This window comes from Lissotriton vulgaris, chromosome 6 (assembly GCF_964263255.1).
Source record: "Lissotriton vulgaris chromosome 6, aLisVul1.2, whole genome shotgun sequence".
NCBI lineage: Eukaryota > Metazoa > Chordata > Amphibia > Caudata > Salamandridae > Lissotriton > Lissotriton vulgaris.
The window spans coordinates 7,670,113-7,802,615 of record NC_141694.1 but is presented as its reverse complement, the minus strand read 5'-3'; the positions used below and the strand labels follow the sequence as shown (position 1 = coordinate 7,802,615).

The 132,503-nt window shown below is 49.9% G+C and overlaps 1 protein-coding gene across 1 annotated transcript; it reads right to left on the bottom strand.

Moving 5' to 3' along the window:
- Positions 1 to 11,947: 11,947 nt before the first annotated feature.
- Positions 11,948 to 82,098, bottom strand: GNMT (glycine N-methyltransferase). The gene is made up of 6 exons (XM_086925823.1): positions 80,951 to 82,098; positions 41,688 to 41,815; positions 32,563 to 32,676; positions 24,107 to 24,249; positions 17,931 to 18,049; positions 11,948 to 12,563 (listed from the first exon to the last, which is right to left on the bottom strand). Exons 1-6 carry the CDS (start codon positions 81,154 to 81,156, stop codon positions 12,392 to 12,394), a joined length of 882 nt encoding a protein of 293 aa, XP_086781949.1. The 5' UTR covers positions 81,157 to 82,098; the 3' UTR covers positions 11,948 to 12,391.
- Between the last annotated feature and the right edge of the window lie 50,405 nt (positions 82,099 to 132,503).

The window sequence follows — 132,503 nt, the reverse complement described above, 5'->3', positions numbered from 1 at the left end:
ACGCCCCCCCCCAACCCCCGCATCACTTTAGGCCGCTCTGTAGGCGCAGATTGACGCCCCCTGCGGGGACACTCACGGCCCTGAAAATATGGACCAAGGCGATACCTTCCTCCGCCTGAAGGGGGCGCTCCAGGGGTGACGCTGGGGGCGTTCCCACGCTGCACCCCTGCATTTTGACGCTGCTCCAGATTTACAACAAAACCTACGCCTTCCCAAAGCAGGCGTAAGGAGGAGAAACGTGCTTTCCTCTTTCCACGTGTGCTGTGAGGAAAGCACCTCCTTTCAATCAATCATAGCATTTATAAAGCACACTACTCACCCGTGAGGGTCTCAAGGCGCTGGGGGGAGGGGGGGATGCTGCTACTGCTCGAAGAGCCAGGTCTTGAGGAGTCTCCTAAAGGTCAGTAGGTCCTGGGTCTGCCGTAGGAGGGTGGGAGGGTGTTCCAGGTCTTGGCGGCGAGCTGGGAGAACGATCTGCCGCCGGAGGTCGTTCTTAGGATGCGGAGGACAGTGGCGAGGGCGAGATCGGTGGAGCGGAGCTGGCCGTTCAGGGTGTAGAAGCGGAGTCGTCTGTTGAGGTACGTTGGTCCGGTGTTGTGGAGCGCCTTGTGGGCGTATGTGAGGAGCTTGAAGGTTATCCTCTTGTTGACCGGGAACCAGTGCAGGTCTCTCAGAAGGGGAGTGGTTGGCTGTGGCGGGGTACGTCGATGATCAGGCGTGCAGAGGCATTCTGTATACGTTGTAGTCGTTTCAGGAGTTTGGCCGGGCTCCCGCGTAGAGGGCATTTCCGTAGTCCAACATGTTGCTGACGAGGGCCCGGGCGATCATTCTTCTCGTTTCAGTGGGGATCCACTTATAGATCCTGCGGAGCATGCGGAGGGTGTTGAAGCAGGAGGAGGAGACAGCGTTGACCTGCTTAGTCATGGAGAGACTGGAGTCGAGGAGGACCCCAAGGTTGGTGGTAGGTCAGTGAGCATTGGAGCTGTTCCCAGTGCCGTCGGCTACCAGGAGTCGTCCCAGACCGAAGGGGTGGTTCAGAGGATGAAGACCTCCGTCTTGTCCGAGTTCAGCTTCAGTCAGCTGTTCCTCATCTATTCGGCGACGTCCTTCATTCCTTCGTGAAGGTTGGTTTTGGCGGTGTGGGGGGTCCTTGGTGAGGGAGAGGATCAGCTGGTTGTCATCGGCGTAGGAGATGATGTTGAGGTCGTGCAGTCGGACGATGTGGGTGAGCGGTGCCATGTAGATGGTAAACAGCGTTGGGAGGAGCCCTGGGTCACGCCGCAGATGATCTCGGTGGCTTTGGAGTGGAAGAGGGGGGTGGGGGGGGGGAAGGGGAGTCGGACGCTCTGTGTTCCGCCGGAGAGGAAGGAGGTGGTCCACTCCAGGGCCTTCTCTTGGATCCCGGCGTTGTGGAGGCGTGTGCATAGTGTGCAGTGGCAGACCATGTCGAAGGCGGCTGACAGGCCCAGGAGGATGAGGGCTGCGGTTTCTCTGTTGTCTAGCAGGGCCCGGATGTCATCAGTGGCGGCGATGAGGGCAGTTTCGGTGCTGTGGTTGCTGTGGAACCCGGACTGGGATGGGTCTAGGATGCTGTTCTTCATGAGGTAGCGGGTCAGTTTTATGTTGACGGTCCTCTCAATGATCTTCGCCGGAAACAGGAGCAGGGAGATGGGTCGGAAGTTCTTGAGGTCCTTGGGGTCCGCCTTGGGTTTCTTGAGTAAAAGCATTGATCTTGGAGTGCTTCCAGCTCTCCGGGAAGGTTGCGGTCTCGAAGGAGATGTTGATGGCTTTTCAGAGGTGGGGTGCGATGGCGGTGCTGGATTTATTGAAGATGTGGTGTGGGCATGGGTCTGACGTAGATCCGGAGCGGATGGTGTTCATGATTTTGATGGTGTCGTTGTCATTTATGTTGGTCCAGGAGAGCAGGCGGTCGGTGCAGATGGTGGTCGTGGGGGCGGAGGTCCCAGTGGCTGTCGGGGTGGTCGTGGCGTTGAAGCTGTCGTGGATGTCTGCGATCTTGCAGTGGAAGAAGGTGGCAAGCGAGTCGCACGGGTCTTGCGAAGGTGGGATGTCGTTGGTGTTGGACTTGGGGTTGGAGAGTTCCTTCCCGATGTTGAAGAGCTTTTTGCTGTTGTGTGCGTTGTTGTGTAGGCGGTCTTTGAAGGAGGCCCTTTTGGCGGATCTGATGAGGTGGTGGTGGTGTTTGCAGGTGGCGTTCTTGTGGGCTGCGTAGCTGTCAGGTGTTTGTTCGCGGAGCCAGTTCTTCTATAGCTTTCAGCAGGCTTGCTTTGAGGCCCGGAGGTCTTCAGTGGACCAGCTGGCTTTCTTGCTAGTGTGATTGTTGGAGGGTTTCCTGACCGGGGCCAGGGTGTTGACGCAGTCGTCAATCTACCGTCTGAGGTTACAGGCGGCAGTGTCGGCGTCAATGGGGTCAGCGGGTGTGCTCTGGGCAAGGGTGGTGGTTAGCTGGTCTTCGGTGACTTTGCTCCAGCAGCGCCGAGGGATCTGTTGGATGCGGTGGTGCGTGGTGGGTTTCCGGAAGGTGAAGTGGATGCAGCAATTGTCAGTCCAGTGGAGTTCGGTGGTGTGGTTGAAGGAGACGTGGAGGCTTGCAGAGAATAGGAGTCAAGCGCGTGGCCGGCGGAGTGGGTGGGTGTTGTGATGAGTTGTCTGAGTCTGAGGTTGGCGAGGTTGCAGATTAGCGTGGAGGAGTTGGTGTTGTTGTTGTTGTTCGAGGTGGAAGTTCAGGTCCCCGAGGAGGATGTAGTCTATGGAGGCGAGGACGTGTGTGCAGACAAAGTCGGCGATGGAGTCGCTGAACTGTGGTCGGGGTCCGGGGTGTCTGTAGACGAGGGTTCCTCTGAGGGTGGTGTTGGGGGTCGGTGTGGATCTGGAAGTGCAGGTGTTTGGCGGTGCTGAGGGTGTCGTCAGTGTTGGTCAAGACTCTGAGAGTGTTCCTGTGGACGATGGTGATTCCTCCTACTACTCCATTGGTGCGGTCCCTGCGGGTGATCTTGTAGCCTTCCGGGATGGCTATGGCGCTGTCGGGTGCTGAGGAGAGGTTCAGCCAGGTCTACGTCAGGAAGGCGACATCTGGGGAGGCTGAGACGAGTAGGTCCCAGAGTTCAACTGCGTGTTTGCGGGCGGAGCGGGTGTTGAGGAAAATGCATCCGAGGTAGTTGGGTTCTTTCCTGGTCGGTGGGTTGGCGGGCGGATGCTGGAGAAGCTGAAGTTCCAGCAGGAGAAGGGTCCTTGAGTGCGCTTCGGGGCGGCCAGGCAGCAGGTGCATGAACGTCCGGCATTGAGTGCGTGGAGGGTGCTGGAGTCGTCACTGAGACGGGCACCGTGGCGTTCGCGGGGGCCAGGGGTTCTGGCGCTGGGCACGGTCCAGGCACGGACAGGCATGCCTTAGGTGCGCCTTTGGCACGCCAGTGGCGCGGCCACGCAGCAGCCACCATATAAGGGGAGGTGGGAGGGAGGAGCAGCTGGGAGGAGGGAGCGGGGTGGTAAATGGGTGAGCGAGGGTGCAGGGCCACAGGGAGGCAGCAGCGGGAAGAGACAGATGTACAGAAGGCAAAAGAGGAAACGGAAGAAAGGGGCAAACCAAAATAATCAAAACGGCACAAAACATTTAACAAAAGGCAACGCAATAAATACAATAACAGGCAGAAATACAGACAGAGAAGGGGGAGCAGCGAACTCACAGACCGGCAGCAGTGGGCACAGAGGCAGGGACACACAGGCAGAGCTGTGCGGCGTGGGGAGCGCCCTAACCTTCAAGCAGGGTCGCGTTTTTGTGCAGGAAGTTGCCCCTCCACCACAAAAACACTCCTGCCAACAATGCAGACACCCTTGAACCATGGTGCCTGTGTTCATGCACGGCTGCAGCTGGAGCGACATGACATGCTGACAGCGCCATTTTGGTATTCACAGAAGGTACTTACTCATTTCGGTATTCACAGACAGAAGTTAGGACTCCTAACTTTAGGACTCCTAAATGCCTTCTGTGAATACCGAAAGTCTTAAAGTTAGGATTTTTCTCAGTTTGGGAGTCCTAAAGTTAGGAGTCCTAAATTTACTACTCTCTTTAAACTGAGAAAAATCCTAAGTGCCTTCTGTGAATACCATAATGGCAGTAAGTTTAGGATTTTGTCTTAAGTTAGTTCTGTGAATCGGGCCCTATGTGACCAGATTAGTTCTGGGTGATTCTAGAATTTGTCTGGATCACTGCTTCCTCCCACGTCCTCCAACACTTTGCGACAGACTCAAGCCTTTAATTGTATTTAAAGGGTTACATTCTCGACCTCCTCTGATCCTCATGGAGGTGGTTGGGCAGAAATGGGATGTCTTGAGGGAAGGTGTGATGGGGTCTTCGGACAAGTGACAAAGTATATGAGTTGTGATGGACAGTCTCGGGTGTCAGGAGTGGAGGCCTCAGGGCGTTATTGGATATAAATTGATAGAGTCCGGATGATTTGGAAAGCGCACTGGTTGAACTGTACCGCGCGCCAGGAATGGACAGTTCATGGTGTTATTGAATAACTATTGACAGTGTGGAGCGGTTTGAAAAGAGTGGTGGTTGGACAGCTCTGGGCGGCAGGGGTGATGGCTTGGGGGTGCTAATGGATCAATAAGGTGAGTCTCTTTGAGGTGGTTGGAGAGTAGTGGTGGTCAATAGTTATTGTCTCAATGCTATTATAAGGTCACTAAAGAGTGTCTGAGCCGGCTGGACAGTACTCGTGTCATGACTGAAGTTTCGAAACAGCTATTAATGCATTGATGGCACAGCGTAAGGTATGGCCTGAGTGTCTATGATAAGAATGGCATCATCGGGAAGTTAATGCAGACATGTTGACTGTGTCTCTGGCACAAAGCACACGGTGCCGGACAGGGTGAGTGTTTTGGAGAGTGGCTGGCACTGTGAACTCATTCCAGGCCATGACTGATCGCCCTTCACGTTTCGGTGTTCATCTCTGACACTTACAATGCTTTGCTCAGAGGATCTTGAGAATCGCAGATGTCAGACAGAAAGAGTTTACTCCATGGCGCTGGATGGCGGCATTCATGGTTTGGGAAGAGTTTACTCCATGGTGGTGGATGGCGGCATTCATGGTTTGGGAAGAGTTTACTCCATGGTGGTGGTTGGCGGCATCCATGGCTTGGGAAGAGTTTACTCCATGGTGGTGGATGGCGGCATCCATGGCTTGGGAAGAGTTTACTCCATGGCGGTGGATGGCGGCATCCATGGCTTGGGAAGAGTTTACTCCATGGTGGTGGATGGCGGCATTCATGGTTTGGGAAGAGTTTACTCCATGGCGGTGGATGGCGGCATCCATGGCTTGGGAAGAGTTTACTCCATGGTGGTGGTTGGCGGCATCCATGGCTTGGGAAGAGTTTACTCCATGGTGGTGGATGGCGGCATCCATGGCTTGGAAAGAGTTTACTCCATGGCGGTGGATGGCGGCATCCATGGCTTGGAAAGAGTTTACTCCATGGCGGTGGATGGCGGCATCCATGGCTTGGGAAGAGTTTACTCCATGGCGGTGGATGGCGGCATCCGTGCCTTGGAAAGAGTTTACTCCATGGTGGTGGATGGCGGCATCCATGGCTTGGAAAGAGTTTACTCCATGGAGGTGGATGGCGGCATCCATGGCTTGGGAAGAGTTTACTCCATGGCGGCATCCGTGCCTTGGAAAGAGTTTACTCCATGGCGGTGGATGGCGGCATCCGTGCCTTGGAAAGAGTTTACTCCATGGCGGTGGATGGCGGCATCCGTGCCTTGGAAAGAGTTTACTCCATGGTGGTGGATGGCGGCATCAATGGCTTGGAAAGAGTTTACTCCATGGTGGTGGATGGCGGCATCCATGGCTTGGAAAGAGTTTACTCCATGGTGGTGGATGGCGGCATCCATGGCTTGGGAAGAGTTTACTCCATGGCGGTGGATGGCGGCATCCATGGCTTGGGAAGAGTTTACTCCATGGTGATGGATGGCGGCATCCATGCCTTGTGAAGAGTTTACTCCATGGCGGTGGATGGCGGCATCCATGGCTTGGGAAGAGTTTACTCCATGGTGATGGATGGCGGCATCCATGCCTTGTGAAGAGTTTACTCCATGGCAGTGGATGGCGGCATCCGTGCCTTGGAAAGAGTTTACTCCATGGCAGTGGATGGCGGCATCCGTGCCTTGGAAAGAGTTTACTCCATGGCGGTGGATGGCGGCATCCATGCCTTGGAAAGAGTTTACTCCATGGCGATGGATGGCGGCATCCATGCCTTGTGAAGAGTTTACTCCATGGCAGTGTAAGGAGGCATCCATGGCTTGGGGAGAGTTGACTCAATGGAGTTGGGTGGTGCAGTCATAGTCGTTGGAAGGGTTGACTCCACAGCACAGGGCGGTGTGCCCACCCTGCTGCGTCTGCACTATACAAACATACTAACATAAAACTTGGCAGCTCGGTAAAAATCAAATTCTAAGCATGGACAATACCATACATGTGCTCCTGTTGTGCGAGTCTCCTATTGTTAAAACACCTGTGTAGTACAGAGTTAGGGGATTTGTGTTAAAAAGGTTAAGATACAGTAGGAATGGATGTGTCGCGTGCACCTCTCAAGATGGCCACTACTATTTAACTCCCCCGAGTGGCTCCAGTGAACTCCTGGGGGCTTGGCTTAAATACCAACCTATTCCCCTCGCACACAATGATACTAATGTCAGAAGGGTAGTGCCTTCATTTTAATTACTTTTCCGGCTTCTGGCACGCAGCTGTGCATTTTTCTACTCATGAAACGCTGCGCATGTTAAGAGGTGGTGTCATCTTGTGCTCACAGGCCTTTTATATAGAAACCCGCCGGTCTGCCTAAGAAGGCTGAAGGAACTTCTTTCTTCAGATTAACACCTCTGCAGCAATGATTTAATCAAGCGAAGGACCCTTTTCTCACGTACTTTTGGACTTTTCCGGATATTGTTGCCCTCCTCATTGGTGTGGCTATTTGCATCTATTTGCATCTCATCTCGGGTGCGTTCGCCTGCTGGCCCTATGCACAGTGTTTTGAATCACTGCTTCCACCCTCTTGGTCTTCTGAGGTTCATTTCTTGAATGTATCTGGCTGTGTAGTTTATTTGATCCAAGTCACAAATTAACCTTCCCAAGGAGGTTATCACGGACTAAACCCTTTCGATGCTAGTGACAGAACGGTTCCGTCACGAGCGCCGGTTGGGCTGTGCTTATGACGGAACCGTTCCGTCACGACCACACCCGTTATTGAGAACCTTCAGCACAGAGCGAAAATTCGCGCCGCGCTGACGGTGTTAAACAATCCCAACCTACTACTGGGGCAGTCCTCTTTTATTTACATCTCCACCTGGTGTTTGGACAGGCCGGACGCCTGCAGCCTCCTTTATGGGCAGGTCATTAAAGCAGAGCGAAATGGCTGCCCCTCGTCCATCATCCTCCAAGCTCACCAAACTCCATAGAAATCGACAACTGGACCTCGCCCCTGAAACGGCTCCATTCTCACGTTTAACACCAGCGATTTCCCAGTGGGGGGAGTTCATCATTGGCTTCTGTCTCTTTGTAAAAACAGCCCTCAAGCTCAGTCGAAAGACTTAAGAAAGATCTAGACTCTCCCTCTAAATCGCCTACTCCTTTCACCTTAGACGCAGTCATGGATGAATTGCAGGCTCTAAAACCTTTTAGTGTTGTGGAGGACTCTATCCCAGATATATCCCATCTTACTGGTCCGCTCATGATCAACGTCTTACAGCTGCCGAGCGACAGGTCAGCGTTGTGGAGGACTCTATCCCAGATATATCCCATCTTACTAAGGAAACTGAATTACTTAATCAAACTACTGAAGACTTGGAGAATAAGAACAGGAGAAATAGCATGCAAAGTTATGGTATTCCTGAGCATTCAGACGTCCCCAACATGATTTAATTTCTGCAAAAGGCTATTCCTACCCTCATCCACCTACATGAGCATAGCCCCCCCCCAACATCCAAGGAGTGCGTTGCTTAGGCCCCAAGCATTCGATTTCAACACCCCACACCAGACATAGAGGCATAATACTTCTCTTCTTGCAGTACACGGACTTCATGCACATTCTCACTGCTGCCAGGCAAGTGGGGTGCTTGCAATGGTTTGGTCACAAAGTATATTCCTCTCAGGACGTCTCCGATGCCATGGCTGCAAGAAGGAAGTGTTTCCTTGAGTTTCATCCACAATTAAAATCTATACACTTCAGATACGGTCTAGTCCACCCTTGTTTTTCTAAAATTCCCTGCAAAGAAAAAACGTACAAGTTTGAAGACCCAGCCTTACAGCAAGACTTTCTTCATCAACATTGCCACGAAAGTATGGAAACTGGTGCTGCTGCCAAAACATGACTGTTTCCACAGTTAGCCTGATGTTATGATTAACCGATTGTTCTTTTTTATTTAAGGTTTTTTTCTTATACTCTATTTTCCCCTATTTAACATCTTATCTTTTCCCCTTGTATTTCAGCCATGAGTTTGTCTTTGCGTTTTTCTACTGTCTCAGTCTTCCCTGCCCTCATCTCTTGTGTACTGCTCCCACCAATTCCTATCCTCTGGGGTCCACAGTAAGTTCAAATTCCCTTTATTCCTAATTTTTTGGTCACATTATGTACCCTATCATTCTTACCTTTCTAGTAATTGTTCTATACTCACTTGTTTTACCCAGTTCCTGTTTTCACCTATTTCCATAAAACATTTACTCCTCCAGCTTCTTAAAATGTTTTTGTATCCCTTCCCTCGTTTACCAGAGCCGAGGCTGGTCCTATATTTTTCTTAGGTGCTCCGTACCCTCTGCATCCTTCTGGATGTTCTCTCCAGGCAATAACGTTGTTACCGCAACCAAGGATTTCCCTTCCTGTGTTGCCTTCATTTTCTTTCTTCTATTACTCTGGGGTGTTCTCCTTCTCCCCTCTTTCATGCTTTTCTTCCCACTTTATCTTATAATGGAGCACTTCCAAAGTTCAGCATTATGAGATCTGATGTTTTTATTGATGCACATTGATGGCCTCTTGTTTGCCTCTCAGAATAACAACGTGGAATGTTAAGGGACTAAGTAATGCTATTAAATATCAACTTGTTTTGCCTCACTTATCCAGACTGAAATGCCAACTCGCACTACTTCAGGAAACACACCTCACTTATACCGACATTAACAAACCCGAATAGCAATGGGTTGGGGAAATCTATTTTTCCCCTTCTATTCTACACAAAACTGAGTAGCAATATTATGTCACAATTTCACAAACGTTTAAACTTATCATTTATTTAGCAGGAGACTGACATGGAGGGTAGAGAGGTATTAGTTAAAATAAAAATTGACAATGTTACTTTTACAGTACTGAAAGTATAGCGCAAAAAGCACCGACCCTATCTCTTGAGGGCTATTTCTCAAACATTGCACATCATTCCGCAGACAATTTCATTTTAGGTGGTGACTGCAACCACATAAACGATCTTATCCTTGATCAACACTCATCCACGAAACTCCTTCCGCACAAGGCCCACAAAGCATTCAAACAGCCATCTCTCATAATCGCCCAATCAGATTCCTGGAGACAAGTTCATCCCTCTACAAGAATTTTCCTTTTACTAAATCCCTCACAATTTCCAAACCAGGATCGATTATGTATTCCCAAGTAAAAAAATTTGACTTGGCACCTAGAACACTCGGAAATCGGTTCAATCTTGATTTCTGATTACGCTCCGGTTTCTATTTCTACTGACTTGGATATTCTTCAAGATACCCCTTTTGGATCTAGGTGGCGGTTCAATAAAACCTTATTATCCGACAAGGAGTTCCTTAAAATCATATGAAAATTTTGTACATGACTAGTTTGGGTTTAATGATACAGGGGAGATCTCTTTTCACTTTGTACGGGATGCCTTCAAAGCTGCCTCAAGAGGCTTTATAGTTAACGTTGTCTCTAATAAACAGAAAGTTGTGGAGAAAGAATCTGCTTGTATCCTTGTGGATATTAAATGTTTACAGCACAAATATTTTGCATCCAAAAATAAAGCTTATTTGGATGCACTACTAGAAGCGAAGGTTCAATTTAAGAAATAAACCTAAGAGAAAGCATACAGCACATTGCTGAAGATAATGCAAAATATTACGGAGGTAAAAATAAAACTGGTACTCTATTAGCAAATTACTAGAAAAGTAGAATAGAAAAAAAATCTCAATCAAATCAATTACTGACTAGGCCGGTACTAATCGGTTTCGCAACTCGGAGATTGCCAGTTGCTTTGCAAATTCTTATCAGGAACTGTATACCCCTTATTCTATGCCTTGAAAAGAATTTCTAAAGTTATATTTCTATCACTTTGAAATACACAAGTCTGCACATATTGATCTAGCTCCGCTCGAGCTACCAATTAGAGGAGTTGTTCTCAGATGTTCAATGTCTAAATATGTGTAAGGCACCCGCACCAGATGGGTTCACAGTTGAATTGTTTCTTAATTTTTCTAAACTATTAGTACCTAAATTATTTACTTACATTAATCATATTCACTCACCAAATAATTCCTTGGACTCTTTTACAGAAGCAATGCTTTGTCTCATTCCAAAAAATAGACAGGGACCTGTCTCAAATGAAAACTTATCACCCTATATCACTAATAAACTTGGATTGTAAGATTTTTGCTAAAACGATAGCCCTTCGTCTCAATGCTCTTATTTCCAATCTAGTGCATTTTGAACAGTCAGGCTTTGTTTAAAATAGAAACATAACTGATAACTTATGTGTTTTTCATAATATTCTAATCAAAGCCCCCAAACTCAAACATTCCCCGGAGGCGATAGCCCTTGATGCTGAAAGGGCCTTTGACAGATTCAATTGGGAATTTCTCCTACAGTCTCTTCGTTGGTGTGGGTTTGGTCCAAAATTCCTTCAAGTCATCTCATTGCTTATTCTTCTCCCCGTTAATTTGTCGTGGTCAATGGAGTACAATCTCCATGCTTTCCTCTTATAAGAGGCACTCGGCGACGAAGTCCTCTTTTGCCCTTGCTTTTTATCCTCACTCTTGAACTTTTCTTTATAGATTGAAATACTCTGAGGGCTTTTCTGGCTTTCAGATTAATAACACAGCCATTACATTAACACCATACGAGGACCACATCCTCCTTTACATTTCCAAACCAGAAACCTCCCTTCCGTTCTATTTTGAAGAGCTCGTGGCATATTCTGAGATATCGGGGTACAAACTTAATATACAAAAATCTGAAGCAATGCCCTTGAATAAGTTCTGCTTCAACTCCTCATTCATTGCAACGGGCCTATCTTGGAACACGGATAAGATAAAATGTTTGGGAATCCTCTATCAAAATAATCTGAGAGACACTTTAAAATTAAATATGGATTCTCTTCTCTCTAGAATTGCTAAATTACCCGAGGGCTGGTCACCACTATTTTCTGTCTTGGTGGGGCCGACATGACACCATCAAAATAATGATTCTCCCTATCATTAATTTCTATCTCTCAATGCTACCTTTCAAGATTCCTGCAAAATAATCCAGAGACATCGATAAGAGTCTGTCTAAATTTCTTTGGAATGGAAAATCCTCTCACATTTCACTTCCAACACCTGAAGTTACCCAAGCCTTCAGGTGAAGTCCATTTCCTGGATATTTTCCTATATCATACGGCCTTCTCTATTAAGCAAAGCCAAGGCTGTTTTTCCGATACCCTTGATCCACATGGTAAGTCATGGTTTTCACCAAAGCTTCCCATGATCTCTCCATTCTCTCCCTGACATATCCTTCATATGTCTCAACCTCCTAAATATTGGATCCCCTCGGTCATACTCCACGAGTGGTCCTTTTTTAGGCCACATTTAACATCTCACCTTTCTCAGTCTCAGCAATTTATTTTCAGTCTCTGAGACAATATCAAATCAAATACCCCTCTGTGTAGCAGGACAAACTAGTATTTATTTTTGAAATAAAAAATACTATTAAGAGAAAACATCCATAACCACACCCTTCAATCACCACAAAATGGTACAGTCCATTTGCAGCCCAGTGCACAAGATGGGCTTTCTCATGAGTTCTGTAAATGTCGCTTGCAGCGGAATCGTATTGGCTGGAAAGGCCCCTGATTTGTAACACCCCAGCTCTCCCATGTTAGCTTCAAGGTAGCTCCCTGATTGGTTGAAGCGTCTGCTGAGTCGCGGCAGCATCCAGGGTGGTCAGATACCCCAGAGGTGCCTGCACGCCTAAGCCTGGCCCAAGGTGCAAGCACCTTCTCTGTGTGAGTTCCAAACCCCAGTGCCCGTGAGGTCACCATGAGGTCATCTGACAGCAGTGGGATGACCCTGGCTGCGATTGGCTGCGTCTAGGATTGGCCCATAGGGCCTCATCCGGTCTTCTTGACCACGTGGATGAAGTAGCATGGCGCCGTCTCCTGGCCGGGCGTGTAGGGCTGAAAGTCTCCAAAGACGCTGTGCTCGCACTTCCCTTGGAAAGCAGTCTTCAGCAGCTCGGTGAAGGAGTCTAGGCAATGGGGGTAGTAGGAGAGACGGAACTTACTGCAAGAGAAGAGCAGGAGAAGCGTCAGCATCACGACAGACATTTGGCCTAAAACAAAATGTCGCTAAGCAGGGAAGACACATGTCTGCTGAACCTCGGTGAGGAGCAAACCTGGAGCCCTGGGAGACCCTTAGTGATCAGAATGAATGAGTCACTCGTCTCCAAAGTGGCCTCCAGGTGTTGAGACCTCACCTGGGGTTCCTTAAGGGACAGGTAGAGCATTGCAGCAATTAATTTCCACAATAATGCATATAAAATAACTGGCTCATTGTAATATGTTCCTAAACAGAAATTGTTCCAATGACTCCATAACCAGTCCCTGGTACACACTGAGCCTCTTCGTCATCTAATGCTGCAAACAACCCGAAGGAAATACAAACTAGATTCCAGTTTTGCGCTCATGTTATGTTAGGAAAACTTGAAGAGTGTACGGACACCCAAGGGCTGGTTTAATGCTCGCTCAAGCACAGGGAGTCTGTGCTGTGTCTCTAACCCGGCTGTGCAATACAGCCGGGTTGGAGTAACCTAACTGCGCATGTCTATTTGGCCGGCCTAAGGCGGCTGGCCACACAGACGTGTGGATGTTGAATTACACATGTACACCATTCCTCCTCCCTCTTATGGCCCCTTCCTGCACACGCTGGCTAAGCCAACTGCTGAAAAATAAAATAGTAAAATATTGTTTTCTTTTTCAGCTGCTTGCTCTCAGCCAGTGGGGCGACGCTCCTCCGCCATTGAGAAGGAGCCACCGCTGACCCTAAGCAGTTCAAAAGAACAAATAACGTCCATAGGCCAATCCTAATTTATTACGTATCTAAGTATATAGCGTGAATCACACCTGAGGAGTATGAGCTTTACATTGGTCATCGACAAGGGTATATACATTAATTCAATAGAAAAAGAGTCCTATAGTCTGAGAGAAAGAAGCGAGGGAGCCTTTTTGAGAGCTGTAGATTCACATATTTTATTCCAATAAATGCTGTTGGAGGAGGAGGATTTTGGGTTCTTTATTGAAGGAAGGATGGTAGATGTCAGTCCTGACTGCAGGTGAGGTGGCACTCCAGATTTTAGGGGTGGGTCCCGTGGGGCTGGTCTCAGAGTTCTGGGCTTCTTGACTCAGGGGTTTCTGACGTAAGAAGACCAGGCTTGGAAGTCGCGAGAGGTGGTACGTTTAAATGCAAGATATTTCACTGAGCTTTCATGCCAACCAATCAATCAATTGAAGTTTATAAAGCGCAGCTACTCACCCGTTATGGTCTCAAGGCACTTGGAGAGGGGGGGGGGGGAGGAATAGTGCAGCGTGTGCCGGTGTGGTGGATTTAAAAAGCCAAGTCTTCAGTTCCTTCGTGAAGCTGGGGAGGGAGGTGGCATGTCTGATGTGGATGGGTGGGGCGTTCCAGGTGGTGGCTGCTAGGCCACCAATATTTTGGCTAGCCATGGCAGGTTGAAGATAGGGCGGAAGATATTGGGGTCAGCAGGTCGGCGTTTGGTTTCTGCGAGGGGTGACCTGTCCTTATTTTAAGAAGTCGGACACTATGCCTCGCCAGGGGGAGAAGTTGTCAATTTGGTTGAGGGAGGGTATGGTCAATATTTTTGACAATAGGTTTACTTTTGGACCTCTGTGTTTCCTTTCTGAAGAATCCTGCTTTAGGTTCGAAGATGCGTCGTTTGTATAGTTTACGCTTCAGCTGAAGATCTTCCAGGGAGTCCTTGAGGGGTTTAGTCTCCGCAAGAGCTCAGTAGGTCTGAGGATCTTTCATTCCTCTAGGAGTCGTGTGGAAACCATTGTGATGCGCGGATGTGGAGGAGTTTTTAGGTCTCGCCTGTCGATGCGCATGCGCATCGAGCAAGGCGAGAGTATTGCGAGTTATCCACTCTTTATCTACACTGCAAGGAATCGTGGCGATTCCTTGCAGTGCCCGTGACTTTTAAGGTCAATGCGCATGCGCATTAAGCTTATGCGCATGCGCATTGACCTTAAAAGTCACGGGCGCGTGCATGTCCGTCTTTTTTTTACCCGCTCCGCCCCCTCCCGCCGTGTCGCCTTGCCTACTCTCCTCCCCCCTCCTCCTCTCCTCCCTTGTTGACTTTCCTGGGCAGGGCGTAACGCAGCTCTCTTCGTTCACCAATTTGAAATGCAATTTGTTTTGTTTCGAAGATAGCGTCTTCCCAGCTCATCAGTACTTTTGCAGATGGCTTTCCTCGAGATATGCAGCTGTCCTGGTAAGTGTGGCAGTTTCCGGTTTGCTCGGGAATGGTGTACTCTCCTCCCCCCTCCTCCTCTCCTCCCTTGTTGACTTTCCTGGGCAGGGCGTAACGCAGCTCTCTTCGTTCACCAATTTGAAATGCAATTGGTTTTGTTTCGAAGATAGCGTCTTCCCAGCTCATCAGTACTTTTGCAGATGGCTTTCCTCGAGATATGCAGCTGTCCTGGTAAGTGTGGCAGTTTCCGGTTTGCTCGGGAATGGTGTACTCTCCTCCCCCCTCCTCCTCTCCTCCCTTGTTGACTTTCCTGGGCAGGGCGTAACGCAGCTCTCTTCGTTCACCAATTTGAAATGCAATTGGTTTTGTTTCGAAGATAGCGTCTTCCCAGCTCATCAGTACTTTTGCAGATGGCTTTCCTCGAGATATGCAGCTGTCCTGGTAAGTGTGGCAGTTTCCGGTTTGCTCGGGAATGGTGTCGCCACCTTTAGTCAAATTGAGTGCACTAACCGTGTCGCCTCCATGTTAACTTTTTCCTATGAGTTTTTACACTCGTCACGTTCATTCAGGCAGTCTCCTCATTTCCTCTTACCGACTAATTTTACTTCCGTGTACCGACCTTGTGGCGATACAAATGTTTGTACATGATTTTACCTCCAGTTTGCAAAAGGAGATAGAACAAATGCTCGTTACCTGGCAAGGGAGGTATGTGCATTCAGTTTTTGGTTCTAATTCTACCAGTACTTTCAATTTTTTTCCCTCTGCTTTGTACAGTTGAGTATCTTTCGGTTTCAAAATTCTGTTGTCTGCCATGGGAAACCCTGTCCACTAAGTCAGACACTGCAGGGAAGGAAAGAAAGCTTATTTTTTTGTGCTGCAATTATATTCTGTGTGAGTTCTACAATCTGTACCAACACTACGTTATGTTAATCTGTTGGCTTTATTCCATTTATTAAATTGATAGATCCCTCCTTGCAGCCATGATGCCGTTCAGCTGGTCGCTTTTGTTAGTGTTACTGGTATAATCTTTCCTCTTACACATCTATAGATGTATCTGAAATAATGCTACTTTTTCAGTTATTCTTATTTTGTTATATGGTATATCTCTCCCCCCCCCCACCCCCCCACCCCACCCACCCCCATCCAATATCTGTCAAGTGCTGCTTTCCACCAGTTGACCAGTTGGAGCTGAAGCCTGCCTTAGAATGTTGTGAAAGGTATTTCTGTGAGGCTTGGAGGCAGCTTGGAATTGCGGAGAGTGGAGACTCTAAATAAAGGCTCTTCAATTCTTCTCCTGTGTGCAAGTGTCTTTGTAACACTGGTTTTATGCACCACTGGTACAGCATTAGGTTTCGGTTTGATTTTATGCTGAAAATCCTTAAGCAATCCTGAGCTTTCTGTGAACACCAGGGAACTTGTCACATATTGTTTCTCCTGTGGTTGATTTGTTTATGGCATAGACCTGTTCAGGGTTATTAGAGTCTAGTTTTGTCCCAAATTCTTTTTGATGTTGCCATCCACGGACGTTGAAACCCCCTTCTACGACATTACACCCTCACCCACCCTCACTCACCCTCACTCACCCTCACTCACCCTCACTCACCCTCACTCACCCTCACTCACCCTCACTCACCCTCAACCCCTCACCCACCCTCAACCCCTCACCCACCCTCAACCCCTCACCCTCACTCACCCTCAACCCCTCACCCTCAACCCCTCACTCACCCTCACTCACCCTCACCACCTCAGCCTCACCCTCACTCACCCTCACCACCTCAGCCTCACCCTCACTCACCCTCACCACCTCAGCCTCACCCTCACTCACCCTCACCACCTCAGCCTCACCCTCACTCACCCTCAACCCCTCACCCTCACTCACCCTCACTCACCCTCACTCACCCTCAACCCCTCACCCTCACTCACCCTCACTCACCCTCACTCACCCTCACTCACCCTCAACCCCTCACCCTCACTCACCCTCACTCACCCTCAACCTCATGCTAAAGATTTACAAAAAAAAACATAAACAATTCTAAAAGCACTAACTCTAATGCTGCGAGACCTATTGCATTTCTAATGCTTGTTTGAGTTGGAGTCAGGTGAGATCATTAGAACCTTCCCTCATTATGGAGTTGTAGTTCTCGACGAGGCTTATTGTGTCATTGATAGATCAAGAGGACAAGAGTTTTTAGTTTATTTTAGAGTTTAGTCGGGACTGTTTGATGTTGTCAAAGTGCAGGATCCACACCCTTGGTTTCCGGTTGTGTCCGCGTGCGGAGGTTTTTTGAGTAGAGAAGGTGGAAGGGAACAAAGGACTGATCGGATCAGTCAACGGGAATCGGAGGGTGGCATTTGATGAGGTCATGTATGCTAATGAGGAGGTTGAGATGGAGCCTTTCAAAAAGGTGGGGGTGCGACAAAATGGTTTAATATAGTTGTTAAAAAAAAAAAGAAGAATGCGACACCGCTGAGTCTCGGAGGAAAATTTCAGTAAAGTTAGTTGTCGATCTTCCAGCTAGAAGCCAATTCCAGTGTCCAACAGAGAGATGGCTGTTCCCTGGATGGTGATGTACATTGGGGAATGTCATGGGCTTCTGGTGGGATGTCTTCAAAGCAAACAGAGAGGGGCTCTCACCAAACAGCCTGAGATGATTCAAAGTTATTACATTGAAGGGACGCGCTGTGGATAACAGCAACCCGTCCTGGTTTACCAGTCTGGTCCTGGCGGGTGTTTGAGAAGCCATGGAGGGTCAAAGGTCACGTATGTGCTGGGAGGAGTCCACTCCCTACGTTTCTGGTTGCGGCTGAGAGATTCTGGGGATTCGCTTGGGCATTTTTTATTCGTGTAGAGGAGTCTTTTTCCACCTTGAAGGGAATGCAGAGGGTGCACTTGAGCAATAGTCCGGTCCCCACCACACCCCGTATCCTTCACCCAGGACTCACCTCATCTCTGCAGGTTCATCCCCCTGAGGCGTCTCCTAGACCCCTCCTCACCCCGTACCCTTCACCCAGGACTCACCTCATCTCTGCAGGTTCATACCCCGAGGCATCTCCCCTCTTCACCCTGTACCCTTCACCCAGGACTCACCTCATCTCTGCAGGTTCATCCCCCTGAGGCGTCTCCTAGACCCCTCCTCGCCCCGTACCCTTCACCCAGGACTCACCTCATCTCTGCAGGTTCATCCCCCTGCGGCGGCACTTGCACGGTGTAGTCCAGGGTGACCATGTGAGGCTTGTTGTTTACCATCAGCACCGAGGTGGAGATGTCTTTGGTAAGGTCACTCTGGAAGAGAAACGCCAACAAAGTCACTCGCTTGTTTCCAGATAAAACACTTGCAAAGACCAATCAGACAGAGCCTCAATCTGCCCACCTTGTAACACCACCACCCCTTCTCCTCACAGCACCATCATCACCCATCTCATAGCATCCGTCTGTGCGCACTCTATGGCACTCCCACCGACCCATCTCACAGCACCGCCAATCACCCACCTCGTGGCACTTTGATCTGCACCGCCACTTCTAGTGGGCAGGAGCACTTTGACAGCTGTCGCCCGCGGGAAATGGAGTGTTTGCGTTTGCTTGGCAGCAGATATCAAAGCTCCCGCCAAGCAAAAGCAAACAGCTATTTCCCGGGGGTGGCATCCCCCCACCCCCCAGGACAAAGCTGGAGCTGGCTCTGGGGGTGGCGGTCCCCAGGGCCACAGTAGAGGGGGGGGGGGTCGCACGGCCCCTTCCTTCTCTTTTCAAATGGAATACATAAACATTGTTCTGTGTGCTCTGCAGAGAGGCCAGCCCACTGACAGACACTGTGTTTGGCTTCAGCTGTGGCGCCTGCGCGTTCAATCAAAGCCCCTCATAAACACCTGGCATGGCTCAAGCCTCAACGTATGCACAGAAACAAATACAGATAAACAACAACATTATAAAATAGTGACCTCTTATGGAATGCAAGATTAAGTAAAGAATGATAAATAAAAGAGGAACTATATCAAGTATTACCTCAAGGTTTTTAACATTCATTGTTTGCAAGTCAATCCATGTTTTTGGCATGGTTGTTAACTTGGGGGAATGTACACAGTGCCAGTTTTAATGTCACACATCAGAGAACTGTCCACTGCAAGCACATATTTCTTGCTTTGCTTGATTCGGATATTTGGATCAACTTCGTAAGGGAACAAGAACGAACTCTGCTCGTTATTTGGATCTAGTACTTGGTGGAACAAATGCTGCAGCTCTACTTATAACGGGGTCAGCGACATGCAGTCAGAGCCTGGGGTGTCACAATGGGGGAGGCTAGCTGATGAGGGGTCTCAGAACAATATACATAACTCAGCATTAGCTTGCAATCACTTATTACCGAGAACAAGGCACCAGATCAGACATGCTTGCATCCACTCTCACGGATGACAAAAAGGTGGGATCTACAGCTTTGAATGACGGATGTCTGAAGTCACGCAGGGATAAAGTCTCCTGCCCCTGAAACCATGACGCTAATTGTGTCACTGGCCCACAGCGTGCAAGCTATCATAGACCCAATGACAAGGGAGGGCTTTAAAAATATAAAGCCCAGCGTCCAGCATCTCAGTTCCGAAAGTTGATTTACTGCCGGGCTTCCGTTCCTGCTTCAAAGCGAGGTGGGCCAGGCAGCCTGAAACACACAGCCCAGCCCAGACTTAACTACATCGATTTACTTAGAGATACAATTGTATCTCTAAATAAATTTAATATGTGGTTATGTAAATGTGTGAATTAAGAGGGGTGCGTCCCCACAGCCCTAAGGAGAAACCTCCCCTGCTAAACACATTGTTGCACAGACACACTCTCCAAGCCCCGACACTCACACCGTATAATGTGCCCCACAGGTATTTAGCAGCGACCTCCCACACGTCTAACATATTGGAATGCCCTGCCTACCGCCCTTAAATTAGAGACCAGTCTTCTTTGTTTTCGCAGAGCACTGAAAACGCTGTTGTTCACATAAGTAGTTGGATCCTGTATGCTGGCTATCTGATATCTTCTTCTCCAGTCTGTCCCTAGCGCCGGGAAACCCACTGTGGGTAGCTGTGCGCGGTAAAAGTTTAAATAAATAAATAACAGCCACCCCCAAATTCACAGTCTGTCTCCCAGCAGGTGCCTCAACACAAACTTTGCCCAGGTGCACTCATGTCACCAGAGCCCATATGTTTATGTTGTGTTTTTCGTAAGCGCATGGCTCCCCTAAGGCTTCCCAGCGCCAAATGAGAATTTGACCGAAAAAGAGGTGAAAGAGTTGATTAGGGAGCTACTGGGGGAACGGCCGGGCATTGAGCTCTTTCCTAAAGCTGGGTTCCTCTTCCAGAAGTCTCAGTTCAAAGGGCATGAATTCCAGAGCTTTGGGACTAGGTGTGAAAATGATCCGCCTCCCCATCTCTTCCTCTTAATTTTTGAGGTTCTTAGGAGGCGGCCATGTGCCGATCTCAGACCTCTAGTTGGTATGTAAGGGGAGACTAACAGTGCTTAATTTGAGCCGGTGGGTTCCAGTGCTCGGCACCGGCACTTAATTGTCAAAAACGGTGCTTCTAACGCTTTACCACAAGGTGGCGCTGTCTGGATAATTTAGAGATCACCACAACAGTTAATTATTAATTCAGAATACATTAAAATGACTATTACCTGCCGCCCAAGCCATTGCTATAGCTTTGGGGGCCTGGAATAGTCTGATTGTTCACACTTGTAGGCGTGTGATGGCCAGTAGTTGTGTTGTCACTATCATTGGCACCGCTGGCAGGGGCAATGTGTGGTGCAAGCTGCAGTGGGCTCCTGACAAGAGCCCTGGCCAATTTATTTCAAACAACAACTCACCATCCCGTCATCCAGACAGGGCGCTGGTTGATGGTGCTCCAAGTTCAAACCATTTGCAAAGGAGACCCCTGACTGCATGTCGTCCGCATAGACACTACGGACATCCCAAACATCTGAACAATTTTCACCATCAGACTCATATTAAGATTAAATAAAGTGGGGCTGACAGGGATGTGGAATTCCTATAGCCCGACGCCCAGGACATATTGTTTTGGGTCAAGGGCAACAAGTTTTAATGTGTATTTTGTCCTTGGGACAAGTAGGCCCAATCCCCTGCAGCACAAACCCTTTGGCTGCCAGTTTGCAGCAGCACATTAAGGGAAGGGCACTGCCTGAAGTTAAGTTATTATTTGTGTGCCTATGTTAAAGCTGTTCAAACTTGTATTTATGGTTCATTAATTGAAAGCCTTTATTAATAGGGTGAGCGCTCTAATACATGTAAGTTCTGACTGCTCTACTGACAGTGGTTCCAGTACAAAAATGTGTACTCGCGGTTTCAAAGTTTAGCAATATGAGGCTATGCAGAATGCTCCCAGAAAGCTCTCTGATTAGATGCAAATATTTGCAGAAGCTTGAAAGCAAGAATAATGACTCTTTGCTTTCAATATAAAAAGTTCCTAAAAAAACATGAAAGTAGGTGAAAAAAACACATTTTGCTAAATTACTGTGAAATTTCAGGTACCATTTCTTTGCAGCATCATTTAGTAAAATGTGTTGATGCATGCTAGTATTTCGCAAAAATAATCATATTGGCCAATCAATGTAACCAGTTTTAATAAGATTATGAGAAACATAAAAATAAACAAGCATTGGCAAAGCCATTAGGTCTGAAATTAGTGGTCAGCTTTTTAGTTTTGCCAATACGTGACTTGTTTTGGCATGGTTTTTGTAAAGCCTTGTTGATGTTAGAGCTGCCGGGCCCTCACCATTATAACTAACATTGGCAAAATCACAAAAAAATTGGTCTAAAAAAAGCACACACTGCCACATTAGTTACTCCCACTGAACAAAACTACTTTGTGTGCCAATATACTCCTTGTGAAAGAGCTTAATGCCGTCACTCACAGTGAAGCCAGCCGATCGAGAGAGCGAGAGAGAATTTTAACAAACACAAATAGCTGTGGTTAATGCCAGACCAAATTAGGGGCTCGATTATTAAAGAAAGTCTCAAAAGTGCACCCTTGGTATATGTCCTTGCATTAAGTGCACCTATATGGCTTTCGTGAATTTACAAGAATTTACAGAAGTAGGGCAAGAAATGTACTCCTAGAAAATATTTGCGAACTGCAGTTTATCATGAGCAAATCTGCATGTGTAGATTTGCTCATGCGAAAACCTGAGTGTTTGCAAGATCATTTTCCCATCAACCACTTTTTCCCAACCACGGAAGAAAGTTTACGTCTGCCATTGTCAAGAGTAAATTTCCAACATTTCTCAGTATGGGAAAAGATTAGAGAAGAGTTGTTGAAAACCCTTAAAACATGCAAGTTAGTAGGTTTGCACAGACTTAAAGGGCATTACAACCCTGGAAATATTGCTTACCACTACCTTCAGTCCCAGTATGTAGATCTGCAGAAACGTGGCAACATAAAGGGATTGCTAGTATTCAAAAACTACTATGCTATGAGCCCTGGTATAATCAGAGAGGCTATATAAGAGCTCTTATATAATGAGATTGTTGCCATAATTTGTCGCCGAACCACATGGCACCAAAGGGACAAGTGGATTGTGTTACAGGACAAGTAGATTTATGAAGCAACCTGCCCCATGGACAAGTAGATATTTTAATAAATTCCACAACCCTGGGCTGAGTAACGAGCCATCCGGCACCCCACATATAGGAGGCATTAAATCAGAGAAAATGGTAACCATGACCTGAAAAGTTATATCTTTTACAAAGCAAGTGAGCCAATCCAGAGCTTTATTTTGGATCTCCACTTCCGTGAGCCTTTCTATCGGAATTGAGTGGTCTACAGTATCAAACGCCACACTTAGGTGTAAAAGCAAAATTGTGGCAGAGCCACCCTGGTCAGGTGTGCTTTTGAGCTCCTCTGTGACAACCAAGAGAGCAGATTCCGTGCTGTGCGCGAAAGCCCATCTGTGCATGGAGTAGATAACGGTTCTCCTCCAAAGAGTGACCACGAATGGTTGACACGTTTCTCTAATAATTTTCCTAAAGACAAGTAACAGAGAGATGGGACGGTAGATGCCTGGCATTGTGGGATCTAGGTGGGATTTCTTCAGCAAAGGTCTAATGATTGCTTCTCTTCCACCCCTAACGATCTTTCTCTACAAATGAGGGAAGTTGTCCCGAAACCCGAGACATGTCTCGGGCGACATCCTAAAACCCGGGACATGTATCGGGTCTAGAGATTCATCAGTCCTACAAGTACCGACTAGCACCCACCTGGGTGATCCACTAAAGAACTGCAAGTACCAGAGTCCCGAGGGGCGATCCGGAGGAGGGGCTAGCGGTGTGCGCTCCATTGATGACTAATGATTGCTTTTTTATCATTTCTTTGGGACTATCCCTGACTCTACTGAGAGGCTGAGTAAATCAACTATAGTTGGACGAATTACCTTCTCGCCCTTAGATACAATATGCGCTGGTGCTGGATGCAAAGGAGATCCTGGTTTGATTGTACTCATGAGTACAAGGATGTTCTCCTCATTTAATACCGGGAAGTGTGTTATGGCCGCTGAGACTGAAGTCGTAATAGTACCCTCTATTTGAATCTGTGGGTATATAGCCATATATACTGCAGTATATTCACAAGAATACACCTATAGTATCACTGTAGTCACATATACTCACAAAAACACAAACATTGTGTCACCTAAGCCCACATATTCACAAGAATACACTTATCATGTTCCTAACTTTTTGTCAAACTCCCATTAGAGAAACTGAAAACTGGAAGTGCAGCTCATTCTGGTGGACACAGAAGTCAGCAGAATCCAAGCTGAGTAGAGTTTCATAACTTTTGTTGTGTGCTTGATGTCTGGACACAGATGCCTGGCTCTGTAAGGCCACACATTGGTGTTTAAAGGTTTTGAAGCCGCTTTAGAACCTTTTAGAGAGGGAACCAGTGGTACACAAGTGCCAATCATGTGGATCAATTACAGATTCATGCTGCAAACCATGTGAATCAGTGATCAATACCAACAACAGATCACCTGATTGGCACCATGGCCCACAGGGTGAATTAACTGATAGTCCTGTTTCGGATATTTGAGAGGCATATGGTTCTGCGCTGTTGAAGACCCCATAAATGGTTTTAAGGTCCGAAACGTCCATCCTGCACAGCGCCTTGTTACTTGGTTGCTCAAACTGTGCCAGATTAGACATCGGTTATGTAAACGACCCCACTGGGCACTGCCCTATGGTTCATCTTTATCAAGTACAGAGCTGTGCACTTCTAGATGCCATCTCTCCAGTTGGCTCTCCATCGCTCCCCCCTCTGCCCCTAGCCCACCTGGCACTATCCTTGTAGTTACCTTGTAGTAGATGTTCTTTCCCTGGGGGGCGCGGCCCGTGGACAGGATGTAGTCGTAGTTCCGGTGGTCGATGATCATGATCCCACCTGGTCGCACCATGCTCGCGATGTTCTTCAGTGCCAGCCGCTGGTCACTCTGGTCACCTGTGGACAGAGGAGAGGAGATGAGACTTTACCACAGTGGAGGTCACCGGGGAGGGGCGGGGTGTCCCACCTAGAGGCGCACACACAGGTCTGAATGCTACCATCGTCCCTACATTCTCAGGCACCCAGTAACCGCCCTAGTTCAAGAATGCCCTGCCCATTCATTTTAATGATATATGTTTGTTTGTCTGATTGTTTAGAAGTGCTGGCTTGTGACATGTGGCCACTTCAGAGCGCTACAGTGAGGTCTACCATTCGAAATGCGAGTATCATCAAACCTCCAAGGTCACATTCACAACACTGAAAATACAACAACACACCATGGAGTCAGCTTTTCCTCGACTTTGGGCCACTGTCACATACAAGGTCCACACTGTCTGCTACATGTAAACCGTGGGGCATATTTACAACATTTATTGTGCAACATTCCGTCCATCATCTTGTGTGTTTTGCTGTTCACCCTATGTGGGAAGAGTCTGCCCAGACGTAGGTCACTTGCTCAATATGCCACTGGAGTCAAGCTATCCTGGCTGAAGACGGCTGATAGCCAGACACCGGTCCTAGGATGCTTGATTCCGGTCCAGGGAAGACATGGCTTGGCAGTTCCGGCTAGACTGTTCCCATGAGGCACAGGGTCAAGACTGATTTGCATATGGCTATGTCTGAACTGTGGTGGCGTGGTGAGCAAAATAATGAAGGATTAAACCCAGATCTGTGAATGGGGGTGAATGTTTTGCCAATGTGCAACATTCCGTCCATCATCTTGTGTGTTTTGCATATTTACGAGGCCTTGCGTCATGCTTGCACCATGCAATGTTGTACATGCACGATGCAAAGCTCCAAGTCATATTTATGAAGCTACGCAACGCCACCTGGTGTGGCTCTGATTGTTTTCGCAATCGTCAAGTGGCGGCAGGTTGGCACCCTTAACCACTGCATGGGCTCGGGGAGTAAAGCACAAACAGTGAGCCGAGATTTTAATTTCAAGAGATGCGGAGGGGTTACTATGCCATAAGGTCAGTCGAAGAGTAGAGAACCGGACACAGGTTCTCTTGTTGCTAAAGTCTCAGGGCCTCATTTGCACGGCCCTTGCACCGCCGGAAAGCTTTGGCGGCGCACATTGGTGGCGTGCCTTGTAGGGCCATATCTACAAAGCTACACGCAGCTACCCTCCATGGAAATTCACGGTCTTGGTGTAAGGCAACGCAGCGCAAGTTGCCGCACTGCTTCACACAGAGAGGGAAGGCGTGTCATGGGCGTTGCAATGGGCGTTCCCAGATTTACAACGCTCTGTAAACCTGGGAGTGCGTCAAAAGCTCGCATCTCCCCAGAGGAGGCGTAGTTAAGGCGTAACGAGGAGAAATAACGATATTTCTCCTCATTTTTTCCTCTTTCAATGTGCGTTGCATTCTGCAGCACACAAAGAAAGAGCAAATTGCCTCCATTTTTTTATTTTTTACAGGAAGGTGTCCCTTCCTGCACAGAAACAATCATCCCTACAACCAGATTTTACACTGAGGGGACGCCCGGTTTCTCTGCCGCCAATAATACTGCTAGGTTTCTAATGATCATGGTTGGACCACCTCGGGCGGGAGAGGTTGCTGAATTTAAAGCAACTAAGTACGCTATACTGTAACTTGAGGTCGGCGTATAGTGTAAAGGGATCACTGACTAAATATCGACGGACACAATATAGACTACCCAAAATATCGACGCCAAAAGATCGACAGACCAAATATCGAATTCCTATCTACAAACAGGTAAGTACCAAAATATCGAATCCAAAATATCGTTTATATATATATATACACATTGTAAAAATATCGAATTTGTTAAAAATAATGTAAAATTAAAAAATATTAAAAATACATAGCTAAAATATACTTAGAAATACTTAAATTACCTTAAAATTATTAAATAATTAATTTAACTTATATAAAAAAAATATACAATCATATCTGTTAAAACATATATATATAAACATAATATTAATAAAAAATACACAATGTTATTACCGTAGGATAGCGGGGTGTAAAAATTACTATTCCCACTCCTGGAAGTGCAACAGTAGGGAAAGCGTTGGATAGCGTAGGGGTAAATTTTACTATCCACACTCTAGTGAAAATAAATTGATATAAATCACAATAATAAATTAATAAATTGTAATTAGCAATTAAGAATTGCCAATTAAAAATTAACTAACAATTTATTCAAAATAAATACCAATTAATTAATTATCATGTTTAATTAATTAGAATTAAATTACTTCCCACCCTATTCCCCTATAAACCCACAACCCGCTACAAAAAATAAAATAATTCACATCATTATCAATTAATCAATTAAGAAAAATGATTTATCAACAATTCATTATTTAGCAATAAAAAATTTGACAATCTATTCAAAATAAATACCAATTAATTAATCACCATATTTAATTAATTATAATTAAATTACTTCCCACCCTATTCCCCTATAAACCCACACCCCGCTACAGAAAATAAAATAATATTATTCACATAATTATCAATTAATCAATTTATAAAAATGTATCATCAATTAACAAATAATTAATTACCAATTAAAAATGAATTAACAATTTATTCAAAATAAATACCAATTAACATATTTAATTAATTATAATTAAATTACTTCCCACCCTATTCCCTTATAAACCCACAACACGCTACAGAATTAAATTACGCAAAAACTAAATAACATAAAATTACTTACAATAAATTACAAATAAATATACACTTTTCACACATATACTAACATACAAAACACTTTAAAAAATTCGATATTAAAGTCGATATTTTTAATAACCTATATTATGTACTTCGATATTTTGACTGTCTATATTTTTAAATTCGATATTACATTAATTACTTTCAAAACGATATTTTGGATGTCTATATTCTGTCCAGTCGATATTTTGTCCATTCTATATTTTGGACTCGATATTTAGGTTACTCGATATTTTGGAATCAATATTTAGACCATTTACCAGTGTAAAGAGAGGACTTTGTGAGCTCTCAACTCGTATAGGAGCGGGGACATGATTTTTTACCAATAAAGGGACTGCCCAGGATTAATAAGGACGCCGCAACGATACGGATACCTGCAGACACCAGACAGGATGTTATAGACGTCCATTGGCCAGTTGATTTACCATGCCCAGTTGGTGCAACTCGTTGATACACTGATGTTCCCTATAAGAAATATCAGGATCTGTGGGGTAGTCCTTCTGTGATATTGGGAATTAGTTTGGGAGCACGCAGCGGCATTTTGGCGATTCCGGCTCTGTACATACTAGCTCTTTTGATGTTCTTGTTGGTCCAGTGAACATAGGGGCACCTGAAACAATTGTTCTGCCTGGAGAAAGTCTTAGAAAAAGACGAAACATGTGTCAGCAAACCGTGTGCTGGGAGTTTTTTTTACATTTTCTATATGCAAATAAAGGATTGCTGAACAGCAGGAAGATTGACCGATCTGGATCTTTGTTCTTTAAGTAGTGTTATTGATTTGTTTCAATTGTCCATTAGATGGTTTACCCATACCCCAAGAAGTGATGATTATAATGAAGACCGAATAGGGACTTAATGGTGTGCTGAAAAACGCCCTGACTTTTTGTATGTAATTTGGTTGCACATTGATTTGTGCCTACAACACCTTGAGGTAGTAGGTGTTGGGGAGATATAGCACCCGTATTTTGAACATAGTAGGATACCCACATTTATCACGCTTAATTAGTGCTATACTACTGCTTTGTCTAGTGAAATGTGCGGACGTTTCCCTACGGGAACACTACTACCTACATTTTGATTAGTTGATCCCTACAACCAGGCCAGGGCTCGAGTCGGGATACCACGCGGGTGGACGGCATCCCCCTACTTTTTTTTACTGGGTTTATACCGGGTGGACGCCGTCCCCCCTGCCTAAAAGATGGAGCCGGTACCAGAGACTGCTCCTGCGCGCGTGCTCAGCACTCACCAAACCTCACCTGCTATTGCCGAGAGGGCGAACAGAGCTTTTAGCCACATGCGCCCCGTTTTGCGTGTGAATCAGGTTGGATTCTCTGGTAGGCCCAGTACAACTCCTCGAGCAGGCAGGTATGCTCTCTTGCTCGATGCAGGTCACCTTTCCAAACCTAGGCTGGTCTGCAGGGAAATCGCTCATTATGCAGACATTCTTGAGCCCGGGTCCTGCAGCCGGCGCCTGTCCGGGTCCTGCAGCCGGCGCCTGCCCGGGTCCTGCAGCCGGCGCTTGTCCTGAGATTTAATGGAAGCTCGCTTCTGACAAACAACTCTTTAGATACTATGGGACTGTGCTCAAAGGGGGCGTGGTAAACACGGTAGTGCATGCTACATTTAACGCTGCTGTTGATTGCCGACCAGTGCAGCTCAACTAGTGCAAGGGTAATATGCTTGATTTTCATTTTTATAAATACCTCTGGCTGAGGTATTCTTCCTGCACATTGAGCAGGAAGGAAGCCCAGTGGAGACTACATTCATGTAGTCTAATCTGGATATCACCACGCCCCTCAACAAAACCCTCCATCAAAGGCAGCATGAGCTGCTGATGCCCTTTGAACCTGCCCCCATCGCCTTGTAACCTTTTTTAGAGAGGGGACTACATTTTGTTAGGCCACTTCCTGTCGTGACGGCACTTGTAAATGTAAATGTACATGTATTTATATAGAGCAAATCACCGACCCGGTATCTAAGCGCTTGCTTAGGGAACCCGTCCTGGTATTCCCCTGTGAGATATCCCCGGCAGGGTATCTGCAAGGTGAAAGCCAGGCATCCCGCTGCGAGGAGCCGTTGTGGAGATTAAGCAAGCTATTGCCCAGAGTCGCAGAGTGTGAACCCGTGAATCGAGTAGGCACCGGAGCGAGAATTGTCGAGTCTGTGGACATTTTCGGACTCAAGACCCGCCGAGCCAGGAATTGAACCCTGGTCCCGGGCTGACCTCTCCTTCCAGGTCTGCCTCCTCTAACCAGTGAGCCACACTTCTCCACTTCCGGTGACACCACCTAACTTGGAATGTCCCCCCACTTCTTTTTTTTAGAACTTGTGCCCTGCCTACAACGTAGACACCCTTGCACCATGGTGAAGGGTACCTGCATTGTGGTACGGTAGCCCATTGTGCGTCAGCGCAGGGAAAGAGGACAGAAATGTGCTGGGTCTGATAGATACGACGCATTCCTGCGCTTTTCGTTTGACGCACGGCAGTGCAGCAGGAAGGCTTGCGGCGCTGCCCTACGCCAACAGATTGTAAACGAGGCCCGAGTCTTGCTTCCTCAGTGCAGTGGACACAGACCAGGCGTGGGGTGATACTGGCTGACAGCTCTGGTCCACGACCTACAAACACTTGCAAGGCCTCGTTGTACGGGTCAGTGGTCTGTGCCTCGCGCCTCGGATCCATAAGAGTGGGTGGATCCGGGGACAGCGGGATGGACACTCCATTCGAGGCTGCATGGTGACTGGCATATCCATAGTGCTTTCAGTAGCAGACTGGGACCTCTCAGCGCTATAAGTACACACTCTGCTGACCAGGATTCGGGCTGTGGCTCTCTGGGTACACACACTGGCCTCTGCAGTAATCGTGTTAACCAGCTGAGCTTTCGTAGGTTTAAAGAGGGGGTGTCCCATGGATGGCATTGACGTGCATGCGTTTCTCACTTCTATTGGGTTTGCTACTATTGTGAAACTAGAGGCCAAAAAACAGTTGCTTAAGACCCTTTTGTACCCCAAGGAAACCTGCCAGAAATAATAACCGGCACAGACTTTTGGAAACCGAAGTAGGGGGTACTATGTATACTTGGTCTGTCTCAACCTTTTTCTTACGCGAGAAGCGTTACCTCGACATAAGCGCATAGAGGTCCACCTTTAAGCCGCCCATATTTACCTGTCGTATGTCTCTTTTGTCTCTGTGCCTTTTTCCCTTCTAGGTCACGATCGGGAGTGGACACAATTATTTAGTTGTGGTCTTAACTAAAGGACACTTAGTTGAGGGCCCCCACTGATCGCCCTGAGGGTTAACTTTACCCTCTCACTAGTATTATTAAAATCTAGTTTTCTTCACGTGCATCACACAAGCTTCACAGTTTTCTTCTGGTCCTGATGAAACGCCAGGGATCTTTTTGACCACTGAGGCGTGAAACATGTCGACCTCCTAGTTACCTGGGCACATTACGCCTACAGGGATAACTCCTAACCTACGGGTATTTTTACTCTGCCAAGGGTACCACCTTATGAAAGTATCTCTTCTGGCAACCCTTAGACAGTTTTATCTCTTTTCACACACTTTGTCACCCCCCACCCCACAGGACTCACACCACACACCAGCATGCACCAAACGGCAGTTCTCAAAAGATCTCTGAAAAAGTGACCCTTCGGGGGACCCGTAGGGCATTACAGCGCCGGCCCGACGAGGAGCAACTGTCCGATGATGAAGCAAGACATCCTTCGGGTGTGTGAGGGCAACAAGAGACAAGACTTGTTCTTCCACACCGAATCCCAGATCTGGGACACCTCCTTTCCGTCTTCTCTTTGTTCTTAATTCTTTCTTCAGTGAGAGAGTGACTACATGCACTACTCACCTTGGAACAGTGTCCCCCCTTTGTGTTGATATAAATTTATATATCACGCAGTAGACACTGCCGTTGTGTGATACTGTGTCGTACAGGTGGGCGTCTCTAACACAGGTACATGACAGCGGGCAGGTGGGTGTCTCTAACACAGGTACATGACAGCGGGCAGGTGGGTGTCTCTAACACAGGTACATGACAGCGGGCAGGTGGGTGTCTCTAACAGAGGTACATGACAGCGGGGCAGGTGGGTGTGTCTAACAGAGGTACATGACAGCGGGGCAGGTGGGTGTGTCTAACAGAGGTACATGACAGCGGGGCAGGTGGGTGTCTATAACACAGGTACATGACAGCGGGCAGGTGGGTGTCTATAACACAGGTACATGACAGCGGGCAGGTGGGTGTCTCTAACAGAGGTACATGACAGCGGGCAGGTGGGTGTCTAACATAGGTACATGACAGCGGGGCAGGTGGGTGTCTCTAACATAGGTACATGACAGCGGGGCAGGTGGGTGTCTAACAGAGGTACATGACAGCGGGCAGGTGGGTGTCTAACATAGGTACATGACAGCGGGCAGGTGGGTGTCTAACATAGGTACATGACAGCGGGGCAGGTGGGTGTCTCTAACACAGGTACAGGACAGCGGGGCAGGTGGGAGCTTTTTCACTTTGTTTACATTAATTATCAATCGGGGTTGCCTTGTCACCTTTCCAAAAGAAACACTGGCTATTTGTTGTAGTTTTGAGAGTGCCCGGACATGGACATGATACTAAACAGAACTATGAATACAGTTGCATGTATACATTTGAACCCTGACTTTTCCGTCTGATTTGTCTATATTTAATAGTCACGAATCTTTGCAACTCTAGAATCCATTTAAAAGTGTTTTCCATTCATATTTGCTGTTTGAATTAGGTTCAGATAAGGGCTAAAAATTCTTGCTTTAGGTGGTTGTCTCGATTTTTACTCGGAAGGAAACATTAAAATATTAATGTCGGAAGAAAACGGCACTATAGCAACCGTACATCATGTCGGAGGCAAGCTGCAGTTAGGTGGTGTGTATGGGGTGTGGGGACAGGGTGTTACCTGCCAATGATGCAGCAGGTGCAGTGGCACCGGAGCCCAGAGCTCCGAGCGTCCTTTTGCACCTCAATTATCTAGCATAACATGTATTTGTAAAATTCACATTCATCCAAGGGTATCTTGGCACTGAATAACAGATGTTTATTGTTACCCATCTCAATGGTACTCATTTTATTTACCTCAGAAGGATGAAAGACTGAGTGGACCCGCCAGGACTTGAACCTGTGTCCATGAGATCAAACACAGGCCCCAGGAATGGACGCATTAGTCCCCAGACCAGGCTGTGTCTGGATTCTGAAGGGGTTTACGTATTTTTATCTGTGTATGATGCACTCAGTGATAAACTGTAGGGTGTGGCATAGGTTATACTATTCCCATAGTGGCCGAGCATGCCTCATTGCATGAGCAGCCACAAGGGAATCAGAATGGTTATAAATTGGTCCCACATTGGCCTCCCAAACACACCCTGGGCCCTGGAGGGAGAGAGCCCCGCCTGCTGTTTGTTTAATAAACTACAGCATTCACCAGGGTTCGGTGGGCCCCGGTGCCACTGCACCTTCTGCACCAATGGAGCCGGGGCATCGGACACCCTCTGGCACTGAGCCCACCCAGGAAGGAAGGGATCCGGGTCACTCACCTTTAAAGTCCGGTAAGTGGGCGAAGGAGTTGCCCAGACAGATGACGGCGTCGAACCCGGGTCCAGGCCTCGGCAGGTCGTTTTGGAGGGTCAGCCAGTTCGCTTCTTCAATGACTGAAAGAGACCAGAGGAAGGTTAGAGGTCAAGACAAAGGGTGTGGACGCCAAGAAACTGAAGAGGAGAGACAAAATTTAATAAGAGGGAAAGATGACGAGGAAAATGGAAAGAGTGAAAAAGAGAAGGAGAGAGAGAGAGGGGGAGAGAGAGAGAGAGAGAGAGAGAGAGAGAGAGAGAGAGAGAGAGAGAGAGAGAGAAGAGAGAGAGAGAAGAGAGAGGGAGAAGAGAGAGGGAGAGGGAGAGGGAGAGGGAGAGGGAGAGGGAGAGGGAGAGGGAGAGGGAGAGGGAGAGGGAGAGGGAGAGGGAGAGGGAGAGGGAGAGGGAGAGAGAGAGAAAGAGAGAGAGAGGGAGAGAGAGAGGGAGAGAGAAGAGAGAGAGAAAGAGAAAGAGAGAGAAGAGAAAGAGGAAGGACTGGGGGCCTAGAGAGACAGAGAGAGAGAGGACGAGAGAAAGATAGAGACAGTTGAATACAGTGTCTGCAAAGCACATTACTCTGCACCCCATGTACCCATTAGGCCTATTAATGAATATAATAAATATTGTAGGAAATTGCGTTTGATTGAGGGGGTGAAATATAAACCCTAAAATACCCGTGCTCAACCCTCTGGTGGCTTGGCACGAAGAAGTCAGGCTTAACTTAGACGCAATCTGTAAAGTATTTATGCAGCACACAAACAGTAATAAAGTGACAACACAACACAAGAAAAATCCCATAACAATTTAGAAAAATAGAGAAAAATGTAACCCCTTAGGGACGGGTGTTAGCCAATGACTGACACCCACACTACCTCCCCAGTATGCCTGTTAGCCATTGGCCAACGCTGGGGAGGCATGTAACGGCCACATCGAGTCCTTTATTTTATTTTTAGCTTGTGCTGTTTGCGAGCAGCCCAAGTTTATTTACTGTACTGATAATCTGCATGCAGGGCGCACTGATGTCACTGCAGTAAAAGTGAAAGCAAAAGTAAAAGTGAAAGTAAAAAGAGCCCAGAAGTTAGGACTCCTCAATGCCTTCTGTGAATACCGAAAGTCTTAAAGTTAGGATTTTTCTCAGTTTAGGAGTCCTAAAGTTAGGAGTCCTAACTTCTGTGAATACCAAAATGAGTAAGTGCCTTCTGTGAATACGGAAATGAGTAAGTGTCTTCTGTGAATACCGAAATGAGTAAGTGCCTTCTGTGAATACCGAAATGAGTAAGTGCCTTCTGTGAATACCGAAATGAGTGAGTGCCTTCTGTGAATACCAAAATGGTAGTAAGTTTAGGATTTTGTCTTAAGTTAGTTCTGTGAATCGGGCCCCTCCTGTTCTGCTCAATAGACACCAGTCAGTAATAAGAAGTATAAGGGGTGGCGGCTGTCCACCGTGGGCATGGCCACGCACCCCTCTGTTAGATTATGCTCGCTGATGCTTTTTAATGTCTTGTATAAGTTCGCATTCGCTCAGCCATTATCCTTTAGGCGCCATTTTCCTGCTGCTCGAAACTAATCCTGCTGGATTCCGAGAAACGTTCCTTGCTAAGTTTCGATTCTGCAACAAAGAGCTGTTCGTGCTAGTGCATAGCGTACCTGGTACATTATCGCGTTCTTTGGTTGAGAATAAGGGGGCAATAGTTGAAAAAAACTCCCTCTCTCTCCTATTGTGGTTTAAACAGCCTGAACGTAGACAGAAAACAAAGCCAAAATACAAACTAAAAACACAATGAACACAAATATTTGATGCACAGGGAGAATAATGAACACAAAATCAAACACACCCACTCTGGAAGAACATTCATCCCCTCCAGGCACTTCTTGGAAGTTGTCAACAGCTCCTAGGAAAAGGCAATCTGAGTATTGTGTGCAGTCGCGTAGGGCCACACGACGGGGCCCCCTAAAGAACCTGGGTCCCTCACATCTCACAGGTTTTCATTGGCCTTGGGCTGAATGGGACCCTTGAAGAGTTGGGGGCTCCCTGGGGGGTTGGACCACCCTGCTTTTCAGGGGCTGCAGATGCCTTCGTTATGCCCCTGATTGTGAGCCATATTGGGAAAGATGAACATGCTCTGCCCTAATGGCAACACGTGGATTAAATGCATTGAACTCAAAGGTTGAACATTCTATGTCTTAATGGCAACATGAACATTCTACACCGTGAAGGACACATGAGCATTAGCGGCCAAAAAGGCAAAGGAAATCAGTCTATGCCATAGTGGCAACATGAGCATTCTACTCCTTAGAGACAAATGTGAGTACTCTATACCATAATGGCAATCTGAGCAATGTGCACCATACAGGCAAAGGTGAACATTCTATACCATAGTGGCAACATGAACATTCTACACCTTCAAGGCAAAGACCAGCATTGTATACCTTAACGGACACGTGAGCATTCTATGCCTTGAAGGACACATGAGCATTTTACGCTTATAAGGTAAAGGTGAACATTCTATGCCATAATGAAAACATAAGCATTCTATGGCTTAAAGGCAAAGGAGAGCATTCCATGCAACATGAGCATTCTACGCCTTAAAGGACACATGAAGTCTACACTTTTAATGCAAAGGTGAGCATTCTATGCCATAATGACCACATAAATATTCTATGGCTTAAATGCAGAGGAGAGCATTCTATACCATGGTGGCAAGCTGAGCATTCTACACCTTAAAGGGAAAGATGAACATTGCATGCCATAAAGGACACATGAGCATTATACGCCTTTAGGGCAAAGGTGAGTACTCTATACCATAATGGCAATCTGAGCATTGTGCACCATATAAGTAAATATGAGCATTCTATGGCATGGTGGCAACATGAGCATTCAAGTACTTAAAGGACAAGTGAGCATTCTAGACCTTCAAGGACACATGACTATTCTTGGCCTTAAAGGCAAAGGAAAGGTCTATGAAAATAGTGATAACATGAGCATTCTATACCGTAATGGACACAGGAGCATTCTACGCTTTTAAGGCAAGGGTGAGCATTCTATGCCATAATAACATAAGAAATCTATGGCTTAACGGCAAAGGAGAGCATTCTATGCCATAGTGGCAACATTAACATTCTACACCTTAAAGGCAAAGATGAGCATTGTATGCCATAAAGGACACATGAGCATTCTATGTCTTTAAGGCAAAGGTGAGCATTCTATACCATAGTGGCAACATGAACATTCTACACCTTAAAGGAAAAGACCAGCATTGTAGACCTTAAAGGGCAGGTGAGCATTCTATGCCTTGAAGGACACATGAGCATTCTACGCTTATAAGGTAAAGGTGAACATTCTATGCCATAATGACAACATAAGCATTCTATGGCTTAAAGGCAAAGGAAATCAGTCTATGCCATAGTGGTAACATGAGCATTCTACTCCTTAGAGACAAATGTGAGTACTCAATACCATAATGGCAATCTGAGCATTGTACACCATATAGGTAAACATGAGTATTCTATGCAACATGAACATTCTACGCCTTAAAGGACACATGAGAAGTCTACACTTTTAAGGCAAAGGTGAGCATTCAATGCTACAATGACAACATAAACATTCTATTGCTTAAATGCAGAGGAGAGCATTCTATACCATGGTGGCAAGATGAGCATTCTACACCTTAAAGGGAAAGATGAACATTGCATGGCATAAAGGACACATAAGCATTCTACGCCTTTAAGGCAAAGGTGAGTACTCCATATCATAATGGCAATCTGAGCATTGTGCACCATATAAGTAAATATGAGAATTCTATGGTATATGGCAACATGAGCATTTCTATGCCTTAAAGGACAAGTGAGCATTCTAGACCTTAAAGGATACATGACTATTCTTGGCCTTAATGGCAAAGGAAAGAGGTCTATGAAAATAGTGGTAACATGAGCATTCTATACCGTAATGGACACAGGAGCATTCTACGCTTTTAAAGCAAGGGTGAGCATTCTATGCCATAATGACAACATAAGCATTCTATGGCTTAACGGCAAAGGAGAGCATTCTATGCCATAGTGGCAACATGAACATTCTACACCTTAAAGGCAAAGACCAGCATTGTATACCTTAAAGGACACGTGAGCATTCTATGCCTTGAAGGACACATGAGCATTCTACGCCTTGAAGGACACATGAGCATTCTACGCTTATAAGGTAAAGGTGAACATTCTATGCCATAACAACAACATAAGCATTCTATGGCTTAAAGGCAAAGTAGAGCATTCTATGCCATAGTGGCACCTTGAACATTCTACACCTTAAAGGCAAAGACCAGCATTGTATACCTTAAAGGACACATGAGCATTCTATGCCTTGAAGGACACATGAGCATTCTATGCTTATAAGGTAAAGGTGAACATTTTAGGCCATAATGACAACATAAGCAATCTATGGCTTAAAGGTAAAGTAGAGCAATCTATGCCATAGTGGCACCATGAACATTCTACACCTTAAAGGCAAAGATGAACATTGTATGCCATAAAGGACACATGAGCATTCTAAGCCTTTAAGGCAAATGTGAGCATTCTATACCATAGTGGCAACATGAACATTCTACGGCTTAAAGGCAAAGGAGAGTATTCTATACCATAGGGGCAACATGAACATTCTACACCTTAAAGGCAAAGACCAGCATTCTACACCTTGAAGGATAAATGAACATTCTATGCCTTGAACACACACACATTCTATGACATGAAAGCCATATGAACATTCTAAGCCATGATGTTGGCAAACCAACACTTTGCTATGGCAGTGATCTGGAAGACTTTACTTATATCCATGATTTCAAGTCAAGTCAAGTCATGAAATTTGTATAGCGCACTACATACCCAGAGGGTTTCAAGGCGCTTATGGAGGGGAGGAGGATTATTTGTCAAATATCCATGTTTTAAGCTGCTTTCTGAACGCTAGGTGGTTCTGGGTGAGGCGAAGGTAAGCGGGGAGTGAGTTCCATGTTTTAGCAGCCAGGTAAGAAAAGGATCTGCCTCCCATGGTGGTCTTGTTGATGCGAGGTACAGTGGCGAAGGCTTGGCTGGAAGAACGTAGTTGGCGGGAGGGGGTGTAGAAGGATAGTCGAGAGTTGAGGCAATCTGGTCCGATGTCGTAGAGTGATTTGTGTGCGTGGGTAAGCAGTCGGAAAGTGATCCTTTTATTGATGGGTAGCCAGTGGAGGTCTTTAAGGTGACCCGAGATGTGTTCGTTGCGTGGGATGTCTAATATGAGCCTGGCTGAGGCGTTTTGGATTCGTTGGAGTTTCTTCTGGAGTTTAGCGGTGGTACCTGCGTAGAGGGTGTTTCCGTAGTCCAGTCGGCTCGTGACCAGAGCGTGGGTGACTGTTTTCCTTGTATCTGAGGGGATCCAGCGAAATGTTTTTCTGAGCATGCGAAGAATGTTAAAGCAGGAAGAGGATACGGCGCTGACTTGTCTGTTCATTGAGAGTGAAGAGTCCAGGATGACGCCAAGGTTCCGTGCGTGGTCTGTCGGGATGGGTGCTTTTCCGAGGGCTTCCGGCCACCAGGAGTCGTCCCAAGCAGAGGGGGATGTACCTAAGATGAGGACTTCTGTTTTGTCTGAGTTCAGTTTCAGACGGCTTTGTTTCATCCATTCGGCAACTTCTTTCATTCCTTCGTGTAGGTTAGTTTTGGCGGTGCTGGGGTCTTTGGTGAGAGAAAGGATCAGTTGAGTGTCGTCCGCGTAAGAGATGATGTTGAGGTTGTGTTGGCGTGCGATGGCCGCGAGGGGGCTCATGTATACGTTGAAAAGGGTGGGGCTGAGTGAGGATCCTTGAGGTACGCCGCAGATGAGTTCAGAGGCCTCGGACTTGAATGGAGGAAGGCGGACTCTCTGGGTTCTTCCGGTGAGGAACGAGGTGATCCATTCAAGTGCTTTTCCTTGGATTCCGATGTTATTGAGGCGTTGTAGAAGGGTGCTGTGGCAGACTGTATCGAATGCTGCAGAGAGGTCGAGGAGGATGAGGGCGACTGTGTCTCCATTGTCCAGTAGAGTTCGAATGTCGTCTGTTGCTGCGATGAGGGCGGTCTCAGTGCTGTGTTTTGCTCGGAAGCCAGATTGTGAGGGGTCGAGGGATTTGTTGGCTTCGAGGAAGGCGGCGAGCTGGTTGTTGACGGCTTTCTCGATGACTTTGGCCGGGAATGGAAGTAGCGAGATGGGGCGGTAATTTTTGAGTTCGGTGGGGTCAGCTGTTGGTTTTTTCAGAAGGGCGGTGAGTTCAGCGTGTTTCCAGTCTTCTGGGAAGGTAGCGGAGTTGAGGGAACAGTTGATGACGTCTCGGAGGTGCGGTGCTATGACGGAGTCTGCTTTGTTGAAGATGTGGTGAGGGCATGGGTCTGTGGGGGATCCTGAGTGGATGGAGTTCATCAGGCGGATGGTGTCCTCAGTGGAGATTGGGTTCCAGGCGTTGAGGGTGTTCACGGGGGGAAGATGGTCAGCAGATGGTAGGGTGGGTTGGTTTCCGGGATGGTTGTCAAAGCTGTTGTGGATGTCTGCAATCTTGTTGTGGAAGAATGAAGCTAGGGAGTCGCAGAGGGCTTGAGAGGGGGTGATGTCGTTGGAGTTGGCCGAGGGGTTGGAAAATTCTTTGACGATGTTGAAAAGTTCCTTGCTGTTGTGGGCGTTGTTGTCAAGTCGATCCTTGAATGCTGTTTTCTTGGCTTTTCGGATCAGTTGGTGGTGAGTGCGGGTGGCGTTTTTGAAGGCGTCCTTGGTGCTGGTGGTTGGGTCTTTTTTCCAGGCCTTTTCAAGGGAGCGGCAGAGTTTCTTGGACTTCTTGAGATCCTCGTTGAACCATGAGGCTTTCTTGCTGCCAGGTTTGCTTTGACGTTTTTTCAGTGGGGCTAATGAGTCGGCGGTGTTGGATAACCATAGGGTGAGGTTGGCGGCGGCTTCGTTGGCGTTAGAAGAGAGGGCTGGGGAGTGTCGAAGGAGCGATGCGGAGATTTGGTCCGTGGTGATTTTGTTCCAGTTTCTTTGGAAGGTAGGTTGGGAGTGGTTGATGGGTTTCGGCTTGTTGTAGGTGAAGTGAACGCAGCTGTGGTCGGTCCATAGGAGATCCGTAGTGTGGCTGAAGGAGACATGATTGCTGGATGTGAAGATGGGGTCGAGTGTGTGACCTGCGATGTGGGTGGGGGAAGTGACTAGTTGTTTAAGTCCGAGGTTGGCGAGGTTGTCCAAGAGGGTGGTGGTGTTGCGGTCGTTGATCTTTTCAAGGTGAAAGTTGAGGTCTCCCAGAAGAATATAGTCTTTGGAGGGGAGCGCGTGTGGCGAGATGAAGTCTGTGATGTCTTCACTGAACTTTGCGCGAGGTCCTGGTGGTCTGTAGAGGAGAGTGCCTCTGAGTGTTGTTTTGGGGTCGATGTGGATCTGGAAGTGGAGGTGTTCGGAGTTGGCGAGGTTGGCGTCAGAGCTAGTTGAGATGCGGATAGATTTCTTATGAACGATAGCGATTCCTCCTCCTGTGTGGCCGGTACGGTCTTTGCGGGTGATCTTATAGTCTTCAGGGATGGCAATGGTGATGTCTGGTGCGGAGGAAGCGTTCATCCATGTTTCTGTTAGGAAGGCGACGTCTGGAGAGAAGGAGTCTAGTAAGTTCCATAGGTCAATGGCGTGCCTGTGCACCGATCGGGTGTTGAGAAGGATGCATTGTAGGTGGTTGGGGTCGGGAATCTGTGGTGTGGTTGTAGCGGAGATGTTGTTGGTGCCGCTGAATTTGCAGGAGTAGCATGAGAAAGGTCCATGGGTGTGTCCAGGAGCGGCTTGGACGCAGTTGGGGGCGCGACCGGGGTTGAGGGCTAGGAGGGTGGCGGCATCATAGGTAACGCGGGGGGGCTGGGCAGCGCGAGGGGCAGGGGGTCTGGCGCTGGGCGCGGTCCAGGCGCGGACGGGCAACAGGAAAACATGCACATTATTGTAAAAATAAGTACACAATGTCCAGAAAATGCCCCCACCGAGGCATGTTGAGCCGTTGTATGGAAAGACCAATTGCAGCTCAATGTTGAAAAAACACAAACCAAACCATTTTCAAAACATGTTGTGAAAAGCTACACCTTTCTACCTCACCCCTGCAGGCCCGCAACACCTATTCAGGGGGTCTGCAGCTGTTAAACTTAAATCATTTTAGTAGTAAAATAAAGTACATATACATAAAAAAACTACATTGAAACTTTTATAATACTCTGTAAATGAGTAGGAATTTGTATCCATATCTTGATTTGAGGTAGCATCGCTGGTCCAGCAAACGGAATCTAGTGTGGACGCTTGGGGGTCAATTCACAGAACTAATCTGAGATAAAATCCTAAACTTACTACTTTTGGTGTTCACAAAAGGCATTTAGTAGTAGTACTCCTGAAGTAAGAAAAATCATAACTTCATGATTTTCGGTATTCACAAAAGGCATTTAGGAGTAGTAAAATTAAGATTCCTAACTTTACTACTCCTAAAGTGAGAAAAATCCTAACTTTACTACTCCTAAATGTCTTTTGTGAATACCGAAAGTCGTAAAGTTAGGATTTTGTCTCAGGTTACTTTTGTGAATCAGGCCCACAGACCTTAAGCACTTTTGTTACCAGGTCTCAAAAAACAGCACTTTCTTCACAGAATGCACAACGGCAGACAAATCTTGACCTAAGGCACTTTCCACACCCGATCTCAAGATGGTGGTCAAAATGTGAGTGTAGACCCTATCATCCTCGTCCTACGTCAAGGATCGAGACGAACATTGACATTCCGCACCCCCCCTCACAGGATCACTAGGCAGAAAACAAACATTGACCTCAGGAACTCACCACATCGTGTCTCAAGACGGTGGACTAACATTGATCTCAAGCACTTTTGTTACTCAATCTCAAAAACCGGCACTTTCCTTGCGGAATCGCAAGACGGCAGACAAGCATTGATCCTCTCCCGGTCTCAAGGCCCGACACAGACCTCAACATTGAGCACTTTCCCCTTTCAGCCAAGTACAGAAAGAAACGCTGACATTCGCTCATTCCTCATCGGATCTCAGTCAATGCGCTTGCGCTATGTCCTCACCCCATTTGTCGAAGGCGTCTTCCTTCCTCCGGCTCCATCGCTGCTTCAGGGCGTACTTCAGCATCTTGTCGCTGGCATCGACACTGGTCATTTGGAATCCTTCTTCCACCAACAGGATGGAGTCCACTCTGCAAAGGAGGCAAGAGGTGTACAGGGTCAGTGGGGGAACAAGATGGCGGAATCAGGCGATGCATTGGGAGAGAAGAAAGAGAGGGGGACACAAAGACAACAGGGAATGGAGTATCATGATCCAGCGACACCTTTGACGGCTACTGACTCCAGGAGGGAGGCTGAGGAGGATGCAGCCCGGAGGCTGGGGGACGCGGGAGGGCGAGACACTAGGGGGCCGATTCACAGAACTAATCTGAGACAAAATCCTAAACTTACTTCTTTTGGTATTCGCAGAAGGCATTTAGTAGTAGTAAAGTTACGTCTCCTAACTTTACTACTACTAAATGCCTTTTGTGAATACTGAAAGTCATAAAGTTAGGATTTTGTCTTAGTTTAGTAGTAGTAAACTTAGGAGTCCTAACTTTACTAATACTAGATGGCTTCTGTGAATACCAAAAGAAGTACGGTTCGGATTTTATCTCAGATTAGTTCTGTGAATCGGCCCCTAGGTCATTAGAGATACGGGATAGAAACACGCATGCTCGTTACAGGACAGGACCAGAACCCACTTCCTCTTTTCCATGGACAAACCACAAGAGGAAAACCGCGGGCCATATTCGTAACCCAGTTGCGTCGCTCTTGCACCACGCAAGGTGAGTTGCTGAACTGCACGACAAATTTCATAAACATGCCCCTAAGTCTTCTCCTTGACGCTCTACCAACTGGGTCCTCATCCGAGCAACAACGACCCACATCACAACTCCCAACAGACGAGTCCTTGATTCTCAACCCTCCGAGTCCAAACCAAAGCCCTTTACACCCCGAGACGCCCCAAACATCACTAAGAACAAATGCACGGTCTGCAAACAAGAAAGAAACCGGGGAAGCCAAGGCACAAGGAGAAGAAACACAACTTAGGACACTCACCTCGACCCGCAGACACCTCAGCACCAAAGATAAAGCCTCGTTGTGCAAGTCAACCATAACAGAATCAAACAATCAATCAATCAGGGAATTGTAAGCGCACTACTCACCTGTGAGGGTCTCAAGGCGCTTATAGAAGCAAAGCCCTCTTCATAAAGCACAGTATCAACCCTCGTTCCGACCAGACACCCCACTCGACCCACACATCTGAGCAGACTTCCTCTCCTTCACAAGGATGGACAGGACAGGGGGGTTCTATTGGAGGTGGGGCGGGGGGCCAGGACATGTTCGGACCATTGGGGACCTTGTGCTCTGAGGGTGAGTGAACTCAACTGGTGTCCACGGTCAAGGTAGGGTGTCCGAAGGCTGGTAACGCTCTCCGAAGGGCCGCTGCTTGTGCCTGCAGGTGAGGCCTGAGTCCAGGCTTGGGTTCTCTGAGGGGGAAACAAAGGTCTTTTGACAGGCTTTGGCAGGGTCTGATGGCACACTTTGGATATCTGAAGGCAGGGGCGAGTTATGACCGGTTGAGGGGAGCTCAGGTGTAGTGTAGTTCCTAGTTTCCCACTAGGCCCTGCGCATTGGAATAACATAAACAGTAGTATCGACGTGGAACTGCGGATATTCCAGGCCTCCACTGACTATGCTAAACTTAATTGGGTTGTGTTACCAACTAGCTCAGAGGTCACTGGAAACTTTCTTCTCTGCATAGGAAGTGATCAGCTTCCTTGGCACAGACAAGAAGGGATTCAGTTTTCCAACAACCGTGCAACATGACAACTTTGCTCCTCAGATCAAGAGTCAATCTCTAGGGTCGTGTGAAACAATAGACATGTATTTCACTCAGTCAGTCTAGTGCAGTTTACTTTCACGAGATGTAGAGAATAGAGAGACGGGCGTTTGTCAATAAAGGGTTAACATTTATTGCACAGTCTTTCTTCTCGTACAAGAGAAATGTATTGCCACAATTGCAATAATTATTATAAAAAGTACGTACAGTAAGATAAGTATTGCGAAATAGAACTGTAAAAGCATTGATATGGTTTCTTAGCCATACAATGGTTTAAAAGTAATAAAACATATATACAGTCATATATACATTAGGCTAACATACTCAACTGGTGCTTCTAACTAAGCCTACCCCAGTGTGCCTGACCTAAGCCTAACACGTGAAAAGGGGAGTAAGTAAGTAGCTTAAGTTAAGTTGGTTTTGCCAAGGTTTGTTTCAAGAATTCTCGTCTAAGGGTTTAGTCAACACCATACCTCTGGATAGAATGATGGAGGATTGGTATCTCCTTCAGGGGTCTCTCTCGATATCCCAGTCATCCGCGAGGGTAAACCGGAAGCGCCGGGACTGGATTTCTCTGCACGAGAAAGGCAGCGGCTTCTCTTCAGCGCGTCGAGGAAGGAGGGGGGACAGCGTCCGCGGGCAGCTGGAATCTGCTGGATGTCTTCGCAGAGGGACGGCTGTTCAGCTCCTTAAGCGTACTGCACCATAGGTCGCGCTTTAGCGGCGATAATGGTATCAGCAGCTTCACCACCACAGGATAGCAGGCTGCAGCGACAGAGTGCTAGATTTACCAACACAGGGTCATGCAGGCAGCTGGCATCAGCAACAGGCAACGAACATTGCTTAAGGCAACGTTGGTAATATTTATACCTGACAGGTGCCGGGTTTGACGCAAGTTTGTTGGACATAAGACGTCAATTAAAGATGTCACTAGGAAGTGATAGTTATCAGTTGCTCATTAGAGTTCCATTACTAATCAAAACATAGCAAGCGGGGATTTCCAGGTTTGCTAAGTTTTTATCTTTGTTGAAGAACTCGGAGTGTTATCTAGGAATATCAGATAGTGACTGCTGCTCTGTCATTGCACTAATTGGTCGCAAAGGAAGTAGCAGAGAGTCATGCTGGAATGTGGCTCTGTTCATGTGAGGCCAGAGATGACTTTTCAGAAAATCGCACTTGAACGGTTATGCCAATATAGGGAATAAAGGGATTTATAGCCGAATAGGGGCATAAGGTCACAGTATCGATCAGGAACCTAGATTAACACGCAACACAGGGTCTCTTGGGGGACTACCAGCCGTGTCTGAGGGTACTCCAATGGTCTGAAGGCCAGGGGGGGATGCAGAAAGCTTTGGATGGATGGCACACCAAACAAGCCTGAGAGCACCTCTGTCGTTTCAACTCCAGATGGGGCTCTTTTGAAAGTAGACAGGAGGACTCTTCGGCTTGTCTATGCCACATTGGGCGTGTCTACGAGGGGGCTGGCAGCCTGCTGGGTGGTCCCAGAGGAACAGTTGGGGATTTCTCCAGGAAGAGAAGGCATTAAATGGCAACTGAGGGTTTGTGTAGGTCTCTTAGAAGGTCAGGTGGAACAGTTTGGGGTTAATTATCAGAGCCCTGGGGGGGTGGCTTGGGCGGCTGCAAGATGGCCGCACTCTGAGTGGGCTCTCCCGGCCAAGCTCTCTTATCCGCCATTATCCTGCTGGCATTCATACTCCACTCACACTAAAAAGGGATTTCCGGACATTGGTGGGCACCGTGAGTCGATCGCCCCAACTCCTGCACTTCTACCTGCTTCCCCAGTGGAGCTACATACCTCGTGGCCGGCGCTGTGGCCGTGATTCAGGAGAAAAACGAGGCTTTAGAAACCCGCTCCCGTCGGAGTAATCTTCGTATCACTGGCCTTCCGGAGTCCACCAACGTCTCCAAAATGGAAGACTTCATTCAGCAACTAATCAAGGAACTCTTCTGGGACGTTCTATCCCAGTTCTTCATCATGGAACATGCCCACCGCTCCCTAGGCCCGCGTCCTGGTCTGGTCTGCCACCCCGCCCCATAGTGGCGAAAATCCTGAACTTCCGGGATCGTGATGCCATCCTCTGAGCGGCACGCGACAGGCGCACCATCAAGGACCAGGGAAACACCCTCTCTTTCTACCCGGATTATACCCTCACTGTTCAAGCTGCCAGGAGAGAGTTTCTGCCAGCCAAGCGCATCCTCCAGAAGCAAGACATCTCATACTTCCTAGCCTACCCGGCGAAGTTGAAGGTCCGGCAGGATTCCAAGACACTTATATTTCCTGACCCGAGGGAGGCCCTGGCTTTCGCTAAGAGACTGGAAAAAGAAACTCGATCCTCCCCTCCCAAGTCTCCACTTGAATGCACTGACCGCTTGAGTGACAATGATTGACGGTGTGGACAATGGTTCTTTGATTAAACTGTTATCTGTCTAAGATGCCGCTTCCTAACCCAAGCTTGGCCACCCTGCTTCTTTGCAGGGGTGTCCGCCGAGTCCTGCCATGCCCCCACTGGGATGATTCCCACTATTATTGCTGTGTTTTTCCCTCCCAGTGGTGGGTCCCCGGGGTGGAGTGGGTGGTCTTCTCAGCCTGATTGGGGGGGTTGGAGTGGGTGCGGGGTGGGTGGGTTTCTTCCTGTTTGGACTGGTGGGGATCTTTTGGGGTGGTGGGTAGTCTGTGTTGGGGGATTCTCGCGCCTCTAATAGGGCTGTGGCTTTATTTCGCCACTGTATGTTTGTTTAATATTGCTTCCACATGTATGATTCTTGACACTGCATTGTGCTTCCTGCATCACCTCGCTTCAAGTCTGGTCTGCTACACTGCATTGTGCTCTCTGATTTGTTCTGTTTACGCTCATTGGTCATGTATTGTAGGTCAACATGTTGCTCCACTGGTCCCTCCTTCCCCTTATAAGCTGCGCCCCTTGTGGTTTGGTTTGTGGGGCACTATCACTGTCAACCAGTGCGCTCTGCTCTCTGAGCCATACCCGTCAGTTAGATGCTTGCGTGCCTTTCCCGCACGGCCCCGTTTGTGGAAATCCCCAGAGGGCCATTTCTATTTCCTTGCACTGCCTCCTACCTGTGCTGCTTCCTGCCGCCCTCCGACTTTCCCGTTTATGTGCACTGTGCTAGTCTGCACTTTGAACTGCCCCCTCATAGCGGACTTGGAATGTCCGGGGCCTGAATGACCACCGCAAGGCCCGACTGATTCACTCACACTTACAGCGACACAAAGTAGATATGTCTCTTACAGGAGACGCACCTGTTGCCCGGGTCCGTCTCCAGACCCCAATCCCGTTACTGGGGGGAATCCCACTCCTCCACCTACTCGTCGTATTCCAGGGGAGTCTCAATTCTGATGCGCCGGGGCCTCCCTTGGCAGACCGCCCTGGTTCTCCTCGATCCGAAGGGCAGATATGCGATTCTCCATGGTTTACTACTGACTCAGCCCGTTATAATTGCCGCGGTCTACGGCCCCAACTCCTATGACTTGAAATGTTATCACATCTGGCACCTCATCTCCTCCTGCGGCCCCACAACAGTAGTTTGGGGTGGAGATTCTAATGTCACTCTATCGGCGACCTTGGATCAGTCGGGCTCCTATACGTCCCCTCCGCGTGCAGCTGCAGCTCTCACATCTATTTTAACCAATAACGCTCTTTATGATGCTTGGCGCCACTTCCGCCCCGATGCTGGGGAAGGACCCTGCTTCACTGGCGCGAGGGTCTGTTGGTCGCGAATTGATTTTTGGCTTACCTCGCAGGACGTTTTGTCTTGGCTCACCGATGCAGAGCACATGGCTCGCACCTTCTCCGATCATGCGCCGGTCCAGATCCGTCTCAGGCCTCCTCATTCCCTGCAACGGGCCTTCACTTGGTGTCTCCCCCTAACGCCCTCCGGGACTCTGCTTATTGTGCGGACATCCAAACCGCAATAACCAACTATTTCGATTTAAACACTGGTTCCGTTGACTCCGCCTCCACCTTATGGGAAGGGTTTAAGGCCGTCATTCGGGGCGAATGTATTTCTAAACAGGCCGGCGTCCTCCGCTCTATTCGTACCACTCTGGCTAAGCTCGAGGAGGACATTAAGGACCTGGATGCTTCCCAGGCAGCACACCCCAGTCCTGAGACGCTGGCGCTACTATGCCAAAAACACACCGAATTCTCGGATCAAGCTGGCGGTGAACTGTCTTTTTTTGGCAGAGAGGGTCGGGCTCGTCGCTTTTGGTGAGGGAGACTGCCCGGGGCGTACTCTTGCCAACCTTCTTTGTCCACCGCGAGCTGCCTCCTATAAAACGGCCCTCAGTGATGGTGGCCCGGACAGGACTACCTCCCCGGAGGACATAAAATCCCACTTTCTCGATTTTTATTCACGACTATTCTGCGGTATTCCTCTGCCATGGGAGGATTTTGAACAATACTTTGAATCTAATTGCGCTGGTCTGGCTGCAAGACTACAACCGTAAATTCCTCGATGAACAGTTTTCCAGGGAGAAAATGCCGGCTGCAATCAGTAGTCTACCTGGAGACGAGGCCCCTGGCCTGGATGGCCAGCCAGCTCGTTCTACAAAACGTTTGCCAATTTCTTGGAGCCACATCTGGCGGCTATGTATAATGAATCTTATGATACCGGTCTCTTCCCGCCATCTCTGCTTGAGGCGTTGATAACCTTGCTTCTCAAACCCGACAAGCCTGCCGACAGTCACGACTCCTACCGCCCCCTTTCCCTCAAACATAGATGACAACATTTTTGCTAAATTGATCGCCTCCTGCCTTCTTTTACTTATGCCCACAATTGCTCTCCCCCATCAATCAGGTTTCATTCCCGGTAAGGCAACCTCGCACAACCTTCGTACTATCTTCTCAGTTTTGCATCAAATTAATCCTAACCTACCGGCGGTGGCTGCCCTGCTGGACGCCACTAAGGCATTCGATACGCTGGAGTGTCCCTTTTTATTTTTCATCTTGCGGCGTATGGGCTTCAGTGAAATCTTTCTGCATAAGGTTAAAGTCCTTTAAACCAATCCCTTGGCACGTCTCTGCATTAATGGTCAGGTCTCCGACCCTATTATTATTGCTCATGGCCCACGTCAGGGGTGCCCGTTATCCCCCATGCTCTTTGCCATCGGAATGGAGCCCCTGGCTGGCAGGTTTGGGCAGCACCACACCTACAGGGGGATTGGTTTCCCATCCCGCTCCCTGCTGGTCTCAATGTAAGCAGACGATGTTACCCTATATGTCCGCAATCCCCAGGAGAACCTCTGCCCCTTGGTCCAGGAAATCATACGCTTTGGCGGACTTTCGGGCATCCAGGTGAACTGGAGCAAGTCTGTTCTATTGTATGTATGTATGTATGTATAGGCATTTATATAGCGCACTACTTACCCATAGGGTCCCAAGGCGCTTCGACCGCTGCGAAACCCTTCCTGGCTTCCCTGAGAGATGGTCCCTTAATGGGTATCTCCAGGGTGAGACCAGGCATCCCCGGCGGTCTGGTGGGGCCGTTAGTGAAGATGAGGCAAGCTAATGCCCAGAGTTGCCGAGTGATTGCTGATCAGAGTGGGCACCGAGGCGAGAGAATTATCGAGTCCGCTGACCGTGATCCAGAAACCTGCCGCGCCGGGAATCGAACCCTGGTCCCGGGCCGTCCTCTGCTCTCGGGTCTGCCGCCTCTAACCAGTGAGACACACTACTGACGGATGCCACCGTGCCATTCCCACCTGACTTTCCATTCGTGTGGGTCCCACGCGCTATTTGGGCATCTGGCTGAGTAGGGATCTGGATGAACTGTGGAGGTCTAACTTAGGGTGTGCGGTAGAATGGCTGACTCCAGGATTCCAGCGTGGAGGAGACTTCCGATATCTTTGGCGGGTCGAATCGCAATCGCCAAAATGGTGGTCCTTCCTAAATTTCTTTATCTGTTTTTAAACATCCCTATCCCTCTCACTTCTTTCGCAAATTACGCTCCCTAATCATTTCGCTCGTTTGGGCGGGTAAACAGCCAAGAGTAGCTTATGATTTCCTTATTCTCCTCATGTCTGCCGGTGGAATGGGCTCTCCTGATTTCAGGGTATGCCTTGTGTGCCCAGGCCAGCTTCCTGCATTTTTGGATTCACCCCACCTTTATCAACCTCACGTCGCAGTCGAGACGGATGTAGCTTCTCCCTGGCCTTTGTCCATGGCTTTGTTCGCGCCCACGTTGCACCCTTGGGTGGAGGTCGACACAGTCGAGACGCTGCGTTGGGCCTGGTCTGGCCTGCGTCAGCTCTCTAGCATCCCTCGGCTCTCTGCCAACTCCGTGTCAATAGTGAACTACCCAGATTTCCCCTCACTTCAGTCTTCCAGCATGCGATGCTGTTGAGTTTGAGGACGGTGGCGGATTTATACCCAGAGAACACCTTCTGCTCTCTTCCGGACTCCTCAGGGCCGTTAGACACGCTTTTATTCTATCAGCTGTGTGCCACTTGCCGGAAACTGCACCCCACATTCCCTCAGCCCCCGCCCACCATGCCGGCTCTGAAATTCATATATACTTCCCCGTCACGCACAAATTAGTCACCAAACTATATGCTCTCACCCTAGTGTCCTCTCCAGTTTCCTCGGATCGTGTGCGGGAGGCATGGGGTGAGGATCTTGGTATCGGCATTTCGAAGGCTGACTGGCTATATTGATGTAATCAGATGAAAAAACTGTCACCAAACTACCGGCTCCGCCTGATCCATTTCAAGTATTTGCACAGGCTGTACTGCACCCCACAGGCTCGGGCTAATTCCTGGGTACAATTGCGTGCGTTGCGCTGCTACTGCCGCGGACTTTGCCCATTTAGCGTGGCTATGCCCTAAGGTCTGAGTTCTGGCGGGTGGTGTGTTCAACCATCTCTGACATCACTGGCGCTGCAGCGCACCCCGATCCACCCTTGTGCCTTCTCGGCTTCGTTAAATTCTGTCCTGATGCTTCTCGATGTCTGATCTTGATGCTGCTGGTCCTTGCTAGGTGCAGGGTGGCCATGTGTTTGGGTCGTCGGCCTGGTCGGCCTGCCCCCAAAGCCGAGAGTTGGTTGGAGGATGCCCCTCGGTGCCAGACTCTCCTATCAGAGTTCTGGGATTTAATGCCTGCCATGTCTCGACCTGTTGACATTTGGGGCCCTCTGGTTACCCATCTCCTTTCCCGTTCCCATCCCAGTGGCGCTGCCTGTCCCGCGTTCCCCGCCAGCCCTGGGTCCGCGGCGGCCGCCGGCGCTGGTCAGTGACTGCCCTCTCTCCCTCTCCATAAGCGCCCCCGCTTTATTAGTACCCCCACTGATGTTGCTACTTTGTGTGTGTTCCCCCTGGGGGGGAGGGACCTCGGTGTAGTGGAGCTGTGATTTCAATTTTCACGTTTTTAGGTCTCTGCTAGTAACGCGCGAAGCGCGTTCTCGCCAGAGAACTATAGCTGTCGGCTCAGCCGGCAACGAGTGGAAAGTGGAGACAAGACCTGGCCACGCGCAGCACTTTGTCATAGGATAACGTTGCACGCGTGAACTTCTGCTGTTTTCAGCATAGCAGAAATAATCGGATCGCGGCGCGCGCCTCGGGAGGTTTTCACGTGACTGACTTTGGAATGCAGGGGGAGTCTGCAGAGGGGCGCGCAGCGCTGATAAACAGGCAGGCACTGAGCTGCAATGAAGTGCCAGTGCATTTTAGTATTACATTAGGCTGCGTGCTTAATAATGTTAATCAATGTTACTTGTTGTGAAACAGCGCAGTTTGTAGTTAATTATACCGGGCTGTTTTCGAAAATAGGAAACATGAGGGCATATACAAGAAGCACTGAGAGACAGTCTGTAACCGCGTTCTAGGTTTTATGTCATGTAATTTAATTTTGCAACTTTGCAAATTGTGCATTTTCGATTGACATTAGAGCGCGCGCTTTCCGAACTATGAGACACGAGGGCATGCAGACACAGACAGTTAGCATGTTTTATATATGAGTTTTACATTAATCCACGTGCAGCTCGAGCTCTTGTGAATGAGCAGGCTGTCAATACCCATTGCAATAAAACTACTTTCCTTTCAGTCCCCCTCCCCCTCTTGCGGACAGGAGCACAACCCCCATTGAAACAAAGAGTTTTAGCCCTCTTGTGTTGTTTTTGGCACTTTACGCTAAGATAGCCCCAAGATAGCCCCAGGCCATGCACACGTATTCAATTTACAAAGTAATCGGTGTTTCCAACAATAGGTGCATGTTTAAGAGCGTTTGCTACGAAGTCGCGTCTCCCTTAGCACTCCCGCCGTGAGCTGCAATGAAGTGGCGTCTCGCTGTCGGTAAAGTGGCGTCTCGCTGTCGGTACTCGGTAGCAAGTTTTTTTTTACTTAAACACCCCCCAAAAAAAGTTACTTAATGTCAGTTGCAGTGAAATAGCGCTTTTCTCAATCATACAATCTCACGCGCTTTTCGAAATTCGTAAACATGAAGGCAAAGACAAGAAACCCGGACACAGTCAGTAAGCGCTTTGGATATTTTATGTAATGTTAATTAATGTGAATACTTTGGAAACACCGTCTTTCAGAATAAACAGACATAAAGCATATAAACACTTAACAAACTTAAAGGCACAACGATACAGTCTTATTGGTACAAATAAGAAGCAAAATTAGGCCTAACACAGGAGGCATAAGTGCACAGACAGGTAGTATGAAGGAAAATACACAAAGGGGCACAACGGCACAAAACAAGAGCTATGATGACATACAGAAGTTATACAAACACATTTAAGAAGCATAATTGCACAGGCAGGGAGCATAAAGGTAAAAACACAAGGGACATAACGGCACAAATCGGCACAAACAAGAGGCATGGGGGCAAATACAGGAGGTATGGACACAATCAAGTAGCAAAAATGCACACACTTAAGGAAAAAAAAAGGCATAGAGCAAACCTATGATATCTACAAGAAGCATTCAGCTTCAAGAGGCATAGAGACATCATCAACAGTTGCAAACACAAAACAACAAGCACTGGCGTTGCCAATAGGTCTCGCAGTAGGAAAGTTGGAGCTATTACAATTGCAAATAGCAATGCCTTTTATTTTTGTTTTCATTTTAAAAACATAAAGGGCTTGGTCATTTACAAAACCAATAGCTCCAACTTTCCTACTGCGAGACCTATTGTGCACTGCACAGTGTGGGTGAAAGTGGCACTGCGTGGGTGTGAGTGCCTTTGGGTGAGTGGCGTTGCGTGTGTGAGTGGCGTTGCGTGGGTGTGAGTGGCGTTGCGTGGGTGTGAGTGGCGTTGCGTGGGTGTGAGTGGCGTTGCGTGAGTGTGGGCTTGCGTGGGTAAGAGTGGCGTTGCGTGGGTGAGTGGCGTTGCATGGGTGAGTGGCGTTGCGTGTGCGAGTGGCGTTGCGTGTGCGAGTGGCGTTGCGTGTGCGAGTGGCGTTGCGTGTGCGAGTGGCGTTGCGTGTGCGAGTGGCGTTGCGTGGGTGTGTGTGGCGTTGCGTGGGTGTGTGTGGCGTTGCGTGGGTGTGTGTGGCGTTGCGTGGGTGTGTGTGGCGTTTTTTGCCAAACAGCTGTACAAACGCTTTCAAATGTGTTTTCCTACTGTTCCTCAGTGCTCTCGGCTTGTAAGTCAGCTGTGTGAGTGGCGTTGCTAGTAAGCTTGTTGACCTTTCCTTTTTAGGTCTCGGGACGAAGCTGCGAAGCAGCTTCCGGTCAGAGAATTAATGTCCTCTAGTGGGGCTTCAGAACCCGCCCCCCTGCTCTGTCTCTCCACCATTGGCTGGCTTCCTAAAAGGAGGCCAGCCATTGGAGGAGAGAGCCGTCCCTCCAAAGAAGCTCCGTCTTTTTCGGATTCGGGGGCGTGATTTTTTGCATTCTTTAGCCCTGTGACGTCGTCTGTCACTCAGGGCGCAAAAACACGCCCCCGAATCCGAAAATGGCCGAGCGTTTCTCCGAGGCATTGTCTCCTTGCCTCGGAGAAATGTGGTGGTGTTTTCGGAGCTGCTCGCCTCCCTTCCCTGTTGCTTTTAGGAGCTGCTCGGCTCCGCTCGCCTCCCCCCTCCCTCTGCCCTCCTCCGTCGCGCTCTCACCTCTCCCCCCCCCCCTCCCTCTGCTGCAGCTCTCGGCCCCCACCCCTTCCTCGCCCCCGCTTGTTTGATTTAGTGAGCGGAGACAGCCACATCCTGATGCGCGAAGCCGACCCGGCCTTCCTCGGAGGTCCAGCAGCAACAGGTGCCCGGGTGAGCCTGAGGATTGGGCTGTCGAGCCCTGCTGGGCCTGCCACTGCATCACAAATCGCATCAGGTAGGTGGTCCTTGATGTTGTCTGTGTTTTTGGGCTCCTGATCCAGCGCTGCTGAGACCGAACACTGACCAGCCTCGCTTCCGGGGTGGCCTAGCTGAGACTGGGCTGGGTGGCGCCATGGCTTTCCATTAGCGACCGTGCAGCGAGGAGACACAGTGAGGTTTCCCCCTCGTCAGAGACATCCTTCGCCCTGTAGTAGGGTGCGACGGGGGTTCAAGTTCCGGGCTGCGGGTGAGTTTCTCCATACCTTTAGGAGATCCCAGGCTATATTACTCTGCGGCCTTGGTCGGGCCACCACTTGCTGCCTGTGCGTTGCCTGCAGCTCGAGTGTGCTACCGCCCTAAGACCCCTGCTTCTCTCGGGGGTCTGGATACCCTGCGCTGGGCATTGCTGTTTCCCCTCTGGGGGCGCGGTGGGGGGGGGGGGTGAGCCCCCAGCTGTGCTGGAGCGCTTCTAGCCACATCGTACTCGCCACTCTGGGCCCTGCTTATTGGGAGCATACTGGCCCAAGCTTCCACACATTAAAACCCCTGCATCACTTGGGAGCCGGACAATAAAACAAAGCTCTGCCTACCAGACCCGTCTCCCTGGTCCACGTACCTACATTCCTGAACTGCATTAAAGGCTCCTTGGGGGACAATGCGCCACACGTGCTGGATCACTCCCACTCTAACGCACTTTGCCAGCCAGTGCCTTTGTGGTGCCCCTTTTTTGACCACGATGAACTGCTGTGTGGGGGGCGCTTCCATCCAGTGCCTCGAACTGGGCCTGTACACCTCCTCCTCTGCAAAAGCCTCTGCTAATCATCCCCTATTGCCACCATGGGGAGGGGGGATCCTAAACAATGTAAGCTCCCATTTGAGAGAGACAAACAGTCTGATAAAGCGAAGATCATGTAAGACTCCTAGGAGCAAGTGTCTGATCATGGAGCTGTGAAGCAATTAACAAGGACAAATGCCATCATGGCAGAGTTGCGGCCTGGATTCTACTCAACAGATGCTATTTCAAAACATTAACCAGCCGCCTAGATCGCATGGGAGAAGGAATTGAACATCACAGCACTCACTTTATGGTGCGGAGGAGTGTATCGCAGGCCTGGAGGATAGCACTACCTTCCTTAATAAATGTCTGGATAAGGTGGAATGACTTCTCAAAGCAGTTGCTGCTAAGAACGAAAGTCTCAAAGCGAGATGACATAGAAATAACATTCACATCACAGGTATTGCGGAATTCACCAATATAGGATGTCCAGACCAGTTTGTAGAGCAGCTGCTTATAGAGTTATTTGCCCGTCAGAGCTTCATGGACACTTTTGTGGTAGAGAGGACACAGAGCGTTGGGGCCCAGGTCACTGCCTGGAACGTCTCCTCGCCAAATAATTGTCTGCCTGTTGAACTTTGGGGCCAGAGATACAGTGCTCCGTCTTGCTCACGAGTGGGGCCCATTACAGTATCTGCCAGATCCTTATATCAAGATGTCAAACCTCTCCTCTGCACAAAAGGCTTCAAATATGGTATGTTATACCCTGCTTGGCTCTGGGTGGATGTAGACTTAAAGGCTAGGTTCTTTGATTCCCCAGCTGAATCACTTTCCTTCTGTTAGGACCTTCCATCTAGCAGTGCCCGGTCGCCGCTATCCACTCCATATCGTGTCTTGGCAGATTTGCAGGACTTGCAGAGTGTGGGCCTTTTCCCCCTGGCTGAGATGCTTGTACTCCGTTTCTAAATAGTGTTATTCTTGGATGATCATCTGCTGAGCAGTCTCTTACACTCACCTTCACAGTAATGTCTTAGACAGGACAATCACACATATGACTGTAGCCATATAATGTATCACATCAGATGTTTATTCTTGTGGGCTCCGTTTCGTAGAGTTGTCCACTCTTGTGAATACCATACCATAATTTGTGTGTTTTTTATTTGCTTGTTGGTTTATTCGGGATCTACCTAGCAGTTTGGTATTCATTTTACTTGGAGATTGTTGTTGTCTTTTGTTTTTGCACTTAACAAATGCCTGGAATGAATTACTCTCGCTGTTTTATTATGCAAATCATACATATTCCATTACAACTGTGACTTCAAAAGGGCGATCTTCCTTTGCTGAGATAACATTTCTGACTTGGAACGTCAGAGGCTTAAATAAACACTGCAAAAGCAAGTATTGGCTTATCTCAATAGACATCGGTCAAAAATTACTTTCTTGCAGGAGACACAGCTCCCTCCACAGGACTCCCCCGGATTTACAAAAACCTTGGGATCTCACAGATATTTTTCTAGCTACAGTACTTATTCACAGGGGTGAGGGGTGTACATTCATAAAAGCATCCCCTCCAGCCTTATCAATAACTTCATTGATAAGGAGGTCCGTTATGTTGTCCTTGCTGGTCATTTGGCTGACCACTGTGTACTACCAGTGAATGTGTATGTCCCTAATGTGGATACCCCTGATTTCTTTCACACGCTCTCATCCATACTGGGACATTTTGACGCTGCCCCTTTTAGACTGGGTGGACCACAACAGGGTGCAGAGCAGTGAGTGCATGTGCAGAGTGGTGTGTGCGGTTGAGTGCAGAGTGCTGTGTATTGGCAATGTAAATGACAATGCCATTTATTTGTGATTTAAAGGAAAAAAAAAGAAATGTCATGAGCAATGCCAATAGCTCTACCTTTAATGATGCCAAGACCATTGCATTGCAAATGCTTGTTCTCATTTTTGACTGATGAGTCTGACCTCGGAGTTTAATGTCCCAGGACAAGAAGAAAAGATTGTTGCCTTCTCTCAAGAATCCCTTGATCAAAGCCGACCTGCAGAAGGATTGCCAAACGGGCTGTACAAACGTTTTCAAATGTGTTTTCCTACAGTTCTTCAGTGCTCTCGGCTTGTAAGTCAGCTGTGTTTACTGGCAACGAACACAAGGAAAACAAGTAGCAGTACTCTAGGAACTGCTGAGAATTACATCCCGTCGCCACAAACAATGTGTGATCCTCCCACCTCCAAAATGATCACACGAGTTCGAGTATTGGAAAAAGGGTCTGCAAGTAAAAATAAATGCACGCACGGAGACAAAGTGAAATAAAGAATGGCAGCCGAAGCAAATACAAACAAGCAGCAATTGGCCACGGCCTGCCTGCGAGGTTCAAAGTGTTAGAAGGCAGGTCTTGGGCAGAGGCAGAGTACTGACTTAGGAATGACTGTGAGGCGCATTGGTGTGAAGCACATCAAAGGGCTTCTCCTCCCCTAATTAGGTGAGGAGAAGCCGTTTCGGGAAACTGAAAGTACGGCCGGCCATGAATAATTAGGGGAGGAGAAGCCCTTTGATGTGCTGGGCTGGCCCTGAATGTGCGTGCATGTTTAATCACGTGGTTCACGTGAACTGCATGAAAACCGCGGGGCTGAAAGCCCTTTGGTTTGACGATGTTTTCGCCACTTGAATTCTCGCTCCGCTCGATGCACTTGCGCACATCGATAGGTCGCGAGACCTAAAAAGTATAATAAGTCAAAAAGAATAAGGCATATTACAAGCGGCATAACTGCACACATAACTGCATATACAAGGGAAAAGACCACAAACACATGTGACATGCAAACACAGTAAAGTAGTATTAGTGTACAGACAAGAGGCATGCAAACACAATCATGACCCATTATGTTATTTTACTCAATTGCGCATAGCAGGCAACAAGTACAAAAAGTAAAAATATCAAAAATGTTTTAGTTCTGTGTAAATCGCATTCAATGTGTATAAAGAATAACACGGTCATGAAGCTGTAGGCCATGTACTTTCCATGGACTTACATTTAAAACAACGACGCTTTAAACGGACCAGGCTGCAAAAGCACATTGCAACAAACAGGTTTACTGCACCTCTTTCTCGAGAGGCGGACAACCCCTATTACAGCAAAGAATTTTAGGCCTCCCGTGTCGCTTTTCGCAGATTACGTTAAAAGAGCTCTAGGGCGTGCATACGGACTCAATTTAGTCGGTGTTTAAAACAATAGGTACATGTTAAAGAGGCTTGCTACGAGCTGATGTAAAGTGGCGTTTCGCCGGCGCCAGAAATTGGCTTTTACTTCTACTAAAACAGGAACAAACAAGGTTTACAAATAATGTTACTTTGTTTTAAACGTTTGAAAACAGTTCCTTTATGCCAGCCTAAGTTTAGACAGCAAGGGCCATATGTATCAAACTATTTTGCATTTCCTAAATAGCGAATTTTAAGGAATCACTATTTAGGAAATGCAAAATGGTATGTATGAACAAAATCGCATTTAATTTGCGATTCCTTAAGCTTCCTTAATTGCGAATTCGCATTTTGCGAATTCGCAATTAAGGAATATTTTCCAATGCATTCCTATGGGCCAGGAGGCCCATAGGAATGATTTCCAAATAATTCTCAAATTGTGAATTCGCAAATTGCTAATCGCAATTTGAGAATTTTTGCAAGGGTTCAGGGGTGTCTCAAAGACACCCTGCTACACCCCTTAAATGTACATGTGTGTACATATGGCGCACATACATGCCCAATGGGCATGTATGTGCATCATATGCCACCCTCAAAAATGCACAATTGTGCATATTTACAAGAAATCGTAAATTACCACCAACTACAAGTTGGTGGTAATTTGCGATTCCTTAACCAAAATTGGCTAGCCAAAAATGCTACATACATAGCATTTAAGGAATCGCACAAGTTTGCAATTCCTTATTTTGGGAATGTTTCATACATCCCAAAACATGCAAAAAGGCCGTTTGCAATTCGCAAAGGACGAAATTCTGCGAATTTCGGCCTTTGCGAATCACAAAAGGCTTGATACATATGGCCCGAAGCTATGGCCACACAGCTTGTAAGTTCATGTAGAAACCTCACTAAACAGCTTCAGCACTAGAAAAGCCCTCTTTGTCGACAGGCGCCGAACACCCATTGCATTCTGCGACGCGCTTTTCGAAATAGGAAACATGAGGACAAAGATAGAAAACATGGAGTCAGCGTAATGTTAATTATGTAATACTTTCGGAACAGTGCATTTCAGAGTAAACAGACATATAGCACGGCAATGGTGGCACTTGTGCAAGTATCGAAAGCAAACAAAAGTGAGAGGTAGCAAACTGTGTGTTACAAGAGAAAAGTGACGTGTGCAAGTTACAAAAGGGTACCAAACACAGGTACAAGGATAATACTGAAATAAATGATAAACACTCAAACTACCAGAACACACTGGGAAGGCACTTCAAGGACACAAGACAAGTTGCATTACGACACACACAATGAAAAAGAGCGGGAACACCTAAAGTATGAACACACAATCAAGTAACTGCACAGACAAGGGAAATCAGGAGATACACAGAAAGCATGCAAACACAGTCAAGCGGCATTACTATACATGTAAGAGGCATGCAGGGCCAATGGTGAGCCATAAGTGAACAGACATGAAGCACGACCTTAAATACAACACACAAAGATACATTCAAGAAGCAGAAGGGTACAAACAGGCATAAGGGCTAATGCAGGAGACACGGAAACACAATCAATATGCATACGTGCACAGACAGGTAGTACGAAGGCATGTACACAAGGGCATAACGACAAACAAGAGGCATGAGGGCAAATACAGTAGGCATAGAAACACAATTAAGAAGTATAAGTGCAGAGGCAAGAAGCACAAAGGCAAATACACTAAGCAAGTACACACACACAGGGCCAAGGCACTCTCATACCACCTTGACTTTGCAAAAAAATGTAGGCAACACATAACAATAACTCCAACTTTAATGCTGCGAGACCTATTGCATTGCAAATGCTTGTTTAAATTTGCTGCAAGATGTAATCTACCTGTTACTAAACGCTTGACCTGATCTGTATTTTGTCGATTTGAGCTGCAGTATTGCACGGAGTATTGTGTCTGCCATGATTTTCCTCAAAGGTTTTGGATTTTTTTTTTTTTTTTTAAAGAAAAAAAAAATTATCAGAGCCCTGCGTCCCTTTTGCACCACGTAAAGTGCTACATATGTGAAACTTGGGAAAACACCAGGGGCCTTATTTATGAAGGCCTTGCGCCGCCGGTGCGTCACTTTCAACATGGGAAAAAGTGACGCAGCGGCGGCGCAAGGCCTTCATAAATAAGGCCACAGGGGCATATTACCAACAACTAGCGATAATTTTTGTCTCTAACTTGATTAGTGACAAAAATTATCGCCGCACATCGGCGATTTTTATCGCAGATAAACCTTGCTATTAGCAAGGTTTATCGCAAATGCGATAAAAAACGGCCGCAATGCGTGAATATCGCTGAAAAGTCAGCGATATTCATGCATTATCGAGCAAATGCTCTTAGCCATGTTATCCACCTCCCATTGGATAACATGGCTAAGAACTGCTCAGGGCAGGTGTTAGCTTTTGGAGATATTCGCGCTTAGCGCGAATATCTCCAAAAGTTGGTAATAGGAGATAGCGATGTTAGGGACTGTTTCCAGTCTCTAACATCTTGGCACGCCCACTTTGCATGTCATTAGTGATAAATATCACTGACATGCAAAGCGGGGCCCAAGATGGTCGCTATCTCCTTTTAGCTGTCACTAACTGGTGTTAGCGACAGCTTGGTAATAGGGAGATCATTTTATCTCCGCTTTCTTGGCTTTAAAAGCCAAAAAAGCGGAGATAAACCCCCTTGATAATATGCCCCACAGTTCTTTACGCTTTCCGAGGTGAGGCGTAATTAAGAGGAATATGTTAATTTCTCCTTGTTGTCTGCAGCACACCCAGGGCTGTCTCCGTGCAGGAGCACGTGCGGGCAACGGGGACCCCCCTGCACCACGATGCAAAGATGTCTTCTTTGATTCGAAGCTGCGCAGGGAGAAAGGGGGTAAGACTTTGAGTCTGACTGAGAAGGGGTGGGCATGAGGGCCCCTGGGGAGCCTGCTCACAACCTCTGAAGGCAGGCTGGGGGGGTCTGAAGCAGCGCTGCAGAGGACAGAGCCAGCACAACTAACCCTCAAAGACAATCACCCCAGCAGGCCTTCCAAGAGCCCCACTTGACCCCCTCCCTCCCTGGGCCCCCGCAGCCTGTCTGCCTCCGAGATGCTTCCCGTGTCCTCTACACCCGCATAACAGCCATTTAAACACCCGGATGAGCCCTCAGACCAGTTTAAAGACGACAGCTGTTTATTAATTTAATACACAATAAAAATTAACGAGTAGGTACCACCCCGGGCGTTTTCAAAGCTTTGGGGCCTGGAATTGTCACTGTTAGGAGTCTGCGGATTAGGGGTGTGTCGGTGTCTGGCAGAGGCAACGGGTGGGGCAGCGGGGGCGGCCTCCTGGGGAATGGCCCTGGCACGGATCTTACAAATTAAGCACCGCTCCTGTGTGTCCCCAGATGACAGCGTGTGTGTGTTTCTTCTTCTTGTGTGTCAGGGTCTCTGCTGCTTCCGCCCGGGTCCGCCTCTGGGGTCTCTTTCTAAAGCCACAGAGAGACAGACAGACAGACAGACAGACGGCGCCTGCCTATGAGGACAGCTCCACACGCCAAGTGACACGCTGCAGGTTCAGTGTCAGCCTGACCCGACTTGTTTGCCAACATTACTTGCCACTGAGGTCGTCTGTGTTTACGATGTGAGCTGCGGTGGATTCAACTCCAGGCCTCGCCTGAGGGGCACAGGGCTGGGCTGGGGTCTCTGCAGGCTCGCTTCGCCCCTGCCCTCTGCTCTGCCCTCTGCTCTGCCCTCTGCTCTGCCCGGTGTTTCTGCAGCTTCAGGACTCTGGGGCTGATTCACAATAACTGGCGCACCCCCAGGTATGCGCCAGTTATTGTGCACCGCGGCTCCGCCACCCATGGTGCGCCGCATTTACAATGCGGCGCACCATGGGGCAAAAACAGCACAGATGCGTGACGCAGCTCCAGCAATGCTCTGGGGGCCCATATCTATCCAATGCTGCGTCAAGCCTTACGCCTGCTTCAAGCTGGCGCAGGGTTGTGACGCAGCATAGGGCTAAGAGTGACACTTTTAGGATGCGTTCCTGCGCCGGAACGCGCCCCCCGCACCGGAACGCCTCCTTCTGGCGCAGGGCGTTACAACGTGACGCATCTCCCAGATGGGTCACGGTGTAAATACCCTGCAGCATGGCCCATCTTTTGCGCCGCTGCTGCGTCACAAAAGTGACGCAGCAGCTGCGTAAAAGAGGCGCAAGGGGCTTGTAAATCTGCCCCTCTGTCCTTAGAGCAAGTGGGAATGTTACATATTCTCGCCTCATTTAAATATGCAGGTTATTATCATAATATTCAGTTTCAACGCGTTGTAAACGCAGGCTGCGGCACTAACACAGCAGCTGAGAGCGGCACAAAATGCCAGGGAGACTCTGAACAGCTGATGGCTTCAGAGGCCAAGTCCAGGTCTCAGCAAGACCCCGTCCCGGCGAACAGCAAGTGGCACCAAAGGCAAAGGAAAGCAGGTGTTTACTGGGCGGGGAGAATTTCAACAGCAAAGGATCATTTTGCCCGGGGCACCAGACATTCCTGCACAGTATCTGGGGAGGTGGCCTGGGCGGCAGGAGGGCTCTTTGCTCTGGTTGGGTGTCGCCCGGGGAGCAGGCCGCCTCCCTGTACATCGCCCTCAGCCCCACCTACCTTGCGGCCTTTTCACCGCCCTCCACAGACCTTTTTTTGGACTTCCGGGAAGGGTAGCTTTTCTTGGAGCCCCCGGAGGGCGGTCATTAGTGGAGTGGAGTGGCTCACTGGTTAGAGGCAGCAGACCCAGAAGCAGAGAACGGCCCGGGACCAGGGTTCAATTCCCGACGCGGCAGGGTCGTGGACCAGGGCCAGCAGACTCGATAATTCTCGCCTCGGTGCCTACTCTAACCAGGGATCACACTCGGCAACTCTGGGCATTAGCTTACCTCATCTCCACAACGGCCCCCCACAGATGCTGGGGATGCCTGGTTTCACCCTGGAGGTACCCAGTAGGGACCATCTCACAGGGAAAGCCAGGACCGGTTCCCCAGCGGTCTACAGCGCCACGACGCCTCAGGGCAGCAGTGCGCTTTACAAGACACATACATTAACTGGAGTTCAGTCTGCAGGGGCGGCTCCTCCACAATGGCAGAGGAGCGTCGCCCTACTGCTTTCAAGCAGTGCATGAAACAAACACAAAATGATAACTGTAGGTTTATTTAGAAAGTTATTTCCATTTTATGTTTGCGTTGCGGGCCGGCGGGCGGGGGAGGCGTGGTGCGCCCACTCCCGAGTGCGCAAAGACTGTTTGGTCGGCCCTCTCGGGGGACTTGACATTAAAACGCTTTCAACTGCTCAATGTAGTAAATGAAAACTTGTACGAACGTTATACAACGTTAAAGGACCAGCAATACAACTGGAGCATGTACATTATCCAGAAAAGGTCCTAACAAATACAAAGTACACAATCACAATGCTTTGATGGAGAATCAGAAATCTCAGTGTGTCCAAATATTGAAACTCACAAACTACAACAGACAATCCAACTATGGACTTTAAATAGTAGGGGGCCTGATTTATAGAACTAACTTAAGACAAAATCCTAAACTTACTACCATTTCGGTATTCACAGAAGGCACTCACTCATTTTAATATTCACAAAAGTTAGGAGTCCTAACTTTACTACTCCTAAACGGAGAAAATTTTAAACTTTAAGACTTTCTGTATTCACAGAAGGTATTTAGGAGTCCTAAAGTTAGGACTCCTAATTTCTGTGAATACCGAAATGAGTAAGTGCCTTCTGTGAATACCAAAATGAGTAAGTGCCTTCTGTGAATACCGAAATGAGTAAGCGCCTTCTGTGAATACCAAAATGAGTAAGTGCCTTCTGTGAATACCCAAATGAGTAAGTGTCTTCTGTGAATAACGAAATGAGTAAGTGTCTTCTGTGAATACCAAAATGAGTAAGTGCCTTCTGTGAATACCCAAATGAGTAAGTGTCTTCTGTGAATAACGAAATGAGTAAGTGTCTTCTGTGAATACCAAAATGAGTAAGCGCCTTCTGTGAATACCAAAAGGAGTAAGTGCCTTCTGTGAATACCAAAATGAGTAAGTGCCTTCTGTGAATACCCAAATGAGTAAGTGTCTTCTGTGAATAACGAAATGAGTAAGTGTCTTCTGTGAATACCGAAATGAGTCAGTGCCTTCTGTGAATACCAAAATGAGTAAGTGCCTTCTGTGAATACCAAAATGAGTAAGTGCCTTCTGTGAATACCAAAATGAGTAAGAGCCTTCTGTGAATACCAAAATGAGTAAGAGCCTTCTGTGAATACCAAAATGAGTAAGTGCCTTCTGTGAATACCAAAATGAGAAAGTGCCTTCTGTGAATACCAAAATGAGTAAGTGCCTTCTGTGAATACCAAAATGAGAAAGTGCCTTCTGTGAATACCAAAATGAGTAAGAGCCTTCTGTGAATACCGAAATGAGTAAGTGCCTCCTGTGAATACCAAAATGGTAGTAAGTTCACGATTTTGTCTTAAGTTAGTTCTGTGAATCGGGCACTATGTATTGGATATTTTGCAATTTAATGAAACCATTTCTGACATTCCAAATAAAGTATGCATTTGCTGAAGACGGAGACAATGAGCCAAACTAACTAAACAAATAGTTTCACTACAAATAACAGAAAAAGAAAACAGACGCTCGGCAGTAACTTGCTCTTGATCGCATGTCAGAACTGATGTTTGCGTCAATCAAATCATATGCAACCGTTGTCTTGGAAAACCCGCCCACAACTTTATGCCTTCACATGCAATTCATAATACTTTGGAGATTCATCCTATACCTTCAGAATTACAGAATTTGAATTTATATGAAAGTATTTTAATTCAAACTTCACATCCTTCTGAAACTAGAACAAGAATTAGTCATCATTTCTGAAATACAAGATGCTGTTTCGTACCGGTTACAAAATAACTTACACTACAAAAATTGGGAAATGAATGACGTCACAGGCACCCCATATTATTTACAGATGAGAAGAACGTTGGCCAGTTTGAGAAAGTACCTAAAGAATACTATGAAGAAATATATGAGCATTATAGCATACACCCTTGCATGCTAAAGATGCAACGGTGATGCCTTAGAACCGCATCAAGCAAGAGAGTCTACAGGAGACCCAGTATTATCTGGGAAACACCTTTTGAGGCGGAACGTTATCCCGTTTTATTTCCTTCAGGGAAGGGATGGCGATAAAACGATCGTCCGAATCAAATTTCAGCATTGGAGTATCGCTCCGTAACACTGAGGGCCATATGTAGATAATTACTATTTACCGATTCTAAAATACCGAATTTTACAGATTCTGTATTTCAGAATCGGTAAATGGTATGTAGCTAAAAATTCGGTAAATATTACCGATTCGGTAATATTCAGTATTACGGAATCGGTATTTACCGATTCGGTAATTCCCATTCATTCCTATGGGCCTGGAGGCCCATAAGAATGAATGGGAAGCCATTCACTATTACCGATTCGGTAAATACCGAATCGGAAATAGAGGGAACACATTCAAGGGTGGCAGGGTGTCACATTGACACCCTGTTGCACCCCGTAATGGTGCTTGTGTACACATGTGGCACACATACATGCCCTAAGGGCATGTATGTCTGCCACATGGCACTTTTGGAAATGCACAAAAATGCTTTTTTAAAGGTTTTCGATATTTACCACCAACTTGTAGTTGGTGGTAAATAACGAATCCTTAAAGCACATAAGCACTCTTAAATGTGCTTCCTACATCAAATTTACGGATTCGGTAAATACTGATTCTGTATTTACAGAATCATCACCTACATGGGAAATGGCTCAATACCGGTCGGTAAGACTGAAATTGACCAAATTTCGGGTTTACCGACCGGTAATGAGCCACCTACATCGGGCCCTATATTCAGAGAACCCACGTTTTAGACAAAATATATCTCATACTTTTACTTCCATTATATAAAAGTGAATTAACCATAACCTGTGATGCTGCTACGTATGTGATGCGAACTGGACCAGCTAAAGAGACGCTAAACAAGGTGGAAAGCAACGATGAAACCTGGATACAACTGAATAAATATCAGGGCGCGTCAGCGAGGTAGAAATGAGATTTGCTTCCAAAGACAGAACTGAGATGTATGTGGAGGAGTTTGGACCACAGACTTGGTTCCTCCCTTTGAGATGTGCAGAAAACCTCTGATGATTTATACAGTTTCCTGCTTGAAGCAAAGAATAATCTAACAGATGTTGGATTTAAAACAACTGGGGAATAATGTACTTCAGATCCAGCATCCAGAACTACAACTCCCAGAATGCAAAGAAGAGCCATTGGCTGCCATAGATACTCAAGCAGGGACCTCGGACACTTGAGCGATGTAAAACTACAGCAGAAACACTTACCAAAGTAGAGGAGGAAAACAGCGCCTAGAGGATGATGTCTGGTGGGAAACAAACACCTGCAGCTGCTACTTAATTTGAGCCGGTGGCTGCACGTGGGACCCACACTTATGTATCAAAGTACACTCTGATCCAGAGCAAGAGGGAAAAAATCACAGCAGGGGAGAGAAGGAGGCATGGACAGCAAACCTGTGACAAAGGGAGAACGCAGGAACCTGCAGGAGTGAGAAGCGTCTGAGGGCGTATGGAGGAAGGAGGCTTACACTGCCTATTCCATGCCTGCTATGTGTGTCTGTGAAGCTTGCACTGCCTGTTCCATGCCAGCTCTGTGTTTCTGGGAAGCTTGCACTGCCTGTTCCATGCCTGCTCTGTGTGTCTGTATGAAGCTTGCACTGCCTGTTCCAAGCCTGCTCTGTGTGTCTGTGGGAAGCTTGCACTGCCTGGTCCATGCCTGCTCTGTGTGTCTGTGGGAAGCTTGCACTGCATGTTCCATGCCTGCTCTGTGTGTCTGTATGAAGCTTGCACTGCCTGTTCCATGCCTGCTCTGTGTGTCTGTGGGAAGCTTGCACTGCCTGTTCCATGCCTGCTCTGTGGGTCTGTGGGAAGCTTGCACTGCCTGTTCCATGCCTGCTCTGTGTGTCTGTGGGAAGCTTGCACTGCCTGTTCCATGCCTGCGCTGTCTGGGAAGCTTGAACTGCCTGTTCCATGCCTGCTCTGTGTGTCTGGGAAGCTTGCACTGCCTGTTCCATGCCTGCGCTGTGTGGGAAGCTTGAACTGCCTGTTCCATGCCTGCTCTGTGTGTCTGGGAAGCTTGCACTGCCTGTTCCATGTCTGCTCTGTGTGTCTGGAAAGCTTGCACTGCCTGTTCCATGGCTGCTCTGCGTGTCTATGAAGCTTGCATTGCCTGTTCCATGCCTGCTCTGTGTGTCTGTATGAAGCTTGCACTGCCTGTTCCATGCCTGCTCTGTGTGTCTGTGGGAAGCTTGCACTGCCAGTTCCATACCTGCTCTGCGTGTCTGGGAAGCTTGCACTGCCTGTTCCATGCCTGCTCTGTGTGTCTGTATGAAGCTTGCACTGCCTGTTCCATGCCTGCTCTGCGTGTCTGTGGGAAGCTTTCACTGCCTGTTCCATGCCTGCTCTGTATGTCCGTGGGAAGCTTGCACTGCCTGTTCCATGCCTGCTCTGTGTGTCTGGGAAGCTTGCACTGCTTGTTCCATGCCTGCTCTGTGTGTCTGTATGAAGCTTGCACTGCCTGTTCCATGCCTGCTCTGTGTGTCTGGGAAGCTTGCACTGCCTGTTCCATGTCTGCTCTGTGTGTCTGGGAAGCTTGCACTGCCTGTTCCATGGCTGCTCTGCGTGTCGGAATGAAGCTTGCACTACCTGTTCCATGCCTGCTCTGTGTGTCGGAATGAAGCTTGCACTGCCTGTTCCATGCCTGCTCTGTGTGTCTGTGGGAAGCTTGCACTGCCTGGTCCATGCCTGCTCTGTGTGTCTGTGGGAAGCTTGCACTGCCTGTTCCATGCCTGCTCTGTGTGTCTGGGAAGCTTGCACTGCCTGTTCCATGCCTGCTCTGTGTGTCTGGGAAGCTTGCACTGCCTGTTCCATGCCTGCGCTGTGTGGGAAGCTTGAACTGCCTGTTCCATGCCTGCTCTGTGTGTCTGGGAAGCTTGCACTGCCTGTTCCATGTCTGCTCTGTGTGTCTGGAAAGCTTGCACTGCCTGTTCCATGGCTGCTCTGCGTGTCTATGAAGCTTGCATTGCCTGTTCCATGCCTGCTCTGTGTGTCTGTATGAAGCTTGCACTGCCTGTTCCATGCCTGCTCTGTGTGTCTGTGGGAAGCTTGCACTGCCAGTTCCATACCTGCTCTGCGTGTCTGGGAAGCTTGCACTGCCTGTTCCATGCCTGCTCTGTGTGTCTGTATGAAGCTTGCACTGCCTGTTCCATGCCTGCTCTGCGTGTCTGTGGGAAGCTTTCACTGCCTGTTCCATGCCTGCTCTGTATGTCCGTGGGAAGCTTGCACTGCCTGTTCCATGCCTGCTCTGTGTGTCTGGGAAGCTTGCACTGCTTGTTCCATGCCTGCTCTGTGAGTCTGTATGAAGCTTGCACTGCCTGTTCCATGCCTGCTCTGTGTGTCTGGGAAGCTTGCACTGCCTGTTCCATGTCTGCTCTGTGTGTCTGGGAAGCTTGCACTGCCTGTTCCATGGCTGCTCTGCGTGTCGGAATGAAGCTTGCACTACCTGTTCCATGCCTGCTCTGTGTGTCGGAATGAAGCTTGCACTGCCTGTTCCATGCCTGCTCTGTGTGTCTGTGGGAAGCTTGCACTGCCTGGTCCATGCCTGCTCTGTGTGTCTGTGGGAAGCTTGCACTGCCTGTTCCATGCCTGCTCTGTGTGTCTGGGAAGCTTGCACTGCCTGTTCCATGCCTGCTCTGTGTGTCTGTGGGAAGCTTGCACTGCCTGTTTCATGCCTGCTCTGTGTGTCTGTGGGAAGCTTGCACTGCCTGTTCCATGCCTGCTCTGTGTGTCTGTATGAAGCTTGCGCTGCCTGTTCCAGGTCTGCTCTGTGTGGGAAGCTTGCACTGCCTGTTCCATGCCTGCTCCGTGTGTCTGTGGGAAGCTTGCACTGCCTGTTCCATGCCTGCTCTGTGTGTCTGTATGAAGCTTGCACTGCCTGTTCCATGCCTGCTCTGCGTGTCGGTGGGAAGCTTTCACTGCCTGTTCCATGCCTGCTCTGTATGTCTGTGGGAAGCTTGCACTGCCTGTTTCATGCCTGCTCTGTGTGTCTGTGGGAAGCTTGCACTTCCTGTTCCATGCCTGCTCTGTGTGTCTGGGAAGCTTGCACTGCTTGTTCCATGCCTGCTCTGTGTGTCTGTATGAAGCTTGCACTGCCTGTTCCATGCCTGCTCTATGTGTCTGGGAAGCTTGCACTGCCTGTTCCATGTCTGCTCTGTGTGTCTGGGAAGCTTGCACTGCCTGTTCCATGGCTGCTCTGCGTGTCTATGAAGCTTGCACTGCCTGTTCCATGTCTGCTCTGTGTCTGTATGAAGCTTGCACTGCCTGTTCCATGCCTGCTCTGCGTGTCTGTGGGAAGCTTGCAGTGCCTGTTCCATGCCTGCTCTGTGTGTCTGTGGGAAGCTTGCAGTGCCTGTTCCATGCCTGCTCTGTGTGTCTGGAAAGCTTGCACTGCTTGTTTCATGCCTGCTCTGTGTGTCTGTATGAAGCTTGCACTGCCTGCTCCATGCCTGCTCTGTGTGTCTGGGAAGCTTGCACTGCCTGTTCCATGTCTGCTCTGTGTGTCTGGGAAGCTTGCACTGCCTGTTCCATGGCTGCTCTGTTTGTCTATGAAGCTTGCACTGCCTGTTCCATGCATGCTCTGTGTGTCGGTATGAAGCTTGCACTGCCTGTTCCATGCCTACTCTGTGTGTCTGTATGAAGCTTGCACTGCCTGTTCCATGCCTGCTCTGTGTGTCTGTGGGAAGCTTGCACTGCCTGGTCCATGCCTGCTCTGTGTGTCTGGGAAGCTTGCACTGCCTGTTCCATGCCTGCTCTGTGTGTCTGTGGGAAGCTTGCACTGCCTGGTCAATGCCTGCTCTGTGTGTCTGTGGGAAGCTTGCACTGCCTGTTCCATGCCTGCTCTGTGTGTCTGTATGAAGCTTAAGCTGCCTGTTCCATGTCTGCTCTGTGAGTCTGTGGGAAGCTTGCACTGCCTGGTCCATGCCTGCTCTGTGTGTCTGGGAAGCTTGCACTGCCTGTTCCATGCCTGCTCTGTGTGTCTGGGAAGCCTGCACTGCCTGTTCCATGCCTGCTCTGCGTGTCTGTGGGAAGCTTGCACTGCCTGTTCCATGCCTGCGCTGTCTGGGAAGCTTGCACTGCCTGTTCCATGTCTGCTCTGTGTGTCTGGGAAGCTTGCACTGCCTGTTCCATGGCTGCTCTGCGTGTCTATGAAGCTTGCACGGCCTGTTCCATGCTTGTTCTGTGTGTCTGTAGGAAGCTTGCACTGCCTGTTCCATGTCTGCTCTGTGTGTCTGTGGGAAGCTTGCACTGCCTGTTCCATACCTGCTCTGCGTGTCTGGGAAGCTTGCACTGCCTGTTCCATGCCTGCTCTGTGTGTCTGTATGAAGCTTGCACTGCCTGTTCCATGCCTGCTCTGTATGTCTGTGGGAAGCTTGCACTGCCTGTTCCATGCCTGCTCTGTGTGTCTGTGGGAAGCTTGCACTGCCTGGTCCATGCCTGCTCTGTGTGTCTGGGAAGCTTGCACTGCCTGTTCCATGCCTGCTCTGTGTGTCTGTGGGAAGCTTGCACTGCCTGTTCCATGCCTGCTCTGTGTGTCTGTGGGAAGCTTGCACTGCCTGTTCCATGCCTGCTCTGTGTGTCTGTATGAAGCTTGCACTGCCTGTTCCATGCCTGCTCTGTGTGTCTGTGGGAAGCTTGCACTGCCTGGTCCATGCCTGCTCTGTGTGTCTGGGAAGCTTGCACTGCCTGTTCCATGGCTGCTCCGTGTGTCTGTGGGAAGCCTGCACTGTGTTGGACAGGCCACGTGAAGGGCTTGCCTCCTCCCCGCATGACAGGGCCCGAGCCCCGGTCCTCCAGATGTTACCCACAGAAGCAACCCGCACCCCGTCTCATGCGGGACTCCTGCCCCCGGACATCTCTGTATCATGGAGCCGAATCCCTTCCAGCTCCCTCGGCCGGCCCGGCCGCCATCTTGGACACTGCACCACGAGGCCGCGTGACCTCAGATCGACCCTAACCCTGGGCCTGGCCAGGCCCCAACATCCCGGCACCACCATCCACCCAGGAGGTGAACGGCCCACTTGGCAGGTCAATGGGAGAAAGAAGTGTCGATGGCTCTCCCCCGCCAGGTGCCGATCGCACCCAGCTCCCCCGGGCGCTGGCTCCACCCCCCTGCTGGGTGTCTGGACTCCCTGATCCCGGACCTCCCGACCTCCAAGTGCGAGGGTCCGGACATCAAAGGGCGCCAGACCTATAACTGGGGCGGCCCCAGAGCAGGAAGGCAGTTGTATCCTGGAGTCGAGAGACACCGCGACGAACTCATCCTTGACGGACTACAGGCGCTGCCGTAGTCCTGCCTTGCGAACCATTGTCTTGCCTGCTGGCGCTGCCGCAACCTTCTGAATCCTTCAACCTCGTCGGGACCTGCTGGCGCTGCCGCGGACCGTTGTAACTACCATCTTCACCGGGACCTGCTGGCACCGCCGCGGACCGTCGTCACCTTCGATCATCTCGGGACCTGCTGGCTCCGCCGCGGCCCGACCATCTAGAACGCCGAGCTCGAGGATTGTGAGCTATCCATCGTATCACCACATCTACCAGATTGGTAATAAGACTGTCCCGCTACCCCCTTCCCATCCAGGAGACTAAAATCGAGGGGACCCCTGAGTCCAGACCTCCTTGTACCATTCTACCGTACTTAAAGATTGCATATAAAGAACGTTAAACCTTATCTTTGTGTGGTGCACATCTGTGGGGGGGAAGTTACTCGTCTGTACGATCGCTGGAGACGGCTCTCCCCGGAGACCTCTCCCCTTGTCCTCGGCCGACCCTCCCGGTCCGTCTAACACACTGCCTGTTCCATGTCTGCTCTGTGTGTCTGGGAAGCTTGCACTGCCTGTTCCATGGCTGCTCTGCGTGTCTATGAAGCTTGCACTGCCTGTTCCATGCCTGCTCTGTGTGTCTGTATGAAGCTTGCACTGCCTGTTCCATGCCTGCTCTGTGTGTTTGGGAAGCTTGCACTGCCTGTTCCATGGCTGCTCTGCGTGTCTATGAAGCTTGCACTGCCTGTTCCATGCCTGCTCTGTGTGTCTGTATGAAGCTTGCACTGCCTGTTCCATGCTTGCTCTGTGTGTCTGTATGAAGCTTGCACTGCCTGTTCCATGCCTGCTCTGTGTGTCTGGGAAGCTTGCACTGCCTGTTCCATGCCTGCTCTGTGTCTGTGGGAAGCTTGCAGTGCCTGTTCCATGCCTGCTCTGTGTGTCTGTGGGAAGCTTGCACTGCCTGATCCATGCCTGCTCTGTGTGTCTGTATGAAGCTTGCACTGCCTGTTCCATGCCTGCTCTGTGTGTCTGTGGGAAGCTTGCACTGCCTGTTCCATGGCTGCTCTGCGTGTCTATGAAGCTTGCACTGCCTGTTCCATGCCTGCTCTGTGTGTCTGTATGAAGCCTGCACTGCCTGTTCCATGTCTGCTCTGTGTGTCTGGGAAGCTTGCATTGCCTGTTCCATGCCTGTTCTGTGTGTCTGTATGAAGCTTGCACTGCCTGTTCCATGCCTGCTCTGTGTGTCTGTATGAAGCTTGCACTGCCTGTTCCATGCCTGCTCTGCGTGTCTGGGAAGCTTGCACTGCCTGTTCCATGCCTGCTCTGTGTGTCTGTATGAAGCTTGCACTGCCTGTTCCATGCCTGCTCTGTGTGTCTGTATGAAGCTTGCACTGCCTGTTCCATGCCTGCTCTGTATGTCTGTGGGAAGCATGCACTGCCTGTTCCATGCCTGCTCTGTGTGAAGCTTGCACTGCCTGTTCCATGCCTGCTCTGTGTGTCTGGGAAGCTTGCACTGCCTGTTCCATGGCTGCTCTGCGTGTCTATGAAGCTTGCACTGCCTGTTCCATGCCTGCTCTGTGTGTCTGTATGAAGCTTGCACTGCCTGTTCCATGCTTGCTCTGTGTGTCTGTATGAAGCTTGCACTGCCTGTTCCATGCCTGCTCTGTGTGTCTGGGAAGCTTGCACTGCCTGTTCCATGCCTGCTCTGTGTCTGTGGGAAGCTTGCAGTGCATGTTCCATGCCTGCTCTGTGTGTCTGTGGGAAGCTTGCACTGCCTGTTCCATGCCTGCTCTGTGTGTCTGTATGAAGCTTGCACTGCCTGTTCCATGCCTGCTCTGCGTGTCTATGAAGCTTGCACTGCCTGTTCCATGCCTGCTCTGTGTGTCGGTATGAAGCTTGCACTGCCTGTTCTATGCCTGCTCTGTGTGTCTGTATGAAGCTTGCACTGCCTGTTCCATGCCTGCTTTGTGTGTCTGGGAAGCTTGCACTGCCTGTTCCATGCCTGCTCTGAGTGTCTGGGAAGCTTGCACTGCCTGTTCCATGCCTGCTCTGTGTGTCTGTGGGAAGCTTGCACTGCCTGTTCCATGTCTGCTCTGTGTGTCTGGGAAGCTTGCACTGCCTGTTCCATGCCTGCTCTGTGTGTCTGTATGAAGCTTGCACTGCCTGTTCCATGCCTGCTCTGTGAGTCTGTGGGAAGCTTGCACTGCCTGGTCCATGCCTGCTCTGTGTGTCTGGGAAGCTTGCACTGCCTGTTCCATGGCTGCTCTGTGTGTCTGTGGGAAGCCTGCACTGCCTGTTCCATGCCTGCTCTGCGTGTCTGGGGGAAGCTTGCACTGCCTGTTCCATGCCTGCTCTGTGTGTCTGTATGAAGCTTGCACTGCCTGTTCCATGCCTGCGCTGTCTGGGAAGCTTGCACTGCCTGTTCCATGTCTGCTCTGTGTGTCTGGGAAGCTTGCACTGCCTGTTCCATGGCTGCTCTGCGCGTCTATGAAGCTTGCACTGCCTGTTCCATGCCTGTTCTGTGTGTCTGTGGGAAGCTTGCACTGCCTGTTCCATGCCTGCTCTGTGTGTCTGTATGAAGCTTGCACTGCCTGTTCCATGCCTGCTCTGTATGTCTGTGGGAAGCTTGTACTGCCTGTTCCATGCCTGCTCTGTGTGAAGCTTGCACTGCCTGTTCCATGCCTCCTCTGTGTGTCTGGGAAGCTTGCACTGCTTGTTCCATGCCTGCTCTGTGTGCCTGTATGAAGCTTGCACTGCGTGTTCCATGCCTCCTCTGTGTGTCTGGGAAGCTTGCACTGCTTGTTCCATGTCTGCTCTGTGTGTCTGGGAAGCTTGCACTGCCTGTTCCATGGCTGCTCTGCATGTCTATGAAGCTTGCACTGCCTGTTCCATGCCTGCTCTGCTTGTCTGTATGAAGCTTGCACTGCCTGTTCCATGCCTGCTCTGTGGGAAGCTTGCACTGCCTGTTCCATGCCTGCTCTGTGTGTCTGGGAAGCTTGCACTGCCTGTTCCATGCCTGCTCTGTGTCTGTGGGAAGCTTGCACTGCCTGTTCCATGCCTGCTCTGTGTGAAGCTTGCACTGCCTGTTCCATGCCTGCTCTGTGTGTCTGTATGAAGCTTGCACTGCCTGTTCCATGCCTGCTCTGTGGGAAGCTTGCACTGCCTGGTCCATGCCTGCTCTGTGTGTCTGGGAAGCTTGCACTGCCTGTTCCATGGCTGCTCCGTGTGTCTGTGGGAAGCCTGCACTGCCTGTTCCATGCCTGCTCTGTGTCTGTGGGAAGCTTGCAGTGCCTGTTCCATGCCTGCTCTGTGTGTCTGTGGGAAGCTTGCACTGCCTGTTCCATGCCTGCTCTGTGTGTCTGTATGAAGCTTGCACTGCCTGTTCCATGCCTGCTCTGTGTGTCTGTGGGAAGCTTGCACTGCCTGCTCCATGGCTGCTCTGCGTGTCTATGAAGCTTGCACTGCCTGTTCCATGCCTGCTCTGTGTGTCTGTATGAAGCCTGCACTGCCTGTTCCATGTCTGCTCTGTGTGTCTGGGAAGCTTGCATTGCCTGTTCCATGCCTGCTCTGTGTGTCTGTATGAAGCTTGCACTGCCTGTTCCATGCCTGCTCTGTGTGTCTGTATGAAGCTTGCACTGCCTGTTCCATGCCTGCTCTGCGTGTCTGGGAAGCTTGCACTGCCTGTTCCATGCCTGCTCTGTGTGTCTGTATGAAGCTTGCACTGCCTGTTCCATGCCTGCTCTGTGTGTCTGTATGAAGCTTGCACTGCCTGTTCCATGCCTGCTCTGTATGTCTGTGGGAAGCATGCACTGCCTGTTCCATGCCTGCTCTGTGTGAAGCTTGCACTGCCTGTTCCATGCCTGCTCTGTGTGTCTGGGAAGCTTGCACTGCCTGTTCCATGGCTGCTCTGCGTGTCTATGAAGCTTGCACTGCCTGTTCCATGCCTGCTCTGTGTGTCTGTATGAAGCTTGCACTGCCTGTTCCATGCTTGCTCTGTGTGTCTGTATGAAGCTTGCACTGCCTGTTCCATGCCTGCTCTGTGTGTCTGGGAAGCTTGCACTGCCTGTTCCATGCCTGCCTTGTGTCTGTGGGAAGCTTGCAGTGCATGTTCCATGCCTGCTCTGTGTGTCTGTGGGAAGCTTGCACTGCCTGTTCCATGCCTGCTCTGTGTGTCTGTATGAAGCTTGCACTGCCTGTTCCATGCCTGCTCTGCGTGTCTATGAAGCTTGCACTGCCTGTTCCATGCCTGCTCTGTGTGTCGGTATGAAGCTTGCACTGCCTGTTCTATGCCTGCTCTGTGTGTCTGTATGAAGCTTGCACTGCCTGTTCCATGCCTGCTTTGTGTGTCTGGGAAGCTTGCACTGCCTGTTCCATGCCTGCTCTGAGTGTCTGGGAAGCTTGCACTGCCTGTTCCATGCCTGCTCTGTGTGTCTGTGGGAAGCTTGCACTGCCTGTTCCATGTCTGCTCTGTGTGTCTGGGAAGCTTGCACTGCCTGTTCCATGCCTGCTCTGTGTGTCTGTATGAAGCTTGCACTGCCTGTTCCATGCCTGCTCTGTGAGTCTGTGGGAAGCTTGCACTGCCTGGTCCATGCCTGCTCTGTGTGTCTGGGAAGCTTGCACTGCCTGTTCCATGGCTGCTCTGTGTGTCTGTGGGAAGCCTGCACTGCCTGTTCCATGCCTGCTCTGCGTGTCTGGGGGAAGCTTGCACTGCCTGTTCCATGCCTGCTCTGTGTGTCTGTATGAAGCTTGCACTGCCTGTTCCATGCCTGCGCTGTCTGGGAAGCTTGCACTGCCTGTTCCATGTCTGCTCTGTGTGTCTGGGAAGCTTGCACTGCCTGTTCCATGGCTGCTCTGCGCGTCTATGAAGCTTGCACTGCCTGTTCCATGCCTGTTCTGTGTGTCTGTGGGAAGCTTGCACTGCCTGTTCCATGCCTGCTCTGTGTGTCTGTATGAAGCTTGCACTGCCTGTTCCATGCCTGCTCTGTATGTCTGTGGGAAGCTTGTACTGCCTGTTCCATGCCTGCTCTGTGTGAAGCTTGCACTGCCTGTTCCATGCCTCCTCTGTGTGTCTGGGAAGCTTGCACTGCTTGTTCCATGCCTGCTCTGTGTGCCTGTATGAAGCTTGCACTGCGTGTTCCATGCCTCCTCTGTGTGTCTGGGAAGCTTGCACTGCTTGTTCCATGTCTGCTCTGTGTGTCTGGGAAGCTTGCACTGCCTGTTCCATGGCTGCTCTGCATGTCTATGAAGCTTGCACTGCCTGTTCCATGCCTGCTCTGCTTGTCTGTATGAAGCTTGCACTGCCTGTTCCATGCCTGCTCTGTGGGAAGCTTGCACTGCCTGTTCCATGCCTGCTCTGTGTGTCTGGGAAGCTTGCACTGCCTGTTCCATGCCTGCTCTGTGTCTGTGGGAAGCTTGCACTGCCTGTTCCATGCCTGCTCTGTGTGAAGCTTGCACTGCCTGTTCCATGCCTGCTCTGTGTGTCTGTATGAAGCTTGCACTGCCTGTTCCATGCCTGCTCTGTGGGAAGCTTGCACTGCCTGGTCCATGCCTGCTCTGTGTGTCTGGGAAGCTTGCACTGCCTGTTCCATGGCTGCTCCGTGTGTCTGTGGGAAGCCTGCACTGCCTGTTCCATGTCTGCTCTGTGTGTCTGGGAAGCTTGCACTGCCTGTTCCATGGCTGCTCTGCGTGTCTATGAAGCTTACACTGCCTGTTCCATGCCTGCTCTGTGTGTCTGTATGAAGCCTGCACTGCCTGTTCCATGTCTGCTCTGTGTGTCTGGGAAGCTTGCACTGCCTGTTCTATGGCTGCTCTGCGTGTCTATGAAGCTTGCACTGCCTGTTCCATGCCTGCTCTGTGTGTCGGTATGAAGCTTGCACTGCCTGTTCCATGCCTGCTCTGTGTGTCTGTATGAAGCTTGCACTGCCTGCTCCATGCCTGCTTTGTGTGTCTGGGAAGCTTGCACTGCCTGTTCCATGCCTGCTCTGAGTGTCTGGGAAGCTTGCACTGCCTGTTCCATGCCTGCTCTGTGTGTCTGTGGGAAGCTTGCACTGCCTGTTCCATGCCTGCTCTGTGTGTCTGGGAAGCTTGCACTGCCTGTTCCATGCCTGCTCTGAGTGTCTGGGAAGCTTGCACTGCCTGTTCCATGCCTGCTCTGTGTGTCTGTGGGAAGCTTGCACTGCCTGTTCCATGCCTGCTCTGTGTGTCTGTGGGAAGCTTGCACTGCCTGTTCCATGCCTGCTCTGTGTGTCTGGGAAGCTTGCACTGCCTGTTCCATGCCTGCTCTGTGTGTCTGTATGAAGCTTGCACTGCCTGTTCCATGCCTGTCCTTTGAGTCTGTGGGAAGCTTGCACCGCCTGTTCCATGCCTGCTCTGTGTGTCTGGGAAGCTTGCACTGCCTGTTCCATGCCTGCTCTGTGTGTCTGTGGGAATCTTGCACTGCCTGTTCCATGTCTGCTCTGTGTGTCTGGGAAGCTTGCACTGCCTGTTCCATGGCTGCTCTGCGTGTCTATGAAGCTTGCACTGCCTGTTCCATGCCTGCTCTGTGTGTCGGTATGAAGCTTGCACTGCCTGTTCCATGCCTGCTCTGTGTATCTGTGGGAAGCTTGCACTGCCTGGTCCATGCCTGCTCTGTGTGTCTGTGGGAGGCTTGCACGGCCTGGTCATGCCTGCTCTGTGTGTCTGTATGAAGCTTGTACTGCCTGTTCCATGCCTGCTCTGTGTGTCTGTGGGCGGCTTGCACGGCCTGGTCATGCCTGCTCTGTGTGTCTGTATGAAGCTTGCACTGCCTGTTCCATGCCTGCTCTGTGTATCTGTGGGAAGCTTGCACTGCCTGGTCCATGCCTGCTCTGTGTGTCTGTGGGAGGCTTGCACGGCCTGGTCATGCCTGCTCTGTGTGTCTGTATGAAGCTTGTACTGCCTGTTCCATGCCTGCTCTGTGTGTCTGGGAAGCTTGCACTGCTTGTTCCATGTCTGCTCTGTGTGTCTGGGAAGCTTGCACTGCCTGTTCCATGCCTGCTCTGTGTGTCTGTGGGAAGCTTGCACTGCCTGTTCCATGCCTGCTCTGTGTGTCTGTGGGAAGCTTGCACTGCCTCTTCCATGCCTGCTCTGTGTGTCTGTATGAAGCTTGCACTGCCTGTTCCATGCCTGCTCTGAGTGTCTGTATGAGGCTGTAAGAGTGTGTGTGTGTGTGGGGGGGGGGGGGTACCTGCATGACCCGGCCCCAGGGTCAGAGGCTGCCCTTTGACCTTCACCCCCCAAGGCTCCATGAAGGGGCAGACGCCCTCTCCCCCCCCCCCCTCCCCCACCTGGGGCCCGTGGGAGGCTCTGGGGGGCCAGAGGCGCTTCGAGGCCGCACCGGGGGAAGGGGGGCGGCTGGTGTCGTCACACTACCCCCAGGAGGGCAGAGACCACAAAGGGGCGAGTGCGCCCCTCCCCCCTTAGCACTACAACTCCCAGAATGCACCGGTTTGTTGCATGAAAGGCCGGGAAACGCGCTGCGCATGGGGGGGCAGTCATTCTACCCCCTCCACGCCCCCGCCCCCCACGGCCATCTCCGGCACCGCCTGGGGGTCTCTCCAGAACCACGACCAGCCCCGTGTGTGCAACCGGAGAGGATGTGGCCTAACGGCCAGAGCTGCCGACTCTGGTGCTGGAGATCCGGGTTCGAGCCTCGGGGGTCAGCGCCCCCTCGAGGCCTGCTTACCCCCCCCCCCCCCCGCGCAGACGTGACCCTGACCCCGGGGTCTGCAGGGGCGCTGCACTCCCCTGGCCCCCCCGTCATTCCCTGCAGCCTCAGGTGAGTGTAGGGTTTCTCTGTCTGTCCCCTTGTGTCCGTCTGTCCTCTGCGGACCCCGGGTCGCCCCCGCTCCTCTTGTGGCTCCGACGCGAGGTCCAATCGGATTAAATAAATCAAACAAATAGCAGTGGATGGGGCAATGTTTACCCCGCCCCCCCCGGGTTTACAAGGCCACTTTGGGAAAGTTATTTTGGGAGGGGGGGAGGGGGGCTGTATCGGGCCAATCACAGGCCGGCAGGCCCAGGGCCCGGCCACCTCCCTCCCGTGGGGGGGGGGGCAGGGAGGGGGAGGCAGAGCCGCCGCTGCTCTCAGCCGCTGGGCCTGAGCAGGGGGGGAGGGGGGGCTTTGCTTCAGGAGCGTCTGGAGAACAAACAGGTTTATCTTTTTTGAAAAATGCATTTGAAGGAGAATTTCACATTTATACTCAGAATATAAAACAGCCTCGATCCGTCTCTGGAAGGCACGTCTATCATTACAATTATACATGGAGAACTACAAGTCCCAGCATGCACAGCGCGGCCTGGCAAACACCCATTCCTCGGCGCATAGACCACAGCGTCAGATCCACGTGCAGCAGCAGCACAGCTGTGCACGGGGTGTGGGGTCACCAGAGCCTCTGGACTCGTCTTTCACAATACCCCTGGACACCACAGACCCACCAGGAAAACCACAGACCCCCCTAGAAAACCACAGACACCCCAGGAAAACCACAGACAACCCAGGAAAACTACAGACACACCAGGAAAACTACAGACACACCAGGAAAACACAGTCACACCAGGAAAACAACAGACCCCCCAGGAAAACCACAGACCCCCCAGGAAAACCACAGACCCCCCAGGAAAACCACAGACTTCCCAGGAAAACCACAGACTTCCCAGGAAGACCACAGACACCCCTGGACACCGCAGACACCCCACCACCCTCTCCCCCAGAGGGAACACTGAAACCCCCCACTCTATGAGCAAAGGTGCTCCTTGTTCACCCCCCAGAAGTGCTGTCAGGGGTACCAGGCACTACAGAAAGGTAGAATGCAGCAGAGATGTGCACTGTTCATAGAGCCTTCTATTGCAGGTTTGTTTCACTGCGCTGTCTGCCTCCTCACCCACGCACACAAAGCCCTACACGACCAAGGCCCGAGCTACCTCAACAGCCGAGTCAACTTCTACGCTCCCAAACGCCACCTCCGATCAGCCAACCACGCCCTCGCCGCCGTCCCCCGCATCCGAAGAGCGACTACAGGAGGAAGGTCCTTCTCCTACCTGGCCGCCAAGACCTGGAACTCCCTCCCGACCGACCTGCGCCTGACCCAAGACCACCTCTCCTTCAGGAAGAAGCTGAAGACCTGGCTGTTCGAGCAGTAGCGGCTCCCCCCCCCCCCAGCGCCTTGAGACCCTACGGGTATGTAGCGCGCTTTATAAGTGTCACTGATTGATTGATTGACTGTAATGAGCAGGATTGCATCAGGTGCCCTGAAGGGTGAGGACATTTTCACCATCAACCCCCTAACTCACTGAGGTACCTCACCCGCCCTGGCACCTCCCAGGCAGAGCAGCCAGACAAGTGCGCCCTCAGTGGCCTGAGTCAGACCTCATGGTCACAGGTTCAAACCCCGCCGGGCCCACTCAGCCTTTCATCCTTCTGATGCCGATAAAGTGAGTACCATTGAGATGGGTAACAGTAAACATATGTTAGTCAGCGCCAAGATGCCCATGGGTGAACGTGTGCTTTACAAATACATGTTATGTTATAAATCGTGCATTTCTGGCGCTGTGGCGCACCCCCGGCGCCGCAGGGCACGTTGGGTGCGCTCCAGAAGCCGCTCCTACCAGCGGCAGGCATCATAGTTTTGAGTGTGTTATAAGTCCTAGTATGCCACCTTACATTACATCATATCACAAGAGTCGCTCACCCGGTGCCACAGGCCACGTCCAGCACGCTGCGGCAGCCGTGCCCCCGGAGCAGGGCCACCAGCCAGCTGCGGTACTCGTCCGTGCGGCTGCGGGTGTCGCCTATATACAGCTGCCACACTTTGGCCGCCTTGCCATCCGCGTACTGGTCTGGCAGCCCCTCGGCGGCCACCCCCAGGGAGCGGGTCCGGTAGACGCTGTCCACCATGGCGCGGCTGTGGCGGTGCAAGGGGTCCGGCACTCCCAGTGGTGGCGAGCGAGCCTCTCAGATGCCTTCTGACAGTGGTGAGTTTTGGCTACCTCTTGTCTTCGCCTCTCAGATGCCTTCTGACAGTGGTGAGTTTTGGATACTGAGGCGGCAGCAGCCCTCTCCAAGCTTTATACACTCTAGGGCAGCTCCGCCCACCCCGCCAGCCAATGGGAAGCTCCAGTGGGAAGGGCAGCCTCGCCTTCCGGCCAATGGAAGTAATCGCTGCCGAGGGGCGGTCCATCCACCCTGTGAGGTGTGCTGAGGTCGACCTCACCCAGGAGCCAATGAGACAGGCGGCTGGGACACCCCCCCCCCCCCCCCCCCCCCCTCGGCGCAGGCCCCGGCCTGTCTGTGGGTAGCCTGGCCTGGGGTCGTCCCTCAGACCCGGTAGGTAGTAGGGTCGGGTGTTACTGTGTCAAAGGCAGCTGAGAGGCCCAGCAGTGGTAGGGCAGCCACGCCCTGTCTGTCAATGTGACCGAGGAGTGTTGGGGCAGACCCTCCCACGCCCAACCCACTACTCACACCCCACCCCCTCCCAACCCCCTTGCATCCTCTCATACTTCAGTTCTTCCCTTGCACCCCTCCCTCCCTTTAAAAAAAAAATATTTTACCGAGTTTTATATGGCGCAAACATGACCTGAAGGTATTGGGTTGTCAGGCACCGGGAGAGGAAGGGATTTGTCCAGAATCACAGGGTGATGTGGGTCTCTGCCAAGACTTGAACCCGGTTACCCAGATTGGAAGTCCACCGCTCTAGCCGTTAGGCCACCTCCTTTCACCTCACACGCCCCCTACACACCTCTCTCTCATTCTCACTTTACAGCCCCCTCTCCAACATTCCAAACCTCTCCCCCCACCTCCTGCCCTCTTCCTCTTCCTCACCCTCACCCTCTTTCTCTTGCCCCCCCCTCGCCTCCAGCCCTCTCGTTTCCTGGTCTCCGGAGCCCTCCTCTCCCCTCCTCCCCCCTCCCCCGCCCCCACTCGCCCCGCCCCCTCTGACATGGAGGCAGACAAACTTTGGCAAAGTAAACAGGCGTCAGGGCAGTGGTGTCGAGCCCCTGCCCCCTCCCGCCTGCACCCACGCACCTGCCAACAACACCAGGGACCGGAAATGACTGTCACAAGTACACCCCCCTCACCCTCCGGCTAGAGACTGCCTGCTCAGGACTCAGGAGAGACATCAGTGGGAAATGTTCACTTCTGCGGCTCTGGTCCGAGGGGGGGGGGGGTCTGCTGGGGGCTGTGCTGTCTCATCTCTGGACCCCCCCCCCCCCCCCCCTCCACACCCCCAGGCTCCTTCATTACTGGAAGGAAGAGGAATAAACAAAGCCACAGGCCTTGCCTTTTGGAACTGTTGGCTTTGCCAATGGTTGTTTAGTGATACTGTGGAGGTTGGCTAAAGAGGAAACAAACAAGCATCTGCAATGCAACAGGTCTTGCATTTACACCAGTTTGAGCTATTGACATTGTAAAGGACAATGCCTTTTATTTTTGTTTTCGTTTTTAAAACATAAATAAAAGGCGTTGTAATTTACAAAGCCCAGAGCTCAAACTCCCGTATGGAGCACGTAGGTATTCCAAATATCTGCAGTGATGCTGATCTCACACCTATATCTGCAGTGAAGGTGATCTCACACCTATATCTGCAGTGATGCTGATCTCACACCTATATCTGTTAATAGCTTTGCAAAAGCCCTTCTAGCCGGTTACCTCTGCTACGATTGCCAGGTGGCTCAGGTTTGTTACGTCGGAGGCGGGCACTGACGCAGAGTTGTTTGGCGCGCATTCAGTCAGAGGCGCCATGGCCTCAAAGTCTTTTATACTTGGAACTAGTATCCATGATATCATGAAAGCGGCTGATTGGTCGTCTAGTTCTACATTTAAACAGTTTTATTACAAACCTGTGGGCGATGTTGCTTATGTAGTTCTAGATAAGCGTTAAACTAGCATAATCCGGAGCCTCCGGTCCTGTAATGGATTAAAAAAATTTCTAGCATTCGCACCAAAAATTTTCAATTCTATTAAGGACACGGAGGCGAGGATTATCCCGCCCACATAGCATTTAATGCTGTTTATGCCATGTTTACCCTCCCTGTGACTAAGGTTATGGCAATTATTACAAGTCTCGCTTCTATTTCAGGTGCGGACTAGAAAGAAAGGCGAATAATCAATCGTATGGTGCTTAATGGAGGGAAACATCCTTTACAACGCGGTGTTTACGACGCAGCCATCACAACGCAAGTCATTACTACGACTTGCGCTGGATGGCGTTCTTGCTTAAGGAATAGTTTGATTTTCTATTCCAACACCTTCCCTACTGTTACGTGGGCTGGAGTTGGAATAGAAAATTAAATTATTCCACAATCCAGTGCCCTCCAACGCACGTTGTCACGACTTGCGTTGTGAAAACCGTATTGTAAAGTACCGCAATCAAAATGATCGCGTTGTACTGACATACATCCTTAATGGAGGACTTGTTCTATTGTCTCCGGGATTACGATGGATGTTTGTTTCACGATTCCAGTTGAAGTTCGGTTTCTACGGTTCTTCTGTGGATAAGGGTCACTTTAAGTTTGGACTCTGCTCGTCGGGCAAAGAAAGAGGAAGTGCTCACGGGGCAAGACACATATAGAGGGCTAGTCTCTATGGTTGTTATGGAACATGTGCAAAGCATTCTGGGAATGATAGTTTTATTGTAAAAAAATTCGTATTGGCTGGTGTTTGTTTATAGTAAAGAAAGAGATAGCCTAATCCTTACCTTTTGATTCAAGTTATCCTGGCTGATAAGGGGTGATACCCCAAGATCGGTCCTAGGATGCTTGTTTCCGGTCCAGGGAGGACCTGGCCTGGCAGTTTGGGCTGGACTGTTCTTATTGGGCGCAGGGTCAAGACTGATTTGCATATGGCCAGGTCTAAACTGGGGTGTCGAAGTGAGCCAAAGAACAATGGATTTAGCCCTATCCGTGCTGATGACGGAACCGCTCCGTCATCAGCTGCGGTGGCGCTGTGCTGATGACGGAGCGGTTCCGTCATGGCCCTGCCGCCGCGCCTGCGCGGCGCGTTCTATTGAGTGGGCGGGGCCATGACGGAACCGCTCCATCATGAGCACAGCTCAACCGCGGCTGGTGACGGAGCGGTTCCGTCACCAGCACGGCCCGCCGCGCGGCCGCCCCACCCCCTTAGCACTGCGGTGGAATAGCCCAGATCTGTACATGGGGGTGAGTGTTTGATTCATTCAGCATTCTGTCCATCGTTTGTAGCCACAATACCTGAAACTGAACCATAAAACATTTAATAACTACGTATATGTTCCCCCACTCTCATCCTGTGTTGACGTGAAATGCTCCTCAAGCTGCGTGAAGTCCCTTGTGTTACTGAAACATACTCAATAATTATCAATATTCTGTGATTCTTGTCATTAGTAACACATGTATGACTGGCCAAGTACCACACGCAGAATCATATATGTATTTCATAAACAATTATGGTCTGGATGGGATAATTCGTCCTGTCCCCTTGCTGAGATGAAACATTTAAATGCAGCAATTTATAAAGTTTCTAAAGTATTACACAGTGTAAATAAATGTGCAAAGCTGCTCAAAGTTCAGTTTCAAGCACAACAAGGTTTCCGGAATGTTCCTCTGTGTTCACAAACTGTTCTCCACGGGGAGGTATTTGTTCTACACAGCAAATAAAGAATCTAAGTGCAAGGTCCTGGCGGCAGCAACACTGTAGCATGATTGCCTAGCAATGACACCATGAAACTATACCCAACGGGCCAAGATGGCGGCTGCCACCGCCAAGCAACGTGAGATCGCAAGGACACCATGAAACTATACCCAATGGGCCAAGATGGCGGCTGCCACGGTCAACGTAAGATCTCAAGGACCCCATGAAACTATACCCAATGGGCCAAGATGGCGGCTGCCACCGCCAAACAACGTGAGATCGCAAGGACACCATGAAACTATACTCAACAGTCCAAGATGGCGGCTGCCACGGTCAACGTAAGATCTCAAGGACCTCATGAAACTATAAGCAACGGTCCAAGATGGCAGCTGCCACCGCCAACGTGAGATCTCACGGACATCATTAAACTATACCCAACAGGCAAAGATGGCGGCTGCCACCGCCAAACAACATTAGATCTCAAGGACACCATGAAACTATACCCAACAGGCAAAGATGGCGACTGCCACCGCCAAACAACGTAAGATCGCAAGGACACCATGAAACTATACTCAACAGTCCAAGATGGCGGCTGCCACCGTCAATGTAAGATGTCAAGGACCCCATGAAACTATAAGCAACGGTCCAAGACGGCGCTGCCACCGCCAACGTGAGATCTCACGGACATCATTAAACTACACCCAACAGGCAAAGATGGCGGCTGCCACCGCCAAACAACATTAGATCTCAAGGACACCATGAAGTTCTACCAGACGAGCCAACATGGCGGCTGCCACCGCCAATGTCAGATCTCAAAGATACCATGAAACTATACTCGACGGGCCAAAATGGCGGCTACCACCGCCAATGTCAGATCTCAAGGACCACTAGGTAATGCAGTTTCATTTTCGGGGTGCCGTAACATGGTGCATTCAGTGCTACAAAGCCATAAGCCACTCAGTGAAAACCACCAGCCTGTCCTTGGAGTGAACTCAGCATAGGCAGGTTTGGAGTATCGCACCCCCCTGAGCCATAAAGATAAGCAATGCCTCCTGACAACCCTCTCCCTGAGTCCACTGTCCACACTGGCTTGGGATACGGGCCAAGGACCCATTCCAAGGCCCACCACAGCTCAGCTGCCTACCCCAAGCCCCACGCCAGCTCAGCTGCCCAAGCCAAGGCCCATTCCAAGGCCTACTCCAAGGCCTACCTCAGCCCTCACCTCAGCTGACCTGCCCACCCCAAGGCTCACCCCAGACGGTCTGCCAGACCCAAGGCCCACCTCAAGCTCAAGCCTGCTCTGCTGTCCACTCCAAGGCCCCTCGGATGAACTGCTCATCACAAGGCCCACCCAAACTGAACTGATCATCCCAAAGCCCGCCCCAAAGTCCACCCCAGCTCAGCTTCCCATTCCAAGGCCCATTCACGCTGAGCCATAAATGTAAGCCATGCCTCCTGACAACCCTCCACCTGAGTCCACTCTCCATGGAGGCTTGTGCAGACCCATCCCAAGGCCCCCAGCTCAGATGCCCACATCAAGGCTCATGCCAAAGTCTACCCCAAAGCCCACCCTGGTTGAGCTGTCCATCCCCAGGCCCACCCCAGTTCAACTGCCCACCCCAAGGCCCACCCCATCTCAGCTGCCCTTTCCAAAGCCAACCCCAAGAACCACCCACGCTCAGCCATAAACATAAGCAATGCGTCCTGACAACCTCTCCCTGAGTCCACTTCCATTGAGGATTGTGCAGACCCACCCCAAAGCCCACCTCAAGGCCTTCCCCAGGACAATCCCAGGGCCCATCCTAACTGACCTGCCACCAAGACCCAACCAAGGTCCACTACAGCTGACCTGCCCACCCCAAGGCCCATTCCAGGCACACCCCAGCTGAGCTGCCCATCCAAAGGCCCACCCCAACTGAGCTGGCCATCCCTAGGCCCACCCCAAGGCCTAGGAACTCCGTGGCTGCAGCAGGTACAGGAAGCAGGCCTCAGACTTTGACAAAAGTGTGACTATAGGTCGGGCCCCCCACGGAACTCATGGGCCACATTCCTGAAATGTTCAGAGAAATGAGCCATTAGAGGAAAACATCCTCTTCCACATATTACACCTTAGTGTGTGCGCAACATAGCTGTTTCAAAATATATTATTACCTTTAGACAACCTTTCAAATTCACACACATAAGACCTGATGAAAGCCTGTTTAACACTGAAACCTGGCTGAAACATGTTGACCATTCCAGATATCGGATCATTAATTATCTCCACTGATATCCACTTCTCAGTTTTTAATCAATGGCAAGGGTCCAACATTAAAATAGTCTTTTGAATTCTGGGACCCAGTGGACATTTTTTAACTCACACACAACTCACCTTCACTGCACACTCACAACACAAAAACCTGCTCTGCTGTAACCAGGCTTCGAAGCACACCCGAGGTGCACTCGGTGCCTTGGGTGAGACCTGATGATGAAGCATGCCACCAACTAGGTTGGTGGGTGAGGGTCTTCATAAAAAAAATAAAAAAAATTTCGGCCATTTGTATCCTTTCATGGCTACTGGCCCCTTTACTTCGAGTTTTGCACGGCATGTGTTATTGGATTGTGAGCACTATTTTCTTCCCATGCCTTCCCGCCCCCCACCCGCCCTCCCATTGTTAGTGCCTTCTCGCCCTCCCGCACTCCCGTTTGCAATGTCATAGGTCTCGCCTGAATGCGAGTCCTATTGCATTGCAAATGCTTGTTTTATTAGCTTTAGAGAGAGTGATATCTTTCGTGACCCTGGAATGGCAGTTTATGCGCAAGTGTAAGCTGATGATTTTAGCAGAAGGCTTTGCAGCATTGGTTGCTTCAGTTGGCTTGAACAGATTGACGAATCTGCGGCACTTGGCGCCGTGTCATCTCGGAAGTGGCTAACGGGCCATTTTGTTTCTGGGAAACGGGTCTGAAACCAAAATGGCTGAAGAGTGACTTCCGGCGACAACTTCTGGGGGTGGACTGTGCAGTTCTTGGGTGACAGCTGCGGCGGTCCGGGCCCTTCTTTCATCTAGACGGCGCAATGTACATAGTAGGGCCAAAGAAGAGCGCTATGAAGCAGCCGGCGGTGGCACTGGCTGCTGCACCCGAGCATGTGGCTCCCGCGCCCCTCGGGCCTAAGGCCGAACTACTGGCCTTCGGATACGCCTGCAAGATCTTCCGCAATGATGAGATGGCGCATACCAAGAACGTGGCTGACACCTCATCCTCTGGATGGGTGACCCATGCTGGGCTGCTCTCTACCGAGGAAGGGGGGGTGGGGTGGGGTGGTGCTGGGGCTCTGCAATTGTGAAAAAAACGATAAACAGTAAACAGTGGTACATGTATGGAGTATAATATTATGCAGAAGAGACGATCCGTGACTGTTAGTTGTGCCCTGGAGATAGAAATCTTTCTTGTCCACTGGTCGTACCCCAGACCCCTACGGTCCTTCAGGATGTCTCCACTGACAATCCTGCCCCCCAGTTAAAGGTACAAATGGTACCCCTCCAGACCACCCAGCAGACAGGTCTCAAATCACACCATGTCCATTACCCTTTAATATATCTTTTAAATTGTGCCAATCTGTTCTCATTAACAACTTCTCTTTTTCTCATTTGACACTTCACACTTGATCTGTTTCCATCCTGGGGCCACGTGGACCGTCCACCCTGTTGTTGAATCCCTGTCAGCCTACCTTCATCACAATTACAATTTGTAAGAACTGGGACCACCAGTTCTCGGGCGGGTAGCTTGGCTCGAGCAGGAAGGCAGCCAGGGGCTTGCGTGTAAAGCAGCTACTTAACACACTCATCCACTGAGACACGAAGTGGGCGCAATAATGGAGACCACACCAGTAGTTGTGTTTGTAAATCAAGATCTTTTATATAGGCTTTAGATCAAAGCAATTAATGCATTAGCAAATCATGAGCATTTCATTAAAGTATCTCATTGAAACAGTTCATGTACGCCTTTCAAAATGCATTTCCTGTAAATTGATGAAACATTTCATTAAACACTTTCAGTAAAGCAGAAAACTTGAAGTAACACAGCCTGTCGCGTTATGCTATTCAGCAGGCTAAAAGGGTACTTTCATAAACCATGGACCGCTGAGCCTTCACCAGGCGAGGTCGCCCCCACTCCGCTGCTCCTGCCCGCTGCCTGCCTGAGCCCTGCTCTGCTGCCTCGTTGCTGCCTTCTGTAACTTTTCCCCCCTCCTGCTGCCTCGTTGTTGCCTTCGTCGTTTTCCTTTTCCCCTCTGCTGCTACATTCGTTTTTCCCTTCTTTTTTGCCTGTTTGCCCTCTGTGTACCCCTTTCCCCCCCTCTGCTGCCGTCCCCCTACCTTGTGTCTCCTCCCGTCCGCCGGACGACCCAGCCGCCGCTGAGCCGCCCTCAGACCTCCTTCCCGCCACAGACCTCCGCCGACTCCACCCCCCTCCTGCCCATTGGCCGCCCCGCTCCCGCCACCCAGCTGACCCGCCCTCCCGGCTCCTCACTTATGACGCCCCCTGAGCGCCGTGCAGCGGGAGCACCGATTGAGCGCCGAAGGTGCGACAAAGGTAAGCCCGTCTGCGCCCGTCCGCGCCTGTACCCCGCCCAGCGCCAGACCCCCTGGCCCCCGCAGAGGCCACCCCACCCGCCGGACCTACAACTCCACCGAACTGAACGCACTCAACACCGGCCGAATCCCGGGATGCTACCGAGCCACCCCGAGACGCACCCACGGACCCTTCAGCTGCCACTCCTGCAAGTACACCTGCCTTCGGACCTGCACTCCACCAGCCCCCACCAAGCCGAACACCAGCAGCAACCACCTGAAGTGCATCCTGCTCAACACTCGCTCCGTCCACAGACACGCCGTCCAACTCTGGAACCTGATCGACACTACATCTCCAGACGTCGCCTTCCTCACGGAAACCTGGATGAACGCCTCCTCAGCGCCCGACATCGCCATCGCCATCCCGGACGGATACAAGATCGCCCGGAGGGACCGCGTCAACCAGACTGGAGGAGGCATCGCCATCGTCCACAAGAACACCATCCGTATCACGACCAACACCTGCACTTCCAGATCCACACCGACCCCAAGACCACCCTCAGAGGCACCCTCGTCTACAGACCCCCGGGACCACGCACACAATTCAGGGAAGACATCGCCGACTTCATCAGCCCGCACGCCCTCCCCTCCGCTGACTACATCCTCCTCGGGGACCTCAACTTCCACCTGGAGAACAACAACGACCGCAACACCACCACCCTGCTGGACAACCTCGCCAACCTCGGTCTCAAGCAGCTGGTGACCACCCCCACGCACTACGCCGGACACACACTAGACGCCGTCTTCTCATCCAGCAAGGACATCGTCTTCAGCCACGCCACCGGACTCCACTGGACGGACCACAGCTGCGTCCACTTCGGCTTCAGAAGAACCACGACCCACCACCACCAGCAACAGGTTGCTCGCAGAAGCTGGAACAAGATCACAGCCGACCAGCTCGCCGCTTCCCTGAGCCAGGACCCACCCACCAGCTCAGCAAACCCCAGCCAGGCTGCCAACAACCTCACGAAGTGGATTAGAAACTGCGCAGACAACCTCGCCCCACTGAGAACACCGCCTAGCAGACCCGGCAGCAAGAGAGCATCCTGGTTCACCGACGAACTCAAGAGCTCCAAGAAGAACTGCCGAGCCCTCGAGAAAGCATGGCGCAGAGACCCGACACCAGACAACATGACCACCCTCAAGCTCGCCACCCGACAACACCATCAACTGATCCACGCCACCAAGAAAACAGCATTCAAGGTACGACTGGACAACAACGCACACAACAGCGAAGAACTCTTCAGCATCGTCAAAGAGCTCTCCAACCCCAACGCCGGAAACAACGACATCACCCCATCTCAAGACCTTTGCAACTCCCTCGCCTCCTACTTCCACAAGATCGCAGACATACACAACAGCTTCAGCACACAACCGACGCCCCCCACGACCGCACCTACGCCCCCCACCACCACCGTCCACGCCTGGACCCCGATCACCACCGAAGACACCGTCCGTACGATGAACTCCATCCACTCCGGATCTCCAACCGACCCCTGCCCTCACCACGTCTTCAACAAAGCCGACGCTGTAATCGCACCCCATCTGCGGGTCATCATCAACTCCTCCTTTGACACCGCCACCTTCCCGAAGAGCTGGAAGCACGCCGAACTCAGCGCTCTTCTGAAGAAACCATCAGCGGACCCCACCGAACTCAAAAACTACCGCCCCATCTCACTCCTCCCGTTTCCAGCCAAAGTCATCGAGAAGACCGTCAACAAGCAGCTGGCCACCTTCCTCAAGACGAACGGATCCCTCGACCTCTCGCAGTCTGGCTTCCGGGCCAACCACAGCACCGAGACCGCCCTCATCGCAGCCACTGACGACATCCGAGCAATGCTCGACAACGAGAAACAGCGGCCCTCATCCTCCTGGACCTCTCCGCGGTGTTCGACACTGTCTGCCACCGCACCCTAGTGCAGCGTCTCAGCAACGTCGGAATCCAGGAGAAGGTACTAGAATGGATCATCTCCTTCCTCACCGGAAGGACACAGAGAGTCTGCCTTCCCCCGTTCAGATCAGAAGCCACCAAAGTCATCTGCGGCGTTCCTCAAGGATCCTCGCTCAGCCCCACCCTCTTCAATGTCTACATGAGCCCCCTCGCAGCCATCGCACGCCAGCACAACCTCAACATCATCTCCTACGCCGACGACACCCAGCTGATCCTCTCCCTCACCAACGACCCTGCCACCGCCAGAGCCAACCTACACGAAGGGATGACAGACGTAGCCGAGTGGATGATGAACAGCCGCCTGAAACTGAACTCAGACAAGACGGAAGTTCTCATCCTGGGCCCCTCACCCTCCGCCTGGGACGACTCCTGGTGGCCCCCGCCTGGGCAGCGCACCCAAACCAACAGACCAGGCACGCAACCTGGGCTTCATCTTGGACTCCTCCCTCTCCATAGCCAGACAAGTCAACGCCCTCTCCTCGTCATGCTTCAACATCCTGCGCATGCTACGTAAGATCTTTCGTTGGATCCCCACCAAGACCAGGAAGACGGTCACCCAGGCCCTCGTCACCAGCCGCCTGGACTACGGCAACGCCCTCTACGCCGGAACCACCGCCAAGCTCCAGAAGAGACTCCAGCGGATCCAGAACGCCTCAGCAAGACTCATCCTCGACATCCCCCGACACAGCCACATCTCCGGACACCTGAGAGACCTACACTGGCTCCCGGTCAACAAGAGAATCACCTTCCGCCTCCTCACCCACGCACACAAAGCCCTACACAACCAAGGCCCAAGATACCTCAACTGCCGCCTCAACTTCTACACCCCCACTCGTCAGCTTCGATCGACCAGCCACGGCCTCGCCGCCGTCCCCCGCATCCGAAGAGCCACCACAGGAGGAAGGTCCTTCTCCTACCTGGCCGCCAAGACTTGGAACTCCCTCCCGACTCACCTCCGCCTGACCAAGGACCACTGCGCCTTCAGGAAGCAGCTCAAGACCTGGCTGTTCGAGCAGTAGCGGACTCCCCCTCCCCAAGCGCCTTGAGACCCTCCGGGTGAGTAGTGCGCTATATAAATGTTTTTGATTGATTGATTGATTGATTCAGGAAGCAAATATAAATATTTCCTCTTGTAAATATCAACAGTCTTGCAACCAAAATCAGATCATCAAAATAGCATGGAATAAATCAGTAAGGATCAGAATTCGGCCCCATCAGGAATCGTAGAAGCCCACCCCTGCAATAAATTCAGTACAGGGAAAAGATAACCACTTTATCAGCAGGCATGAACAATGCAGGCCACCTAAGACGGCCACTAAACACCAACAGTCAAATACGGAATGATCTTATCCCCATGGGGCTGGAAACAGTTATCTCAACAGGGCCTGCTCTTCAGGCATGTACAGTATTTGGCTCAGCACCTCATGTACAGATCAGGCCCCACGACTGCTCGGGGCTCAATGGAGCCAACAGGGCCCAGTCACAGTGCTCCCCGGGGGAGGGGCGAACTCGGGGCCTAAAACCGGCCTTCCGCCCACCTCCCCTGGGGGTTACCTTGGTACTTCGGACCTCCAGGGCTCTTGCGTTGGTACTGCTGAAGGAGAGGAGTTCCAACCCTCCCGAGGCCTCACTCGACCCGGCGCGGTGCAGGTGCAGCTTCAGGGTACCGGCGCCGGGGATGAGGCGAGGACAGCATGCGGGGCAGAGCGGAGGGGGCTTCCTGGCTCCACGGCCCCCTCCGCGACGAGATGGGGCTTCCCCGGGCGCTGGGGCTCAGCAAAGAAGGCCCGGGGCAGGCAGCCAATGACTGCGCGGCTGCGGTGGGGGCGCGGCCGGTGACGCGGCGGCGCTCCCGTCACGTGATACGGGCCACAGATGCTTCAGGCCCAAAGCGGCCTGTTGTGCGCGATGCAGCAGCCCTCTCCTGGCCTACGGGGGCTGCCGAGGATGACAGGATGAGGCGGCGCTCCACCCGGGCGCCTGGGCTCCAGACGGAGTGTGATTACCGGCCCAGCGCGGCCTATCGAGGATTCCGGCGGCCCTCTCCTGGCATATGGGGGCCGCCGAGGGGGGGCACACACGACCTCTGAGGAGATTCCTCGACGCCTCAGGGGGGCACAGACGGCCATCGGGCCGTGGCGGTGAGTCAACCTGAGCAGCGCTCTTGATTCCCCGAGCGATTTGGGGGCAAACACGCAGCCAAGGTAGCGCGTGGATCAGAACAGCGCCGAGAAGCGCTTGAGGCACTCGATGTGGGGGCGCTCCCGGGGGCACGGCAGGGCTCAGGGCAATAGCGATATTCAGTCCAGGCAGTCTCTGACACAGCGCTGGTTAGGGGACAAGTTATAGCGCTTCCAAATCATGCAGCAAATAGGCAGGCAGAATGTAAGGCAGAGAGAGTCAGTCAGGGGGGAGACAGGTGGGGCTGATAGGCCCACGGCAGGCAGGGGGTGCGCAGAGCAGCACAGTCCAGTACCTGGTCGATCCCCCAGCAGTCTCTGGTCAAAGGAAAGTGGTCTTCTTGGCGCTTGGATGGTTCTGCACCCTTAGATGTTGGTTTCTTGAAGTTGAAAGCGGGGGGGGAGTGAGCTGGAGGCTGGATGAGTTTTCCTCAGTCACTGCAGATGGACCCTGGGGTTCCCTACCACTGGGCCAGATCAGGGGGCTAGTCTAGGACACCTCACCCAGCTTAGAGGCAGCACCTAAATCCTGTCACTCCCAGTAGCATAGGTTCCTAAATAGTCTCTCCCGCCTAAAACTCCTGCGTGGGTTCCCCAGGTCAGTGATGCCCCAACTGACTAGAAAAAGTTCCCTCCCTTGCTTAAGTATGCCCAGGTCAGGTGACCACTCTCTAAGGCGGCAAAAATAGGCTTCGCCTTTCTTCTGGAAGGTTCCAGGAGCTTCCCCACTCTACCTATGGACAGGGGATGGGTGGCTGGCATTGCAACATTGTATGGGGATCCAGCCTGCTCCTGGCAACTAGGGGGCTACACTAAAAGACCACGCTGCAGTAGCAGGGGCCAGTGGCAGCCATGTTTGAAGTAGAGAGCACCTGCACCCTAACACAGATTAGCCATGATAAGGTGCCCGAAGACCTAAGGGCCAACAAAAAGAAGGTGGGAAAAATGAGGCAAGGAAAAAAAAAACACAGGGAAAGACTACCCTAGGGCTGACAGGTCTAACACAACTCTATTGCTTTTTTGTTAATGTCAGCCTGCTTGGGCTCTCTTTCCACGTTGAGTGTCAGTTTGGAGGACGAACCACAGCAGGATGACATTAGCAAACATGCAGCCAAGTGGCAATTATGATGTGACACACAGCATCCACAATTCCTTTTTGCAAAGTTTGTTTATTTATGTGATTAACTGCAAACAGTAGAATCAACATGCAACAGTGGTTAAAATAGTGTGAACAGACTGAAGATGAGTTCTGTATTGCTTAACAAGTGTGTCAATAACATCTGCCGAAATGATCCTCGCAATAGATCTACCCGTATAGAATATATAGTCCAAAATGCCAAAGTCAGGTCCTCTGCCCAGGATGCTTATGATGATGAGATATGAAAGCATCTCTCATTCCTCTAATATCTAAGCCTGTCTCCTTAGCTGATAGTCTGCCTGCAACCCACCATTGCCACCATACTGTCATACCAAATGTATGGGCACCTCTCTTCCGGACACAGCTTTTCACTTGGGTGACCCTTTCATAATTCAATATTGTCCGGTGTATTCACTCACATGTAACCTGGATAATGGCCCAATACAGGTCTTGATAACCTGGACGCGCCTGGGAACTCTGACAATATCCCTTTTTACATCTCAGTTGGAACTAATCATGCACTCTCTCCCTCTTTTGTAGCTTCTGTTTGGTTGGGACCCCAGTGTGTGGTCTCATCTGCCCTGTTTGTACTTCCGGGTCTTTTCTTTTAGCACCATGCAGTTTTTTTTAGACATGATGTCATGTATCTTGTGCCATCTCGCACTGACCCAATTACTACTCAGTATAAGTGTGGCTCCATTGGTCTTACAGTGACCCCTCCTCCCCCTGGTACATCCCTCATATACTATCGCAACTGTGCTATATGTCCACTTTTACCCTTGCTCTGTCTTGCCTCAGCAAGATTAGTGCCCCAGATGACTCTGCTTCACTTTAGCGGCCCCTGAAAATTGGTACCCAGATTCAAAACTTCTCTTCCTTTAACAACTGCTTGGAAAGTACACAACCACGTTCTAAATTATTTGATAACCATAAAAATCAATTATTAGCGGTCTCAAACTTGGCCACAGCGTAAGTGTTCGCATGTTAGCATTTATTGAATAACGTTTACTCCAAAATACAGTTAAATGGGGGAGGGCGCCTTTAAACCAATTTATATGTTCTTGGTAAGTGAACAGGTCTTCTGTGTCCTCGTATTGAGAGTATTCATCCTCGAATTTCATCGGGGATGTAACTATGGAATACTTGTGTGCGTCCATCTGCAAGTGGGGATCTAACCCAAGAATAGAATACCTCTGTCCTGTATGCCTTGTGTGCCTCAGTCACGAAGGTAACAGTCCCATCTAATGATGAGAGACCATAATTTGCTAATATTATAGGAAGGGCATTTCTTCAATTTTCTGTAATGTTAAGAGCTCTTTTAAGCTCTACTGCACGCAGATTTGGAAGGTTGGCCAGGACTTTTTCTTGATTAATTTATTTGTTTATTTTGAATTCCACATTATGCAATAATTTCAGGACCCCAGTAAAACTCATGTTTTGTTCTTTGGGCGCTCTCTTACCCCTTGTAAAAAAACCTTTGATGGGTTTACACCATATGGGCAATTATTTCACCTCATTATTTCCAGGTTAACAGCCTAGTACAGTAATAAGCAACTGAAAGATAATCAGTTAAGCTTTCCCAAGGGCCACAACGGAACACATGACCACACATTTTTTGTAATTCTAGCTACGCTCAACATCTCATGTCATGTCTATTCTTCAAACTCTTGACCAGAAACACTTGTCTTTCACCGGACACTCAACTCCCTCTTACAGCCCCTTTCCTTGTTTTAGTTTGAGACCCTCTCATTGTAACTGTACACCTATTTTGTTCTTAAGACACTATTTAACTACAGTTATCCATCGAGATGTATTCCTGAATCAGACTGCAAGATCCAGTGTGTAGTAATTGCACAGCACCCAGGATAGTGTGCTGCATGGCTAAACACTTGTAAGGTCCCAAAGACGAGACCTATTGGCTATGCCAATGCTTGTTTAATGTAATAGTAGACATGCTTTCAAAACGCTGCTAGTTACCAATGTAACGCACTCTTTACAATATCTTGCACCCCCTCTAACAGGAATTGTTTGTAAATATGTCCTGAAACGCGCCTTTCAATAGGTCTTCGTAGGGCTCTGGTCACGATAGTGACCCGTCCGTGAAAGGGGCCGATGGTGTACCGGGCTGTAGCCTGAACACTCCTCACAGTGGGCGAGGCATCTCTTCACTAAAACACAAGGCTTCGGAAAATCTTGGTGTTGATATCAGGAATCTTAGCAAATTTGAAAAAACCCTTCAGCATCAGGGTACGGCCGTAAAGCCTCATATTTATTTTTGAATTAAAAAAGGCGCCTTAGACGGCGTTTTTGACTATCTATTCTATACGTGATATATTTATATATATCAGAGTTTTATATCGCACAAACACTGAGCTATCACTTGGGCATCAATGAGTAAAAATGTCTTGGTTTGTTTTGATCCTATTAAAACCTTTGTTTCCATCTCGCTTCAGAATTACAGGGGCCGATTCACAGAACTAACTTAAGAAAAACTCCTAAACTTACTACTTTTGGCAATCGCAGAAGGCATTTAGTAGTAGTAAAGTTAGAATTCTGTCTTAAGTTTGACTTAAGACAAAGTTAAGAAAGACTTAAGACAGATTTAAGACAAACTTAAGACAAAATCCTAACTTTACTACTACTAAGTGCCTTCTGTGAATACCAAAAGTAGTAAGTTTAGGATTTTGTCTTAAGTTAGTTCTGTGAATCGGGCCCTCCGAAGCCGTTGTCTCGTTTTTGCTTTCCTAACTGCTGATATATTCTGAACTGTTTGTACAGTTCGCTTACGGTTATTTACATTTTGTGCATTAAATAATTACTTCCTGCAGTACCTCCTCTCACACTCCCTGCACCCCAGCAATATTGTCACATAGTTCGCTTTAAAAACTTGGGGCCCCATTCACAAACGTAAAGTTAGACCAAAGTCGAACTTTACGACTTTTGGTATTCACAAAGACAATTTAGACTTTACCTTTGTGAATCAGACTCTCCGTCTTTGAACCACAGCAAATGTGACAGGATAAATACAAAAGTAAAAGGCATCTTTATCCATGGCTCTTTTGTGACTTACCAGGAGGTTGAAACCCATAGTTTGGGAAACGCTGATGTAGAGACAAAAAAGCAAGAGTTTGCAGAAGGCAAAAGTGTTCATACAAGAAGGGACGATGAGCATGAAGGACTGGGTTACAGATAATCAGGATACATGCTCGAAACCCACAGAAATATGGAGGGAACATGCAGCGGGAACTTGCTTCGGGTCCCATCGTTGTTAAATACGGTATTACTATATCGAGTCTATGTAAACACTTAAAGATAAACCGGATATCACCTCACAACATCCACTCTTCTTCCTTTCCACATATTATGTGGTCAAGCTTCAGTCTGTAAGGGGGACCCCTATCCCATCAAGCTTCGGTCTGTAAGGGGGTCTCCGATCCCATCAAGCTTCGGTCTGTAAGGGGGTCCCTGGTCCCATCAAGCTTCGGTCTGTAAGGGGGTCCCCGGTCCCATCAACCTTTGGTCTGTAAGGGGGTCCCCATCCCATCAAGCTTCGGTCTGTAAGGGGGTCCCCGTCCCATCAAGCTTCGGTCTGTAAGGGGGTCCCCGGTCCCATCAAGCTTCGGTCTGTAAGGGAGCCCCCGGTCCCATCAAGCTTCGGTCTGTAAGGGGGTCCCCGGTCCCATCAAGCTTCGGTCTGTAAGGGGGCCCCAGGTCCCATCAAGCTTCGGTCTGTAAGGGGGTCCCCGATCCTATCAAGCTTTGGTCTGTAAGGGGGTCCCCGGTCCCATCAAGCTTTGGTCTGTAAGGGGGCCCCGATCCCATCAAGCTTCGGTCTGTAAGGTGGTCCCCGATCTTATCAAGCTTCGGTCTGTAAGGGTCCCATCAAGCTTCAGTCTGGAAGGGGGCCACCGGTCCCATCAAGCTTCGGTCTGGTAGGGGGCCCCGGGTCCCATCAAGCTTCGGTCTGTTAGGGGGTTGTTAGAATTGGGGGTCTCTGGTTAGTGCAGGTGTGTACTTGCGACAAGCAGGGACCCTCTCCTCTAAGTCAGGGCAAAGGATTACTCTCAGGAAGTAACCCCTGCTCACCCTCTAGGTAGTGCGGCGCAATCAGTCAAGGCTAATCTCTGGAGTACATACGGTTAAGCATTTGAAGCATCCCCCACAATGATCATTAACCCACCACACAGGGACACAAGACTGTAGGTTTGTAAAAACATATATATCCTTTATATATAACTTTCAAGCAGGCTTAAAAAATACAGTCATTAGGCTTTAGGATGTGTCTCAGTACCGTTTAAAATAGGCCACAGTTCTTTATAGGCAAAATGCAGTTATTTTAGGCAAGTTCCTGTAAGGTACGGTGCTTACTAGCGCTTCTGTGCGCTTGGTAGCGCTCTTGTACGCTTTGAACCGCTTTAAGAAAGGTGCCCCACTAATCCACACGCTTCTGGCGTGAGCAAGCGTACGGTGCGGCCGATACCAATGGGAGGAACTAGACGTACAGTTCGTTTAGAACAATGCGAGGCGTACGGGGCATTCCAAGCACAAGCGCACAGTTCGAGGGGCACAGGTGGGAGCGTACAGCCTTCAGTCCATGCGAAACGTACGCAGCGTACAATCCCTCTCAATGAAGGCGCACCGTTCTCAGCGTACGCTCTAGGTTTTCAAAGCAGCAGTACGATGAGCACAGTTCTTAGGAATGCAGCCATATGCGGCGTATTGCTTATAGTACCTTGATTTCACTTGCAGGTTCAGGGCGGACGGCTCTATGCTGCGGTCCAACGTTGCGGTGCCTTCCTGGAGGGCGGGGTGGCACGGAGGCCACGGGGTCGCTTCTCCATTGGTTGGCAGTGTTCGGGGGACACAGGCTCACAAGTGCAGAGTCCTGGGGTCCTGGAGAGGTGGCGGCGGCTTGGGGGAGAATCCAGCGGCTTTCTCCCAGAGGGGTGGGCGGGGGGGCGAGCTCCGGTGCAGGCAGTCTTTGTGGTGTGTTCCACGGCTCGGGGGCCACAGATTCACGTTACTTGTACCAGCGGGTCCATTCTTGCGGTGCGACTTTGGGCTTGTAGCGGCAGCTCACGGTGCTTGGGCGAGACGGGGCAGGCCTTTGCGGTGCGAGTTGCGTCGCAGGTGTCCAAGAGTCGCGTTGCTCGGCGGGATGGAATGCACAGGCTCTCAGAGTGCGGGACAGCTTCCCTGTCGCACTCAGGTCTCCAGGGTCAGCGCTGAAAGGGCTGGTCACACCAGCAGCAGCTTCTTTCTTCAGGGGGTAAGTGCCCAATGTTCCTGGGGCGCAGTTCAGGGGGCAAGTTCACAAGCAAGCCCTTGGAGATCTTTGTAGCAGAATGCACCAGTTGAATAAAATAAAGTCTTTCTCAGTCTTTGTCTCCTCTCCTTCTTGCAGCAAGGCACCCACCACAGGCCAGTCTCTCAGGCTAGAGACAGTAGTCCTCAATGCAGCTTTCCCAGGTCCTTCTCTTCAGGCAGAGTTTCTTCTTGGCGCAAACAGGATCTGATTTCTTAGGAGCAGGGCTCCCACTTTTATAGGACATTTCTTTTGTTCTTGCAGGCCAGGGGGGCCTTTGCCTAATCCAGTCAGTCTCTGAGCACTTTGTTTTTCAGGCTCTGGTTTCTCCTTTCAGTGAGCAGGGCAGGGACATCAGACGCTCCGCAGGAGGTGGAGCTAGCATTGTGGTGACAAGTACAGTCAGGAGCACTCTGTTGACAGTCTTCCCTCTTCCTGGACCAGGTGCAGGGCAGAGTCATCAGTCGCTCCCCAGGGGGCGGAGCCAGCATTGTGGTGGCAGAGCACAGCCCTATTCAGAGTCAAGGGGCACTCCTCCCACCCATCCTGGTGTAATCCCCCTATTCACCACCCGTCATCCCCAGCCCTGTCACTCACAAGACCCAGACAGCAGATACACATCTTGGCAGAGGCGGGCTGAAATGGGTAGGAAAGCAAATGCTAACTTTCTAAAAGTAGCATTTGCAAACACAGGATATTAAAATAAAGTTTACTAAAAGAAGTATTTTATTATTCTGAGTTCAGGCATCCTAAACTTGACTTTCTACCATGTTCCCTGAAGCTGGTGGGATTACAGAGTGTAATAATTCCAGCAGCCCATTCTGGCCTACGAGAACAGGTAGCCTTACAATAGTGAAAAACGAAAATGGCTGTAATTCACTATTAGGACATGCCACCCACATCAGGGCATGTCCTACCTTATGCTTACAATGCACCCTGCCCTTGGGCCTACCATAGGGGTGACTAATATGAAGTTAAGGGAAGGTTTAGAGACTGGCAAGTGGGTGCACTTGCCCAGCCAGCATGACAGTACCAGACTGCACGCAGGTCTTGCAATGGCAGACCTTAGGCACATTTTACTAGGCCGCTTCTGTGGGTGGCGCAACCAGCGCTGCAGGCCCACTAGCAGTATTGGCATTTACATGCCCTGGCACTCCTGGTGCATTAGACTGGGGACTGACAGCAAACCAAAGAAGCCAATCATGGACACAAATCATATATACACTTTTCATAGGGAGAGCATATGCACTTTAGCACTGGTCAGCAGTGGTAAAGTGCCCAGAGTCATTAAACCAACAAAAACAGGTCACAGAGAATATTGGAGGAAGGCAAAAAGTTCAGGAATGACCCTGCCAAGAGGGCCAAGTCCAACACAACCCCCTTCCAGCCAAAACGCAGGGTATACCAATCACTACCATGATGGGCTTCCCTGCTTAGGGCGATAGAACATGGACCTGGCCCGCAACAGCAGGGGCACATTCCAGTTCTACGCCAATCTGAACCCATTTCAAATCCTCTGTCCATACTCTCAGGGTCCACCCAGCCACTCCATGGGAAACCCTTCTCTACACCTGTGGACACCACCCGTGCAGCACCTAACCTTAACTTGCTCACAGGTGTGTCCCAACAGACAGACATCAAGTCACAGTGGCCACTGACAGTAGTCAGGGCTGAGACCCAGGCCTCATGCCTCTCAGGGCTCTCAAACCTCTGTGGCCTTAGAGAGCGGGGGGCAGTAGCCCCAGGTGCTTGGCACCCCTTGTCCACTCTCCCTCCTGTCAGGTCAGATATGTGGAGAAGTGTGGCTCAATGGTTAGGCCTATGAGAACAGGTAGCCTTACAATAATGAAAAACGAAAATGGCTGTAATTCACTATTAGGACGTTCCACCCACATCAGGGCTTGTCCTACCTTATGCTTACAATGCACCCTGCCCATGGGCCTACCATAGGGGTGACTATAATGAAGTTAAGGGAAGGTTTAGGGACTGGCAAGTAGTTGTACTTGCGCAGTTAGCATGATAGTACCAGACTGCACGCAGGTCTTGCAATGGCAGACCGTAGGCACATTTTACTAGGCCGCTTCTGTGGGTGGCACAACCAGTGCTGCAAGCCCACCGGCGGCATTTGTGTTTACAAGCCCTGGCACTCCTGGTGCACTTTGCTGGGGACTGACAGTAAACCAAATACGCCAATCATGGAAACCAATCACATATACACTTTTCATAGGGAGGGCATATGCACTTTAGCACTGGTCAGCATTGGTAAAGTGCCCAGAGTCATTAAACCAACAAAAACAGGTCAGAGAGAATATTGGAGGAAGGCAAAAAGTTCAGGGATGACCCTGCCAACAGGGGTCTCCTGTCCCATCAAGCTTCGGTCTGTTAGGGGGTCCCCGGTCCCATCAAGCTTCAGACTGTAAAGGGGTCCCCGATCCAATCAAGCTTCGGTCTGTAAGGGGGTCCCGGTCCCCTCAAGCTTCAGCCTGTAAAGGGCCCCCGGTCCCCTCAAGCTTCAGTCTGTAAGGGGGCCCCCGGTTCCATCAAGCTTCGGTCTGTAAGGGGGGCCCGATCCCATCAAGCTTCGGTCTGTAGGGGGTCCCCGATCCCATCAACCTTTGGTCTGTAAGGGGGTCCCCATCCCATCAAGCTTTGGTCTGTAAGGGGGCCCCGGTCCCATCAAGCTTCGGTCTGTAAGGGGGCCCCCAATCCCATCAAGCTTCGGTCTGTAGGGGGTCCCCGATCCCATCAACCTTTGGTCTGTAAGGGGGTCCCCATCCCATCAAGCTTTGGTCTGTAAGGGGGCCCCTGGTCCCATCAACCTTCGGTCTGTAAGGGGGCCCTCGGTCCCATCAAGCTTCGGTCTGTAAGGGGGTCCCCGGTCCCATCAAGCTTCGGTCTGTAAGGGAGCCCCCGGTCCCATCAAGCTTCGGTCTGTAAGGGGGCCCCCGGTCCCATCAAGCTTCAGTCTGTAAGGGGGTCCCCGGTCCCATCAAGCTTCAGTCTGTAAGGGGGTCCCCGGTCCCATCAAGCTTCAGTCTGTAAGGGGGCCCCCGGTCCCATCAAGCTTCGCTCTGTAAGGGGTTCCCCGGTCCCATCAAGCTTCGGTCTGTAAGGGGGCCCCAGGTCCCATCAAGCTTCGGCCTGTAAGGGGGTCCCCGATCCTATCAAGCTTCGGTCTGTAAGGGGGTCCCCGGTCCCATCAAGCTTTGGTCTGTAAGGGGGTCCCCGATCCTATCAAGCTTTGGTCTGTAAGGGGGTCCCCGATCCTATCAAGCTTCGGTCTGTAAGGGGGTCCCCGGTCCCATCAAGCTTCGGTCTGTAAGGGGGTCCCCGGTCCCATCAAGCTTTGGTCTGTAAGGGGGTCCCCGATCCTATCAAGCTTTGGTCTGTAAGGGGGTCCCCGATCCTATCAAGCTTTAGTCTGTAAGGGGGTCCCCGGTCGCATCAAGCTTCGGTCTGTAAGGGGGCCCCAGGTCCCATCAAGCTTCGGTCTGTAAGGGGGTCCCCGATCCTATCAAGCTTTGGTCTGTAAGGGGGTCCCCGGTCCCATCAAGCTTTGGTCTGTAAGGGGGCCCCGATCCCATCAAGCTTCGGTCTGTAAGGTGGTCCCCGATCCTATCAAGCTTCGGTCTGTAAGGGTCCCATCAAGCTTCAGTCTGGAAGGGGGCCACCGGTCCCATCAAGCTTCGGTCTGGTAGGGGGCCCCGGGTCCCATCAAGCTTCGGTCTGTTAGGGGGTTGTTAGAATTGGGGGTCTCTGGTTGGTGCAGGTGTGTACTTGCGACAAGCAGGGACCCTCTCCTCTAAGTCAGGGCAAAGGATTACTCTCAGGAAGTAACCCCTGCTCACCCTCTAGGTAGTGCGGCGCAATCAGTCAAGGCTAATCTCTGGAGTACATACGGTTAAGAATTTGAAGCATCCCCCACAATGATCATTAACCCACCACACAGGGACACAAGACTGCAGGTTTGTAAAAATATATATATCCTTTATATATAACTTTCAAGCAGGCTTAAAAAATACAGTCATTAGGCTTTAGGATGTGTCTCAGTACCGTTTAAAATAGGCCACAGTTCTTTATAGGCAAAATGCAGTTATTTTAGGCAAGTTCCTGTAAGGTACGGTGCTTACTAGCGCTTCTGTGCGCTTGGTAGCGCTCTTGTACGCTTTGAACCGCTTTAAGAAAGGTGCCCCACTAATCCACACGCTTCTGGCGTGAGCAAGCGTACGGTGCGGCCGATACCAATGGGAGGAACTAGACGTACAGTTCGTTTAGAACAATGCGAGGCGTACGGGGCATTCCAAGCACAAGCGCACAGTTCGAGGGGCACAGGTGGGAGCGTACAGCCTTCAGTCCATGCGAAACGTACGCAGCGTACAATCCCTCTCAATGAAGGCGCACCGTTCTCAGCGTACGCTCTAGGTTTTCAAAGCAGCAGTACGATGAGCACAGTTCTTAGGAATGCAGCCATATGCGGCGTATTGCTTATAGTACCTTGATTTCACTTGCAGGTTCAGGGCGGACGGCTCTATGCTGCGGTCCAACGTTGCGGTGCCTTCCTGGAGGGCGGGGTGGCACGGAGGCCACGGGGTCGCTTCTCCATTGGTTGGCAGTGTTCGGGGGACACAGGCTCACAAGTGCAGAGTCCTGGGGTCCTGGAGAGGTGGCGGCGGCTTGGGGGAGAATCCAGCGGCTTTCTCCCAGAGGGGTGGGCGGGGGGGCGAGCTCCGGTGCAGGCAGTCTTTGTGGTGTGTTCCACGGCTCGGGGGCCACAGATTCACGTTACTTGTACCAGCGGGTCCATTCTTGCGGTGCGACTTTGGGCTTGTAGCGGCAGCTCACGGTGCTTGGGCGAGACGGGGCAGGCCTTTGCGGTGCGAGTTGCGTCGCAGGTGTCCAAGAGTCGTGTTGCTCGGCGGGATGGAATGCACAGGCTCTCAGAGTGCAGGACAGGTTCCCTGTCGCACTCAGGTCTCCGGGGTCAGCGCTGAAAGGGCTGGTCACACCAGCAGCAGCTTCTTTGTTATGTTATGTTATGTTATGTTACATTTGATTTCTATAGCGCACGGCTACTCCAATGGAGTGTCCCGGCGCTTTATATTGGCAGCTCATCGGACAGAAAACATAACAACTACAAAGAACAATCCTAAACAGCAGAGTGACATATACTAAAGGGTAAAAAGCCAGGTTTTAAGGCCCCTCCTGAACAACAGCAAATTAGAAGTACTGCGTAAGGCCAGTGGCAGAGAATTCCAGAGCTGTGGTGCCCTCAGACTAAAGGAACGCCCCCCAATACGTGCCCTATTCACTCGGGGAACCACCGTGAGAGACAGAGATTCAGATCGCAAAGATCGGGCCGGTCGATAAAAGACGCTGCAGATATTTTGCTCCCGAGCCAAAAAGCGCTTTATGAGCCAGGGTCAACGCCTTGAAAAGTATCCGCTTCCGGATAGGCAGCCAATGGAGCAACTGCAGAAGGCCGGACACTCTGGCTCGCCTGCAAAGGCCAAAAATGGCGCGTGCAGCAGAATTCTGCACGACCTGCAGCCGCTGTACAAGATAGTCCGGAAGGCCCAGATAAAGGACGTTGGCATAGTCCAATCTGGAGCCAATCAAGGCTTGTACCGTGATCTTCCTGTGCTCTTCTGTGAGCAGAGGGAGAAACTTCCGGAGCATCTTAAGAATGCCGAAACATGTGCCCATAAGACCGAGGATCTGAGATCTCAATGTCAGACCATTATCGATCTTGGCTCCCAGATTTTTTGCCAGCTGGGATGCCTGTGCTGGGGGGGAACATGTCAATCGGCCACCATGCCTGCCAGTCAGGGTCTGAAGTACAGCCAAAAAACAGCACCTCCGACTTGTCAGAGTTGCATTTAAGGCTGTTCTGCTGAAACCAGTTGAAAACAGCCCGAGACAATCCCGAATGCTCTCTCCATCGAAATCCCCACCTTTCCTACACGTGAAGAGGAGCTGGGTGTCATCAGCGTAAGAAACGATCTGGGCCCCAAAAGACTCCGCCAGTGCCGCCAAAGGGGTCATAAAGATGTTAAAAAGAGTTGGGTTCAACACAGAACCCTGTGGAACACCGACTCCCAATGGCGGCATCTCAGCGGAGCAAGCGGGGGCCCAGACCGTTTGTCGACGGCCAGCTAGAAAAGATGAAAACCAGCTGAGCACCGTCCCCCTCATATCGATGTTATAAAGTCTGGCGAGGAGCCCCTCATGGGGGACGGTGTCGAAGGCCGCCGACAGATCAAGCATGACAAGCATGGCTTTGCCTCCAGAATCCAGAGCCTCCTTAATGGCCTCAGACACCTCCAGCAGCGCCGTCTCGGTACTTAGATTAGGGCAGAAGCCAGATTGAGTAGAGTGGAGCAGGTCGTTGGTTTCTAAAAAAGCGGAGAGCACGCTATGCACGTGCTTCTCCGTAATTTTAGCCAGCGCAGGAAGGAGCGAGATAGGCCTATAACTGGCCAGCACCTCGGGGTCTAGGCCAGGCTTTTTAAGGAGGGGGATCACCATTGCCCGCTTTCAAGCCTGCGGGACCATCCCCTCCCTCAAAGAGAGGTTCAAAAGTGGATTAACCAAAGGGTTTACCACATCCGCCATCTTCGCCAGAAATTTGGCCGGGCAGGGGTCTAATGGCGACCCCGATTTCAGGTTGGCCAGGAGTGCCAGTGATGCAGAAGGAGAGATAGGCGGGAAAACAGACAGAGCAGAATCCAGGGTAGGAGATCGACCCAACCCCACTGCTGGGATGTACTTCAGCCGACCTCCCAGGGAAGGAGTCCTGGATCAATCTGATCTTGTCTGTAAAGAACTTTGCAAGGTCACAGGCCCACGACTCAGAGGGAGCGGTTTGAGAGAGATTAGATCTAGGGGCTGTAAACTCCCTCACAACAGTAAAGATCTCCTTGCATGAATTGGAAGGCTGCCTCTATCCTCCTCGCCAGGTAATCCTTTTTCTCGCGAAGGATATCACGATGATAAGCTTTGATTGCGGTCGTGTATGCAAGTCTGGCCATCGGATCGTACTGAGAGCGCCAGGCCCTCTCAGCCACCTTGCACTGGCGACGAGAGGCAGACAGCGCCTCCGTAAACCACGGAGCAGAAACCCGCTTTGATGTCCCCCGGGAATACAAAACGGGGGCTAGGTCATTCAGCCTCTCCGTCAGCCACAGCTGCAAAGAGTCCACATCCTGCTCAAGGTCACCTGAGAGGGGACACGGACGGTCAAGAGAAGCCTGAGCTAGCATCTCAGGAGTCACACGATGGAATTCCCTAGAAACAGGTCCATGCTATCTAGACGCATTTCTAGACAGTTTCTCCCTGCCTGGTACATAGAACCTGGCCAGCCTGTGGTCAGACCAGAGCACCGGAACAAGCTCTATGTCCTCTAGAGGGGCCGTGGAAAAAACCTGATCCAGAGTGTGACCCTTGTCGTGTGTGGGGCCAGAAAGAAAAGGCACAAGACCGAGGGGAGCCGTAATATCGAGTAACTTGTTCATATCTGGATCCTCACCCCCGTCCATGTGGAAGTTGAAATCTCCCGCCAACACACAGTGCTCAGCCCTCAAAACGAACCCTGCAATAGCTGCCTGAAGTTCATCGAAAAAGGATCCCGCCGGTCCAGGAGGTCTATAGACCAGCAACCCTTTAAGAGCTTGATGGGGAGCCAGAGTAATGGAGAAGGCCAGGGACTCAGAACCAGTGATCGTATCCATAGGGATGATAGAACAAGCAGCAAGCTTATTCACCACAAGGGCCACCCCTCCTCCCCTCCCCTTCACTCTATCTTGCCGAAAGATATTGTATTCCGGTGGAATAGCCGTCATGATATCGGGATTGGACAATTCCCCCAGCCATGTTTCAGTCAGCATCAGACATAATGGTTTTTCCGTAGCAAGGAGGTCAAAGATCTCCAGGGCGTGTCTGCACACTGATCTGGTATTTAGGAGCAGGCAGAGATGTTTCACACTAGCCTCTCCCCTCAGCAATGAAGCAGCAGGGGTAAGCGCCCTATGTTCCTGGGGCGCAGTTCAGGGGCAAGTTCACAAGCAAGCCCTTGGAGATCTTTGTAGCAGAATGCACCAGTTGAATAAAATAAAGTCTTTCTCAGTCTTTGTCTCCTCTCCTTCTTGCAGCAAGGCACCCACCACAGGCCAGTCTCTCAGGCTAGAGACAGTAGGCTTCCATGCAGCTTTCCCAGGTCCTTCTCTTCGGGCAGAGTTTCTTCTTGGCGCAAACAGGATCTGATTTCTTAGGAGCAGGGCTCCTACTTTTATAGGACATTTCTTTTGTTCTCGCAGGACAGGGGGGCCTTTGCCTAATCCAGTCAGTCTCTGAGCACTTTGTTTTGCAGACTCTGGTTTCTGCTTTCAGTGAGCAGGGCAGGGACATCAGCCGCTCCGCAGGAGGTGGAGCCGGCATTGAGATGACAAGTACAGTCAGGAGCACTCTGTTGACAGTCTTCCCTCTTCCTGGGCAAGGTGCCGGGCAGAGACATCAGTCGCTCCCCAGGGGGCGGAGCCAGCATTGTGGTGGCAGAGCACAGCCCTATTCAGAGTCAAGGGGCACTCCTCCCACCCATCCTGGTGTAATCCCTCCATTCACCACCTGTCATCCCCCAGCCCTGTCACTCACACAACCCAGACAGCAGATACACATCCTGGCAGAGGCGGGCTGAAATGGTTAGGCAAGAAAATGCTAACTTTCTAAAAGTAGCATTTGCAAACACAGGATATTAAAATAAATTTTACTAAAAGAAGTATTTTATTATTCTGAGTTCAGGCATACTAAACTTGACTTTCCACCATGTTCCCTGAGCCTGCTGGGATTATAGAGTGTAATAATTCCAGTAGCCCATTCTGGCCTATGAGAACAGGTAGCCTTACAATAGTGAAAACGAAAATGGCTGTAATTCACTATTAGGACATGCCACACACATCAGGGCTTGTCCTACCTTACACTTACAATGCACCCTGCCCTAGGGCCTACCATAGGGGTGACTAATATGCAGTTAAGGGAAGGTTTAGGGGCTGGCAAGTGGGTGCACTTGTGCAGTTAGCATGACAGTACCAGACTGCACGCAGGTCTTGCAATGGCAGACCCTAGGCACATTTTACTAGGCCGCTTCTGTGGGTGGCACAACCAGCGCTATTGGAGGAAGGCAAAAAGTTCAGGGTGGAGTTCTGGACTTTTTGGTTCCGTCCAGAGGTGTCAGGGAACAACACCCAAAGACCCCGGAGTTCCACCTGCCTTGGTGCGCAAATGAACAGAAACACGGGCTTCTCGATGGTGGCGTCAAAGACCAAAGGTTTATTACTGCAGGGACACAGAAGTCACAGAAACTACGCATGGGCAGTATCTAGGAGCCTGTTCAAATTGTACAAAGAGGGTTGCTCCTTATATACTAAATTTTGACCTTCAGGCGAATTCTTCACATGTTGGTACATTCCCAAAACCTTTGTGTCATAGACAATAAATATTTGGCGTACACAGGAACCGTTGATAAAATCTGATACAAAACATCTACGAAGAGGGGTTCCCACTAGTTCATCACAATCCCTTGTCAATATTGTATTCAAGAGCCGGACCGCCTCATCGTAAATTTCGTTACCTCCCCCTAATAAAGATTCAGAAAGAAAGGAACGGAGCCAGGTGTGGAAGATAGAAAAGCGGGATAAGAGATGGTTGTGGGTTGTAAATGGGCAAGGCTACCGGCTTCGGCCGCCTAATCATGATCGGGACAATGGACACGAGAACCAGTTCAGTTGGGCTGGCCCCGGGCAGAGGAGGCAGCCTTTGTCGAGTCATGTAGCTACAGCGTGATCTGGTTTAAGGTGCACGTGTCATGACAGAGGTGAATCTCCGGCTAAGGCTACGTGTCCTTAATTGAAATGAGGTGATCAGAGGTTATTGCGTATGTGAGGGCAAGAAACACAAAATGGCTGCCATGATCTAAGATGGATGCCGTGGGTAGATCAGAAATGTGTTCATAACAGGAGTACTCTTGCTCGTAGCATAGCGAAAACACCAGGATATGCTAAATAGATCATTTGCGGTTCGCTGATACCAATATTATGTATTTCCGACAACATTGAAAACACGGGTTCAAATCGTCACGGAACCTCAGACCCTCCTTTTGCCCTTACATAGGCAATTAATCAGTCTATGTCAGAATCTAGTTCTATGCTCATCAGGTCAGTGACATGTTGTTGTATCATCATCCTTTCTCGTGCCTTTTCTCCAAACGCAGGTGGTTTCCTAAAACAGGTTGCAGCACAAAGACTACACAGAGCAGGACCACACTGGATAATCAAGCAACATGAGAATAGGAATACTAAGATGACACCAATGACCATTAGAACCTTCCATCCCCACGCTGAGATCAGAGTCCAAAACCACTCCATGAAGGACCAGTTTCCCTTGTCTACGTGTATAGAGTCGGAAATCTTGTGTAGCTTAGAGATCGCCTCATAGACTGTTGGAGCATTATTGGGAATAAAGACACAGCAGCTCGATTGGATCATTCTGCATACCCCACCTCGATCTGCAAGTATAACGTCTAGAACCATACGGTTCTGCAACGTCATGAGTCTATCCGCCTGAAGCTCAGCTGTCAAATTGCTAAGGGCACCAGCAGTTTCGGTAATAGTAGATTCAACTACCCGTGTTAGCTGACGTATGTTTCTACTATTGGCCATAGGCCCCCAGAACGGAAGGAAGCCTTTGAAGAAGTCTCCAGCTTCCTGACCAGCGGTATCTTCCTTGCTGAAGACACCTCTTGCTATTCTGGTTCTGTGGTAGTCAGATGAAGCAGTGTATGTTGGAGGCAACAATCGAGCAATATAACATGAACCTGAAAAGTCGGCAGGCAACCATGTATAAGCTCTGTCTCGACAGATGAAGTAGGTACCCCTAGCAGTAAGAAAGGCAGGGGAAGAGTTAGCCGGAAACACATAAGTCTCAACGCACTCACTCCTCCCTAGCTGAGCTCTCGGATTTCTCCCATTACCTTGCAAACAGACCTGACCTCGGTGAGGTACGACCCAGACTGGAGTTGAGCTTTTACGCTTGCTTTCTCCCAAACTAAGACGATACTCTGAAGAATTCCAACTTCAATATACTCGCAATTCGTCTCTAGGGTATGATGGAGTATTATTGACGTCCTTGATCATGTCAATAATTCCCTGGACTAAGGCTTTGTTGGCAGAGTTATATTTAGTAGAACGTGGTGGACGTGGAGGATAGGTTTCAAGGGCATAAGCAAAGATGGTTTGAAGGGCCTGAAATGATCCATTGTAGCTGAAAGGCAAAACCAGATAGGGAATGCCTTTATCCATAGTGTGGGGTATCAAGCCACACACCCAGCAGTCTGTAGTGTTAACTACCAGTTGGTGTTGGTGCAAGAGCTGTACAAAAGTGTTGTTAATGAATTCTGAGCGTCGGGCTTGCTCATGTTCAGGAAACGAATGAAAAGAGTGTATAGAGGAAACAGTAGAAGTAACAGGATTAAGGGGAGGTACTGTAGTTACTGGCACAAAAATCAAACTTATACCGAAAACGATTCCACCCACCAACGTTATCAAAACAATTAAAAATGTAATGGCACATTGCATCAAAAAGCATTTGCTGTGAAGAATTCTGTAAAGTCTGTTTCTGCGAACATAAATCACATTTTTTCGTTGCAGCGCAGGAAGCTCCATCTTCTACAATCCGCTCGCGACCACTGATGATGTGTACGTAGATGAAAATGCCTCTATCAGCCCTGGGAGTTCCCAGAACTAACAGAAAGATCGACCTTGTGTCAGACCCCCGCAGATTCAACTAAGCACACAGCCACGACCCTACGGCTACCCAGACGGCAAGGCAATTTTAAAAACAATAAAATAATAGCAAACTTCCTGGCTGAAGGCAAAAGTTCAATATTTCAAAATATCACAATATGCAGTTGCCTGCTTTATTTGTCCATTTTACGGTTTCGTAAATTATATCTTTGCTTCGCAGGTACTGTTTGATCGGCAAATAGCGTATCACTGGTATCTGTTGCAGTGTTCAAGTTCGCAGATGACAGAGTTTTTTCTGATGCAGGAGACAAATGTTCAGAGTTCAAAGGAGTCTTTTCAGGAGGAGAGTCAGATTTCGGAGTGTCAGTAATCAATTCGGCATCGCTGAAAGGGATGAACTTTGGCGTGCGTTCAGACTCGGAGGCACCAATTCCCTTCTTCACCCAGTCGTCGTAAGGAAGTGGCAAAGGTACACGCTTAACATGGGATGCGTGCACCCAATGCTTGCGACCAGCTACACGAACTGCTGTCCTCGTCGCAAGCAGGACCTGGAAGGGGCCGATGTATCTGGGCTGAAGATTCTTCGTCCTCGCGAAATTCCTGATAACCACTTGATCTCCTGGTTTCAGCTGATGCCCTGGACTCTCCGGAGGCTTTGGTAAAGCATCGAAAACCTGTTGGTGAATAAGACTCAATTTAGCAGTCAAGTCGTAAAGGTAGTCTATCAACATAGGATATTCTAGAGAACAAAACTCCTTAGGCCTCGGCACACCCCAAATATTTGCCGGGCGGCCAAACACTATCTCATAAGGGCTAAGCCCCACTCTAGAATGTACGGTTGCTCTTATTGATAACAAAGCCAAAGGAAGTGCGTCTGGCCAGGCTAAACCTGTGGATGCTTGTATCTTAGCTAGTTTCAGTTTGAGGGTGCCATTGTAACCCTCCACTAAACCAGCAGACTGGGGGTGGTTCGCACTGTGGAACTTTTGTTTCAGACCTAGGCCGGCACACACACTCTGCATAACTTTCCCTATAAACTCACTTCCGTTATCTGACCATACAATCCGTGGCATACCAAATCTAGGGAAATATTCTTTGAGAAGAATTTTGGCAGTTGATAGGGCAGTATTGTCCTTTAGTGGGTATGCTTCGATCCACCTGGAAAAAGCACAGACTACCACCAGGACATATTTCAAATTATTACAGCGATCCATATGAATGAAGTCTAACTGAATCACTTCAAAGGGGCAGGAAGGAGGAGCGAAGTGACCAGCAGGAGTTGGGGTTCCCTTGCCGGGATTATGCATCAGGCATATCATGCAATTTTTCACCACTCTCTCTGCACACTTACTGATCCCATCATTCTTCCAGACTGGAGCCAACATCTTACAGATTCCTTTAGAGCTTATATGCGCTACTCCATGCGCCATTGTCACCACTGCAAGCACATACGCATCAGGCAACATCCAACGCTGCTGTTCTGTTAAATCAATCCAACACCCATTCGAATCCAACTTGCCCGTACTCTCTCTCCATACACGTTTCTCTTCCTCAGTTGCTTCTTTCTGAATCTCTTTCACACTTTCCATTGTATCCTCACACATTCCAGATTCAGCAATCCACATTGCGTACGTAGCAACATACATTCTACTCATCATGTCTCTAGCTGTCTGTTTAGCGGTCTCATCAGCAAAAGCATTTCCACGACCAACATCATCCGTGATTGCTTTATGAGCACTGCACTTCACAATCGCAACTTCAGTCGGCAAGGTTAAAGATTCCAACAAGTCGTTAACTAGCTGACCATGTTGAATCTTAGTCCCATGGGACGTAATGAAACCTCTTTCTCTCCACAAACGGCCAAAACTATGGGCCACGCCAAATGCGTACTGACTATCTGTAAAGACATTCACTCTCTTTCCCTTAGCTAAAACACACGCTCTGGTTAAAGCTATTAATTCTGCAGCTTGGGCAGAATTCTGATTCACTCTTGCAGTCTCCACAATCGTCTTCAAAGTCGTTACTGCGTAAGCAGCAGTCACATCACCATTCTCCAATTTAAAACATGACCCATCCACATACAATGTGCCATCTGGATCTGATAATGGAGTATCCTTTAGGTCAATACGTCCTTTTGTCTCTTCCTCCGTTCTAAAGCAACAATCATGTGGCTCGGAATCACTCGACTCTAGATTAGCCGGCAACAATGTTGCTGGATTCAATACATTACATCTTTTGATCTGAATATGACTCGCTAGTAATGTCAGCTCGTAACCAGATAGTCTCGCACTGGTAAGGTGTTGTGTCTTGGTTCGATCCATGAGTGTATCCACCGCATGAGGAACCATGACCACTAGCATGTTGTTCATCACCAAACCAGCAGATTGTCGAATGGAAGCCGCAGCTGCCGCTGTAGCTCTCAAACAACTAGGTAACGCTCTAGCTACCGGATCCAATGTTGATGAAAAATACGCACAAGGGCGTTGTTTATCACCAAACTTCTGTGTCAGAACACTCAACGCGCAACCTTCTCTCTCGTGAACGTAGAGCGTGAATGGCTTACTGTAATCAGGTGTACCCAATACAGGAGCTGAACACAATGCTTTTCGTAATTCAGTAAAACTCTCTTGACATTCATCAGACCATGGCACCGGACTCGGAACATTTTTCCCAGTCAAAGCTACCAATGGTTTTGCTAAAAGAGAAAAATTTGGGATCCACTGCCTACAGTAAGAGGTAATACCTAGAAAGGCACGTACTTCTCTCTGTGTGCGAGGAACACTCATCTGCGTAATTGCTTTTATTCTCTCTGGGGTCAACTTCCTTCCCTCCTTTGACAAGAGATGACCTAGGTAGGTCACTTCTTGGCAGCAGTATTGCATCTTTGAAGGTGATACCTTGTGATTCAAATTAGACAAGTGATGCAATAACGAAACCGTAGCTGCTTTGCAAGTTTCCTTGTCATCGGCAGCCACTAGAAGATCATCTACATACTGCACTAGAGCAGAGCTTGGAGGAAGGACAAAGGAATCTAACTGACTTTTTAATGCTTGACTGTAAATAGATGGGCTCTCACAGTAGCCCTGTGGAGCGCGTTTAAATCTGAAACTGCGACCTCCTAGACAGAAGCCGAAAATATCTCTGCTTTCCTCGGCTATCGGAATGCTGAAAAAGGCATTCTTCAAGTCGATGACTGAAAACCAAGTAGCTGTAGCAGGAATTAATGTTAACAAGGCAGTAATGTCTGGAACCACAGGAAACTGCGGGACCACAATCTTATTGACTTCTCTGAGGTCGATGACAAACCTATACACTGGAGGCTTTGTAGGATCAGTTCGTTTCAAAATCGGTAATACAGGACTATTACAAACATTTCCTCTAGTTTCTTCAACCACACCTTTCTTAATCAAATCTTGCACAATCAATAAAAGTGCACGCTCACCTTCACTAGATATTTTGTATTGCGGAATTCTTGGAAATTTTACATTTGCTTTCAAAGTTACTACATATGGTGGTATTTCTAAAAGGCCTACATCATTAGGACCAGTCGCCCAAAGAGAATCAGGGAGTGAACGCAGCTCTGGCGGGAGTGCATCCATTGACAAGTACATCGGAGAGGTGATTCTTTTACCCAATGTAAGCTGTACTCCTTCCGGAGAACAGTACAATGTCGCATATAGGCGTTTTAACAAGTCTAAACCAAGCAGATTTTCATTACAACCTGTCGTCAAAATCAAAGGTGCTTTCAATTGACACGGTCCAACAGAAATAGACAAAGGACCAGATATAGGGTTGTAAACAGGGGCGCCTGAAAAACCTACAGAAACATTTGTTGAGCCGGACAAAGGTGCGCCAGGGAGTTTCGCATGAATGATAGAACTTTTTGCGGCACCAGTATCCAACAGAAACGGTTCTACTACACCTGATGTTGCTACTGCGACATAAGGCCCACTCTGATCCACTGGAACTTATACTACTCCCTCTCTCTGTCCATGGCTGTCCTAGTACCCATTTTGTTGAAATCCCTCATCCACTTCACAATAGTCTTCAACAAGATATTGTTGAGATCTATTTTGCTGGGCTGACTGTCCATTTCGCTGATCAAAGTGATTGGAAGGACGATCATTCGTCTGTGGAGGCATAGCACCTCGCCCTCGACTCGACTCATCTGCGTAATTGCTTTTATTCTCTCTGGGGTCAACTTCCTTCCCTCCTTTGACAAGAGATGACCTAGGTAGGTCACTTCTTGGCAGCAGTATTGCATCTTTGAAGGTGATACCTTGTGATTCAAATTAGACAAGTGATGCAATAACGAAACCGTAGCTGCTTTGCAAGTTTCCTTGTCATCGGCAGCCACTAGAAGATCATCTACATACTGCACTAGAGCAGAGCTTGGAGGAAGGACAAAGGAATCTAACTGACTTTTTAATGCTTGACTGTAAATAGATGGGCTCTCACAGTAGCCCTGTGGAGCGCATTTAAATCTGAAACTGCGACCTCCTAGACAGAAGCCGAAAATATCTCTGCTTTCCTCGGCTATCGGAATGCTGAAAAAGGCATTCTTCAAGTCGATGACTGAAAACCAAGTAGCTGTAGCAGGAATTAATGTTAACAAGGCAGTAATGTCTGGAACCACAGGAAACTGCGGGACCACAATCTTATTGACTTCTCTGAGGTCGATGACAAACCTATACACTGGAGGCTTTGTAGGATCAGTTCGTTTCAAAATCGGTAATACAGGACTATTACAAACATTTCCTCTAGTTTCTTCAACCACACCTTTCTTAATCAAATCTTGCACAATCAATAAAAGTGCACGCTCACCTTCACTAGATATTTTGTATTGCGGAATTCTTGGAAATTTTACATTTGCTTTCAAAGTTACTACATATGGTGGTATTTCTAAAAGGCCTACATCATTAGGACCAGTCGCCCAAAGAGAATCAGGGAGTGAACGCAGCTCTGGCGGGAGTGCATCCATTGACAAGTACATCGGAGAGGTGATTCTTTTACCCAATGTAAGCTGTACTCCTTCCGGAGAACAGTACAATGTCGCATATAGGTGTTTTAACAAGTCTAAACCAAGCAGATTTTCATTACAACCTGTCGTCAAAATCAAAGGTGCTTTCAATTGACACGGTCCAACAGAAATAGACAAAGGACCAGATATAGGGTTGTAAACAGGGGCGCCTGAAAAACCTACAGAAACATTTGTTGAGCCGGACAAAGGTGCGCCAGGGAGTTTCGCATGAATGATAGAACTTTTTGCGGCACCAGTATCCAACAGAAACGGTTCTACTACACCTGATGTTGCTACTGCGACATAAGGCCCACTCTGATCCACTGGAACTTATACTACTCCCTCTCTCTGTCCATGGCTGTCCTAGTACCCATTTTGTTGAAATCCCTCATCCACTTCACAATAGTCTTCAACAAGATATTGTTGAGATCTATTTTGCTGGGCTGACTGTCCATTTCGCTGATCAAAGTGATTGGAAGGACGATCATTCGTCTGTGGAGGCATAGCACCTCGCCCTCGACTCGACTCATCTGCGTAATTGCTTTTATTCTCTCTGGGGTCAACTTCCTTCCCTCCTTTGACAAGAGATGACCTAGGTAGGTCACTTCTTGGCAGCAGTATTGCATCTTTGAAGGTGATACCTTGTGATTCAAATTAGACAAGTGATGCAATAACGAAACCGTAGCTGCTTTGCAAGTTTCCTTGTCATCGGCAGCCACTAGAAGATCATCTACATACTGCACTAGAGCAGAGCTTGGAGGAAGGACAAAGGAATCTAACTGACTTTTTAATGCTTGACTGTAAATAGATGGGCTCTCACAGTAGCCCTGTGGAGCGCGTTTAAATCTGAAACTGCGACCTCCTAGACAGAAGCCGAAAATATCTCTGCTTTCCTCGGCTATCGGAATGCTGAAAAAGGCATTCTTCAAGTCGATGACTGAAAACCAAGTAGCTGTAGCAGGAATTAATGTTAACAAGGCAGTAATGTCTGGAACCACAGGAAACTGCGGGACCACAATCTTATTGACTTCTCTGAGGTCGATGACAAACCTATACACTGGAGGCTTTGTAGGATCAGTTCGTTTCAAAATCGGTAATACAGGACTATTACAAACATTTCCTCTAGTTTCTTCAACCACACCTTTCTTAATCAAATCTTGCACAATCAATAAAAGTGCACGCTCACCTTCACTAGATATTTTGTATTGCGGAATTCTTGGAAATTTTACATTTGCTTTCAAAGTTACTACATATGGTGGTATTTCTAAAAGGCCTACATCATTAGGACCAGTCGCCCAAAGAGAATCAGGGAGTGAACGCAGCTCTGGCGGGAGTGCATCCATTGACAAGTACATCGGAGAGGTGATTCTTTTACCCAATGTAAGCTGTACTCCTTCCGGAGAACAGTACAATGTCGCATATAGGCGTTTTAACAAGTCTAAACCAAGCAGATTTTCATTACAACCTGTCGTCAAAATCAAAGGTGCTTTCAATTGACACGGTCCAACAGAAATAGACAAAGGACCAGATATAGGGTTGTAAACAGGGGCGCCTGAAAAACCTACAGAAACATTTGTTGAGCCGGACAAAGGTGCGCCAGGGAGTTTCGCATGAATGATAGAACTTTTTGCGGCACCAGTATCCAACAGAAACGGTTCTACTACACCTGATGATGCTACTGCGACATAAGGCCCACTCTGATCCACTGGAACTTATACTACTCCCTCTCTCTGTCCATGGCTGTCCTAGTACCCATTTTGTTGAAATCCCTCATCCACTTCACAATAGTCTTCAACAAGATATTGTTGAGATCTATTTTGCTGGGCTGACTGTCCATTTCGCTGATCAAAGTGATTGGAAGGACGATCATTCGTCTGTGGAGGCATAGCACCTCGCCCTCGACCTCTGGAATTCTGCACAAAACCACCACGACCTCTCTGAGCTGCTGCTGCATTATTTTGCGCTAAGATCGGACATTCATTCTTGTAGTGACCCTCTTTCTTACAGTACGCACACTGGTTCCACTGATATTGAGGCCTCGTTGAACTATAATCTGTCCTTTGATACGAACTCTGTTGCGTGTTAGTCTGATTCGTGCGAGGCGGATACGCCTGTTGCAAAAGAACTTTAGTCTTTAAATCTTTCGTTTTCTTGTCTGATTTCTCTTTTTCCTCTTTATCCCTATTTTCGTAATATTGTGCAGTTGCAAGTATTTGGGCAGTTGTAGAAACAGCCCACGCACTCTCTGAATCCTTTAATTTATTGCATAACTCAGGTAACAAATTATGCACAAATTTATCGACAAACAGTCTCTGTCCTCCTTCTGTGCTCATATCCTGACCACTATGATCTACAAAAGTCTCTTCGAACCTCGTGAAAAAGTCGGAGACACTTTCGTCTTTCTTTTGCCTGCATGCGGATAACTTGTCCCAATTAACACGTAATGCGGGCATCAGAGTCTTCATTAAGTCGATTATCCTACCCGGAAGATTAGCAATTAGGGGTTCAGGTTTTGCACCACCCGTTTGCTGACCATCCGCTGCAGTGATAGCTGCCCAATCACCACCTAAGGCAACTTGATGATCCTCTCTACGAATTTTAGCCCACACTGGTTGCGGAACTACATTTCCAAATAACATGTCAATGTCTGCTAAGTTCATTATACAAGCCTCAACTGTCTGTGTTAATTCCTTGTAATATCCAGCAGGATTCTTACGCGGATCTGGTAAGGCCTGTTTCACTGCTAGCACTTCGGCTCGCTTCCACGGAATGTGTATCCATACTCTCTGGAATTGCGCTGGAGCGGCTACAATACCATTAACATTGTCAGCTTGCACAGCTTCGCGCCAAATTGGAGGAACCTCCCTCATTGGATATTGGCGACTCAGCTTCGTCTTACCTTTGTCTAAATCTCTCGGTGAACGAAGAGATGGATCATTTCTAAAACTCAAGATCAGTTCCATCGCTTCTTCTATATTTTCACCTACTATCATACCAGCAGCAAACTCTTTCTGAACCTTAATTAAGTCTTCTAAATTCGATTCAACATCATCTTCTTCTATCTCCTCACGCAACAACGAACACATCTCATCAAAGACATACCGTTGCGTTGGTTCCTTCCACTGCATAAATGTATCTAGCACATCTCTCGTACTATATCTCCTACTCTTCGAGATCCATCTGAGAGCCGTGGAATCTAAAATTCCCCGGTCCTCAGTGCTTGGATGCTGGCTACGTCTCTGAACAGAGTCAGAAGTAGGAGTCTTGATTAAAGTTTTATAGAAAGGAGACAGCATATTAGACACAGAATCAGTAATTCTTCGACGAACAGAAAGTGGAGTCAACACACTCGCAGACGTAGAGAACACAGTAGAGGTAGGAACAGATAGCGGAACAGTAGGAGTATCGAGAAAAATAGTTTGTGGAACAGTAGGTGTAAGCGAGACAGATACAGGTATAGAAGTCGGTAACCCAGGAAGAGGAGGAGCCGTAGGAACATTCACATTAACCATAGAAGGTACAGGAGCTTGATTCTGAGGGACAGGGGCAGGAATACCAGGTTGTCCAGCAACCGGCAATTGAACATTCGGTACAAGTGGAGCCGCAGCACCTTGTGCATACGGTGGAGGTGACCGTAACAGATAAGACAACAGAGGATCGTTTTCGGGGTCCTCTAGTATCTTAGCTGTTTTCGATGGCAAGGCAGGATAGCACTTGTCAATCGCTAAATTATGCTCTCTAATGGCCACCTCTATGGCCTTCTCACACTCGCTATCTTGCAACTGTTTAGTTGCTTGCTCTAGAGTCAACTCTTCTTTCTCTTTCTGTTCTTTCTTTAATCTCTTCATTTCTCTCTGTTTGGATTCCTTTCGCCAGTAACGAAAAGAATCAAACATTGCCGGCCGGGCTTTCTTCCTAAACAATTTCGCTTCTAAATTGTCAAGAATTTCGGGTTCAAAACTACCATGCAGTGGCCAACTAAGGACACCGTCTTTCTCAGTGTAGCGGACCCACACCTCATTATAAGATATAGGACCCACACCATGTTTACAATATAAATCATATAGGGGAGTCCCAATCGGAGGAACCAGACATGAGTCCTCCAATCGTGAGTCACTGTTGCAACCGAAACAAGACAACATACAGTTTCTCCGACTTACCATTTTTCAGTCCGGAACACAAAACAAACAAAACACGAAACAAATATGTGCACCTGAACCAAGAACTTTTAGGCCTACCAAAACCAAACTGATGTATCGATACCCAAACTGAACCAAATAGATTATCGTAACCAGAACAACCAGTGATAATCTTACGAAACTAAACCAAACCAAGAACCAAAAAGGATTTTAACAACCCTCACGAAGTAACCAACTAGCTAGCAACCACTAAATACTTAACTGAGGCACTGAAGACGTCACCAAGGAGAAACCCGTCACGTTTCGCTGTACTAAGGGCTGCACCTCGGGTCCAAGACAGGGCGACGGTCAAGGCAACGGCCCACTGCAGCCGTCCTGAACGGGAACCCTCCTGGAAGAGAACTTTGGGCCACTTTTGCGATATGCCGGGATCGATGAAGTGGTGCGCCTCCCTCAGGAATCTTCACACGAAGCTTCTCGAACTCTTCAGGCTTTTGGACCGGTACCGAATGACGTCGCCCCACGTTGGGCGCCAATTGGAGTTCTGGACTTTTTGGTTCCGTCCAGAGGTGTCAGGGAACAACACCCAAAGACCCCGGAGTTCCACCTGCCTTGGTGCGCAAATGAACAGAAACACGGGCTTCTCGATGGTGGCGTCAAAGACCAAAGGTTTATTACTGCAGGGACACAGAAGTCACAGAAACTACGCATGGGCAGTATCTAGGAGCCTGTTCAAATTGTACAAAGAGGGTTGCTCCTTATATACTAAATTTTGACCTTCAGGCGAATTCTTCACATGTTGGTACATTCCCAAAACCTTTGTGTCATAGACAATAAATATTTGGCGTACACAGGAACCGTTGATAAAATCTGATACAAAACATCTACGAAGAGGGGTTCCCACTAGTTCATCACAATCCCTTGTCAATATTGTATTCAAGAGCCGGACCGCCTCATCGTAAATTTCGTTACCTCCCCCTAATAAAGATTCAGAAAGAAAGGAACGGAGCCAGGTGTGGAAGATAGAAAAGCGGGATAAGAGATGTTTGTGGGTTGTAAATGGGCAAGGCTACCGGCTTCGGCCGCCTAATCATGATCGGGACAATGGACATGAGAACCAGTTCAGTTGGGCTGGCCCCGGGCAGAGGAGGCAGCCTTTGTCGAGTCATGTAGCTACAGCGTGATCTGGTTTAAGGTGCACGTGTCATGACAGAGGTGAATCTCCGGCTAAGGCTATGTGTCCTTAATTGAAATGAGGTGATCAGAGGTTATTGCGTATGTGAGGGCAAGAAACACAAAATGGCTGCCATGATCTAAGATGGATGCCGTGGGTAGATCAGAAATGTGTTCATAACAGGAGTACTCTTGCTCGTAGCATAGCGAAAACACCAGGATATGCTAAATAGATCATTTGCGGTTCGCTGATACCAATATTATGTATTTCCGACAACATTGAAAACACGGGTTCAAATCGTCACGGAACCTCAAGGGATGACCCTGCCAAGAGGGCCAAGTCCAACAGGGGTCCCCGGTCCCATCAAGCTTCGGTCTGTAAGGGGGTCCCCGGTCCCATCAAGTTTCAGTCTGTAAGGCGTCCCATCAAGCTTCGGTCTGTTAGGGGGTCCCCGGTCCCATCAAGCTTTAGACTGTAAGGGGGTCCCCGGTCCCCTCAAGCTTCAGCCTGTAAGGGGGCCCTCGGTCCCCTCAAGTTTCAGTCTGTAAGGGGGACCGGGTTCCATCAAGCTTCGGTCTGTAAGGGGTCACCAATCCTATCAAGCTTCGGTCTGTAAGGGGGTCCCCGATCCTATCAAGCTTTGGTCTGTAAGGGGGTCCCCGGTCCTCTCAAGCTTCAGCCTGTAAGGGGGTCCCCGGTCCCATCAAGCTTTGGTCTGTGAGGGGGTCCCCGGTCCCCTCAAGCTTCAGTCTGTAAGGGGTCACCAATCCTATCAAGCTTCGGTCTGTAAGGGGGTCCCCGATCCTATCAAGCTTCGGTCTGTAAGGGGGTCCCCGGTCCCCTCAAGCTTCAGCCTGTAAGGGGGTCCCCGGTCCCCTCAAGCTTCAGTCTGTAAGGGGTCACCAATCCTATCAAGCTTCGGTCTGTAAGGGGGTCCCCGGTCCCATCAAGCTTCGGTCTGTAAGGAGACCCCCCGGTCCCATCAAGCTTTCGCCTTTAAGGGGGTCCCCGATCCTATCAAGCTTCGGTCTCTAAGGGGGCCCCGGTCCCATCAAGCTTTGGTCTGTAAGGGGGCCCCCGGTACCATCAAGCTTCGGTCTGAAATGGGGTTCTCTCAAGCTTTGGTCTGTAAGGGGGTCCCCGGACCAATCAAGCTTTGGTCTGTAAGGGGGTCCCCGGTCCCATCAAGCTTCGGTCTGTAAGGGGGTTCTCTTAAGCTTCGGTCTGTAAGGGGGCCCCCGTCTCATCAAGCTTCAGTCTGTAATGATTTCCCGGTCCCATCAAGCTTCAGTCTGTAAGGATTCCCCGGTCCCATCAAGCTTCAGTCTGTAAGGGGGTCCCCGATTCTATCAAGCTTCGGTCTGTAAGGGGGTCCCTGGTCTCATCAAGCTTCGGTCTGTAAGGGGGCCTCCGGTCCCATCAAGCTTCGTTATGTAAGACAGCTCCTGGTCCCATCAAGCTTCGGTCTGTAAGGGGGTTCTGTCAAGCTTCGGTCTTTAACAGGGCCCCCGGTCCCCTTAAGCTTTGGTCTGTAAGGGGGTCCCCGGTCCCATCAAGCTTCAGTCTGTAAGGGGGTCCCGATCCCATCAAGCTTCGGTCTGTAAGGGGGTTCTCTCAAGCTTCGGTCTGTAAGGGGGCCCCCGGTTCAATCAAGCTTCAGTATGTAAAGATTCCCCGGTCCCATCAAGCTTCAGTCTGTAGGGGGATCCCCGATCGTATCAAGCTTTGGTCTGTAAGGGGGTCCCCGGTCCCATCAAGCTACAGTCTGTAAGGGGGTCCCCGATCCTATCAAGCTTTGGTCTGTAAGGGAGTCCCCGGTCCCATCAAGCTTCGGTCTGTAAGGGGGTCCCCGATCCTATCAAGCTTCGGTCTGTAAGGGGGTCCCTGGTCCCATCAAGCTTCGGTCTTTAAGGGGGCCCCGGTCCCATCAAGCTTCAGTCTGTAAGGGGGTCCCCAATCCTATCAAGCTTCGGTCTGTAAGGGGGTCCCCGGTCCCATCAAGCTTTGGTCTTTAAGGGGGCCCCGGTCCCATCAAGCTTCAGTCTGTAAGGGGGTCCCCGATCCTATCAAGCTTCGGTCTGTAAGGGGGTCCCTGGTCCCATCAAGCTTCGGTCTTTAAGGGGGCCCCGGTCCCATCAAGCTTCAGTCTGTAAGGGGGTCCCCGATCCTATCAAGCTTCGGTCTGTAAGGGCCCCCGGTCCCATCAAGCTTCAGGCTATAAGGGGGTCCCCGATGCATCAAGCTTCGGTCTGTAAGAGCGCCCCCGGTCCCATCAAGCTTTGTTCTGTAAGACGGCCCCTGGTCCCATCAAGCTTCGGTCTTTAAGGGGGTCTACGGTCCCATCAAGCTTCGTTCTGTAAGACTGCCCCTGGTCCCATCAAGCTTCGGTCTGTAAGGGGGTCCCCGGTCCCATTAAGCTTCGATCTGTAAGGGATCCCCGATTGTATCAAGGTTTGGTCTGTAAGGGGGCCCCTGGTTTCATCAAGCTTTGATCTGTAAGGCCGTCTCCAGTCCCATCAAGCTTCAGTCTGTAAGGGGACCCCCGGTCCCATCAAGCTTTGTTCTGTAAGACGGCCCCTGGTCCCATCAAGCTTCGGTCTGTAAGAGGGTCCCTGGTCCCATTAAGCTTTGGTCTGTAAGGGGGTCCCCGATCGTATCAAGCTTCGGTCTGTAAGGGGGCCCCCGGTCCCATCAAGCTTCGGTCTGTAAGGGGGTCCCCGGTCCCATCAAGCTTCGGTCGGTAAGGGGGCCCCTGGTCCCATCAAGCTTCGGTCTGTGTGGGGGTTATCTCAAGCTTCATTCTGTAAGGGGGTCCCTGGTTCCATCAAGCTTCGGTCTGTAAGTTTCTTAACTTAGATTTAGAAGAATCGAATTTGCACACAACTATTTGATGCAAGTGGTGCACAAGGATGTGTTACTCTAATACTAGCAGTAGTGGAAGCAGTGGCGGCTGCTGTGAAGGAAAAGTGGTGAACCAGCGCGGCAGGAGAAAAGTACAGGGGAAAAAATAGTACTCACCTGCCTCCCGCTGCCTCGTGCTCTTCCGCTCCTCTACTCCTGTCGACTCCCAGCAGTCGAGAAATAGGCACTCAGATTCCACTACGCCAATCCAGACGCTGCTCTCATGCTGGTAATACTATTCCCCAGCAATGAAGAGTCACCGGGATTGGTACAAGCGGGCTGCTATGATGCTCAGTCAGGGCCTGGCAGCATGCGCCTGTGCTCCACCCGGCTGTACAACACAGCTCAAGATGGGGGCTGGAAACATCTAAGTGTGCATGTCGGTTTGTCTGTCCTAGGACACCCGGCCAAACCGACACGTGCACTTACAGTGCCCACCACTGCTCCTCCCTGCTGCAGCTGCTTCCACCAGGATGGCCCGCCCTGCCCTAGACTCAGCTCAGTGAGGAAAATGAAATGATAACATTTGTTGTTATTTTATTTTTCACGTTTGCGCTGCTGAGAGAGCAGTGGGGCAACGCTCCTCCGCCCTAACAGAGGAGCCGCCACCGAGTGCAAGCGACACCTTGGTCCATCTGACCACTGATGACATCACAGGGTTAACCCCTTGCCCCACTCCTAGCCTCTCCACACCATCCTGTGGAGCCGGAAGGGAAATGACAGAGCCCCCAGTCCAATCACTGACCTCTTGACCTCTAGTGTCAAGGGGCACCAGGGCAGTGCCAGGGATCCCAAAGCACACAGCAGGGGTGCGGGTGCCTCGCCTTACTTCTGCTCTCGAGCCTCCCCACATATATTGCATACCTCATACGGTTGCAAGGAGGGGCAGTAGAGTGATGTTTGTTATAGAATGATAGCGCATCTCTAGTTCATATGTTATGTATTACACTGCCTGATACTGACAGGGACACAGAGAATCCACACCTCTCTATCGGCAACTTACGTCACAGATCACAAGGTTCGTTCTTTCCTACAGTAACGCTGAGGAATAATATATAAGGGGAAACAGCCTTTCTAACGCGGGCGGAGGCACGCGTGCCATTTCCCCGCACGTGGAAGCACGCTTGCCTTAACCACGCATCTGCCTTAACCACGCATCTGCCTTAATCACGCATCTGCCTTAACCACGCATCTGCCTTAACCATGCATCTGCCTTAATCACGCATACGCGCGGGTAAGGCAGTGTGCGGTCTAGATGCTTGGATGGAGTGGGCCCAGGAAGAGGAAGTACCAGGAGAGGACGCGGTCTGGTAAGTGGGGTTTTGGGGGTCTGGGGGGGCGAGGGGTAGTTTTAAGGGTTGGGGTAGTGTTTAGGGCCCGGGGGTCAGGTAGTGTTTAGGGCTAGGGGGTCGGGGTAATTTTTAGGGCTTGGGGTATCGGGGTAGTTTTTAGGGCTCAGGGCGGTCAGGGTAATTTTAGGGCTATGGGGGGTTGATAGATTTATGGCTCAGGGTGTTGATAGTTTTTATGGCTCGGGTGTCAGAGTAGTGTTTAGGGCTCCGGGGGTCAGGGTAGTTATGGCTGGAAGGGGTCAGGGTTATGTTTAGGGCTTGGGGGGTCAGGGTTGTGTTTAGGGCTTAGGGGGTGGGTAGTGTTTAGGGCTCGAGGGTCGATGTAGTGTTTAGGGCTCAGGAGGGGTCGGGGTAGTGTTTAGGGCTCAGAAGGGCCGGGTAATTTTTAGGGCTCAGGGGGGTTGGGTTAGTGTTTAGGACTCAGCGGGGTCAGGGTAATTTTAGGGCTATGGGGGTTTGATAGATTTAGGGCTCGGGGGTCAGGGTAGTTGTTATGGCTGAAGGGGGTCAGGGTTATGTTTAGGGCTTAGGGGGGTGGGTAGTTGTTGGACTTGGCCCTTCTGGCAGGTTCACCCCTGAAATCTTTGCTTTTTATATGTGACCTGGGGATGGTGATTCTTGGTTTCTGCGCACTTTCACTGTGTCCCAGTGGAAAGTGCGTGCGCACTCTGCGTACGTGTGGTGAGATTGGCCTGCCCTCCCATAGGAATGCATGGGGAATGTCTGTGTCCCTGGTAGTTCCTGATGCGTGGGGTGTGCAGGCTTGAGTCTGGTATGTGCGGACTTGTGTGATTGAATGCTGCGCAATGGTGTGTGCAGCGTGTTTGTGTCTAATATGGAAGTGCCACTTCTAGAAGTGTGCCTGTCTGTGCAGTGAATGTGCTGGCGTGTGATTGGCTGGAGCTGGCTGGTGAGCCCGGCTCCAGGAGTCTGGATGGGTCTGCCCCGGTGGTGAGTGGAGAGATTAGCATGCTGATGTGAGGGAGGGGCTGCACCTGGGACCTGAATAGGGCTGGGCTTTCCCCACACAATGCTGGCTCCGCCCCCTGTGGTGTGACTGATGACCCTAGCCTCCCTAGGGAATAGGAAGGGTGGTTGGGCACATCAACAGTGCTCCAAAACCAGCTACGACTGGTATTTCCCCCACCCTGAGACAAAGTAATTCTTTGTATAAAAAGGGGCTGTGTCCCCTTAAAAAATGTTCTTGTTTCCAACTCAAATCTACCAGGGGCATGCTGCTGCTTGGGCCCAGGGGAATGCTTGCCTCCCTGGGCCCTGCCCAGCCCCTGGACTACTGCTGTCCTGGACTCTGGAAAGACTTTGTGTTGGTCCCTGGACTTTTGGGACCCTAGCACCTGGAAGCGCTGTGTTTTTGTCTAGCGCTTGAGAGCGCTTTCTTCTGCCTAGCGCTTGGGAGCGCTGTTGCTCTCAGCCGGTGCCCACCCGGCATTTGCCCCGTTTATTTGCTGATTTTTGGGCCCCCAAGCGAGTGCCCACCTCACTGCATATTTACCATTACCGAGGGAGCCTACCCCTCGTTGCATCCCCAAGCTCACCGCCGCTGGCCCGGGACCCCTCGTGACGTCCTCCCCGGGCCGCACTGGGATTGCCTGCCGTCCCGGGATATCCCCCATGACGTCTTTCCCCGGGCCGCGCCGTGATTGGCCGCTGGCCCGAGGAGATCCCGAAGTCCCGCCCCACCGGGGGGCGAGAAGAAGCAGGAAGCAGCGGGAGCCTACTCCGCGCTCCTGCATTGCCCGAGATGACCGCCGCCGACCCCTCCCCCCCCCCGGGGCTCCCTAGAGCGTGGGAGAGCCCCGGAGAGCGAGAGGAGGCCGCATCGTCGGAGAGCCCCGAGGAGCGGGAGCTCTCCAGTCCCAGCCGGTGAGTGTTTGCGGAAGGAGGGGGGGCGTCGGGGCACATTGACGGTGCCCACCCGCCCCCTCCTCCAGTGGTGCAGAGTCCTTGCAGGGGACGCCGAGAGGCCCCCGCAAGGCCCAATTGCTTCTCGAGCCCACGAGGGGCTCAGGGGGCATTTCACTCGAGCCCAGAAAGGCTCGAGGGCATTTGTAGGTGGAGCCGCAGAGGCTCAAGGTGGCATTCCTTTGAGTTCGAGTCCCCCGAGGAGGGACTCCAACGTTCGGGGCAATTTGTGTATTTAGAGCCCGAGAGGCTCAGACCGGCCCCTTTGTGTTACGAGCCCCGAGAGGCTCCTGAAGTGCCGCATTTGTTCTTGAGCCCACGAGGCTCCCACTCTGCCCCCCCCCGTTGTTCTAGAGCCCAGAGAAGCTCAGGGGCATTGCTTTGTTTTTGAGCCCACGAGAGGCTCCGGCTGCATATTTGTTTGGCGAGCCCTGAGAGGCTCGTGAGTGCCACAGTTATCCTCGAGCCCACGAGGCTCATAAGGACACGAGTGTCTTGGCCAGAGCCTGCGAGGCTCCACCAGGTAGGCCCCATCAGTTCTACAGCTGCCCAGCACTTAGTGGGCAGCTGCTACGTTTAGGCCCCCCTGACATTGCGACACAGGGCGTCCTAGCCCCAGAGAGGCCAGTTGGCCTGGGGACAGTTTATGAGTTTATGCTAAATGTGATTTATGCGCAATTGTTCTTGCACCTCTGAATGTGTTTTGATGCGTCATGTGCCTTGTTCTCAGACCGCTGAATGTATAGTTATGCATCATGTGTTTTCCTTCCCTACACCTCTGAATGTGTGTTTATGCATCATGTGTTTTCCTTCCCTACACCTCTGAATGTGTGATGCATCATGTGTAATATTTTCATGCTTCTACCCCTAAATGTATGGTGATACTTAGGTGGTTCTTCTTCCTAGTGCAGGTGTTGCTAGTGAGGTCCTGGTTCCCTGCGTGACATTCTCCTAAGGTGGTTAGGGTTGCGTACTTACCTCTTACCAGTAGTTACTGGTTGTGTGTTCTATTTGCTATTTGGTGCTACAGTGATTTTATATTCTAAGTACTAATTTTAACAAGTATCCTAGTTGTAAAAGTGCATATTCCTGACAGTGGTCCATGTGGCCCTGTCCTGTACATAATCCCCTGTAAATTCTGCCCATGCCTGTTGGCACATTGTAAACTGTGTGTTTCTATCTAATGTGTTTTGCAATACAAAGGCTATTTTTACATATACCTTGTGTGGAGTTCCTTTTGTGGGGGGCCTTGGATGTTGTTGCTAGTGGGTGCGTGCGCAAATGCTATACACATCGCCTCTGAGATAAGCCTGACTGCTCGTGCCAAGCTACCAAGAGGGTGAGCAGGGGTTATCTTGGCGGGTGACTTCCTTGCCCTGACGTAGGAATGGTGGTTTCTGCCTGGCTTTGGCGCAAGCCTTAGCCAACCAGAAATCCCATTTCTAACAGTAGTGTTTAGGGCTCGGGTGTCGATGTAGTGTTTAGGGCTCAGGGGGTTGGGTAGTTTTTAGGACTCTGCAGGTGGGGGTAGTATTTAGGGCTCAGGGGGTCAGACTAGGTCTTAGGGCTCGAGGAGGTCAAGGTAGTGTTTAGGGCGGAGGGCAGGGAGGCTGGGGTGTGATCTTCACCACAAAATTGTGTGGGAAAGGCATGCATGGTAAAAGCATGCGTGGTAAAGACATGCGTTGTTCAGATGCATTCTTTGTTTGGGAAGCATTGCAGAGGCACGCGTGGTTTAGCCATACACGCCTCTGTCATACAACTTTATATGAGCTCCGTGCAGGGGCCTCTTGGGGAGAGACTAGGTTAAAGCATTCAAGAACGAGCTTTTATGTGGCAAACAGTCTTCATGATGGGTCGCACCAGAAAGAGACCGCTGTCAGACGCTGCAGAACAGCGACAACGTAGAGCTGTTCGGCGGCCTTGCCACAGGCAAGCAGCAGAAACGAAACATAGGAACACGGTGAGCACATGCGTCATTCTGAAGCCTCTAGTCCTGGCAGGATATTGGCCGATGGAGATGTGGACGTGAGCTACAGGTACGGAGAGAGCCGAGCGAGCGGATCTCTGCATCACAACTGGCATTAACCGCGTAGTCCAATTATAGGTGACCTTCCTTCTTGCGAGTAGCCTTCGGGCAAAGATACGCCAGTCCCCCACTGTGAGGAACTGGGGTGCACTATACGGTGTGGTTGTGCGACCTCACAGTTTAATACACTTACAAACCCCATTAGTACCCTTAGGTATCGTTTGTCAAACCTTCAAGCTCCATCCGGGGTAGCGGTGGCACTGAACAGCAAGGCTTACACAGAGGAACACGTGTGAAGTATTTAAACATCACAAAAACAATTGACGAAAAACAGACATAACAATCAATCAATCACAGAATTTGTATAGCGCGCTACTCCCCCGTGAGGGTCTCAAGGCGCTGATCAAGAAATCTGACACCAATTTATAACATAACAGAACATAACGTGTATTTAGAAAACACACGTTCACTCAAGGGCATCTTGGCTCTGTATATCAGATGTTTATTGTTACCAAACTCAGTGGTACTCATTTTATTGACCTCAGAAGGATGGAAGGCTGAGTGGACCGGCCGAGATTTGAACCTCAGACCATGAAGTCAAACACAGGCCTCTACAGTAGACGCATTAGTCCTCTAAGCCACCAGACCAAGCAATTCATATACAGCTGCACCTAGATGACACTTCCGGGCTCAGCAAACTGGGTACAACTTTGTGCGTTGGGTGCTGGTCCCTGGTGCCGCACGGTGACAGTTGGCGATGATTTGACGACTTTCGGCTACCAGCGTGCACCAGCAGGGTTCTCAGGGGTTGTCTCCCTGTGCTGCAAACAGGAGGCCGGTCAGCGGGCCCATGAAGTCTCTTAGCTTTGGCTGGGCTCTGGAGATAGTTTCTCCTTGAGCAGGACACGGCAGGCACAGACTTGCTCCTGTGCTAGTCACCACGTTCAGCAGGTGCAGTCCACACCAGTGCAGCCTCCCTTTGTTGGTTCCACGGAGGAGCAAGTCCGTCTTCAGTCCTTCTTCCAGTTCAGTTGAGATCGGAGTTTGGGGTGCCGGAGGTACCCTACATATGCTCAGAAAAGGCCAATAGGACAATATGAGGTTGGTAGCCAATAAGCTACCGCATTCCTTCCCACCTGTTGACCACTTCCCGTGAAGGGTGGCATCTGGGCATCCCAGGATGCACCATTGCGTACACTATGTCGGGACACCACTTTCGGCCTCTGGGGATTCCTAGCTAACCCGGGTCTGGTGGCTCAGTGGACTAATGCATTCACTGTAGCGGCCTGTGTTCGACCTCATGGTCACAGGTTCTAATCCTGGCAGGTCCACTCAGCCTTTCATCCATCTGAGGTCGATGAAATGAGTACCATTTAGATGGGTAGCTATACATCTGTTATTCAGCACCTTGAGACCCTTGGATGATTCGTGCGCTTTACAAATACACATGTTATGTTAACCCAAATGTGTGGCTACCAAGGGGGCTACACATCCCTGAAAACCTGTTTGTCAAATTGTAGGGAAAACAGGCTTTTTGCAGAATTCACCCAATTTTTCACCCCCATTCGGACTACGAGCTGCTGGTTTACAACTATAAGAGTGTACTGGAGCCTGCCGACCAGTCCCCGGTGGCGCTGCTCTCTCCCATAGACACGATGTAGCAGATTGGTGCCCCCAATTGGCAAGGACTTTAACCCTCTTATAAGTCCCTGGTAAGTGGTACCAGGGGTATCCAAGGCATGGCAGGATGGATAGTGACAGTAAAACAACATCCAGGAACCAAAGAATCGCTGGCCATCGAGCCCTCCGAGGATTCACACAAAAGTAGATGGTCCAGTGCTTTGTCGGACATGTAGTCCTGACCTCGAGCAAGTTTCAGCTGGCTGCCGTTTTACCCCAGACCTCCGGATGGCGAAGAATCATCTTACTGACCCTATCGCTACCAAGGTTTGTTGGTGACCAGTCCGGTTACCACCTCCTTTACTTGATGCTGCAGCAAGAGGAAACCATGCAACACCTTCAACCAACCATGGCAGTGCCCCGTGGTTAACCTTTTGCATCCGTTTCCTCCTCAGTATCATCCAAGCGGTAAACCCGGCTCTCCCGCGGCTTCTGTTCGGCA

Bases quoted from the DNA above. Each gene is read 5' to 3' on its own strand.
- GNMT (XM_086925823.1), bottom strand. From the start codon at position 81,156: ATGGTGGACAGCGTCTACCGGACCCGCTCCCTGGGGGTGGCCGCCGAG. The intron at 41,816-80,950 runs GTGAGCGACTCT...CCTCCTTTGCAG, and splicing joins GACGTGGCCTGTGGCACCGG to AGTGGACTCCATCCTGTTGG. The intron at 32,677-41,687 runs GTGAGGACATAG...GGTCTCTTTCAG, and splicing joins AGACGCCTTCGACAAATGGG to TCATTGAAGAAGCGAACTGG.